At 39.0% G+C, this 129,247-nt stretch overlaps 2 protein-coding genes and 1 long non-coding RNA gene across 5 annotated transcripts; 2 read left to right on the forward strand and 1 right to left on the reverse strand.

Annotated features, from left to right (window-relative positions):
* Positions 1-11,899: 11,899 nt before the first annotated feature.
* On the forward strand, positions 11,900-67,190 carry LOC148216713 (uncharacterized). The gene is made up of 5 exons (XR_015794879.1): positions 11,900-12,048; positions 24,032-24,111; positions 46,211-46,301; positions 49,498-49,668; positions 65,615-67,190. It is a non-coding gene; the product is annotated as an uncharacterized LOC148216713 (long non-coding RNA).
* WNT7A (Wnt family member 7A) lies at positions 43,825-89,225 on the reverse strand. The gene is made up of 4 exons (XM_007421803.3): positions 89,004-89,225; positions 86,724-86,950; positions 64,361-64,632; positions 43,825-45,129 (listed from the first exon to the last, which is right to left on the reverse strand). Exons 1-4 carry the CDS (start codon positions 89,072-89,074, stop codon positions 44,650-44,652), a joined length of 1,050 nt encoding a protein of 349 aa, XP_007421865.1. The 5' UTR covers positions 89,075-89,225; the 3' UTR covers positions 43,825-44,649.
* Positions 89,226-111,330: 22,105 nt separating this feature from the next.
* On the forward strand, positions 111,331-128,069 carry FBXW12 (F-box and WD repeat domain containing 12). Of its 3 annotated transcripts, none has more exons than XM_007421804.4 (10): positions 111,331-111,585; positions 112,804-112,841; positions 113,875-114,035; positions 115,105-115,226; positions 120,567-120,776; positions 121,508-121,669; positions 124,044-124,248; positions 125,347-125,519; positions 125,670-125,797; positions 126,647-128,069. In XM_007421804.4, exons 1-10 carry the CDS (start codon positions 111,493-111,495, stop codon positions 126,744-126,746), a joined length of 1,392 nt encoding a protein of 463 aa, XP_007421866.1. In that variant the 5' UTR covers positions 111,331-111,492; the 3' UTR covers positions 126,747-128,069. The 3 variants fall into 3 exon arrangements, with proteins under 3 accessions (XP_007421866.1, XP_025030087.2, XP_025030091.2); XM_025174319.2 differs by lacking the exon at positions 111,331-111,585 and adding an exon at positions 111,592-112,241; XM_025174323.2 differs by lacking the exon at positions 111,331-111,585 and adding an exon at positions 111,592-112,241 and having other exon boundaries at positions 125,347-125,516.
* The last annotated feature ends 1,178 nt before the right edge of the window (positions 128,070-129,247 follow it).

Here is a 129,247-nt window from a genome sequence, read left to right on the forward strand (position 1 = left end):
GAGTTGAGTAATGATATATCACAGTCTGATTGAGGGGGAAAAAGATGAAAAGTCATTCTCCTCCCTTGTTCCAATGGTCTTAAATTGGCAGTTGAGAATTAAAAGGGAAGATACCACTTAGTCTTTCTCAAAGTTTTCCAGGCATTTGCTTCCTGTTATATCTCAAATAGTAGGATACCCCAAAATCATAGGATCGTAGAACTGGAAGGAACATTAAAAAAAATTGAATCTGCTGCTGAGATGGTGAACCTGCTACTACTGTATATCATTTCTGAGAGGTGGACAGCCAATCTCTATTTAATAATCTGTAAAGAAAGAGATTTCACCACCTTCCGACATTTGTCCAACTGCCCAACAGTTTGGGGCATTCATCCTCACATTTAATTCAAATTGTTTTCCTGGTCATTTGAATCAATTTGTTCAATCCATGTGACCTTCACAGAAGTGTAGTGATTCAACTGCTGCATGTTTAGTATTAGGATAAACTTAATCCAGACCACCTGGAGTTTAAGGCAGTGCATAACATACTCCCTCCAAATTTTCCCCATAATAACAAAGTGGTGAAGTAAGTGGAGCTGAGAGAGAGTTATTGGCCCAAGTCAGCCAGCCACCTCCCTAAGTCTCCTTGTTCCTTGTCCAATACCTTAGCTATCCTACACCACAGCAGCTCTCTAATCAGACTAAACCTATGTCCTGAGGCAACTCTATCCAGCCACCTCATGTAGATTTTAAATACTGTGGGAGATAAAACTGGAATCTTAATACTTCTGATTTGCAGCTGCAGAACAAAGAAGCAACTTTCCAGCAGTACTTTCAGAGAACCACCTTCTAGAAATAACTGGAATCAGGATATAGCAAAAAAAGATACCATGGTGAATGCTGCACTCCCCTGCCCAATTATCAAACAATACAGGTCTTTTACTAATATAAGCAAGACAACCTCACTCCTTAAACTTATAATGATTTGGAAATTGGGTTCACTTAGATGAAGGTGTAGCTGAGCTACTGCTCTATGCCAGAAAAGCTTGCCAAAGAAGGCACACAGGATAGGCATTAAGCAATAGCTATTCACATTCCCAGGATATGAAGTCATGGAAGGGGCCGTGGTCTCTTAAAAGATAATGCATTCCCTATTCTCTCCATCCCACAGGTGACAAACCTTTGACCTTACCCTTCCAGACATTTTCAAAAGTTTCCAACAAATAAAGAGCTTATGGGAACCAGGTCCTATCCTATAGGGTGAGCAGAGCAGTGAAGAGCTGAGGAAGGCAAGGAATGGCAAGGGAGGAGCCAGCATGGCCATTGGCACCCCACCCATGCTGCAGACGGTGAAATCCTGAACATGGCACACTGCACGCTATCAGTGACGTTATCCATTGCAGCAAATGTGTCCGTGGGGACAAACTGCCAGGCATCACCATCTCTACTCTGCTGTGACACTCAACAAAGCACCAGTAATGACAGATGGATGGCACCTCCATGGATATTGTCATCTGGATTAAGATAATCCGTGCAATGTTATTTTATGACTCTTGCAGCTAGGAATGATGGGGAATGATTTTCAGCCAGATCTGAAGGATCTTAGCAAATGTGGACATATTTAAACAGTTCCTATTTCAGATGTAATAGAAAGCTATGGTTAAGTGCTTAATCTTGGCTTGTTTGCTGCTTGCCCAAGGGAGGAATGACACAGCAAAAAAGAGGCTGTATGCAGATGCAGACCCCTTTTGTGTGTCCTCACGTACTCTGCCAAGACTGCAAGCTCAGCCAGACCTGGAAATCTGATCACTGCATGTTGACAGCATTGTCGGTGGGGCTTCACTTTGCTTGGCAGCTGCACCATACCTGGCTCCACTTTTCCTCCAGTAAAATTTAGCTTCTCCAAAAGGGGGGAAAAAAATAAAAAGAGAGATAATTGCACTCTGCCCGCTTTGTAGTGCCAGCAGGTGGCATACAGAAGATGCTATTTCCTTTGAGGGGATTTTCTTCCTTTCTCTGGAGATCACAGAACTTGGAGATCAAAAGATTCTGAGGTGAAAACACCATCTTGCTGAAAGGTTAACTATCAATAATTCATCATGAGCAAGTAAAATGCTGTTTGCTTACTTCTCTGTCCAGAAAAGTTTTAAATAACATTCTGCCTTGCAAAAACTCCTGGAAGCAATCCGAAGCTACTATCTTTGAATGGCTTTTAAAAGATGCTTGCTGTCCAAATGCCTGGTCCTTGGCCTTTGGGGATGCTTACTAAGAGTGGTGCTTCAAAAGTGGGGGGGGGGGGAGGACAAGGGGGAAAAAAACCTTGAGGCACTTTGTTACGTCTCTGCCATTTCAAATTTTTGTGTGACAACAGGTCAACAAACTGAGTGTCAGTGGTAACTACGCTTGGATGGAAGAAAAAAAATGGGCTTGGTTTTTGTTTGTAGTCTTATTCCAAATGTCTGGGTTTAAGGAACCTCTGCTTCTCCCACATTAGCTCTCTAGACAAATCTTGAACCACCTTTGTAGCAAGCCCCTAACAAACTCTGTCACTTTGACCTAATCCAGTTTTCTGCACAGCTGTGCTAAAGTCACCTTTAGTTTTATCACATTTTAATGCAAACAAGGCCGGAAGGGTACTTGTTTGGACTGAAGAAGCTGTGACAATTCATATGAATAGGAACTTCAGTAACTGGGAAGAAAAATGTGACAGGGAGCTTTATCACTGCATTGTACACAACAATCTGAAAATTATTGCTTCTTTAGGGGGCTATTCTTGCATTGAGGCCTAGCACAGTCTATGCTAAGCAGCTAGACAGAACTCTGAATGGTTTGCCAGTCCTAAAGACGGATTTTCATTCTATTGTGTGTGGGTATCCCTGACTCTCCTAAGAGGATTTCAAAAGCAGGACAAGGCAGCTCGATCAGACTTTACTAAGGTTCATGGCATGCCCTTTAAAATTCAAAGACCATTTTTTTTCCCCTCAGTGCTTGCTTTGGAAAAGAATGATGTCAAATGAGCATGTGATCTAAAAGAAAGCAGCAAACTTTATACAGGAAAAAAAAGAGTATTTGATAAATAGGAGAGGACAAATGATACATAGTTTTTACTTGTATGTGCAGGCACACACACAAATAATATCATGGACAAAATCATGAGCAGAGTGATTAGGACTTCTATGTGTAAATAGTGAAGCTGTAATTCTATAAGAGCTGTCCATGTAAGGGATGAATGAGTGCAAGTAGTAGCAAATCTTGATATGTGTTTAAGCTTAGACAATTTGATGGTGATTGTTATGATATTAAAGGATAGTTATTAGTACGTAGTCAAGGCAGCTTATACCTTCATTATATATTTATTACTGTGATGATTTTATTCAATCTCTTCTTGCAAGCCTAAAAGAACAAAAAGTAGGTATGGGTGGGTGGGAATAAGAGAGTGAATGCACTTTAGGAAGATAAACAGTGTCGATAATCTCTGATCTTTTTGAATTGAATTACCAATTTACAGCACTAAGTTTAAAGCACTAAACTGAATTATCCAGCTGCTACTAATCACATCAGTTTATTGTAAACTGTGTTATTGCCAACTGCTCTTTAAGAACACTGACCTTAAAAGACTTGAATAGATGCTACACAGCTAAATCAACTATACATTCATATCTTAGGGATCAGCAAACCAAGATGAACTGGAATTGCTCAGTTCAGTCAGAAGATCACATTGTTTACTACTGAGGACATTAAAAATAAATAATGAATGTGTTGTTTTCATAGTACAGCAAGTAGTTGACTACAATGCAATCAACGACTGAATAATATCAATTAGATTTAATATAATGATTATTCAAGTTTATGCAGAAGAAGAGGTAGATTAGTTTTATGGTCTTCAATTTGAAATTGATTAAACATGCCCAGAATACTGCTTGTGGTTAGAGACTGGAATGCCAAATTTAGAAGCATTAAGGAGGAAACTGTAGCTGGACTGTATGGCCACAGAAACTGTTTTATCAATTTCTGCCTATCCAATTATTTCTTCATTGCTAATACAATCTTCAAAAAACCAAAATGATACCTATGTACATAGACATCACCAGATAGAGAACTAGCAATTAATGACTATATTAATTGTACAAGGAGGTGGAAGAGTTCCGTTATAACAGCAAACATGTGGCCAGAAGTTGACTGTGGAAGAGATCACATATTGCTTATGTGCAAGTTCCAAATTAAGTTAAAGTGGAATAAGGAAGCCAACCATGTCCACAAAATGAACTTGAGCATATGCCCACCATTTTCAAGGAGAAGCTTTGAAGTCCTGAACTCCATTGATCAGGAACCAGAAGAACTGTGGAATGAAATCAAATAAGTTGTTAGGAATGAATTTGAAAAAAGACTGCCAAATATCAAGAAACAGAAGAAAGCAAACTGGATGTCAGAATAACCATGGAAATTGCCAAGAAGAGAAGATAAAGTCAAGAAAGACAAAGATATCATGAAGGAACATAACAAAAATTTCAGGGAGCTGTTAGAAGACACAAGATGCAGTATTACAACAACGTCTGTAAAGATATTTAACACAGTAGCAGACATGGAAAACAAGGAAAGAACCAAAGAAGATCAAACAAAGGTGGAAGGAGTATATTGAAATTCTGTACAGCGGAGATGTCAACAAAATTACTTAGAAAATATTCCCTACTTAAAATAACTTCTAGGTGAAGTTGAAGTTGAAGGTGAAGTTACATCAGCACACTGGTCATTACCAAATCAGAAGACTACAGAAATTGATGGAATACCTACAGAAATACAGTAAGCAACAAAAGGATCAGTAAAGGTTCTAACCAAGCTATGCCAGCAAACTTAAAAAAGGAGATGGCAGATGTTCAGCCTGGCTTTAGGCAATGCCAAGGAACACAAAACTTCATTGCTGATGCATGCTAGATAATTGAGAAAACCCAAGAATACCAAAAAGAAGTCACAATGTGCTTTATCATTTATAGAAAAGCCTTTGATTGTGTCAATCACATCAAGCTGTGAAATGTGCTCAGAAAAATGGGAATCACAGAACATCTCATTGTCTTCATGAGAAACATATACTGTACAGGTCAGGAAGCAGGAAGCCACTGTACAGACAGAACATGGTGAAACAGACTGGCTCCAGTTTGGCAAAGGAGTGTGACAAGGCTATATACTCTCCCCTTATTTATTTAAGCTATATGCTGAATATATATTAAGGGAAGCTGGATTGGAAGAAGATGAGCATGATTTTAAAATTGGAGGAAGAAACATCAGGAACTGTGCTATGCTGATGACACATTTCTGATAGCTGACAGTGTAAAAGAACTGCAAACTCTAGTAATGAAAGCAAAGAAATACAGTTTAAAAATGGACTAAAATTAAACATAAAGGCAACCAAACTAATGACAACAGGTACAGCAACCAGCCTTAGAACTGACAATATATTTAAGTGGTGGTTTTAGAATCAACTATCAACAGTAAAGGAATCAGCAGTCAAGAAATACGCTGCAGACCAGCACTTGATAGGGTAGCAATAAAGGCCTTAGAAAATGTGTTCAGTTGTCAGGATGTGTCAATACCTCTAAAGATCAGAATAGTGCAAGCAATGGTTTCCCCTGTGACACTCTATGGAAGTGAAAGTTAGAGTATTGACACTTTTGAACTTTGGTGTTGGAAAAGACTCCTAAGAATGCCATGGATAGCCAAGAAAACAAACAAATGGATCATTGAACAAATCAACCTACAGTTCTCACTTGAGGCACAAATGACCAGGCTCAAATTATCCTACTTCAGACACATTATACAAAGATCCAGCTCTCTGGAAAAATCTATAATGATGGAAAAGAAGGAAAGAAAGAGAAGAAGAGGCTGACCTGATGAGCAAGGTGGATGGACAAAATCACAATGTTGTTAGGAAAACCTAAAGAACCAGGCTAGAGACAAATTCTCCTGAAGAAAATCTATCTAATGTTTGGCAGAACAAGCAGGACAAGGCAAAGAGGTCTGGGGTGATCTTTGTATCAGGAGGCAAGGTGTTCCACAGCAGAGGGACAGCTATAGAGAAAGCCCATCATCTGGCTCCCACATCTTTGACTTCATGTAGTGGGAGGACTCTTGGTAATCCCACCCTGCAAGAATGTACAGGATGATCCAGTTCTTATTTATTTTATTTATTTATTGTCTAATTTATGTAGCCACCCATTTCACAAAGCCAGTGACTCTGGGCGGCATACAACAGGGTTCAAACAATTAATAAATACCTAAAACCATTATCATTATTAATTATTAAAAACATTAAAAACTATAAAAACAGAGCTAATACAAAAAAATACTCGGGAGATGTTCTTGAAGGAGATATGGTCTTGTAAGTATCTGGAAATATAGTTATGTGGGGTTTTCAAGGTGCAAACATCACTACCCAGAAGCAAATGGGTAACCAGGGCAATGACTATAGAATAGACGCTACACAGCTAAATCAACTGCTTTCAGATAGGCCAATGCACTTTGGACCAATTGAAGCTTCTGGATCTCCTTCAAAGACAGCCCTATCTAGACCATGTTGCAGTAGTCTAACCATGAGGGGACAAGGGCATGAGTTACAGTAGTCAGGACCTTCCAATCCACAGTTAATGCACCAGGTGAAGCTAGGCAAAGGATCCTCTGATCAAAGCTTCCAGCTGCTGTCCTACAGAAGTGACAAGTCCAGGAGGATCAAGCGCTAATAATAGAGCTAGGATAGAGCCAGATCTATCAGCAACAAACTCCAGCTTATAGAGATTTAATCCAAGCTTGTTTCAACCCATCCAGACATAAGGATCCTCTAGGTACCAGGTGAGGATTTGAACAGCATTCCCATGTCAGCCTGGGGTGATACCTCACTCCCAACTGATGGATGATCTCTCCCAACAGGTTCATGTATTGTAGATGTTAAATAGCATGGGGGTACTCCACACTGGAACAACCACTGGCTCAACCACTCTTCTTCCAGACAAACAGACGGAAGCCTCCTGCTCAGGAAGTAAAGAAACCACTTCCCCAATGTCCAACTCTTGTAGGTAGTCCAGAAATATACCACAATCAATGGTACTGAAGGTAACTAAGAGGTCAGTTCAGTTTTGGAAACATGCAATTTGAATGTTAAGTTTTATATTTGCATTAGTTGGGAAACTAAACAATGTCCATTTTTGTTCACTTTTCTTTATAGAGGTATTTTATAATAGTTTCCCAGTACAAGTCCCACTGGTTATTACTAACCACATGCAACAGAAACATTGCATCTGCACAGATTTTGCTTGAACGCTCTGTGTAGAAGAGGTTGGACAATAGAAATTGGTGCAAATATCTGTAGAGGTCTGGCTGCTCAGTAACATTTCTGCTGTTAGCAAATAAATGTGAGCTCCTCTAAGTCTGTCCATGGGAATAGCAATAGGTTGGTTCCATAATATACAAAATAAATGACAACTCTCATGTTGCCTATCATTATAACTAATATGAATGAGATCAAGATATTCATCTGGTGTTGAGGGAAGGCATGTATCCGTCAAATTGTCCCAGAGGTGAATTGTCTCATACAAAATTTGCTATATGGCAGAGAACCTTAGTTTGTGTAACATTTTCTTTACGATATCACTTTGTGTAGCATTTTGTCTATGGCTCCCTGGTTTCTTTAACAGGAATCTTTCATAAATAAGGAAATTCCTCTGCTGAAAATAAAAATCTGGCAAATTGACAAGCAGAAGAAGAAATCAGTGAAAGGGCACAGGTACCATAGAAAAGTAACCTAGTATTGCCTAGACTGTAGAACAATATCCTTGATATGTAAGCAGCTTTTGAGTTATTCTAATCTTAGAAGCAGCCACTGACATTCCATCAATTCCAGCAGAGGCATAAGTCTTCACTCCACCTAGCTTTCCCATAATTACCTTAGGTCGACCATTAACTGCCTGAGTGCAGGTTTCCATGCCTCAGACTCAATTCCATGTAACCTTAATAAATTCACAAGGCTTCTCTATATAAACCACTGCTATGGACTCCAGAGAAAGATAATTGACCACAAAATGAGTTATACGTCTCATAATGAAAGTACTTATTATTTAGCAGGAGACAAGGAGTCTCTTGCTAAAGTCTGCATTCTAACAGTAATCTTCTTTAAAACTTGCTATTTTTATCATTTAAAAAGAAGAAATGTTTTATTAACAGTAAGCTTAACATAGGCTTTATTTAAAAAAGAAAAAAGAAAAGAAAGACAGAAACCTCACTGAAGGATCTGAATATTCTATGAGGCTCAAAAAAAGTTCATTGTAAATGAAATTCCATCACTCGGCAAACGGGCAGGCCGGCTGCTGCATTGCCAAGCAACACTCTACCAAGGATTACTGATGAGCCACTTCCGTTTCATAGGAATATGCAGAAGAGCTTCTAGCAAACAACTGTGAAAAGAAAAGGAAGCCGCACATGTTTTCTAGGGAGCTGCAAGCCAAAGAAAATTAGAATGTGCTGCAACTTCATTGCCATCAATGATTTGAAGTCAGAGCTGCAATTGCAATCCTGTATGCTCACTTACCTGGAAATAAACTTTGATAAATTCCATAACAATAGAAAAACATATATGTGTTACTAAGTCTCAATTATATTGAACTATGATTGACACTATTAAGATCTAGTTAGCTATCTTTCATGCATACCTATGTTCTAGATCAGTGTTTCTCAACCTTGGCAACTTGAAGATGTGTGGACTTCAACTCCCAGAATTCCCCAGTTCCCCATGCTGGCTGGGGAATTCTGGGAGTTGAAATCCACACATCTTCAAGCTGTCAAGATTGAGAAACACTGTTCTAGATATTGAAGTTTGCACTCAAAATCTCAGAGAAATGTCAACTGTTTAATTTCAGAATGTGCATAAGATTTATTTTCCTGTTAGTTTCTGAATCTGTGTGAAAAATATAACCGTTTTTTAAATGTATGTTCCTACATTTTTGTGAATACGATATTCAGTCTACAACCTTCAGTTCACTGGTTTGGTTCTAGACTTAACTGTGCTTAATAAAGTCACTGAAAGCAAGAGAATTTAAACTAATCACAACTTAACTTGTCTCATTGATCCACTCTTAAATTGGGGGAGAGGGAGACAGATGACAGTTAATGGATGAACTTGAACAATGTAAAAACCAAAATTACTATTGTTCCTTGTATCATGTCTATAAAATAAAAAGAATGGTATGAATGTCTGAATACATGAAAAAAGTGAGGGGAAACACTCAAGAGCACAAGCTTCTATTTTCTGAACAGTCACTTACATGATACCATTGCTTGCCTATCCTTGACCTTGCTCAACTTTCCAAATAATTTGAATACCCCAACTTTTGGCTACTACAAAGTTGTTTTCCCTTGGTACAAAGAACTATTGTCTTGATGTCCAAAGTTTTCACAGATAAAAACATTCACTGCTTATTAAAGCATATTTGTCAGTGCCACTAGGTAGGCCAGATGAGGAAATCAACTCCACCAGGAAGCTAAAACTACTTTGGTTGAGACTGGCTATAATAGAGTCACGAAAGCCTGATTGCGTTATACGTCCTCCTCCGCCTCCTTAAGTTCAGTTAATTAGGGAGGCTTCTGAGCTGCTTCTGAATGTTATTTGGCTGTTCTGGACTTTAAAAAATGCTTTGCCCGCTCCATTAGAGATATATTTCTTACAATATTGTGGTGCAGTGTATTTATCATCTTTACTCTCTAAAGCTGTATTCTTTATGAATGAATGAATAAATAACAAAAAAATAATCCAAGACATCTGTGACTATTCTTAAAAATTAAAAAAAATGTGTGAAGTATAATATTTGGTAGCATTTAAAAGATAAGGTGATATACTGCATTTCTATTCATTTCAGACTGATTGTAACAACAGTATCAGTCGTTTTATGACAGATGTAGTTTTGCTTTCATGAAATAGTACATTGAGAAATGGGACACAAATTTATCCCCTATAAATGTGTCCCTTTTTATGATATAGGACTGCATGTCAATAAATAGACAAGATTAGTTTACTGTCACACCTGAAGTTTTTTTTTTTGACACTAATTACAATATATTACTCAACACCCCTGTCTGGGGATTTAATATACTTGCAGTGAAAGTTAAAATGCTATATGGCTCATACGATTTCTGTCTAATACAGTACACTAGGGAGCATCATTCTCTTGTCTTATCAGGCCCATCTGAAATACATATTTGTCAGTTCCAAATTTTCAAGCCTTTTAAGCAGAGATTTGGAAAAGTATATTGTTTGACTTAGACCTACCTTGTGGCATTCGAGATATTTTATCTGGAGAATCTGCCAACAAGTTTTATCTTTGCTTATTAAGGCTCATATATTTTGGACTCATCTTCTGATAGAAGCGTCACCTTTACCAAATAGCAACTGTCCTTGTAATTTTCCTCAAAAAATTGGCAAGCATAGATCTGCTTTTTCAGTCTCATGGTTCTAATGTAGTTAAAATTCAAATTCTAATTTTCTCTAAAATAAGTCCATGATGATTTTCTGTTAATGTCCTAGTTCATTTAACAACTTTTGACACATTGAATCAACTTTTGGCACATTGAATGAGAAGTCATTGCTATTGCTAGTTTTTGAAACTCTTTTCCTAGGGCATCTCTATAGGTCTTCTGCTATAGGTTAACATTTTGTGTTTAGAAAGATCTTTGGCCTTTGAAAAGTGGATTTTCATTACCTGGTCATTTATCTCTTCTAAAACTTTTACTTTTCATCTACAACTCAACCTCCTTGGTTGCATACATTTGGCCATGCAATTGCCACCACATTTGCTGGGGCTCATAGATTAGCTGCAATATGGCATTGTCAGCACTCCAAGTTTACACACTGAACAGAAGAAAGAACTCAGTCATTCCTAGTTTCTACTTTGTAGCCTTGTGACTCTTTAACTCAGTGTTTCTCAACCTTGGCCACTTTAAGACATGTGGACATCAACTGGGGAATTCTGGGAGTTGAAGTCCACATGTCTTAAAGTGGCCAAGGTTGAGAAACACTGCTTTAAGCAAATAACACTGGATTTTCTGTAACCTGGCATGATGCTCTGAGGGTTGGCTCTCAAGTAAAGATGCCTTGCCTTCCTCTCTCCTTTCTGCAGCATTCAGCATTTGCTTCTTCCTCTCATGTTCTTGATCCTTTTCACTTCTTTTCTTTCTCATTCAGCTGCTCAAAATGTTGTCTTTCATTTCATTTTTAAAAGAGTTTGGATGTGCCAGAAAACTATTTTCCCAGAAATGGCTGTGGCCTAGAGTTGAAAAGGTGGAACATGTATATGATACAGCATTAGCCATTATCAATTCCAGCATATTTGCTGAAGTAAGTAATCCAGTCCTTTTCCATTCAGCCCAACATAGCAAGATGGGTTGTGTAAAGCCACAAGCCAGCCCTCCTTACTCAGCTGAACAAGAACCTGCTCTTGGCCCATTCCTTTTCCCCATCCCTTTATGGCCTGGGGTTGAACTTTCAGGGTGTTAGGACAGAAAGATGCCTGGTATGGCTGCAGCTTTATCTGAAAAGTGGCTTTTAAGTCGTTTAAGAGATAGAAAGGGTGTTGTCACTGCATCTTCCTTATTAAGATGGGAGGAAAGGGGAGAAAGTATGTAGGGAAAAGAGACAGTATGACATTGGGAGAGGGAATTGAGAGTGGAGAAAAAACAGGGAGTGGAGATATGTTAAGTACCTAGGAACATGTAATGGGGCAGACACCTTCCCCAGAAGCCCCTCAAAATGGCAAGACAGCAACAAACGGGCATTGTCTTGATACCAGATGTGCACTGAATTTACTAACTGTTAAGAGCATGGAGAAAAATTAATTAATTGAGCTTTCCTTATTTATGATCTCTCACCATTTTTTTCTAGCCCTGACATCCATAGGCCTGCTTCTTTCTGTCCTCTCTATGCATTGTGAGAAGGCATTCCGAAACTCCTGCAGAATGGTGGAACACAACCTAAGTTAGGACATGGTTGAAGCCAAGAAAATTCTGCTCTGCTTTCCCCTCCAGCCTCATCCAAGGGTAAGCAAACCAGCCAGGGAATATGCAGACAAGTAAGATAAGAACTTTAATTTGCCCTATAAGCAAATTTTGCACTTTCATTCATTTCTGGTAGAATTAAAGGTCTTTATTTTAATGTTTATTTCAGTTTAAGAATTAGACTGAGACTGTAGTTGAACACTAACTAGTTCACCTTGTTAACTATTATGCTTTTTCTTACAAAAATAGTAATAAAAAATGCATTCCAGCTAGATTTCAAACCAAAGACATTCTGCAATAAGACAACTGACATAAACATTGACTAAAAGTAGAAAATGGACAAAACACTTGAACAGGAAAATATTAATTTGGAAGTAGAGCAGGAAAATACATCCAGAAGTCACATTAATAGTGGGTGCGGGTGTGTGTGAGTACAGGCCAACATCGTCTGTTCCTGCCCTACAAAAATGGTTCCTGGCTAATACTAGCAACAAGATAACTGGACAGTGCAGATAAGTCCTATAAGGTAGCAGAAAAACACAACAATTCTCCTGACAATCCTAGGAAGCCTACTAAGAATAATTTGAGCTCTTGCCACTTATTTTGAGGAGGAAAGTCGAACAGTAAATAACAAAAGATCAAAGTTATGTCCTTTACCAAGACACCTAGGAGTCATAAATATAAGTCACAAATAAATAGAAATCAAATTGAGCAGGTTAAGTCCTTTGACATGGACTCATGTTTCATTCCTCTGGTTCTTGGAGTGTCCAAGTTAAATCTGCCACCGAAAAGCTCTAAGGCTATCCTGAATAATTATATTTTAGCTGTTCTCAAAGCATTAACAGCTAATTGTGCAAATGCTGTGCTCAAATTTGTCATTATAAGGACTATAAACCCCTGCAATTGTCCAGTCCAATTATGCAAAGAAGCATGGCTGCTTTAATAAATCACAGAACTGAATCCAAAGCACTGAACAGCCCTATTTGCCATACTTTCCTGCATTTTGACTTGTGCCTGCCATAGCTAAGTCTGAACTAACTAGAACATGCTTTAACTAATTTTTCCCATTGCATCTTTGGCATTCCTAACCCTGCAAGATGGTTTTAATTTAACCTGGGAAGTAATTGAAGGGAGTATAGTATGCCCATCTGCAGATTGTCTTCTCAATTCTTGACCTGACTGGGATTGGGAAGGGTAAAGTAGCTATAAAAGACATTCTTTCTGAGAAGGATCAGAGTGAGATTCCTCTTCTCCTTAGAAAGAATATGGACAGAAGAGGCTTGTTATCAGCCAGATGTTTAACTGCACATGTGCAAACCAAAGAAGAGCCTCTATTTTAGAACAATTCAATGCTTTACTCTTAACCTTACTGGAGGGGAGATGTGATAGTATTCTGCTGATCAATGTTATTACCCATATCTATTGCACAAGAGAAGCACAATATGCAGATTATGCACTACTTCAATGTCCATTCTAAGTGTTATTCGGACCAATTTCTATAGTTATTGCTGTAGAGAACTTGGAAAAGATAACTACGGAAATATTTTTTATCAATTTCCTGTCTGATCAATATGTGGAAATTAACCATCTATGTTGCTCAGTTTTGTCTGTTGGCTATACTTACACTCAAAATGTTTTAGAAGTATTAGCATTTCTTGTCAAATATTCGATTGTAGCTTACTGGATATAAGTTTCTTCTTCTCCCTTTTTTTGATTTTAATATTTCTGTCTCACCTTGAACTATAATTTATTTTTATCTTAGTGTGTTGGACTGGGTGACCCAGGTTCAGTCATCTACTCAGTAATAGAGCTCACTGTCCTATAGACCAACCTAATAGAATTAGTGTCGTAAACATAAAATGATAGTTATCCTTTCTGAGGAAAGCTATGAGATAAATTTAATAATAAAAATCATAAAAGTGTTCCTTTCAGCAAGAGGAGCTTTACTTTTACTTTTATTTTTGCAATTACGTATTTTCTTCTTAGTATGAGGGTTGTGCATGTATAAGAATTATTATGTCGCCTTCAAAATTACAGTGCACCTCCTAATAAAATACGCTTCTTTGGTTTATATAGCTTTTCAGAACCATCAAATTAAGACACGCTCTTTGTGCAGTTTTTTTACTACCACCTAGAAATCTGCATTCAGAGTCTGTATAGTAGCTGCCTAATGTAACCAGAGATTAATATGCTAGAAAACCACAATTTATGATAGCTAGGATCGCACAAGTATCAGCTGACAATACTGTGTCACATTTGATTTCAAAGAAGTAGCATTAACAATGGCTTATAGTAATAACAGTAATGCTTCTTCCCCTTAGGGAAAGGCAGAGAATACTATCTTGCCACATGATCTCATTTCTTTTAAGCTTTGCACTAACCGCTGACATATCACATAAATGCCTCCTTTATTACCTGCCAGTGATTGTCTTCTGTATTGGGAATAGCCCCTGGAACCTATGCCCACATGCCAGCAAAGTGCTTCACTTACTTCATGTGAATTTCTCTCTGTTTAGTGTTCCATGAGGCCTCTTTATACACCTGACCATTCTTACTAACTCAGGTAGCCTAAATTACACTGCCTGTGAAAGGCCTTTGTTCCATTGCCTGGGACTGGAGTGGGCAGAGACCTGGGTTATGTTTCTGAATTTGCCAAGTAAGCATTTTGCCATTTTAGCCCACTTTTCACTGTGTCCAGCAAATAAGGCAGCCTGGTCACCCTTCTCTGTATGATTTCAACTCTTATCATCGCAACCGTTTCTAAATAGTGCCACATTTCAGGCCTGGGCCTGTACTGACGAGCCCCTTAGTAAACCCAATGACGAACATTTCAGATTGTCTGTATACAGTACCTTCTTTCAGTTTCAGTATGGGCAAAAATAAATGCATTTGCTTTGTCATTCTGTTCTCATTTATGCTCATTTAGAAAGCACGCTTTTCCTCTTATGCAATGATCACTCAACATGCATCAGAAATAACACCGCAAAACTAGAATATCACGTGGTGCACCTATTATAGCTGGGACTAATTATTGTTGTAATGCCATTCCCTGTCCACTCATGACATATTTATGAACTTTGATATGTGGGTAGTTTGGTTTCAGTATCATTTTAATAGCACTTGCAAAGTCTTATGGGTGTGTTTGCAGCAAGTTTTAATAACATTGTGCTCATTTTCTTTAAGGTTTCCATGGCATGAAAATAATACTGGACTATAATATCGCTATCATGAACTATCATTAATATCTTCAGTAATACTGACAACAGGCTGAACTGATATTAATTACCAGTATTCTTGATCCAGGTGGCTTTCATTCAGGTTTAATAGAAGGTGCACTAAAGCTCTATTAAGACCGAACCAAGGTCTTATATCTGTTCTTATGAGTTGCTTATATCTGTTCTTATGAGTTCATAAATATAATACAACAAATCAGATAGCTAAGATATAATAACATTTTAAAGTTCAGTTGTTGCTAAAATACTTCAGTGACTCAGAAGCAATGGTGAACGTGCAGAACTGGAATGCATTTCACTTCATTCAATTTGTATACCAGAACAATAGACACAAGATGCATTTTTATTCCACATTTTGAATGCAAAAACAGCATTGCTCTACAAGCTGTCTAAACAATGCCTGTGAAGGACAGTAACAACTAAAATGGAATATCCCTGGGAAAGTGTAATAATGCAAACTTAGAATGCGAGATGAAGGAAATTGCCTTATTTTCTTTGCTCCAGAAATATGAACTTAGAGATCCCACACTGTTTGCTTTAGTTTTTAGTTTGCCAGGTGCAATGAGACACTAGGACAGAATGCACTCAAGATATTTGTCTGGGTGATTTTCTTTCCTTTTTTATTTTCATTCAAATCCTGTTGCATATATTAACACATCCTCTTTTCCACATCTGGCAATAAATTATTGCAATGGCTACTTTCATTCAATACTTCTGTTGATTCACAGTGTTTAAAGTTGTTAAAATGTACTAAATGTTTATTAGCCAATAATAACATTCTGTTCATCTTAAATCTAAAGATTATTTTGTTTAATCTTTATATGCATTATAATCATATAAAAAAAATTTTTTTAATCTAGTTAGATTTTTAACAAGGAATATTTGGGGTTGATAAAATGATTTAATGTTTTATTCAGTTATGCAGAATTTACTTGATACAAACTTATTTTTGACAACATTTTCCATCATAACAAAATGCATTGCTTTCCCCATCTTGACTTTGAAAACAAACCAAGGGTATGCCTTAGAAATAGAAAAGATCTCAAATTCTTTTCCACAATTTTAGAGCTACTTTTTCTACATATTCCACCAAAATGTCAGCTAGACAATTCACCAGAAGTGTGATAAAATGCCATGTTGTATCTGTCAGTATGTGACCAGTTGTGATGACACAGGAATAGGCTATTAAGGATTTACCATCTTTTTCCTATTTGTTACAATTTTAAACATGTTATTCTGCCATATGAAATAAGGTGGGATAAGTGCTGGCAAGTATTCTTAAACCAATTAATTAAATTACTCAGAATTTAGCTTCAGTTTTAAACATACTGAGGAGTAAGCACCACTAAACACAGCAGAATTATTTCTGCAATGGAACTTCAGAATAACAAGATGGTATTATCAGTTTATGAACAATTCTGGAATAGCTCAGGAATGTCTAATCCAATATCTTCCACTGTAGGACTTGATGGAAAAGGTTCTACTGAAAATAATGTTCATTTTGCCATTAGAAAGCAAAGTTTTTTTTCCTCCTACATGTTATTTTATATTGCAGGGGAAACACCATTAAAATCAATCTGTTATTATATTGCAAGATTACAGATCTTCTGGAGCATACTCACTCCTTCATAGGAAATTAAGGCTGTCATTCTAAAGCCACTTATCTAACAGGCTTATCTAACAGGAATTCAAAATAGAAGTGCCACTTGTTTATATAAATCAAAATGGTGTGACCATACTATATATATATGCTATGTAGAAGAAGAAAAAATACAGAGGAGAGAACCCATGTGATTAGGAAGCTGGAACAATTCTAGGTAGAACATCAAACTTTAGGTTGGGGCAAAAAAGGCAAATCATGGGGTCATAATAGAAATGTATGTCATCATGCAAGGCACATAGTGAGTAGAGAGAAATAATAGAATACAGGTACATCCAATAAAATTATGGAAGAAACAGCCAGAGATACAGAACAAATAATTCTTCATGTAGTGTATGATTACATTTAGAAAATTGTTACCACTAGATTTAGTGATATAACTGCACTTGAATGACTTTAAAAGACTGCTAGTCCTTATGCCTGTATGTTGTTTCTTGAATAGGAAACATTAAGCATTTAAATACCACTTGTGAGGGTTCAAATACAAAATTGATCTGGAGTTTGCATCCTGCTTGGTCATTGTGGGAACAGAATGTTGAACCGGGCAGGTTCTTAATTCATATATCTTTTTAAATGATCTTTAGGTCTATCAGCCAGCTATCTCCTAAAGCAGCATTTCTAAAGTGTGGTCCTAGGAGCCCTGGGGGTGCTTCAAGACCCTCTCAAGATACACAAAATCAGAATTATTTGCCAGCCTATGTTGAAAAGTTCTTAAAATTCCATCAAACAATCATGAGAAGTAGTAGCAGCAGCCAATGTGTTAATTTTTAACACAGTAAATACAGTATTGATAAATATAATCCATACAAAGAAAAGCTCTTTTGGGGTCCTCCATTATTTTTAAAAGTGGGAAGGGGTCCTGAGAGAAAAAAGTTTAAGAAACATTGTTCTAAAGCCACTCACTTTAATAAAACTGCAATTGTATAGATGGCGATGAATCAGTTACCCAAGTCTAAATAATTATACAAAAAGAGAGTTGCCCAAGATGTCTTACTATCTTGTTTCTCATTTTCTTTACCTGAAAAAATGACTCTCTGCCATCTCTAATACTGAAAAAAGATTATCTTTATAAACACTGTGAATGAAGTTAGGTTCACGTTAACACATTCTCAAGCAAGCATTAAACTGATTGGGTAGAGAAGGGGAATAACCATTGAGCTGGCACCACATTTTCTCTTTCAGTCAGCCTTTTCCAACTCTGGTGATCCCTACATGTGTGAACTTTGCCTCTCAGAATTTCCCAGTCATGGAAGCCTGGGTCCAGATGCCAACCTGTGGAAAGGCTGCCTTAAGTGTTTTAATGCTTGGGTTTCTATCCCTCTAGGCTTCAGGGGAGGAGGGGGAGGAGGAGAGGAGGGGGAGGAGGAAAAAGGGCTTTAAATTATGTCTCTGCCATCCATACACCTCTTTTCTTTGGAAATATGTCATTTACTATGTAATGTCTTGAACTGTGAAGAGCCAAGACAGTCTGCCAGTGTTCCCTAACATCTTGTCCCCATGATTCTCTTTTAATATCTAAAATATGAAATTACTATCAACAGTTTTCTGAGAAAGGGGAACAAATTAAACCTGCTTACATTCAAGGTGTGTCTATGTGTAGAAAAGAGAGCACTATTACTAATTTGATTTCTCATACTGAGATCAAGTAAAAAAAAATTATGCACACACATAGTTGATAGATAGATGATAGATAGATATTGCATACAAGTTTAAAATAAATTAATTTATCAGAAGAGCATTTCTCGTTTCTTTAATCTTTTAACATTGGAGGAAGTCAGAGTGTTTGTCTTCAAGCAAGTAATTAAGTACAACTCTATCCTTCATTTTTATGCTTCCTCATAATTCAGTATAAGAGTTGTATTTCCTGTTGAGCTACAATTTGAAGCATGATCAAAATAGATCCACTAAAATCAAAACACAGTTCTTGAATAGAATGGGTCATAAAACCAAGTCTAGAGTGAAATCCAATTCATCATTTCTACATTGTATTTTAAATTATTGGTCATAACTGATTTCTTAATTTGATTTTAATGCTGCATCACTTAAAAACACATATTTTAATTAATCCAGGGTTATTCTTCATTATATTGTACCACTATGATACTAGTTCTTTTGTTTTCAAGCTTTATTGTGACTAAACAGATAATCTGGTGAGCTAAAAACTCAAGGTTGAAGTATTTGCAGATTGAAATCTCTGTTCTCTTGCCATTTTAAGAAAACAGTTGGCCTTTATTTAAAAAAGTATAAGACCTCTGCTGCAAATTATTCTCTTCTCTAATATATATTGCAAGATTTGTATTATATGTTATGAACAATTAAACCTAAATGTTAGGTGATTAGGTAATCCTGTTATTAGAATAATTATTTTTAAGAAACAAAAATTAAAAAATGGTTAGCTGAAGTCAAAATTTATTCAGTGTCATCATTTCACCTTTCAACAGAAACTGATTTCCTGTTGTTAAACTATCTTACTTTTCATTTAATTCATTTTCCTATAGGGGAAAGAAAGATCCAGAAAGGGAATGATTGCTTATTACAGGCGGGAACCCAAGGCAACTCATGTCTGAAAGCAATTGAGGAAAGAATAATGAGTTCTTGATGCTGCCTTGGCTTTAAAAAGGCATCACAGCATGCTCCTAAAAAGCTAAGAACAACTCATCTAATTGCTGGGAATTTATCTTCCTGGTCACATTAGCCTGGGTATTCATTTAGCACTCACATCTCTTTCTTTGCCAACTAACCTTTCAAAATCTGACCTCATTTTAAGCTGTTGGTAAATTTGTGGGTCTTCACACCATTCTCCATTAGCTGCCCGTCACTGATACTGTGATTCAGATGGCAGTCTTAATCCTTGCCGACAAAGGGACAATAAAGCCCACTTCCTGTTTAATAATTAAATCGTTAAGATTCAATAACTGCATCTTGAGGTTTGAGTGATGCTCAGTGTCATTTAAACACAGTTGTCTCATTTTGGGTCATTAAATGGAGTGTGGTTTGTCTGATCATTATTGCGTTTAGAATTAAATATTTGCCAGAGAAATGCGTAACCAGTAGATTCTGTTGTGAGCATGACTGTATCAAATTTCTTCCAATAAAATCTTGGGTGCTAAAAGAAGAGGCTTTGAGGGCTTATAACATCTTTCCAATCTACATTGTCACCACCACTCTGTTGCTGCTCCTTTATCTTTACTTTTTTATAGGCAAGACCTAATTCTTGCTCACAACATGATGCTATCAGACATGTCACAAACACAATGATGTCACAATGCCATGTAACCAGTCAGGCCCAGTGATATTGTAGCATCACTGAGAAAGCAAAGGGCTACATTACTTTCACTCTGATCAGGGGAGAAGAAAAAATATATCCTGTTAAGGAAGGAGGCCATGGGGAGGCAACTAGCTGCAGATGATACAGACTGTCTGGAGCTCATGGGAGAGTTGAAATCCTAAAGATTTGGGACAGTGCCTTGCCTGCCCCTGAGTTATGTTTCCCTGACATGTGCCCACTACACTATGCATGGACACATTCTTCCTCTTTCAAGCCCACATGACAAGTTATTTAAAAAAGTCATATTTTTCACATAACAAAAGAATCATGAAAAGAGAGTTTCCCTAAGGACTAAGCATTCTCTTCAACAGTAACTGAAACAGTTGAATATTTCAAAGTGAAAATTACATAGTAAATGTTTCTTTTCAGGAGTCCATGGGTATATATTCCTAATCACAATGATGCCAAGCTCTGCCCTTTGTACTTGCACTGTGACACTGTACACAACACTAAGGAGCAGAGTTGTGGGGCCTGTGCTAGATTCTCCAAATATAAGTAGGAGTATATGCATTTGTATATTTAAAAACAACATACAAATGTATATATTTTAAGATCCCTTAAAATTATGGCAACGACATGACAGCTTCAAAAAGATTTGGAATTACTGTATGAACTGTCAACTGAGGAGAGAGAAACACACTGGAGATGAAGGGAGGAATTACCAGCTCAATCTGTTACCAGCATGTACTAAATATTCTGGAAGAGCATCAAAGTTGGCAGAATGTATGCCATTCTTTTTAAAAACCTCCCACTCCAGTGACACCCTATGTTACAGTGGAGGGCTCTGGGAAGAAGGAAAGGATTCACTTTCATTTCCCATTGTCTAGAACCTCTTCTAACCCATTACATTCACTATAAGATGCCCAAGATCAGGGGCTAGCAAACAACCCCAAATCTCAGTCCTCTGAACCTGTAGGAGGACAAGAAGTTGTCTAGTCTTGTTTTGTTTTTTTGTTTTTTACATTTATTTTATGTTTGTAACTTGGGCTTTTTGACTTTCTAATCCATCAGTTCTGAGTGGTTTACAGAAATCTCAATTCAGGTTGAAAACATGCAAAATCAAACAAAAGAAAGAAGACAACTCACGCATGGTATCATGAATTCAGGAACAGTTCTTGATCTTCTTTTCCATTCCCAAAGGCCCTCCTGAAGAGCCAGATGTTCAAAATACCAACAAGGAAGGAGCCATCCTTATCTCTATTGATAAGCTATTCCAGAGAAAGAAGGCTCATCCCCAAGGTTCCTGATGTTGACATTGCTTTGGGATTGGGATTGTTGGGATGTTGACATGGTCTTCAGATTTTTATTGCTGTGAGCCACCCAGAGTTGCTTTAAATGGGCAGCCATACAAATCTTTTAAAATAAAATAAATAAATCCACAGCAATATCTCCCTATTGGATCTTACTGGACAGGCAGATTTTACAGAGCTGATAATCTCATAGTTACCCAGGTCCTGATTCATGAAAGGCTTCAAAGGTGACAACCAATATCTTGAATTGCATCTTGAAGTCTTGTATTTATTTATTTATTTATTTATTTTTACATTTGAACAGGCAATGGCCTTCCAGCCGTCAAGCACAGCAAGTAATATATTCAATAGTAGGATACTGGTGAGTTGCGGGTAAGGAGAAGAAAAGTGTCCTGTCCTCCTTCTGCCCACATGAGACTCCTCTGCAAAGTTACCTAGAGCTACCCTTTGTAGCATGCAGCACACCTGTCATGGAGAAGAAACAAGCAACCTATTTTATTTGCACCAACCATCATGTTGCAGCATAAAGACAGGAATTGGTAGCTGAAGCGTTTGGGAAGACTTTTCAAAAACGTGACCTAGTTGGCAACAGGCATTTGCTCCATAAAATGTTTTACGGGAGGCATTACTTAAAAGAAGGGCAGGCAATCCTTTTGCAGCCAGGAGCCACAGCTTTAGAAATTGGTTTGGCTTCTAAGGGCAACGTAGGAATGAATCTGCAGCATCACCTAAAAGAAAGGGGATTGGTTTTCAGTTCTTCTTTTTTCTTTCTTTCTTTTTGGGTGTTGAATATTTTGCTTTTTATTTGGGTAAAAAAAAATTGCAGCATCAGGTTTTTTAAAAAAATTTGGTGACTGAATTTCAGTCAGTGATGTCAAAATAGTGGGCTAAACTGAGTGATTAAAGCCCCACCCCTAACATGTGTCACACACACTTTACAAAAGGGTGGGCTTTCCATCACCTGTCACACCCACCATTTTGACATCACTGACCCCCATAAATGCCCCTACACTCCAACAGAGAGATAAAAATATATCCCATTGTTTTGTTGCAGGTCCCACATGATTATTTTTATGTGTGCAAGAACCAGTTTTTAAGGTCTCTATGAGTGAAAGCATGTACTGTACATTTCCACAAAGAAATCGCACTGAAATCAGAGGAACTTCCTCAGCTTGAATCACATTTCTTGTTAATTTATCTGGCTTGTAATTCAGTAGGCCCCTTTTCTGTTAGTTTCGATAAATAAATGGATAAATAATCAGATACTCTTCACTGGAACTAAGTAGTTTTGACAATAGGTCTTAATGATATTAAAAGAATTCAACATATCAAAGAAAAGGCACTTCCGGGGACAGAGGTTATGCAATGTATTAGGCATGCAAAGGGGAAAAAAATAAGAGTTTCATGCATTGGAAATGATCTTTTGATCCCAGGCAGACTCATAAAGCCCAATTAATCTGAAGCGACTGGCTCGATGCCAGGCCCAGCTTCAGCAATCAGTACTGTGGGTTGGCTGTTGGGGTCCACATACTGGCAGAGAGCCCAACCCTAAGCAGAAACAATGTAGAACCATGCTTTCTCCTCAGGCTTCTACTTTGACTACGTTTCCTTCTTCTTACCCACCTGAATCCATGAGACTTCCAGCTATAATGTGTGTATCCTAGTTGCTTTGGCAACCAGGTTTAAAACCTAATCTTCACTGAGCTATGCCTGTTCCTCTGGATTTTCCCCTTGCAGTTTCACAGGAAGGCCACATTCCCATAGATTAGGCTTCCATGTTTGTTTCTTAAAACATCCAGTTCTCATAGGGTTTTATCTGGTTAAAGAGGTTTTTATAGATACTGAATTCTCCTCAGCTCCCAGTGAAATTAGGAAGTGGACATTTGATCCTTTTCCACAGTCACTGTATACAAGGTCATGGTGCATGCAATGTATGGGCTGCAACACGGCTGTTGGTCGGTCTGGCATACTCCATAACACCCACCCACCTGCTCATGCTGTATAGTGCATGCCTGCCCACAGCCTCTGCCAGCCCACACATGTCCTGTGCCAATCTGCCCATGCTCCTCAGCACTTGCCCTCAGCCCTCACTGGCTTGCCCACACTCCCCTCTCCAGCATACCCTAACTGCCCGCACTCCTTTTCTAGAACTCCCACTTCTTCCTGCTTAATGGCCCATGAGGTCCTGGGGTTACAACAGCAACCGGGACTGCCAGGATTGCTGTCACTAAGCAATGCAGTCATATGACATTGTGCTTTGCGACCACATCGTTTAGTGATGGCAATCCTGGTCCCGATTGCTGTTGTAACCCCAAGGCTACCTGTAGCATTTTAATTGTACCATCTTATACAGTTTTAAAGAGTTCCATTTTATTAACTCCTCAGCTTTGTTGCTAGCAATATTTTCTAGGACTAATTTAACTTGAATTGAGTGATTGACTGTGTTTATATACTGCTAGATTCAACTGAAATGAGTCCCATAAATTTATAGCATAAAAAACATAAAAACAGAATAAAAACATAAAAACCAATTGAAATTGTCTGTCCTTAACAGTTTCCGGAACGACAACAATGAGACTGCCAATCTTGAGGGGGAGAGTATTCCAGAACATGGAGCTGACATCAAGAAATCTTGTGAGTCCTGATCCCTTTCACTTCCCCTTTATAGTGGACCATTAAAAGATATTGGTGGGAGGCCTACCCTGGTCAAGAACCACAGAGGAGAAGGTCTTTTAATTAACTCATTGCCATGCCATATGGATCAACACTAGCACTTAGAACTGTACCCAGAAATATACTGGTAACCAACACGGCGACCAAAAGATAGGTGCTATAGGACTACAGAGGCTTTGATCTGTTAATATACTTGGCTTCAGTTTCAGCCTGTTCCATCCGATCCAGATCTGAACAGCCTCCAGACACCATTCAAGACTTCTACTACATCTCCAGCTCAGCCCTAGATGGAGATGTATAGTTGAGTAACATCAGCATACTGATGATATCTCACTCCAAATTGATGGGTGACCTCTCCCAGTGACTTCATATAGATGTTAAAGAGGAATGGGGAGAGAGGGCCCACAAGGCTGACTGCCAACACTGCCACTGGTACTGATCACTCAGGTAGGAGTGAAACCAATGAAGCACAGTGCCCCCAATCCTTGTAACTGGTTGAGGAAGAGATAATGAGAGGTCTAAAAGGACCAGAAGAGGGTGCACTCCTTCCATCCAGATCCTGATTGGGATCATCTATCAGGGCGATTGATGCAGGTTCTATCCCGTGACAACATACCATTTTCTGATAAACTTCCCAATGTTGGAGACAGGGCAACTAACACTGTTGGATCCAAGGATAGTTTCTTAAGGAGAGAATGCACCACTGCCTCTTTCAAGGTTGATGGAAATGTCCCCTCTCCCAAAGAGGTATTGATCATATTCCCTCTGGCTCCTCAAAGAAGCCAAGAGGGTCACAGATCAAGCCAACAAGTGGCAGAAGGCATACTAGAGAGCAACCTTTCCAATTTTGGTTAAAAAAAAAAACAGTAAATATTACAAGACATTGTTCCAGGCACTGCATCAAATTCTGCCCATGTAGAGTTAAAATTACAGCAGATCTGAGTGACTTCATCAGCAAAATGTTGTGCTAACTGCTCCCAGCAGCTAGACAATAGTTCTTCTTGCTCAACAGTTCTTAACAGGGAATAGACAACCTTAAACAAGGCCACTGGAAGACAACCTGCTGATAGAAAAAAAAAAAAAAGAGTGGAGAAGTAAGCAAATTTTAATAATGTCATACTTGTACATTAGAATTTGAGACATTGACATATGTGTTATTTGAACCTTGCCAGTATTAATTCTTCAAGAAGGAACAAGAACATCAGAGTTGGTAATGGAATGGAATGTTGGTTCAAGGAAATAATTACAGCTGGGTGGGAAAGATAACTTTAAGTGCTAAGTATAACACTTAAGTGATTCTCTTGAGTTGACTCACCAGGGCATAGTAAAAGACACTAACTTATGGCTCAGCTTTAACAAAACCAGATGTCATCTGTGTCCAACATAAATTGTTGACTACTGTCTCTTTTGGGTGTCAACAGGTATTGAAAAAAAACATTAAAAATAAAAGTTTTGGCTTGTAAATGTATCTATCAAAATGAATCTTGTTCCTGGCAGATTAAGATGTTCCCCACAGCAGGTTTGTAAAAAATATATACATATTTCTGGGAAATGTACCAAATATTGTACCACTTACTTTAAAATAGAATGCAGAATGGTATATTCATTGCAGGTGACATCTGCCATTCATACAAACAGAAAATACCCCCAATGTCATTTATTTATTCATCAACTTGGAGACCACTTGAAACTCAACATTAAAAAAACTAAGATCATGGCATCTGGACCCATCAATTCCTGGCAAATAGAAGGGGTAGAAATGGAAGCAGTAACAGACTTCATTTATTTGGGCTCCAAGATCACCGCAGACGGAGACTGCAGCCATGAAATTAAAAGACGCTTGCTCCTTGGGAGGAAAGCTATGGCAAGCCTAGATAGCATATTAAAAAGCAGAGACGTCACCTTGCCGACAAAGATCCGCATAGTCAAAGCTATGGTTTTTCCAGTAGTAATGTATGGCTGTGAGAGCTGGACCATAAAAAAGGCTGAGCGCCGAAGAATTGATGCCTTTGAACTGTGGTGCTGGAGAAGACTCTTGAGAGTCCCCTGGACTGCTAGGAGGTCAAACCAGTCAATCTTAAAGGAAATCAACCCTGACTGCTCATTGGAAGGATTGATAATGAAGCTCAAGCTCAGATACTTTGGTCACCTAATGCAAAGAGACGACTCTTTGGAAAAGACCCTGATGCTGGGAAAGATTGAAGGCAAAAGGAGAAGAGGACGGCAGAGGATGAGATGGTTAGATAGCATCACTGAAGCAATGAGCATGAAACTGAGCAAACTCAGGGAGGCAGTGATATGGTTCATGGGGTCACGAAGAGTCGGACACGACTTAACGACTAAACAACAACAACAATTGGAGGCCACCTCAATCACAAAAAGTCATTCTAGGCAGCTTATATAATAGGGTTAAAATTGGTAAAAATAACAAAAAGAAATAAAAGGAGAAACATAATCAACACAGTAGCTCCGTTGCTCCTGTGCAGATTCACTGCTCTTAAAAATACCTATTTTATTTCATTGCACATTGACACTGTCACATTATTGCTTAAAGTCTTTGTTAGGAATAACAGTAGAGCAAAGGCCATACCAAGTTCCATCTGGCATGGGGCCAGGTTATCTGAAGGACTGCCTCTCTCTTGTTACATCTACTTGTCCCATCAGGTCTGGCAGGAGAAGCATGCTGCAGGTCCCATCTGCAAAAGAGTTCCACCTGATGAGGCACATCTTTTCTGCCATGGCACCCTCTCTCTGGAATATAATCCTTCCCGCAGTGAGGTTAGCCCCAACCTTCATGGTTTTCCAGCTGTTAAAATGTGTTTTTTTCAGCAAGCCTGGGTATCCCCTGGTAATAGTGAACCCTCACGTTGGCTGTATTATATCTCATGTTTTCCCTCTCATGGCCTTGTTTTTATCTATGTTTATTGTTTTAATTGGTTTTGTAGTAGGTTTTAATAGTAGGCTTTATTGTATGCCACCCAGTCGCTTTGTGTGAGATGGGTGGCTATATAAATTTGATAAATAAATAAATAAAACTTTCTTCTCACATGACGATTATTTGGAACAAGAAATATTGCTTAAGGCCTTCAATGCATTTAGGCTAGTTGTTTACAACACTATCCAAATAGTTTGTAAACTTTCTCTGGAAATCTACTCTTAACATTTAATCTTTCTGAAAATGTTATCTTTTTACTTCTCTCTCTCTCTCACGCACACACACACACACACACACACACACTCACATTTGAGACCTATGTTCAGGAACAGTCCTTCTAGAAAGTCTTTTAGGTCTACTATCACCTAACCAGCCCAGTTACTTGCTGTGGATTTACCAATTACTTTATTGATAATTAAATAATACAGCAATGACTATACTAGTTACTCCACCTTCACTGCCATGGTTATGTCCATGTGTCCTATTAATAAATCCTGGAAACAATTCTGTAGGAAATGCTTTATGAAGTTAATGCTGCTTGCTTGATAGCTTCCTGGCTGATACACACAAAGACAGAAGAACCCTTCTCAGGAAACATGCAGAACAAGTTGGCTATGGAACTGCAGCTCTAAGCATAAAATAGCTGTAGAGCACACTAATAATGAAAGGCATTGTGTGGTCTTTGGATGTGAAAAGGGTTTCAGTGTGGTGAGAATTTGAAGAGTTCATATTGGATCATTAGGGAAAGGAGCAAGCATAAGCACCAACCTAAGCAACGTTGCTCATAAGGCCCACATTCTTCATGGCGTTTGGAGAAGTGCAGCCTTGGTAACAGACTCCCTCATCCACTGAGAACAATGGCTCACGAAAACAAACTCTTCCCAAGGACGTTTCAACTTTGGTTCCTGTGCGCAGCTCTGAATCAGGATGACAGAAGGGAATGAGCAAAAATATTTGCACTACAAATGGCATTTGATTATGCATAAAAGTAGCTCTCAGGTTCATTCAGGTTCAGGTTCTTTTTTTGCAATGGGTTTCCTTTTTTTAATAAGATAACAAACTACAGGTATAAAAAAGCTGCAGTATGAAGTCAAATATAAATAACAGCAAGGTCATCATTTCTAATCCTTGAAAACTGAACACAAAAACATAGTTTAAAATACTTCATGTTGCGTGTCAGAGGAAAAATATGGAGAAATAAAAATATACTATGATTTGATTTTGCAGGACTATTTTCCTAAATGATTTTCTCTGGGAGTTTTTCACAATCATATTGTACAACTGTCATATCTTAGCTAACTCTTGGCTGTTATCCCATGGCCATCCAGATCCCAAGCTTGCTAGCTCTCTGCAATTCTCTATTGTATGTATGTATGTATGTATGTATGTATGTATGTATGTATGTATTTATATTTCAAATTTGTCACGCCCGTCTCACTACAGAGTGATTCTGGGCGGATTACAGTAAAAACAGAATAAACTTTAATTAAAATAGACAAATATTAATTAATTGATTAAAACATGCTAGAAATGCTATATTCTGTTCAGTCCTTAGAGAGATCTAAAACCTTTTCCTAACTCCCAAGTATCCTTATGAACATCTCTAAGTAAAAAAGGCCATATAATCAACGATTCGTGTTTTAACCTGTTGTCTCCCCATTTGGAAGGAGAATTACTTCCCAGACATAAATTAACTAGCCTTCTAGGCTGGTGGCTATATTTTACTGACTAGAGAAAAGTCAACTCCTTAAATAGTAGCCTTCCTATGTTGCACAAAGATTGTCTCTAAGCCTTCTAAAACCATGGAGAGAAGGGTATTATAGTATGCCAAGGTAAATGTGTTATGATATTTTGCGATAAAAAGATGTTCCAAATATCTTGCCACCTGGATGTTTGAACATCCTATTCCCAATTAACCACATCCGTTGAGATTATGCAAAGGGATCTGTGCATCAGTATCAATTATCTCTGTCTTAGCACTGTTGTAGCTTCATATCCCATCCTGAGAAGCATCTGAAGGGAAAACCCAGTAGGAGTCTTGTTCTTCTCTACTCCTGCACCCATGATGCCTGAAGTTATCACCTAGTATTAAGGGGGTTAACCCTTTTGGAAGAAGCCCAATTTAAGCCAGTAACCAGGCTCTGGACTCAGGACCCATTTCACCACTTGAAAGACTTTTCTTAAGAACTTGGATTGTAAGTTCTGAATTGTTTTGTTCTCTGAATCAAATTAGGTGCCATAAAGGGGGCATGCCAAAGCTTCAGTTGTCAACAGTTTAACTGCAGCTGCCATATACTGAGTTCCTGTTATATGAAAATTGGATAAAATGGCCACAGTGCTTCCTTGTACCTTCAGGACAGGAGGAAGCTGTCCAGAATTGAAGGTTTACAATTTCCAGAGGTATGAAAAATCATCCCCAAGTAATCGAAACATGCCATTGATTCAAAATATTGTCCATTAATCATCCAAGTCTGAATTATTTTGCAAACTCATATTAATCTTAATTCATTAGCAGGAAGATCTTTTCTTTCATTCTTAAAGAACAGAATAACTATTTCAGTACCCCAATCTCAAGGATATATGGCTATGCTGTCTATGTGTGTGAATTAGATCCAATCAGCTCTAGGGGAATTAGGTCAAACATACATGTCTTTCCAACTTTTGATTAATTATTTTAACAAATTAACATTCTTACCTTTCTATTTCAAACTAGCCATGGTTTTCAGCATTCATTCCAGTGCCATAGCAGTACTTAGATATTGAAGCTTCACTAGTGAGCATCATTTGTGCCTGGCTTGAACTTGACAGAAGCTACTCAGTACAAATAAATAAGAAACTTCATTGCAGACCGAGATGAAACCACTTTAAGCAATTGATTGCCCTCTGTTAACATGAGATTGCAATTTCTTCTTATACTCTCTGGTGCTTTTTTCTCTGTCTTTCCCATGGCTTTATGGACACTTTGCTTCATGTGCCTTATGTTTAATGCTAGGTGGCAGTTGATGGTTGACACAGACCTGTGGGTTTGAGTGCTGGGAAACAAAGTGCTGGATTATTTCAAGGCTGTGTAATGAATTAATTACATGTTCGTCCAACCTCTTATAAAAATAGATTTTGTGCTTAGAAGCTACAAATGATTCTTCCAAAACCTCTATCAAATTGTAATCTGAAATTAGTATCACTGATATCCAGATTTTAAAAAATCCAATTTACAAATGCTAAAGTTGAATGAAGTATGAAGAAGCATTCTAAGAGAAATCAAGCTTGGTTTTAAGTTCTACAAAACTTTTAAAATGGTTACATCGTAACTGACTTAGTTCAATGTAATATTATTTAAAGGGGTAGTTTAAACAAAAAAATTGAATTTACCAGCTATTTTAAATCTGAGATTATCCCATAGTGTGAGCTTTTCATTATATAACATATCACACAGGAAGGCAAGCTAAGACACTTAGAATATGGTTTTGAAGACAAAGAGAAACTGTTTTAATCATCATCATTATCCAAACAGAAGAGAGTAGAAGTTTCCAAAGTAAAGTATAAAATAGATAAAATAAAAATATTCAGCTAGTAATTAGAGGCTGGGAAAAAAAGTTGGGGGGGGAATACAGAAACAGTGTATGTGAGAGAGATGCAAAGAAGACGTGAGTAATAAGAGAATCAGAGAGGTGAAAATGATGACAAGATGGAAGAAAGTTTAAGAATAGATTGAGCAGTGAGGGAGAAAAACTGGACCAACGGGAGAGCTTAATGAGGAAGAACAAAAGAATGATGTGAGTGGAGAAGAAGAAGGAGTAAGGGGAGAAGAACTTAGAGGCTAACTCAAAGGAGCTGGAGGGAGGGACTTACAAGATGATTCAACTCAGCAGGGGGTAGGTGTTTAACCTGTGGGGTGAGGAACCACTTGAGCGATTACCCCTAGGCCAAAATGGTTATGCAACAGTTTTCTCCTGTATATACTCTTCCTATGCAAAGGAGAAGTGATTCATTTCATTGTCCCCAAAGGATGTCAAACTGGAGGGGGAGGGGGTTTAAAGAATTCCACAGAATTTTTTACCATTATTTTGGTTCTATTTGTTTAAAAAATTGGTAGGAACAGCAATGCAGTTTGACTGATTTAGCTATTTGCTTCTGTAAAATAGTTAGAGTATGATTAGCAGAAAAACAGTTATGTTCGCAACTAGGAGATGGTTTTTTAAAAATTTGGTTGGATTTCCCAGGGAGAGATTGGAGGGGATACATTCCTGTTTTTGTTTTGTTTTTCGCAAAGCCCTGATTCTAGAGCTGGAAAGGGACCAGCTCCTTGGAGAGAGCAGCTCCTGAACCCAGGAAGTCCCCATATCAGCAGAAGGATTACATGTTTATGGGGAAAATATTTGCACGTCTTTTGATGTTTCATATGTTTTGATTATAAGACCTCCCACTGCAGACAAGACAAGCTCCAATTTATTTTTTTAAATACCTAGCTTTTGTTGAAATGCTACAAGATAAAGAAAGCTCCTATGCTGAATATATCTTAACATTATTCTTTGCCATATATTTCATTTATACTGAATGAATTCTACAAGAGCGATCTTAGTAAAAACTTCAGATCCTCAGTCAGAAGCTTTTGTTTCAAAGCACTTTTACGATATTGCACAAATATGGGGCTTTGGAGTTTAAAAACATTCTCCAGTATGATGCTTGACATGACATCTCCCTCCCCCCAAATTATATGAGCCAGCCGTATGTTGTACCAAGACTTTCAGATTTGGTCCTTCATTGTAACCGATCATTGTTTGGAAGGCCGTAGAGTCTGTGGAAATCGCCTGTCCCTCCTATCCACAAAAGACAAGAGTTGTTCAGTTGCTGGCACTACATCATTTGCTCTACATGGTCTTTGTCAAGTTGCAGATTTCAAAATTGTTAATTGTTGTGGGAGGGGGAAAAAAGGCTTATTAGTGAAAGAGTACAAAAACAAGCTTCCAGTAAAAATGGAGGCAGCATCCATGGCCTTGCGCTGCAGATAACAAGCTGTTCTTTGGAACGTTTGTTTGTTCTTTCTGTTTTAATCTCTTTATATCTTTTCTCTTCTCTTCTGACCTTACTAATGAATACGGGATGGGGGGGGGATTTTTGAATCATGGTGATATCATGGGTTAACACCCCCTTTCTTCCTTTTACTTTTTGAATGTAAATTCTTTTTGGACATTCTTACTTCTTGCCCAGCATTGACTCCTTTTTCACAAAACACAACCCAATGCTCTTTGGTTATGCATAGTTAACATTTTGCTAATGGGAAGCCAAGATTCTCTCAGCAGCTCAACAACATTTTCAAAAGCACCCTGGCGTTGTTGTAGCAACTGGTGGCTGATCTGTGAATAAAGCAGATGTCATTGTGGCCGGATAAAGAGAGAACGATCCATCACCCAGATACTGCCACTCCTCCTGCCCAAACAAGTCATCAAAATGACAACGTTAGTGCCACTGCCATCAATTAGGGTCTGTGGATCACCTTTACTCTTCTCGTTATGAAATAAATTGGTGTTATGCTACTAATGTGAAGAATGCTTCAGCCGCTGCCAGTGGCTTTCCCATGGGGGAGGCCAAGAGCTCGCTAAGGCACTGACTCTTTGCCAGCCTCCTTTAGTCTGTGATTGATTTTGCACTTTCATCCAAAAGGGTCTGGCCTAAATAAACACAATATCTATTCTAAGAAGTTTCCTTCTCCAGCATTAAATCTGAATTCAGTTCATTAAACATGCAATTAGACATGGGCAGGCATTAGAATAATCTATCCAATACCCATACTTTATACAAAAGCAGTAAGAGAGTTAAATAAATTGTCTTTCTAACTTTGAAAAAATGAAAAAAAAAAAAAAAGGCCTCCTTCTATTTGGCCATTCTCTTCTTCTGAGAATCTCACCAGAGCTATTCACCCAGGCTGAATTGCCCCATTTTACCATTTGCATACTGTGGCAGTGCAGTAGCAGAATGTATTTAATAGTTCTGTATAACATTATTTGCATGCACCATTTCCCAAATGGTTTAATTGTTGCTCCTACACAAAGCTTTCATCACACAACCATTTGCCTCATTCATGGAATTTTATAGGGGTCTAGATGATTTGGCTGTCCTTTCATAATTATTCCATGTTTTCCCTTCTGTCAAATACATTAAGGTGGATAAGATGGAATAATCACACAATACTTTTTGATTGATACTGCTAAGAGTCCTCCATATGGCAGCAACTAAAGAATGGAAAGAGGGAGGGAGAGAGAGAGATTAGTATTCCAGTAAGAAACTAAAAAGATGCCAGTGTAGAACATAAATGGTAGCTTGGAGACATCACCCAGCAAATCATTTCTTTTGGCTTCCTGTTTCTTTCTTTCTTATGTGACAAAAACCCTTGATACTAAAATTAAACAAACGGGGCAGAAATTTAAAAAAGTTAGGTACATTTCTCCTCCTGTAATCAATGGTCTAACTACTAAATTAAGTCAAATATTTAATTCCTATTGACTAAAAAGAATGTACATAAGTTTCTAAATTTATTTGTAACTTGTTTTAATAAATGAATATGTAGTTCATCAAAAAGATTAACACTGCCTTATCACTGAATGAAGTAAATGTGTGGGTTTTGTGCATTTGAATCTAGTTTGGCATTTTAAAAAATCACAACAAAATGGTGTAATCAACAAAAATCAACAACATGGTGTAAATGTTACAAAGTGCTGATGAACTTAAGGTACAACATCAAGAATAAGCATTGGGCAAGGCTGGGGGTTGAGCTGGGAGGCTGTTTGGCTGGCGCCTGGGGGGCGGGCAGGGCAGAGAACTTTTGTTTTAGTGATGTTTCTATGGATTGTTGTGAGTTGCCTGGAGTCATTAGATGAGATAATCCTGTAAAGAAATACATACGTAAATAAATACAATTTGCTCACTTTGATGGTCTTGAGTGCTGCTCAGCTGGCATTTTCTGTAGGCAAGGAGGGAGAACAAAATTCAGGGCATCCACTCTCACATCTCTATTACCTTTTACATTGCCTTCCACCTGTACAGAGTGACTGTCTCCAACAGAGAACCTGCTTTCCTGAAGTTTTCCATAGAATTTAGAACTCCTATTTTCCATGGTTCCAAATGAGGTTAGAGTATAAAGACTGTCTACGTACAAATGGCGATGAGAAAGGAGATGATGGGACTACCAGGTTTCTACCCACTTCCTTCCTTGAGTATAAACACTTATTTCCAGATGATGATTTGCAATGCCATTTCAAATATAAACTTAGTCCAGGCTACCAATTACTGACTTTTTACTCTTCCTTATTTGCTTAAACCTAGACTTAAACATGGCAATTATCAGAGAATATCAAACTGTAATTTTATATATTGTTGCAACCATATTATCATGGTGGTAAGAAATGGTTCTCAAATCCTGATTTGTATTTGTGACAAATCCTTCATGCAGCCTTCTTCACTGCACACACAGTGAACATTTTAAAAATTCTGCGCAGGAAATTGTAATATGATTCAGAAGATCTGAAACATTTAATCCAGTATTGAGGAATCTGGAGCTTTCTTCATGGTGCTTCCATCACTCTGGTCTTTGGCCAACCTGACTGGAAGTGGTAAGAATTCCACATGTGCATACCCTAACCATTGGTTTAGTCAATTAATACATTAGGTTTACATTTATGATTAAATGAAAAGGAGCCTTAATTAATTAGGCAACATTATTATGAATGAACATTTCCACTTCCAAAATAAAAAATTTAGGAAAGTGGGAAATAGATTATTATTTATTACTTACAGCAGAAGGGGGCAACGAGAAGATGGAACAATACGTATGTAAGAGAAGAGGATATCTGTAGCTCAGGGATGAACTGTGGTGTCCTCGGTGCTCTCTGAGCTTGATTGTTTGACTGCAGACATTTCATTATCCGACTGGGTAACATCATCAGTGCATGATGATGTTACTTAGTTGGGTAATGAAATGTCTACAATCAAACAATCAAGCTCAGAGAGCACCAAGGATGCCACAATATGTTTCTATGTGATCTAGTTTTAATGATGAATTTAAGCTTTGATACCATATTGATATGAAATTGTTACTATACAGATCTTTTGTTTGTAACAGTTTTGATGTATATGTAGGTGCTTCATATTATATGATTCCTAGTGTATGTGGGGGTGGGGGGGGTGTTATATTGTACAATCATTCATGTTATCTTGTTACTGTTGTGGGTGTTAGTTATATCTCACCAATTAAAAGAAAAAAGACTTACAGCAGATTGGGGAACACGTTCAGGCCCATAAGTTATATCCAGTCCCAAATCCCCTTATGCAAGCAGGATCTTATCAACCTCTCAGGGCTTTTCTCCTTCAGAGTCCTAAGGGTGCTTGGAAGCAGCTGTTCCCACAGGCCTCCTTCTCCTTTTCCTGGCTTCTGTTGTGGGGAGAAGGCAGGAAAGCCAGGGTAGAGCCACCCTTGTAGCTTGCTCGCTCACTTTAGGTTGCACCCACTTGGGGGGCCAGCCAGGCAGATTTCTAATTGTATAATTAGGCTTGTATAAAATTGTGTCAGCTTGCCATCAGAAAGACAGCAGCATTTTCTCAACTCTTTCATCCCAGTTTGGGAGTCACTCCAGAACAGAATGGGAGGATACCTGTGATGCTGAGGAGAGAAGAGCAAAGGAAAGCCCTATTGCGTTCATTAATAAAAATCCACTCCAACAACACAGGAGGGATTTTACATCCGTTATAACACTGTGCACCATGTCTACTCAGAAGGGAGCCTGACTGGCTCCAGCTCCCACTTCACTCTCAGTAAAGCTCAACCTGGACTGCAGCACTTTGCCAACTTTGGCTGCTCTCAAAAAGCTAAGGCAGTTGGGATCTGCGAAGGACTTGGATGCAAGATCACCTGGAGATCCTGGGGCTGTTGGCTTGACTGGCAAGCTGAAAAGCGTTGCTGACGAGGGCAGCGGTAAACCCCTTCTGCACCCTTGTGGCAACAACTGCACTGGTTTATCTATGGAGCCACCAGGAGTCAAGGTCTGCTTGAGGGAATCTTTGCCTCTGCCCATCGCGCACACACTTTTTAGGCATCCTCTAAAAAGAATGAATGGGTTTTTGGAGGCGACGTTTAGGAAGTATTTCTTAGATATATGCATATTGATGGGAAAATAATTGCTTTAATAAATTAATTGTATGAGATGTTTTAGATAATTGTTCTGATACTGCCTAAGAATGAGGTACTGATCTAATTTTCAGCTCAGTGCTGTTCCTTTTTTCTTCTCTCTTGTTCTTTCATTCAGCAATATACTTATATATTAGCACACATTTTATTTTCTGAACTGTACCTTGCACCCAAGGAAGGGTGCTCAAGGCAACTAGTTCATGTCTGGCAATATTTTTCCCTATTAGTGACTTTGGCTCTAAAGGGGTAAAGAAGAGGCTAATGTATCAGGGTCTCCTCTAGGAAAAATAAAGCTATGAGCTGCGAGCTAAACATGCAGTGATTAACAAAACCATGATACGGATTCCTTAACAAGGTCCAAAGTGATTTGCTTTTTCTTTTCAACATGTCTTTTCAATGTTTCTTCCAGGAGCACACAGTGTACAGAAACTCCTGTTTTTTCTCCAAGTTAAAGGTTTCAGCACCAGGCATAAACTTTTTAGGATAAAAGAATTGTCTTTGGAATGATAAGGGTGAGAAAATTGGCTGTCTGTGTGGCTTTGGCAACTTTTCTAGAAAACAGAAGGCCCCCTCCCTGCCCCCAGCTCCCTTTGAGGCAAACAAACGATGCCTTAGTTACATTGGCACTAATTTTCTGCAAACCATTAACCTTTGTTTCTAGGATGTTCTGATTCTTTTTGCTTTGATACTATTTTCTTTTAATGCAAAGAACTTCCATATCAATTCTTTAGTAACCAACTGGGGATTTCTGCTTTGTGAAAATTGAGAGAAAGAGATTGAGAGAGAAAAAGAGATCAAATCCTTCAGACTGCATCTGAGCTAAGTGGGTCGTGACATTTGATACAACCCAAGTTAGTGGGTTAAATACTGTGAGCTACCTGTTGGCATGTGTTGCATATCAATGCTTGTTGGCAAAACTGTGACCAATAAGAAGAGGATTGGGTTGAATCTGCCTTACACTTCATGTTACGTGCATATATTTTTCTAATTAGCTTGCTTCTAGGAGCAACCAATGTTGAATACTGCTCAATGAATATTCATTGATGGATTTGAGAAGTGACACATTCTTTAGATGCCCATTCTTGCAAAATCACAATATCATATTAAATCAAGTAAAAGGTCCAAATTAAAATGACTAAATTATTTGTTTTAGATCTGACTTTATCGTCTTGAGCATACACGTGACTTGAATTAGATTACATGGATACCATTAATAAACATTAGGATAAATAATTTTGACTTATCAAAAATAGGGCTTCAGATTCCTTAGTTTTCAGGTAATGATATTTATATGTTGTGTTGAATAGACATTTTATGCTTTCCTTTTTTGTATTGTTGTTGTTGCTAATTATTCTTATTTTAAGCTGCTACTTACCTTGTAGGACATAAAATAAGCTGTGCAGATCCTGCTAATGCATTTTTCCCAGGTATAGTGAAATTTGCAATACCAGTAAGCAAATTATGGAAATAAAATAGATTCTGTGTTGAGCTTCTTCCATGTTGTGCTAGTTTTATCAATGGGCTGAAATAAGACATCACATTCTTCATATGTTTATGGAAAGGTCTATACTGATCTTTGCTGGAAACGGTCGCATTGCCATTCCACCGAAAGAAAACTAGGTAATTCTACATAGCATCAGAGCTTGGTTTGGGGCATTGAAGCAGCTTTGGATGATGGGTGAGATGGACTACCTGTGACAAGCTCCGGAGAAAAGTGGGGGTGCAGGAGATGCAACCTAGCTAATAGTGATGGTAGTTGTCATTAAAACCATCCTTGGCATTCTTCTACAGTTGTGTGAAGTGTGAATTGGCAATTGGAGCATAGTACTTCAGCTACTCTATTCCTATTGGGATGGCTGTTCAACTATACATAAAAATGATGGTGTGGAACAAATGTTTATGTGGTACTTTTTAAGGCTTTGTCTATTCTGTAACTATAACATTCAAAATCCACATGAAGTCAGTGGGTGAGATTATATAGATTTGGAATGGGGTACCACCGGTGTATTTTATCAGATTCATGTGAAACTGGAAAAGTTAAACTAGACTCTGTGATCGATAATAGATGGAATGAAGACAAACTGAGATTAAATTCAGATCAGAAAGAATGGTTGCAGGTGCATTACTTTCCTGTACTAAGAAGTATGTGGCCTTTTTGAATGGGGTTTCACTTCCTCTTAAAGATCAGAGTTTGTAGTTTCAGACACTAGATTTGGATGCTCAAGTGGCTTTAGTGATCACTCTTACATTTTAATTGCAGCCTTTTTCTGGATGGGGATGGTTGGTTATAACCATTAGAATTTTGCTAAAGCTCCATTTACATTTGTAGTGTTTTGTACATGCTTGGAGTACACTTTTGTAGATTAAAGTTAATTCAAAATGTGGCAGCTTAAACTGGATCAAGCTGATGGAGCATATCTCATCATTTTAAAACATTGCACTGGCTTCCAGTCAATTGCCAAGTTCTAATTAAGGTCTTGGTGTCTCATTTAAAGACTTAACTATATGAGAAACACTAAGGACCTCCTTTCTTCCAAATTGCAACTATTAGAATTCTTATTGAAGACCTTTCTCATGTCCTCCCGCTTCTCCCCTAAAAGTATCTTTCAGTTGTGGTGCCCCAACTCTGGAATTCTTTCCCCACAGCCTTGTCTAGCATAAAATGTACTGTCCTTCTGGAAGAAAAGGCCTCTGTAATATTCATCCAGCCTTTTAGTTGCTATGTTTTAAAATTCTCTTTACATTGTCCTTTGTTTTTGTAAAGGCTGCAGGAGAGTTCCATGTAGTATTCCAGTTTCTACAGTATGTGTACACCATTATGAGGGGTTGATATAGGCCATCCCTAGAAGGAATAATTAACCTCAAAGAATTTAGGTAATTTTTCATGCTGATTATCTGCAGCAGAGAGAGTAGCAGCCAGAATCCAAGATGATGATGATGATGATGATGATGATGATGATGATGATGATGATGATGATAGAAGAATTTCCATTTCTCATTTTTCTATGATGGTTCCATGCTTGCATTGAAAAGGAAAGGTCACATTCTCTGTTTCCCATCATTCACTTCCATGCTACTTCTCTATTTCTTGTTCCATTCCTCTCCTCTCTTGCATTGTGAATGTTATCAAATTTCAGCATTCCAGCATCAGGCAGGGGAATAAAAAGAAAGAAAGGAGAAGGAAAAGTTATGTGAGAAAAGAGGAGAGAGGGAGATAGAGTGAGGAATTCTGAATATGTGTCCCTGTTGCCCACAGAAATCCAACAAGCAATAAGAAAATGAAGAAACTGCTTGCATGGAGAACTGGCCCAAGGCATTCTGTAGCACAATACAGCTGCTTCATGTGGTCTGAAGAACATATCCCAAGATCTTTTCAATACTGGTGTGCAGAAGATATTAGGCATACATTTATGTTCACAGTCATATATGCATGAGTTCACCCCTAACATCCTCTGCAACACCACAAAAGCTTTGGGGAACCAACTCTTGGATCACTGCTACTTCCTTACCATACTTCATTAGCATCCCTGCTTGGGATTCTGTGTGCAAACAACTGATCCTGTCCACATTAAAGAAAAAATCTGCTGCTTCATTTCTGTAATCCTACCAGATTTCACATATAGCTAAGATTAAATGTTTGAAAGAAAGGAGCTCTCATCCAGACAAAAATCATGTTCCACACACATGTACCTGCCACCTCTGGCAATATCAATCACCTCTGGGACATGGAACAGAGAAAGATTCACTGTGAATCTTCTAAAAATTACTTATCTTTGTAGAACCACTTCTTTATTATTGTAAATAAAACTACTTAAAGACACCAGATTTTTAGGAGTTAATGCACTAGTTGTACACCACACAATACCAATATGATAAGATATAGAGAAAGCAGCAATTTTACAAAGGCATCTCTAGAATTAAAATGTACTCAGGGCCCTCAGTTGGAACAATCTATAATTCTTGAAGTACAGCAAAGCTCTGAATGGGATGTATCCATTTTGGTGAAGTCCACTGCAACTTGCATACAATCATTAGACTACAATTGAAGAAATTCCAATAGAAGAGAATATATGTAACTCAGGTTTGAACTGTGAAGTCCTTGGTGCTCACTGAGCTTGGTTGTTTGCTTGCAGATGTTTCATTACCCAACTAGGTAACATAGGACATGTAGAAATAAACCATATTTACACATCATTTAAAAAAGACAATAAAAAAGCTAAGAAGGAAACAAAAAGACCAGAACACATCCTCTCCAGCAGCCAAAACCCAGATAAGCAGGGATTAACACCAGGCAAACAATCAAGCAGAAAACAATATCCTAATCAAGGAACTACCAAGGAGAAAAACCACCACCCTCCCACCAACACTGGCAGGGCAAGCCACTGTATATAAACAGGGAGCAAACCCCACACTTACTCGCACTGATGATGTTACTTAGTTGGGTAATGAAACATCTACAAGCTGACAACCAAGCTCAGAGGACTCCACAGTTGAAGAAATATCTGCACTATTCAATCCTGCGTTACCCACTTCACAGATGTTTATCTAACAGCAGTTAATGGAATACATTGTAATTTTCAGTAAAAAAAAAAAAAAAAGCGTCAGATTTTATTAATACAGCACATTTAGAAGCCTGAGAATATATTCCTCAAATTATAGTTTGCAAGTGAGACATGAGTTGAGACATGAGACCTGTTAATTCATCAGATATTTCCTAACTCAGGTGCTAGCAACATGGTACAAGGCTTCTCCTGCTCCACAGAGAGTACCCACAGCCTTTTAAAATTAACACTGTTCTCAGTTTTTAAAAGACATAATTGAAATACTGTGAGATTGCCCCGCATTTTTACAAGATTTTGAGCATTCTGAAAGGTTGATCGCCCTTCTCCTAATTCATAACGTGTTCAGTCTCAGTGCTCTTAAGAATACACTTTGAAAACTGTAGGGAAGAGAGAACATACTAAATATTTAAAATGTGATACTTTTGATTCCATGTCTCCCAAAAGGGTTGCCATGATAGTCTTTTGCAGAAAAAGCAATAAAAATATTTGTGTCATCTTAAAGAATAACAAATGCATTATCACAAATAACAAATTCATTTGGGGGACCAGGAAGCAGCTTTGCACATTGATGCTATTAAGTTTGCACCTGTTGAATTTCTGCTCCAGTCGGTATGCTTTATTTTTCCACAATGATAATGATAATATTCTAAAAAGAAGAGGCCTTCTTACCTCTGCTCCTCTAACACTTTGATGAGAATAGCTGCATTTGGGAAACGTTACGTTCCATACAGTTTTAAATGGCCAATAGCCCTGTTCCTTTGAGAGTAACAGTCAAGGCTGGCATGCTTACAACCAATAAAATTAAATTGTATGATTTCTGCCCTGATTTACATGGCATATATTTGCATCATATAAAATACAACTTATGTGGTTTAGAATATTTTAAACCATATCAGGGAAACAACATCTACAACTCAAAGTGTATGAAGGGAAAAATGGCCTACATCACACTGACCTGTAAATGACTTGCTTTTTGCCACTGTGTTGATTTTCAGTCAGCCATAAAGTTCATTACTTTATTAAGTGTCTCGAGATAAGCTACTGGATTCATATTTTGTCAACAGCTTTATGAAACAGAATCACCTTCCAGTTTGGTAAGTAAGACACTCCAGTCTCCTAGACCATTACTCAGAAGTTAGTTCAGTTTATTTTAATTGAACTTACTTGTGTGATTGGAAGATTGGTTTTAGGCATTAGTCTTGTTTTAAATGCAGAAAGGTCTGATACAATTAGCCGTGTGCAATTCCTTTTTAAATTCTATGTCACTAACAGCCAGATCCTGCCTTTCCAATATATCAATCTAAAATATACAGTCTGGGATCTAAAGTGACTTATCTGGGACATTTTTTCATCACTACTCCCATCCTTGTTCATGAGCGTGAGAGAGCCTAGCAGAATGGCATTTTAGATGGTTTGAGGGGCTGCAGTTAGAAAAGGAGATGGATAGTCCATCCACGCATTCTACTCTTCTCAGGCCCTCTACTCTTTGGACCCTAAAATCAGAAGGATACATTTCAAGATGCTCCCCAAAGTTCTTGTTTTTCCATCTGTGATTGTACAAAATCACATTTCATTAGCAGACTTCATATCACTATGTAAAACACACTGCATATATATGGAACAGATTCTCTGGATGTTTTTTACATTTCCTTTGATATGTTTCTTGTGCATCCTGCTGTTATATACCCAGAAAAGAAAAACACCAAAAAACCTAGTTTGTCTCCTACGTGGTGATAACATGGAAGTTGGTCCCATAATTTTATTTTGGTATCAGGTTGCAAGAGAGACAGAAATACTAATAAATTATAAACTGGGGGATCAAATGCTAATGGATCCTGGCAGAATGATCACAATGATTCCACAAAAGCAAACTATTTAATTGAGCATAATTGCACTAGAAAATCTTAGGGATAAGAAAGGAAATGCCAAAGTGTAAAAACCAAACAATACAAAAGAAGCAAAGGGTGGTGGGGGACGGGGGGAGAGAGGGATAGATAATTGAAAGCTTTTCTAAATATGACTTGAGAATATTTGGGAGGCGGGGGAAGGGTAGAGTAAGGGAAATGCCAAAAACCAGTTGGACAAAACCCATAAGCTTTTTGTCTTATCTATGAGAATCAGACGATGCGTGTCACGCTAGTTTTTATAGTCATCACCCACAGTCTTACCCTGATAAAATCAAATTTGACAGTAGCACAATATAGAGGTTTAACTGACAGCACACACAGCACATTTGCTAGTCATAATGCCACAGTTTAATGACTGACGCATCTGGGAAGCTAATTCAGATTTTTTTTCCCCTCTTTTTTTGAATGGGATAAAGGAGCATCCAGTTAATTCCAACCCTGAATTCAAGCCTTGTGACAAAACTGATGCTACATACCCTGTTCTTGTTCTGCACATTCTGCAAATTGAACTACAGGAAAAGAGCCACTTTGTACATACATCCGGAGAGAAAATTCATTTTGTATTTTGTATATACACCAGCTTGTTGCTTTTTATGTCAACAAGGTAACTGGCCATAATTGTTAAATAGCCTAAGAATTACAAATCATGTGCCTGTTTTGAGAAAAAGTACAGGTTACAGAATTTTACAAGCAGATATAGTATAAATAAAATATTCATATAAAAATAGTCTCTTACAAAATATATTATTTTATCCTATGGTTCATTTTCCAAAGGTGGAAACTTGTCTGGAGTTTTGCATTTATATGTCATGCATTATTTCCAACTGGATTTTTGAAAATGTTCCTTTAAAAAAAAAAACTGGAAAGATTATGTACTGTGATATCTATAAGAAGATGAATAGCAATTTGAGATTCCAGACAACTAGCAGCATACAGCCCAAAATTATAAAAGATGCCTGCTTTTGTACGTAATACCTATTCCTGCAGAAACTATCCTGCATTTGCAACTAGTAGAAATACCTAAGTAAACAATAATATATACATCTCAAGGGTTTCCCCTCTTCTGTATCTACAAAAATGATTCCACAAAAAGCAGGCTTTAATTGCAGAATGTTTCCAAAGAATGGTGGTAGAGGGTTTTTTAATTAAATAAATTAATATTAGTTTTATCTGCAAAAGTGGTTAAATATTGCTATTATTATTATGCCCAGATTTCCCAACACACTGTGCTAAAATCGGCAGCAGAGCAGAAAAGCAGCTAAACCAGTGTCTATACGGGAAACACCAATCATTCTACTTGCATTAGCACAGGCTGAAGAATGGAAATACAAGGAACAACCAACAGAAGTTTTTCACAAGTGTAGAAATCCCTACAGCTGCATAATCCACACTCTTTCAATGGAAATTCACACTGGTGCATTGTCACCCAATTCTGGACAAAGCCCCTCTTAAAATATGATTTCTTTCCCAGCTCACACTTTATGCATGGTTGCATAGTCTTTTGATCTATTTCATCCAGTCTCAAGCGTCCCTCCTCCAAGGAAATTGAACTTTTCCCCCAAGTTTAAGGCAGTCCATAATGTTTGGATGGCCCAGATTATTTGAACATTTCCCCAATTTATTTTACTTTAGTATAGTTTAGGTTAGTTCAGCTTTGCATTAGGTGAATTTGTTTGTTTCTGGGTTCTTTTTAAAAAGTCTGGTGTAGCTTTTGGGCTATTCCCAAAAGTCCTTGACCGATATCCGCATAAATACTGTTAAAAGGAAAAAAAACAAACAAACCAGGATTATTTTGCTGGATTTTCTTTTGGAAACCATTTGGGCCTTTGCTACAGTATTATTTAGGTACACTGAGCTTATGTGCAAAACAAAAAGTGTTTACTCCAAGGCTGTAGGTTCCCCCGCCAAGCCATACTCTCATTTACAGGTGTAGACTTCTGTTCGTTCACTGCATGTGTTACATTTGACATAACAGCACCAGTGAAATTTGCAGTTGCACTGCCAGACTCTGGAATATTGATGGGTATTATAACCTCGTCCACAACACATCAGGTCACAGCCGTTGGTCTGCTGGGCTGTTTTGTTGCACATTCTGCCCTGTGTGCCCACACTGCCAGTCACAGGATCCTCTTCACAGTAGTTGGGCGACTTCTCTATGTACACTAAGTCTGTATCCATTGGTTTACGATAGGAGAGTGGTTTCTTTATCTTCAGAAAAGTGGGACGCTTATTACGACTTGCCCGCACAGGTTCAACCTGAACAGCTTCATTGTATTTATCCTTCAGGATATAGCCCAGCTCCCTGAACTTAGGAAGAGTTGTCCAACATGTTTTAGTAGTGCATGATCCTGACACTCCATGGCACTTGCACTCCAACTTCATGTTCTCTTCAAGGATCTAGAGTGAAAGGAAAAGAAGACACAACGTTTGAAACAAGGGAGGGAGGAAGATATAGAGGCACAATTAAATTATTGAAGAACTTACAAGCCAGTATAATTCCCCACACTTCTATTCTCACACCACCTACATGATGCTTTCAATGATGAAAATGAAGACATTTTAAAAAGCCAGAATAGGCATACCATACTAGCAGTTGTTTATAAGTTCTGTATTCTAAAATATAAAACTAATCTGCTCGTTCATGAAAAAAAATATTATTTTCAGCAAGTCTACAAAATGGGAAATAAGTTGAGTATGAAAGATACTTTGCCTATGTGGACAAATATAACTAATATATGGAATTATCACACCCAGGGGATGACCATACATCTTATAGATATTAATACAGAGTATAGGTGTCCTCATTCCCTTATTTGTCTAGCTTTGTCCATATATAGTTCAATTAGATAAGACGGTTTTAGAAAAGTTATTTACTGATCGGCTAATTATCAAGGAAATAATTCTAGTTTTTCTTACTTCAGTGAAATCTAAAAATAAAAAACCAATTATCTGGAAACTTCATTCCTAAACCACCATTTAGAAACAATGTTCCAGTTAATAAGACAAATTACCCTCATCTAGACATCCCTGACAAATATGACAAAGAAGCGTTGATCTGGAGTTTTGTCCCATTTTTCACAAGGAGAGCCAGTACATCCCCCAAGAATATAGGCCAACTAAGGCCTTCATAGCTCTGTCACTATCATCAAAAGGGAGGTACAGGTAGAGATGTAAAACATCTGGAAATTTTGAAGCATCCAAAGAACACCTTTCCTTCAGGAAAAAAAATAGAAATTTTGGGGGAAATTTATACTAAATTAAATATATAAGTATGCCACACTTCCTTTTTATAGACATAAAGTCACTTTCTAAAATGTTTTATGTATATCTTGATTTGCTTATAAAAGTCTGTTTCATAAAATGCAAAAGTATTGTTTGTTCAGGCAATAATTATAACTATAGTTGAGGTTACTTTAAAAACTTTTAAAATTGGGTTACAAATAGTGTTACATATCTGTACCTTCCCCCTTTCTTCCAGGAGTTCAGAGTGAATTTTATCCTCCCTTCATTTTGTCCTCACACAACGAACTATGAGGAAGGTTGGACTGAGTGAAAATGAATGGCCCAAAGTGAGTTTCAATATCTAAGGGTGGACTTGAATCTGGGTGTTCCTGGTCATAGCCCAAGTGAACCAGTACAACACACTAACTCTTAGTTCAGTTAAAATGGCTGACCTCTAAGAAATATTCCTTATTTTGCAAACAAAAAGTTAACATTAAAAACAGAACAAATAGGATTGTGAAAAACTCACCAATTCAGAAATCAAATGTTCTGGAGAACTTCAGAACATTCCATTCACTCTCTCCAGACCATCCCAACCTCCTCTGGATCATGCCATTTTGAGGATGGCTTAGCAATTTCTGAAGTAAATTCTCCAAACAGGCACCTCAAACCACTTCTAATCCAGAACCTGTTTTTCTGGAAGCTACCAAACCACCTTAAAACAGCATGGCCTAGAGGAATTTCAGCATGTTTCAGAGATGGAATAGAATGTTTTAGAGTTCTTCAGAATATCCTAATCCCAAATTAGTCAGTTTTCCTCATTCCTAAGAACAATCAACACTGTACATATTCTAGTTTTTGTCTTCCATTGTATTGAACAGAATACAGTAAAAGATGCAGGGAAACAAAGTTGAAATATATATATTTTAATTGTTGCCTGATCCATCTCATTTTATTACTCTGAAGTACTATTACCCTCAGTTTCTACATTTATTTTCATCCTTTATTTTTTATTTTCTTATTTTCTAATATTCATGGACTTCCAGAATGAAATGTTATATATATTGTGATAAGCTTCTCTACCCTTTTACATGTTAATTTATTTATTGATTTGTTCTAGTGCCATATCCGGACCAATTTCTTACATATCACATTCATTTTATACATCATTTGTAACCAAATCATGTATTTATGTAGGAAATATTTCAAGTTTCTAAGTTTTTGGCAAGAAACAAAAAGGCCTTAAACCAGGATTCCCCCCTGCCTTTTTCCCCACTTCTGGGTCTTCACATCTCTGGTTGTGCAACAACCAGACCAGTTTGCTCATCTCACCCACTGGCACCTGTGGGGTAGAGGAGGAGCCTATCAAGGCTGTGTGTGCTTTGAAAGTGATGTAGACATGCTTTTGAATTTGAATGCGTCTCTGTTACACATTCAAGCAGCCCGATCTTTTCTCAGGCTCATGAGGAAGTCAGTAAAAAACATGGCTCCCTTAAAGAATAGTTGAGAGAGATTCTAAGTTTGAAGGCCCTTTCAAATCATTTTTGAAACATGCATGGCCTGAAAACATAGAGCATTGCAGCAAGGCAAAAGGATGGACATCACAAGAAAGCCCTGCACACGCAGTCTTTAGTCTAATAACTGTAGGCAATCTAAATTCGTATCCTTAAATAAGATTTCCAATTCACTCTCCACTAAATGAGCTGCATGATCAGGAGCACCACACATACCTTGAGATGTGCAAAGGATTCTGGACTGGGATAGCAACTATTTAATGCTGCTGTTTTAAGGATTATGCTTTTCTTTATGTACAGTATAGTGTATATTATTCTAGTCACACTCTAATTTTATAAATGTTTCAGACTGCTACATCCTTCGCATTTCCATTCACGCATACACAAAAGGTGACAAGGGCAATAACCTAATGTACACTCATTTTAAAATCTCATAGTTCTGTACTGTGATTAACCTTGCAGCTTTGATGAAAGTAGACTACACTTTTTCAGTGTCCAAGTTCCAATTCAGCCCATGGATAGACAGTGACGTGACCACAGAGGGAATCAACAGCTCCATTGGAAAGAGCTGAGTAAGCTGCTGCAGAGGATCAATAGCTGAAAGGTCTCATGACACATGTTGAGCTTGCTGTTCTCTGCAATGTATCTTGATGCCAGCTGGAGCCAGCTCTGGGACCTGTCCTGTCTAAATCATTCTGATATTTCCTCCCAATTTCATTTGCTCCCAACCTTAACCATGAAGAAAATATTCCTTTCCTTTTTTTCCAAGTGTTCTGATAGACACATTTTAGATGCGGATAAATGTATATTGCTCGTAGGGGTACACATGAATAAGATTTGAGTCAGGCATGAGTTTGTTCTCTTGAGAAATAGCAAAGTTTAACTTTGAAAAAAATTAGAGACTACCTGATTTGATCCAGGGTCCAAATCTAATGTGAGATGTATCTCTCCCAATGTCTGCAATGAATATGGCACTTAGAGAGTGCTTTTATGAGGCACTCCCGTTCAGCTTCCTCTTGGTCTCAAGGCATTATGGTGCTCTGTGTTCCCAAAGCATTGTGGCAGAGTTGAGCTATTTTGATTATGTGTAGATGTTGCCTCAGTGGCATTGGTTAACTGAAGAGAAGCAGCTTCCTTGAAGCCTTTCAAAGAGATGCTTTGTTCAAAGCTTCATGAAAGCAATGCATACCTTTAAAACTCCACATGTCACGATAACCTTTTAACTTTTTTATAGAGTAGAATTAAATGTTCAGATATTTTAAATGCTTCTGAGTAGAATCTTTTGCCCAGTTTCAGAAAAATAGTAGCAGTGGTTTTGGAGCTAAGCTCCATGTAATTAAACCAGAAAGTTCCTGTAACTGTTGATTCTGAAGAGAAATGGGTTTAAACAAGATAAATTAATCTCTGTTTCTTGGTGAACAATCTCTATGAAAACTGAAGTTATTGTACAGGTGCCCTGTTGTCAGAGACCTCCCTAATTTAAGGTGGATTAAGGGATTTCAGTGTTTAAATTCTGATTTTTCTAAAAGGATGATAAGTGCTTTTAACTTCACTGAGACTTGGCCAAAATTATATAATATTTGCTATATAAGAGACTCCTTAACAGTGTGAAATTCTGTTAGGTTCAGAAAAGCTTTCATTGTGTATACAAGTATTTTGATTTGAGGATCATTCCTAAAATCAACTAATGTTCCCTAGAGAACGTTCTCTAAACTTCAGAAGTGGTTCCTAAAATATTCCACCCAGTTTTGCTCCTTCCCCTCCCGCTGCACGTTCTGTAGACATATTTGCCTTTCCACATTGCTCACACAGTAAACCTTCCAATGGTCTCAGTTCTGTTCATTCAGAGCCAGATCAAAGCTGCCTCCCTTTGCTTGGGACTAGAGCCAATCCAATGCATTCTCCCAGACATCCAGGCCAATCCTGTTTCTCATTTAACAGTGAGAAACATATTATTCAAGATATCTGAAATGGCAGCTTCTTGATTTTGTTATTGTTGTTTTGTTAATCTCTCCTCTCATATTTTCAGTTCCATCTCCTGGAAGACAAGACTCAGCTCTAAAATCACCATGTTAATATTGCTACCTCTATCAGCCCTGCACAGTCTGAGCACGTTATCACACCTAAAGAGCTGCAGTTCAGATTGGACAAAGCCAGATGTGAAGTCTCCAAAATGCAGACCTCTCTCTCATTTGCACAGGTACATGTTACCACCAGTAAACCTGTGGTCTGAAATACACTATTTCTCCACTGTTCTAAAAACTATCCCCTCCACTATTCTAAAACCTAACAAAAACATTTATTTTAAACTTGCCCATATTGCCTCTAATTAATACATTGGACTACAACTCCCAATACCACCAACAGGCATAACTAGAATAATGAGAACTGTAATTCCCAGTTTCTGGGGAAGTGCTAGTTTTGGGAAGACAAGTGTATATCCAGTTGTAATGGGCTGTGATAATAACCTTGAGGAACAGGAGGAAGAGCCACAGCCAAGACAACAGTCAGATAAGAGAAATCTGAGTCCAAAGCAGAAATGTAATTTGAGAAAGCATCTCAGGCTTGATCCTCCCTAGTTCTCTTGAAGATAAAGGGAGGGAAGGGAGAGGCACATTCACACTTGCAAGGTTCTGTTATGGTAACCCTATAATAACAGTAGTATTAGCATTCATGACTTTGGTTTCTTTGTCTGGTCTACCTCAAAGGGCTGACATCAGTTAGCAGCACTTCCAGATGTGGGCTACTCAATATCCAGATGGCAGCAAAGTGTTCTGTTTCTCTTTGCTGCCATCTGTTGGTCATCTGGATTTGTGCAGCCCAAATGTGGCAGTCTTATAATAAAGCAAAGACAGAGCAAATCTAAACCGAAGCTGAATCGCTCCAGCCTCAAAGTGCTTTGACATTTCTAACCTTTGGACAGTGAGGTTGGCAGAATGGAAATGAGGGCAGAGAGTTGTTCCTTCTGTTCATCCTCTCCAAGGCTATCTATAAGTTTTTCTTCAAGCTACAGTAATGGGAGTCTAAACTGTACTTATATCTGGGGGCATCACAAGAAACTGTGAATAGGAGCCTTCATGAGCAAGGTACTTCTGTAAGGGGGTAAGGGGGGGATAGTGTGTGCCATTAGCTGCTTCCCTGCAGCCATGACTTCCATAGATTCCAGTGAACAACCTGATTTGCTATAGTCAAGGATAATGGGCAACACTTCTGCAGTTCCTGTTCATAACAAAAAGGCATAATTTAAGTATAACAGTGCTGTCCAAACTTGGGCACTTGAAGGTGAGTGGACTTCAACTCCCATGCTGGCTGGGGAATTCTGGGAGTTGAAGTCCACTCACCTTCAAGTGCCCAAGTTTGGACAACACTGAAGTATAAGATAAAAGAAGTCAGGCTAGATGAAATATAGCAGTATAATTATTGCTATAACAGCTGTAACAACAGACTTGCTCTTCAAAGACTTAAAAGCATGTCACATAGAAAGTCAGAACCATTCCCCCCATCATTCCAGAGTGCTGGACCATGGATAAAGGATCTAAGGGTTTTTTTTGTTTTTTGTTTTGTTTGTTTGTTTGTTTTTGGTCAGATTTCTATCTCCTTTTTGTTCAGCTCAAGGTGGTTTACACAACTTTCTCTCCTCCCATTTTCCTCTACAACAACCAACCTATAAGGTAGTTGGATTGAAAGAGAATGACTAGTACAAAGTTACCTAGTGTACTTCCATGGCTGAGGGTGGACTAGAAGTGGATCTTCCCAATGCCAGTCGGATGCCTTAACCATCACACACCCTGTCTCTTGGTTATAGGAAGGCAGATATTAACATCCACTTGAATGTTTAAAATAATCTTCCTAACATTAACAGCAGTTTGACAATGGAACCAATTAGCTAGAGAAGCAGTAGTCCTGTTAAATGGATATGTTCAAGCAGAGGCCAGGCAGCCCACTGTGGGAGATGCTTTAATGGTTAAAATGGCCTTTTCCAACTCTATGAACCTTAGATGACTGGGTTCATTTACAACTACAGAAGGAGAGGAGAAAATCTTGATACATTTATTTAATCTTTCATGGAATCACAATAGCGAAATAAGGATAATAATATAGTACAAAGTGTCATTTATTATATACCTTCCATTTTTTTGTAATAGATTTGACACTGATAGTAATATGGCACAAGACTGGGTTACTTTCTGCTTATCCTATGAGGTCTCACAAGGTAGGCAAGCTGCAAGTTTCTGCTTTGAAAAATGCCCCGTAATGGGACCTAGAAGGAGTGCCTCCTTTGTCTCTGTGCCTGCCCTTTAGAACAAGCTCCGCCACCCACCACCATCCCAAGGTTCAGATGGCCCCAACTTTAATCGCCTTCCATAAAGCTGTGAAGACATGACTTTTGTTCTGTGCCCTGGGCCACTATGGCAGATGAGCAAAATCTATATGGCACTGCCTCAATAATGTGCTGATGATCTCACTGAGTTTGTTGGATTTTTCAATTTTTGTACAGTTTTTATTCTTGTTTATATTGTGCTTTTTTGTATATCATCCAGAATCACATATTTTGAGAAGGGTGGTCTTATAACTAAATCAATAAATCTTTATTTACGATCCAAGGCCAGATGAGGAAGCACTGAATTTTGATATATAAATTGTTGTTGGTATATCATTTATTTCAAGACTGAAGTCTTTAGCAAAAGCATAATTATTTGAGTTTTCAAAAGGTGGCAAGTTAATGGGAGGGAGAAGATTGCTCTTCCAACTCTTCCAGAATATATACAGTATATTCTGTTGAATGATATGGAAATCCTGAGAAACAATGAAAGTGAATGTCTAATTTCTAGCATTAATCTGAAAGGTTTTCAGAAATAAAAATAAAATTGAGTGTTCCTCATAATGAATACAGGGTTATTGACATTATAAAAACATAGAGAAATAATGTGAATTCTGTTTCAGTGAAAGAAAGCTTTCACAATTTTCAGTTGGTAATTTTACAATGGTAATTGACTCCAAACTATTTCAACCAAATCACCAAGTTCAGAAATATTAGCTAGCTCATGTTCTAGGATCTGAAGGTATATTCAACTAAGGCTCACATGTAACTACTGTTTGGTGCCCAGCTAGGACCTTACACCTCCTTTACTTCTCTTGAAAGAGTCCAGTCAAACGTCTTAAGAAGGGCTATGTTCCAGGTGGCCCCTTGTGTTCCAAACATAGCATTAAGGAGGGAGGCAGGGCTGACTAGTTGAAACAGGTGCAAGCACCTGTATCATAGCACACTGACTGAAGTTACTGTTTTTTCCAACAGGTTTGAGTTTTTTCCTTATTGAAGACAATTCCAAATCAGTATGGACTAGGACAATTTCACAAAAACTCCAACATCTCAGCTTTTCCAGGGAGGCATTTTTAATGATGGGTTATGAGCATGCACTCAGTGCAGTCAAACAACATATCAAAGACCTGGAAGCCCAACAGGACCAGTCTGTTCTTCCCAAGAACATTTTTCTGAGCAGTCCAGTCCTTTTTTACAAACTAGCGAGATACTTACATTATATAGCTGTCGCCAAATCCCAGAGAGCACTAATTTCAGCATGCTTCAATGCTCTCCTCACAGCAGTTTTGGAGGGGCAATACAAAAAATTCCCTATGAGCTAAGACTGTGCCCTTGCAGACAAGAGGCTATTGAAACTACAGCTCATGACCTATTATATTTTACTTCTATAAGGATCCTAGGACCCACCTTATAACTTCTTACCCAGTAAAACTCCCAGGAAATTCTGACCTTTTTTATATATATATGTAGTTATCAGATCAGTACAATTCAGTCCCCTTGAACATAGCCAAATGTTGTTATACTGCTTATAAAATTAGACAGACTTTGAGTGAAGATTAAAAGGAAACATATAAATAATGCCAATGATTTGGTAATAATTCTGGAAAATCCTTTGGAAGAAATAAAAATATTAATGGAAAAATTAAAGGATTTTGGCCCAACCTGAGGTCTGGATGGCATGGCTTTCTATGGTACAATAAGTTAAGGTCAATGTAGCATTAAAAAATCACTATATTAGAAGTACCATACTGAGAATATGGAATAGATATTAACCCAGACTGTACCTGAAAATGCCTTTATGGGTCTCAGCACAAGAAGCATTTTATAGAAAAGAAACAGCAGGCAAAGGTATTATATTGATTAAGGTATTGTTTTCTGCTTGATTGTTTGCCTGGTGTCAAGAAACTACCGAGGAGAAAACCACACCCCCACCAACACTGGCAGGGCAAGCTACTATATATAAGCAGGGAGCAAACCCTGCATTCACTTGCACTGATGATGTTACCTAGTCGGGTAATGAAACGTCTGCAAGAAAACAACCAAGCTCAGAGAGCACTAAGGACTCCACAGTTCAACCCTGAGCTACATATATTCTCTTTTATTGGAAATGAGAAAGTAGCACAAGACCAGGAGCTTAAAAGAAAGAAACAGCACAGAGGCTAACCCAACCTCTATGAGCTACTCTAGTGTTCCCATGAGGAAGGAATCTGCTGTACTGAGATTTCTGTGTGAATCCAGTCTTTACTTACCTATGAATATAAACTGGAATGGAATTTGGTGAACAATTTTAAAACATTGTTTTGGAATCTATCCATAATTTAGAGCTGAGATTGGCATATTTCCAACCAGGTTTTTTTCCCCTACCTCACATACAATGCTGGTAACACTAACAAAGCCAGACATTCCCCTTTGCATCTTTTTTGTTACCAATAAACTCATCCTGTTTGTATCTTTTGAATTCTAAATCTGATTAGACTATCCTTATGCCTCCATCCAGTAACATGTGGAGCAAAAAGAAAAAAAAAAGAAGTTTGGTTTCTTTTTCTGAGGGAAAAATTAATGGTAGTAATAGAACTACAGGAATGTTGCTTGCATCTAGTGATACTTTTCCTAAGGATTAGGCATAAACTGTAATAAAGCTATCCATCTAATTTGTTATATCAGCAAATTAGATAGATGTCTTGGAGCTTACATGGCTACTTAAAGCTTAATTTAAGTTTGGGCTGATTATACTCAACTCAACATACTCCTGTTGCTTTCTTAATTGAAAGCACATGGAGTTACTGGATAGTGTTTTTTTTTAAATCAGATACAGTAAATGGGAAATACTGTTTGCCAAAATAGGAGTGATCTAAACCTAACTTATTCCACATATTTTCTTAAGAAGATCCCAGCCTCTACTTTGTCCTGAAAGTGATGCAAACATGTTTACCTTTCTCCACAGACTTTAGAAACAAGTTCTAAGGAAAGTCCTGAGGAAATCCCAGTGTGGTGAGTGGAAAAGGAATTGGACTAGGAGCAAGGACATCCAAATTTAGGTTGACCCAGCTGTTGAATCTCATTGGGTGACTTTGGGCTACTCATTTTCTCAGCCCAGTCTATGCCACTTTAACCTCCTGGGGGAAAGTTATAAAAAAACCACTTCTACCTCCACAACACACAAACTGAGATGACACACTTGACTTTCATGATCATTTCCCCCAGTTCTTGTGTTAGAAGTGGCCATCCTTTTCTGCTTCTCCAGTTTCTAAGAAATCTATGTCATCTTGATCCTAGCTGACCTAAATTTAAATATGGCCAACCAAGCTTGCAAATCCATTTTATAAGGATTATCTTTAGTTGAATTGGGCCTGCTGGACTTCACTTAATGAGATATAATAGACTTCTATGTTCCTTTCTTTTCCCATTCTCTTTTCCTTCTCTATCATGTCTTTTTACACTTGTTTTTCATCAAGCTACTCTGAGAGGCTTTCAGGTGAACAACCACTTCTGCCCAGATTTCCAACAAGATACTTCCAGTCCTCCAGAGAGTTTGATGGGCTTGCAAAGGTTTGCAGGGGGAAATAGACTCTAGACTATTGTGAGAACTTTTGCTGTTTCTCTCAGTTGTTTCTCTGTATAAGTTTGACAAATCAAATCAAATAGAACAAATAAAAGAATATTTTATTACTTTTTACTTATAAGGTAGAAATTAAAACTGGAAGTTAAATATTTTATTTTAAATAGGACAAGTTTGATCTCATTTCATTCCAAAATAACATTCAGATTCTAGTGTATGTATGAATATAGAACTTTTATAAGATACTTATAAAGCAACTTTTCTAGGCAGCTTTCAAATATAGCACTATCTTTATTAACTATTCTCTAAACTTGATTTACTTGCTATACTTACTTTCTACAATTTAAATTGCTTTTTTCAATCTTATATTCCACCACCAATGCCAATCTGTCTTGCTATCTTTGAATTCTCACTTATTACTAACCGTTTTGATGATGCCAACTGCTAAAAAATAAAGCATGAAATGAAGAATTGATGTCTGCCATTTCACCATTATATTTGATTATTATCAAAAGAGAAATAAGAGTCAATAGGGTGTCTCAAATGCAATTTTCTGATCAGAGTAGACAGCTAGTGAAAAAATTACTAAGGGAAGTTAATTAGATGCATGGGATGTAGTAAAAGTCAGAAAAAACAAATGGTAATTTGTTTTGCCTAAGGAATATACTCCATGTTTCTCTTTCAAGTTGCAGGACACAATAATAGGAGAGATTGTAATGTAAAAAATGAAAAATTAATTTAAAAGATCTTTGCAAACATATAACCCCTTGCCCCCACCCCCAAATTCCTCAAAGTGTATTTAAAACAGCTAATAAAAACTGTTCCAGCTCTCAAACCTACAGTCTGATGCCAATTCTGGCAGCAAACTAGGCCACCAAATCTCAATAGCACAATGATAGGGGCTGCAGATCCATATACTACCTGAACTCTTGTGTCTGTAATCTTTAACTGGGCGAAACTGTGCATCATAGGGCAACAATTTTTGAAGGAAGGAAGGAAGGAAGGAAGGAAGGAAGGAAGGAAGGAAGGAAGGAAGGAAGGAAGGAAGGAAGGAAGGAAGGAAGGAAGGAAGGAAGGAAGGAAGGAAGATTTCTGGCACTTCCTGCCGGCTTCCCACAAGCAAAGTCAATGGGGAAACTGGCAGCAAGTCACAAGTTGCTCCCACTCCCACTGCTTTTTTACCTACCCATGGTCATTCTGTTTCAGTAAGGAAATATGGGTTGTCTAGTATTTTATAAGAACATCATAGGACCCACAGGTGTCTTATGGATCCTGGATTTCCACCTCTGCATCTTAAAGGTGCCTTCTCAATCCTATACATACTTTAGAAACAAATTCTACTGTAGTCAGTGGGATTAACTTTTAAATAAAAATGATTGAAAGCAGAGGTACATGTAAGATTTAAATTGTTTAAAGAGAACTAACATAACAGTAGAATTCCTTCTTTGTGTAGCATCATTTAAAAGACAAAGGTCAGAAAGGTATATGCATAGTGGAGTGATAGCTATACTATATCCAAGAGCATCTTCAACATTTGGCTTGTGTCTTTAGCAATACAAGAGTCTGCACTGAAGATTTCAAATCAACTTCTAGCTGCACAAGCAGTTCTCCCACACACAAACACCTCACTCTGTTGGATAGTGGCCAAAAACTTGAAGGCTTTAAAGCAAAGATCAGCAATGTTAAACAACAGCAAAGTCAGAAAATGGCTTTTAAATGGCATGATTAACACCTGAGCTTCAAGGCCTAGGTGGCTTTGTGGCTGATACCATAATATCACTTGATTCCAGAGGTATCTCAGCAACCTCCATCATTTTTTTAATTATTCAATAGAAGGATGTTCTTCTAGACTTCCTGGAGTCTATGGCAATTTTCAAACGTTCCAAACATATGAGGGCATTTAAAGCTTTTTCTGCTGGCATGACTTGAGATAGCTGACTGCTACAGCACATATTTTTGGTTTCCATACTTGTAGAGCAGATTTTCTCTCTTCAAAGATACCTGACTTAAAGGCCAGACTAAGACTGGCACATAAAGGGCGGGGGAGGGAGCTTTCCCTTTGTGATGGTATCTCCAGGAATATATTCCAGCATGAAGACCATGCTTCGTTAGCATGTGTTCTTTGTTCAACCGCTCCTTGTTTACAATTATTTTTCCTATGGTTAAAATGATAGACCTACAATTTGTGCTAGAAATCAGAGCATGACTCTAAAGAGAAAAGTAAGAAGGCAATTTAAAAAAAACCCTTCATCATCAGTTCTATTCAGGGGTGTCCACGGGGGAGGACAATTACATTAAAATGGCAGCTGTGACTGGGTAAACAAAGTCTAGCCCCTTTTTAACATGCATGATACAGACATAAAAAGATCAGAAGCTTTGATTGTCCAATTACACCTGCCATTTTGATGTTGTTCACACAGAGAGAGACACACAGACAGCTCTGGTTCTATTGGAAATGTTGCAATGACAGCAAAGAAAAGGCTTATCAGTATCTGTGAAAATACTGATTTTCACAGGCTAGGCTAGGTACTGTGAAACCAATAACACTATTCAGGCTAGGAGCGCATTATGTAAATGTAGAAGTTACATTTCTAACTTCTGAAAAGGCTAGGCTAGGTATCTGTGAAACCAATAACATCGTTCAGATTTAGGAGTGCATTATGTAAATGTAGAAGTTATTGCTGATTTGTAAAGCCTTTGTGGAGATCCCTTGAAAGTTTGGCCATGTATCTAATCTTTAGATTTATCTTCAACCTTCTTTTTCTTTCCTCATTAATTCATTCTTCTGCCACTAAAGCTTAAGTAGTTGAAGACGATAAGAACTTTGGTTCATTCCTTTAGAGTCTAGATTCACATAACCTATTTTACAGAACATGCTGAGATTGTAAGTGAAGGTAATAATCAGTTGGCAGATGTTTTGGCTGAATTTTTTGAAAGAAGGAACCTTCCTCAAAGTAAGAGTTGTCAAGTGATATATATCATTTCTCAGATTTTTACTGGAGGAAAAAAAATGGCACAAAAGGTAGGCGAAGGACTGTGGCTCTGGGCAGAGCACGTGCATAGAAAAGGTATCATGTTCAATCCCTCGGGCCTTCAGGTATGGCTGTAAAGAATTCCAGTTCAGTCCTGGAGAGCCACAAATAGTAAGAATGCTCCTGAGCTATGCAGACAAATAATCCACCTAATTATAACTCCGTTACCAGCACCCAATAATGCTGCTCACCACATAACATTTTAAAACCTGTAGATAGTTCCATTCCTCCTTTTTCATCTCCTTTAGAATAAATTAGTATTTCTATACTATTTCCATTGTAAGTTATGACCTCATCTTTGATAGCTGCTCATTGCATTGTTCTTTGTTGTATTTGCTTTCAACTGTTTTATGCCTCAGATTTCAATTCAAGTGCTGAAGGAAATACAATGTGCTCCCAGCACAGGACATGATAGGATTACTAAGTCAGCTCACCTAAGTCCTGCAATGAAGAGGCACATCAAATAAAAAGCCACCTTGATATGTCCTTGGTTACAGGAGTCTTCTAACGCAGCCTGGGTCGTAATTTATCACAATGACTCATAATGTGGCGTTATATGTAATATGATGTAATGCTGATGCAAAATTCCATTCATTGAATTTCAAGGTCACAAAAGAGAGAACAAGCAAGAGAAAGAATACAATTTCTTTCTAGTCATAACAAAATGTTGTTCCTTGAAAAGGCTTTGACTCTTTCTTACACCCCCTCTTCTTCTGTAAAACTCCTCCTTGAAAATGCACTTCTGTTTTCTCTAGTATATCCAATAAATAACACACTTCTTCTGCTATTCTCACAGGACCTTGATAAAAAGGAAGTTGACTTTGATAAACACCAAGGCTTGAGCATTTCTTAACCACAAAGTGATTTTCCAGCAGCCACCTTGTGGCAGAGATCTGCACTGGAGCTGATTCAGCTCACAACATGCTGCTTTATTGCCACAGTAACTAATGTGCCAGTGGCCAAAATACGGTAACATGCAGAACTGTCTGAAGATTTCCTTCTGAGGGCTAGAAAAATGTTCAAAATAACAACTGTTATGTTGATAAATACTTCCTTTTTAACACTTTAAATACATTATACAGCATAAGTACAAAGGCAGCAGGGACGTAGGGAGTGTGTAGTGAATTGCACAAAAATGTACCTAAAGAAAAATGATTGGTGTGTCCTGTGGTCCAAATTCAAGCTCCACAGCTTATGGGGTGCCCAGGTGACAAGCAAGAGAAAACAAGTGATGGGAACATCAATAAAACCCCACCTTGATGTCAATATCAGAGCTAGCAGGGCCAAGCTAGTCAATAGCAGCTCATCGTGCTCAGAACAGTATCTTTTCTTACTTTTAACATGCTTTATTATCAGGGGGCAACAAAGCAGCCAGGAACATGGCTGAATATGTCCATTTTAATTTTTTAACTTTAAAAAAATGTTATCCTTTTCTACAAAAAGATGGGACTTATTCCAAGGTAAGTATTTTTACCAAATTCTATTGTATTTTTAAAATTACAATATCACTGTAGTGATACATGAATTTAGAATTCCATATGCTCAGATTATCTATTTATCAATACCGACAATGAGTTGTGTGTAAACTATAAGAGCGGTACCAGATGCAGGATTGTAATGTTAATTGTGATGTTGTTAATTGGAACGTTAATTACTTTTGATAATGTTAACTGAGTTTGGATAATGATCATAGATCTTTAAAAGGGCCCTGTCCATACTACTTTATGTCCAGGATCAACATTTGCTGGCTAAACCACTGGACATGTGTTTAATTCAATGGGTTTCTGGCTTATGTAACTAGTTAATTCTGTGGAGGCTCAGATTATTGAAGCCAAGAGTGCCACTGTGTAGCATCCTCCAATGAAGCTGAATGTTGGAAGATTCACAATCAACAAGATAATGCACTTACAGTAGTTCCTATACTGCAAAAATCAGTAGCTTGAATACATGTGAATAACTGGGAAAGAAGAAGAAGATATTGCCTTTATGTCCTTCTTGAGGTTTTTCAATCACAGCTAGTGGGCACCGGACTAGGATAAAGAACAAGAACATTCTTGAGCTGATCTGGTAGGGTTCTTCTTAGGTTCTTTTATTATACATGTAGTAGTAGTAGTAGACAGCATACTGGACTCAGAAAATGTCGTTTCTGTTGATATTGCTCTTATTGTAATAAGAATGTAGCAAGGAAAGGACTCCATAATGATATTCCCTGAGAAACCACGGACCATGAAAGACAGAATATTCCGCACACATTCCCTTCCACCACCTTATATGCAAATAACCACATGAACCTCACATCAAAAGAAGGTTCATAATGAGGATTTCATCAAAAATATCCAAAGGAGATTTATACAATTGAAATGAGATGGGGGGGGGATGAGAGAGAGAGAGAGAAAGAGAGAGAGAGAAGACATTTTCACAACAGCACTAATTAAAAAGCAAACTGAAGAAGGCCAGCCTAATGACTTGGGCATCATGTCATATGATGACCTTCATATAATAATTGCTTGGTCCTTCTCCTCTCATCAAATGCTTTCTTCTCCTTACTGTCTTAACTAGTTCTTTCCCAATGGTTTGTCATTATCCCCAAATGAATAAACTATGCATTATACTGAAATGGAAATCATTAATTAACAACCACCACTGATGGTTAATGTAATTATATTAAAACTGCACTAATGGCATTTTATTGTGAATTATTCTAATAAGCAATTCCCCAAATATCAGTTATAGCTATTGTATGATTTAATAACAGCAAAAAAGAACTCTTTTGCATGTGAACATATTCCATTTCAAATACTCTGCAAAAGAGTCAAATGGTATAGCAAATATATCTGATTTTTATTCTAAAGATTTTATTATACATGAAGTAAATTCTACATTTAAAATGCCATTTCACCAATGTTTACATTTTGTGAGCATTTATTTAGATAGCAGAAATAAGCATCAAAGTTAATCTTATCTTCATCGCTGAGCTTGTCTAGATTTCTTTAATAATATTAACCAATCTTGTGCTGGGTCATAGAAGCAAGAAATTGCCAACAACCCCAAACTCAATGCAATCATTCCACATTGGGCAAGTATCGACACACAGACAATGTTCCCCAGTAATACCTTCTACAAAGTGAAAGTTGCCATGTTCAGATTATTAGTGTTAAGTGCAACCTGAGTATCTACCAGCCAGTTTGGGGATTACATTTTGCATATTTGAATGGCAGCATGAATGTTTTTTTTATAAAAATGGGTTGGCCATGCAACACTGTGAGCAGAACTTTGAGCATTCTTTATCAATGATCTGCTCCCACCTTAGAAGCCATTAGAATTTTTCTACCAACAATCCGGGAATCAAATGCTCTATGGAAACTTGCACTAATACACCATAGAATATATCTGTTCACATGACATTCAACAAATGTTTAATGTGTCAGGATTCATTATACACATTAGGACTATGCAATGCTTTGGATTCAATTCCAAATGCATGCTTCAGAGTATGAACGTATCTGTCAGCGACTCATTGAAGTTGCTGCTCAACCCTGGAAACAGATTAAAACAGCTATTTTTATATGGCACCAACAGGTGCTATAGTTCAAGTCCTGTGTGTTCCAAAGCACCTTCTCAAAATCAGATCTGGAGCACTGCACAACTCTAATACACATATTATGATAATAAGATTGCTCCTATTCGTTATGATCCCTAACGTTCAACATTCATGTGAATCACTGTGGTGTAAGGGCTCATTCAGGTCAACTAAGAGAAGCTACCACCTCAGTCACTAGGCAATGCATTTTACTGTTGAACTGCTCTTACTGTTAAGCAATTTTCTCTATTATTCAACCAAAATCTGCCTTCCTGTCTCTTTTTCCATGTGACATAGTGAAATGTGAAATACAGTATGCTATCATATCTTCACTTAGTCTACTCTCAATCTCTTCTCATAGACATGAACAGGAGGTTTAGCTATGGCACAATATTTTATTTCCTTCTAATAATGTATATACCCCGTGCCTGCATAACAGTTCTTCATTATACATATATACAATTCCCCAGCTCACAGAAAAGCACACAGAACACATTGTATGTGCAGTTCTCACATAGACAACTGTGTCACTCTAAACAATGTCTGCAAGGGAAGCAAGGTGGCAAAATTGCACTGTGACATTGTGATGCAAATTCCTTACATATTTACTGGCTATGTTATACAAAAGTATATAAAGGCAGAGCTTGCATTTTGGTATCACAATGCACATTTTGTCATTTTGGTGGCCTTGTGGTTAAGAATGGATGCTAATGGCTGCTGTTACATAGACATAAGGGGAGCAGTGTCCCATTAATATTTAAGTACCAATCAGCTCTGTTCAATGTAAAAAGAACTATTACATTGTCTTTGAAGGGAAAATTTTGTTATGTTTGTTGCAGTAAAAATAACAAGAAAAACATCCTATGGAATTCTAAGGCCAAACATTTTGTAACATTAGCTTTTATGGATCACATTCCACTTTATCAGAAGTGCAGGTATACAATATATATGAATTTAGGGGGGAAAATGCATATGGGAAGGTCAGTGGGAAATAATGTCTAAAAAATATAAAATTTGCTAATTGCATTTCATTTAAATGCAAATAAACAGAAGTAAGAGCCTTCTCTAATGTCCAGTTTCCCACCAGAATGCCAGTGGGAAATTGATACAGCACTTTGCTCAATTTCTCAGCAACTGACATTGAGAAACATGTTTCTTGAAGTAACATATAGGTATCATGACTAGCTGTCATTGATAGCCTCATTGCCCATGAAAATAACTACTGTACCCATTCACAACAATGGCTATTGATGGTAAAAGAAATACCTTCATAGTATTAGGTGAACAGTCTTTTTCCTGGTTTATGTGCTTTGGCTTTAATTTTTGTCCTTGGAAGTTGTGTCTGAAGCTCCTAATTCCTTGTTACACTTTAGAGGTATGACAGGCCATCTCCATTCAGTTTGATATCCTTCCCAGATAAGGGCAGAAAAACATCATAGAAATAATACCAAATGGTGAAACGATGCAAAGACCTAAATAAAGGTCTTTCAGCTTCCTAGGAAGTCCCCAAGGTGCTATATTCAGAATTCGTTAAACAGGAATAACTATCCTCAGGATCACTGTTTACTAAAACCGAAATCTTGTGTGTGGCAGTATAGGTCAGGTGGATGCTCCAAAGGCTATACTTGAAAAAAGAAGGCACCTACGTCCATGTAACAAGTCACGTGACAGAAATCAAAGGCTTCTGGAGAACCATTCTGACCAAACATCAAATTATCCCAGGGATTCTTAGTTTGTGAGGATAAACTGATATTTTTGAACCATAACAAACCATTTTTTCAGCTCCATCTTGGCAACTTTACATCGTTACTTACCTAGAATGAGGAAAGTTGCCATTCAGGTCCCATTTACTATCTATATTCACAGCTGTGTCCTAGACTGTTGATGTAATGCCCAGTGGCAGAGCTTCCTCACCTCCCCCCACTCCCTAGGAAGGCAAGCAATAATGGGACAGAGCAGTATCATATTATTAAGGAATTCTTCATGGCTTCCTAAGCTAAATGAAGCCAATGTCAACCTATACACCTATAATGTAAACACCGGCATTGTTATCCATCATATCTTTTCCCTGCATTGACTTGTTCCAAACAGAATTATTATTTAAAAAGCAAGAGCTTTGGTACAAAGTATCTTCTTTATGAATAACAAGTAGGTAACATGTGAGCCAGAAGAAAAAAAAATCTGATCATCGAGCTACAGCATGATTAATATTAAAATATTATTTTATTATGAATATGCTTTCCTTGTTGTCACTTCCTGCTTTATTAGTATGATGCGTCAACCTGGTGCAAATAATTGCCTGAAAGTCAGTCCCATGATATGTAAATTTGCATCCTTATTAAATGGGAAGTGACATTACCTGTGTAACATATGCACATACAGCTTAGCAAAGGTGCCTACCTTTCGCCCGGCCTCATTGTTGTGCAAATTCATGAGAGTCCTTGCATTTTGCTTAATCTCCCTTGCATCCACAAACACTTTGGAGAATCCTATTCCATATCGGATGTCTGCAGAGCAGCCTCCCCATTTCCATCCTTCGTCTTTGTGGTACTGTCCTTGCTTTTCCTTGTCACAACCACAATTGCTCAGGTTCCCCTGGGTGCAGGCAGCAGTGATGGCATGGGCTACTCCAGCAGCAATGATGGCATAGGTGAATGCTGCTTCTCTACTACCTGAAATTAGGATACATGTCTGAGAAAAAGATATAACATTTGGAAGAAGAACAGCAACAGCAGTATCAATAAAAACATAGTGTGCAAGTCCATGCAGTGAAAAGGCTGCAAGGTTATTATTAGACATGCTGTAAATATGCAAGCATAAGCATTTTTTGTCATTTCCAAGTACTCCTCTTTTGTTGATGCTCAGCCACTCCCCAAAGAATCATGCTGTAGTAGAGGCAGATATTTTTAGCATTTCCCAAAAATGTCAAATTAGTAAATACTTAATAACGTAGGCAAGTTTGCTTTTTCAGCTTGCAACCTGTCATTCAATGGGCTTTTCAAATATGCAGCCAGAGAACTTTATATTAGGCAAATGCTTCACCACATGACTTAATATTATACTGTGTGTTTTCATCATAATAGCTTAAGACTCAGCATAATAATAGGAATATCATCCCACAGAAATCCAGAAGGGATGACACACACAAATGTTATGACACTTGCTAGTTACTTGCTGTGAATGGCACAAAGTTCTTCCAGTTCATGTGCAAACACAGCAGTTGGAAAATGACATCTTCAAAGTACATGACATACATATTGTATTCATGGTCAAAGCGCTTTTTCTGAATAGTTGTTGAACTATGCAAGTGCTAGTATCTATAATATAATGTCATAAAACAATTTGTAGTGTTTTATAATTAGCTGATACAATACAATATACAATAAGATCACTGAGGAATATGAAGTACAAAGAACTATGGCATATAGAGATCCACAAAACAATGATTTTGAACTGTATTAAACCCCAGATGGGTTTTAGAATTTAGGGAGTTGTGATGTAGATTGAATCACAGCTCTTACTATAAATTGGACAATCTATGCTACAGAATAGATGAGAGAGTCTGAAGTAACATGTAAACTAACTGGTGTTTGGAGACAGAATAATCTCCACAAAATTATTCTGGCTTTTCTATTTTGTTGTCCCATTTGCTAGGAACTGCCTCCCAGAACACTGTGATATCACCGCTTAACTTCCTTCAATAACTTCTTTGATGACCACCTTTGCTGCAAACTCCATAGATGGATGACCTGTTGTTTCTCAGTGTTTTTAGACCACCAGCTGCCATCAGCAAGAAGGCCAATTGTCAGGGATGATTGCCTGTCCCTGCCCATTTAAGATTTGGATCCTTATGTATGCAGGGAAACTCATATATAGAAAAAAAATTACTTTCCAGTTGCATGGACTCTTAAAAAATGTATGTGTATGTGCGTGAATTTGTTTTAAATAAAGGGGTAGTTGGGAGAACTTTCCTTCCGTGATCAGAGATCCAGATCTGGATCAGCCTGTCATGGGCTGATCACATTGTTTGGATTTGGCACCACCCACAAGCCCAAGGCAGGAGGGAAGGTGTGGCTATTGTTATTTGGGAAGTCCTATAAGCAGCCAGAGGCACAGATGGGGGAGGATAGGACAAAAGAGCAGTTACTGAGCTACTGTGAAGAGTTTGCAGTGCAACTGGACAATAACTTTGTTCAGATTCATTCAGATATCTGCACATTCAATAGAGGTGATAGAGGCCTCATCTTGTGAAGTTATCTGGATGGAATCTGAGCCTGTTTGTCTTGAGGAAGTGAACAGGATTCTTTGTGACATTGGCTCTGCTACCTGGGGATCAGATCCCTGGCCTTCCTGATTGATGAAAGCCTCAAGAGATGTTACAGAAGCTGGATCAGGGCAGTGATGAATGCATCTTTGAGAGTCGAGGGTGGTACTTCTGGCCTTTAAAAAAGTGGTGCACCCAATCCTCAAGAAATCATAGCTGAGCCAGTCTCCAAACTTCTCTTTGAGGGGAATATTGTAGAGAAGACAATATCTTTGCAAATGTGGAGGCTCTGAGATGAAATGAATTATCTGGATCCTTTTCAGTCTGGTCTCAGAATACAGCACCGAAATTGTTCGGATAATACTTCTAGTGCAGGAACTGCACCACTTCCAGTGGGCTTCTGGGTGCAATTCAAGGTGCTTTCAATCTCTACATGACTCAAGACCTGGATATCTTGGAGACTGCCTGCCCTCAGTGGTATCTGTCCATCCAACAAGATTTGGAATGGAGAACTCCCTTCAGGTCCCCACTCTAAAAGACTATTACCATCAGGGGCAGGGAAAGCAGGACATTCCCACAGCTACCCTCCTTTTGTAGAACACTATTCCCTCCCATCCCCAGGATAAGGTCTGTGCAAACCCTGTTGGCCTTTAAGAAAACCACCTGGCTTTTCCAGGAACTTTGGGATCTGATTTAAGAGTTGGGATTCCCCACCCCCACCCCCAATAAGTGATGGTTAATTATTTTTGTATGATTATTGGTGTAATATAATTCAATTAGGTATCGTTTGGTTGTGCTATATTGGGCATATGTTTAAACCTGATTACTGGTTTAGAGTACACACTGCAAGTTGGTCTGTGACTGAAGGGGCACATAAGAGGAAGGGAGGGAGGAAGACAGACAGACAGACAATGTTTCCTAACATTCAAGGACCCACACATAATGAAAATAATTGTCAAAAGCTACTTGGAGGGAAGTGTCAATATTTGAAATTAAAACTATTTTTAAAACTCTCACTTTGGCTATGAATTTATAGTATTTGCCTCTTTTGCTATGTACAATAACCACTTTTTGAATGGTTCTGTTTATAAGAAAAACCAGAAAACACACAAATTGCTGCAGAATGATATTTTGTCTACTCAAAACTAAACCCCACAGAGTTCATCTGGTCTTCTGTAGGGGCTGGGCATTCTGGTTCTTTCAATTCCCACACCTCTGGAAGGTATCAAGTTGGGGGAGGCAACTTCACGTTCTTTATTCTCAGCAGAATTGCTTTCCATGGGTGAGCTATATATTAATGATGGCCTCTAAGAGATTTTGTTACTGAAAATATTTATTTCCTTATGATTTGCCACAAATAACTGGTAGTATAATGGATTAAAGCTTGACATCAATAAAATCTCTTAAGAGAAACCTTTGTGGCTGCCTAGCTGCAATATATATATATATATATATATATATATATATTCCTTTTTTATGTTTAGTTTTTATTGCATGTGTAGAGAGAAGAATGTTGTGCTTTTAGACTTCTTAAATTCCTAAGAAATGTAAAACTATCCAAGGACTATCTCTGACATAAGCATAATTTAAGTATGATTTAGATTAGACTAAGAGAACAAACTGTATATGTATGCTTTTTTTATTGGCATATTTCATCTCAGGAGGATGTTTCACAGACTTTGCAGATGATTTAGGAAAAGGTGAACATCTTACCATTTACATGGGTTTTGAACTTAACTCATTCATAGCATCAAAGATAAATAACAACATTGTGCTATTTATACAGTCTGGTGAAATTATTGGAGAATTAAAACTCAGAAGGACACTGAAATATATCCTTTAAAAATAAAACTAGGAATCCTTACTTTTTCCTGTCTATCCATATGGTTTGGAGAAGGTCTATCTATGTAGGTGTTATGAGTCAACACAGCTTGATGGCACTTCATAAAAATTGGGAATCCTCACACCAACATCCTGCACCTCATCCTTGAAAGGCCAGATGTGACCAGTTCTCTTCCCTACTCAGTATTTATCCTCTTTTCCATCTATTTTCTAAGATTATTTCCTCAATAATACCAGATAGATAGATAGATAGATAGATAGATAGATAGATAGATAGATAGATAGAAGATAGATGATAGATAGATGTATAACTCTAAACCCTTGATATAAAATATATTCCTTTTCTAATCCTTCTCACTTCAAGTTCCCCATGTCTCCCCAGTGTCACTGCCTCTTTTCTAGGTTCCTACTCCTCTGGCCCTAATTTGCCTCCCCTTTCCTACTCAGTGATCAAAAGAAGTTCAGCCAGTGCTGGCCAGAAACCTTATGCATGTTCCATCCCTCTGCAACAATGACTGTAATTCTAAGTGGTTTGTCACACCACAACCAAATTCCCTATAGTATTACTATATAGATAGATAGATTGGCAAGGATAGGGATAGGCAGATAGATAAATTCTTGAAGATCTGCAGTTGATCAGCAAAACAGCTCCCCTCCTGTCTTAATTATAAAGCTGAGAAAAAGACTTGAGTAACCAATAATGGGTGTTTGTGTGGAAGATCTGAGAGCATCGTGCAGTGTGGGTACTGAAAACAAATTCCTAAGTTCAGTAAACAGTCTTCCCATAGCATAGATGCCATGAAATGTGTATGAATTAACCCAGATTTCTTCAGCATCTTTTTTTATAGCTTGCATTTTGCTATGCTATTGAACTGAGGAATTAAGCAGCTTGAGGTACTATGATAAAATTCCCAGTGCTTGTGCAAAATTGAGTATGTTGTTATCACTCACAGTCTGTTTTAAGATATCATGTGATACAACTATTAACTATAGCTTGGCATTGGTGTATTTGTTCAGTCCTCAGATGAATATATAGTAGTCAACTTAGCTAGGTAGACAGATAGATAGACAAGTAAATAGACAAATTTCAAGGGAAAGAATAAATTCACTCATTTTCCCCAAAACCTTTTTATATTTCTTGCAGTCTGACTGTAGTCCCATCCAATGGATAAGGGCTATTTTCTTAAGTAATTTATCACAATGTTTCTGCTATTTTAAAAAAGTACATTTGATTCCAGGATACATTCAAGTACCTTAGAAGGTAGCTTCATTGAACACAATAGAATTCACCTCTGAGCATATAGGCATGGGTTAAGAATCAAATCTTCTACCCAATATCTGTGGATGATACGACGATTCTATTAACCTCAACTGACCTTTCCAAATATCCTCTATTCTTTTCCATCTCAGGTCATGACTTCAATTCTTCTGTTGCCTCATATAATACAACTTTGGTTACCAAAAATGTTATCTGAAGAGCCTTATTTTTACGTCTGCAATTTAGTTTATGTTAGCATGAAAGAGAAAGTTGCTTGCCTTTGTGGGCAGACATTTCTGACTACCTCATATCAAATGGAGCATGCAGTGAGACCTGAAATATGATTTGGTTTAAGAACTTTGAGTTCATTAAATAACAGTAATGCACTATGATGTGTGTCAGCACAGAAGGGGTAGTGGTTTTATTGTTTTCACAAATCTCTTTCTGTATTATAGATATAATACATAAATATAGATTTATTTGTAAGGCTTTCCATTAACATGTGACCTGTTTCAACATTACCATTCACTATTGTAATTCTGTCCTATGATCTATGCCCCACTTGTTCTAGAGTTGTTTCATCTAGTGTATCAATGAATGCATCTTGCTTTAAGATTCCTATCTCTCTAATTGCACAATACTAGGACTGAGAAAAAAAATTCCTTTCAGAGATTCTCTTTGAAGACAAGTCAAGTCAAATCTTCTTTCTGAAGGAGAAACTCAAATCTAATCACATAGCTCCCAACTGATTTGGATGATTCAGACACTTCTGCCCATGTGTAGAAACAGCTTTTAGTAAACTGACTTGTTGAACAGATTTGAATATCCAGTTTGTGACAATTTTCAACACTGATCTGAATCAACAAATCGATTTTCTAAACTGAATCAAATTTTCCTAATCAGATACAGGATTTGAACCATATATTACTTGAATCTCCTAGCATATACCTGAATCGCACAATGCAGGAGGGTGCAGTCCAAATACCTCTGAAGATGCCAGGTTGGTGAAGAGCACTTGGGCAAAATCAATCAATCTGCCACATCTCTGCATTCTCCCTCAGGAAAGATGTATACTCTGACTTTTACTATATTATACATAGCAGTTCTTTGCCACTTCTATATATATCTCTCTGCAGAAGCTTGTTTTTTCCTTTGCTTGGGATATGTCTTTGCATTTAGACTTCCGTTGTCTTAACACTGGCTACCTTATTTGAGATTACTTTCAAAATTACTCTCTAGTCATAGAATTGCAGCCATAGGATACCAAGGCCTGGCCAAAAAAGAACACAATATTCTCTAACAGAATACATTTTAGTGTAAAATCATATGAAAAAAGAAAGCTGCCTGCCTTTGTTTGTTTGTAGATCAGTGACTACCACATATCAAATACATATGTTCCTGGATAAGTTTCCATTTAGAACTCTCACATTCATGAATCCAGAAGTAGAGTATAGCAGGATGCTCGGCAAAACCAGCTGTTTGTATCAAATTCCTTCCTTGACATATGCTGTCTACTACAGCCTATGCAGCCATTCAGATTCAGCTAGAAAAAAGGTACTTCAGAGCACAGGGGACACAAATATAGCATATAGCTGCAACTCTTTACAGCATTTTTTCCTGATACCATGAAGCTGCCCTTCAAAATTAGCTCTGAAGAAAGCTGCTTTCTGAAGTTGCCACCCAGTTCTAGGAGGAGATGTGGCTGCTTTAAACAACTACTAGTTGGGGCCTTGTTTGCACTCTTGCATGCTCAAAAACAGCTTTTTGGAACTGACTCCGATGGGCTGCCTTGCTTTACTATCTACATTCTAAAATTCATACATTTACAAATGCACAACAGGCCTCATTGTTAACCAGGTTGCCTTTAAACCAGTGTAGACAACCTGGTCCTCTCTATAAGCTTTGAATGTCAACACCCATCAGCCATGGACAGCATGGTCAATGGCAACAGCTTATGGAGCCCTAGTCCAAAACATACAGAAAGTGTAAGTTGCCTACCCCTTAACACAGGGTTCTTCAACCATGGCAACTTTAAGATGGGTGGTCTTCAACTGGCTGGCTGGGGAATTCTGGGAGTTGAAGTTCACCTGCCTTAAAGTTGCCATGGTTGAGGAACCCTGCCTTAACGTGTTAGTGAGTTAAACAGTCCTTTCTCTTGAGTCTTCTTTCTTATTCTTCTGCTTAAATTTAAATTTGTTTGTGAAAACTCTCCAGTTTTAAAGGACAGAAACAAGGACATATTGGGTAAGGATCCAAAGCAATTTGCCATCCTGGAGTTATAAAAAGCTTGGTACCATATTGATTAGAAATCATACCCTTGCTTCATTAAATTTGAAAACTCTTGCGGTTTTTGCTGATGACACATGAGCTATAACATCAAAGTATTTCTTCCTTAGAATGTAAAATAAGTAGAAAATAGGCTAGCTTTCTTAAAATCTGGCTTTCTAATTTTAAGTTGCCATTGTATCCAACAGTTTAAGGTTATTTTTAAAAAATCTGTTTTATCCTGAAATAAGAAAGATCCATCTTTGCAAATAAAGGAAGAGAGAAGAAAGGAATAAAGAAAAGAGAGGCAGCCAGGAGAGATATGGGAGAAGATGGAGGAGGAAAAGAAGGAAGGAAAGATGTATGAAAGGGAGGAAGAAAGGAAAAGAAATGGCTGGATAACCATTGCTCAATTTATGGATACCAAACTCCTCTTAAAAGTGCACAAATGTGCTTGATGAATCTCAGCTCTCGGAAGAAAGTGGTTCCAATGTGAGAGACTGTGCTGAAGAAAACATTGCCTAAACCAATCACTTATCAAAAACAAACAAAAACCACCACTTTTAAAAAGCCATATCCAGTTAACAATTGAACTCCAAATGATAAACGTGCCAAAGGAAATTATGTATAAGAAATTCCCACCCCAAGCTATTTTAGACATTATGAAGCATACGTAAATCAAATAGTACTGTTTTCAGAAAAAAATATATTGTTCAAGAAACAGCTCCAAGAATAATTACAAGTCTTGCCGATGACTAGGGATGCTCCAAGCCAAACTTTTTATCATGCCATTGCCTGCCTCCTTCTCAACATTTTATGGGGAGTCTAGATAGCGTAATACCATCTTTCTTTGGTACCCTCCTGTGCTTTCCCACTATTTTGTCTTTTTTCTTTCCAGAAAAAATATCTATCACAGAGGCGGAATAGCTGAAAAATGCTTTTCGATTTTTAATATTAGTTGCTTCTTCTAGAAAACACCCCAAACATACTGGGTAGCAGTAGATCCAGGGCTGTCAAAAGGAAATAATTCTTTATATTACATACATTATAAAGTGCAGAGGTTGAAGTCTCTTGTCAGATGAAGTCGTGATTAAAGGTCACTGGGGTATGGTGGCGAAGGGGCAAAACAGGAGACAATTGTTGCTTTTACGGTCTGCTTGTGAGTTTATCAAAGATGACCACAGGGGGAAACAAAACATTCAGGGGCAAGCAATCTGATGCCTTCCACATGCTTTGGATCTCCAGTTTGAAAATTCTCCACCAACAAGGACAATTGCTAAGGATTGTCCGAGTTGCAATTCAAAATGTTTCAAGAGCACTGGGTTGCCTACTCACATTGGCCTTTGGTCTGTTTGCTTCTTTGTGAAATTTACAGTTGCAATTATGTTACACTTCCTATTTTCACCAAATGTGTGGACTGATTGTGAGGGCATAATCCATAAAACATTACACTGAGAGAGAATAGGTTTCACAACTAAGAAGTATTATGCATTATGCAAAATCTTTGTAACATGTGTAACAATATTTAAGTAATCCTGAAATACATTTTATTTTTATTTATAGTCTAGGCATTTATTCAGAAGACTGTTCTACTGGTTAGTCTCAAATCAGCATGCGTATAATTGCAGTCACAGTTACTTGAAGTTATCATACTTATTCAAAGTTGAGTGATTTGTTTATTTGGAAGAATAGTAAAAAAGTGGATAATGCAATGACACATAATCAATCAAAATAATGTTCAGAAATGCTACATTCTACTGCAAACCAAACAAACATCATTGTTAAGGAACTTTTTCTGTTATTACCTTCCTTCCCTTAGAGAGATGATCAGTTTTGCCAAAGCTGTTTCACCTGTTACTAAAAATTTTGCATCCCACTTTATCTGAATGCTCTGCAAGGCAGTTTACAGATACAACATTTAAACATTGTATTTATGTCAAAGAGCAACACAGTTCATACTGCAGGAGTTCCAAAGCTGTAATCTAAAGGACGCTTTCAGGAGGTAGGAGAAATGGGAGTAATGCAACCAATTCCCATTTTAGTTAAATTTCTATAATCAGCCTTCCTGAAGATACAAATCTCTTCAGCAAAGAAATCTGCATCAAATTTTTTAAAAATGGTAAATTTGAAACTATTAGTATTGAAAGACAAATTGAAATAATCCAACAAATCCAAGCTCCATATACATCTTCCTTGGAATGCATATTTTGATTGTGAATCAGCACAATATGGAGAAGGAGGAGGAGGAAGGGAGGGGGGAGAGAGAGAAGGTGCTAACATAGCACAGAAAGCTAAATTACAGTAATAAGCTCTGAGTAAACTATTAAAGTTTAAAGAAGTGGCTGATCCTGCTAGAGTATTCATCATTTGACTGAACCAGAGATGAGACTAATAAAATGCCTACATGGATTCACAGGATTACCTGCCAAACCTGAAGACCTTTCAGGAAGCATAAAAAGCATACATCAGTCAGAGAATGTAATTTGAATCACTGAAACCATTAAATCAGGTTGATAAAGATTTCACCATTTCTAGAGGCTACAAAACCAATAGAAATATGTGACAAGTTCATACCATATTCAGAATGTAGAGTAGAAAGACTGATTTCTGGTGACTCATTTGAGGGAGTTTACATTTTGGTGGCATTGTAGATCTTCCCTGTGGACCGATACATGTATGTTAAACTATGCCAAAGCACCAAGACTGGATTCTTCCACTGATACCCTTTTGAATGAGAAGAGTGCTGGAAAAGTGGAAAGTTCCTACAAGCATATCTGACTTAATGTCTTGAAACAATATTTGGATAAAAACCAAGAGTCCCCTTGAGATGGACAGATAGAGATTTAGAGCTGCTGCAACTTTTAACTTCTTCAGTAACAAGGGACTTATTAAAATGGTTGACTTTTGGAGATTACTAAAAACATTCCTGATAGTTCTAGATGATTTTTCAAACCACTAGAGCTGACAATCTTTTTGGAACTCTGGTTAATTTGAATGGGAGATGACTTGAACAGTTGACCCAAACACTTCTAAACAGTTTTTTTTATCATCAAGTAAAATGTACACCTTCTGTCCTCATAAAACCCAGGATCTCAATTTTCTGAGAAGTGTCGCTTTACCTAGAAAAAGAAACAAGACTAATCTCAATGTGCTTGCCTAGTGCGCTTCTGTTTTGTTTGCCTTGAGACTCAACTCAATAGTTCATATCCAGTTTTACTCTCTTGCTTAATCAGCTTACTGGGATAATGTAGAGATTCAAGAAGATTTGGAGGTGTGACAAGCATCCCAAATAGGAGTACAGCTGACCTTTGTGGTACTATAGAATGAGTTTTTCTGAAGATATCCAAAATTTTGATGATGATGATTGTTTAAAATCAGTTCTGAAGAAGATAAAATATAGAAGGAATAGGGACAGGGACAATGACTTCATTTTTCAATGAAATCACCATTTTTAATAAATATATATTAAACTAGTTGCAGAAAGTAATAGAAGATTAAACTGTTTAAGAAAATAAAATGGGAGGGATGCCATGTAACACAATTCACATCATGATGGAGACTTGAGGCTTTGAAAATATTTTATACTATCAAACCAGCTGTGTCATAAATTAGGTATTTTGGAAAATAAAAAAAGACAAATTTGTATTTGTCTCACTGGAAAACATATGTTGTATTTTCTGCTATTTAAGGCCAAGGGTCAGGGAGGGAGTTATCTGAAGAGACATGTGCTGAATTATACATTGATTGTGAAAATATAAAGACGGAAAATCCAGCAGAGCTTGCCAATTATGTGCCATGAACTACATTATTTCACATCTCTATAGAAGTCATAATTCATAGACAGCAAATTGGAGATGAGAAACCATCTTTTCCCTGCCTCCTTCAATTCCATTACCCAGCATAGATATGACCATTAAACAAAACCTGTGCGATGAAAAATGGTGGCCTTGAAAGTAATATCAAATGCCCATTTCTCTGATAAACAGTCAAATCTTGCAAGGTGCAGAACACCTCCCACATTTCACTGATCTCCCTGGACTGCATGGGGGTGGGGAACCTCTTCTGCAGCTCAAGGAATCAAGTTGAAAAATAGCTCTATACGAAAGACCACTGCCTTTTAAAAATGTTAGCAATGCAGCGGTTGCTAGCTTTATACACTGGAATGCATGAATGAGATTTTTGCCCATTTCATAATGATGCAGAAAGAGGAATGGGATAAAAAAAAATGTCTGGCAGAACCTAGCACAGTATTACATATACTTACAGTAAATCCATTCATTTCATTCATACTTATAAGGAAATTGGCCCAATTCAACTCAGTGGAGCTGCTAAGTACTTAGCATAGCTTTCTCCATATGCTGGACTACAGGTCTCATAATATTCAGCCAGCACCAGCACCTGGAAGCACTGGCTTGGGGAAGAATAATAGAGGCAGAAATTGTAGTGCAAATGTGCTGAATTACTGCCCACGTACTTCATTTTAAAGTCTTCCTATAGGTATTTTCACAGAAAAGTCACTATTTCATTCCAAATCATCCTGGCTTGGTATGTCAAGTATATGGCTTCTGAAGGGTACTGTTCAGCCTATCTGTGCCATTAGGGCACTGCAATACATTTTATGCAATGATGTTTTCTTCTGGAGAAAACTCTTAGCAGAACTTTAATCAGCTTTAGAGAACCTAACTCTTCTAACATGCGGTAATGCAATCTTTTTGTTTCTCTAAAACATGTACTCACAAGATACATTTGAAGGCAGGTATGAAATGAAAATTCCTGTAAAAGTGACCTTGGGGCAATGTTTTTATCTGTCTATGACAGTCACTGCCTAGAAGATTGACTCTTTGGCAAAAAGCATCATGTTAATTTTTAGATACTCAGTGCCAAATTTCCAACTTGGCTTCTGTTTTGTGTTTTTTTTTTTCAAGAAAACTTTTCTGGATGCCAAAACCAAACAAAACAAAAAACCCCACCAACATACTTACACCATCTATGCCTTTTTTCCCATGTCATATATACAAATTATTTACATGCACAGCTTGTTCTTGCTGAAGTCAAAGTAACATTACATTTGTTTCCTGAGCAGTCATTACTTCATTATTCCCAGTGCAGATGTTGCTAGTCCCTGTGAAAAGCATTCAGGTGAATTATATATTAAATGCTTTAGTTTTCAGTTTTGCAAATACATAAAGTTCATTTTTTCCTCCCTTCCTTCTTTTTGTGAATCTGTCTAGTTCATTGGAATTTATTAAAAGAAAGCAAGATATTGCACTAAAATGTGTGTGTATTTTGTTGCAACTTTCCTCAGTCTATTCAGGATTTGCAAGCAATTTTGCCTAACATTGTCATTTTTCTACAAATATTTCCCTGTTGGGTTCTTGATATTTTCTGAGCTTCATTGTTTTCCTGCAGACATTTTATTACCAACCCATGTAACATCATCAGTGCACTGAAATGTCTGCAGTAAAATCATCAAGCGAACATCAAGAACCCAACGGTTCAACCATATATTCTCTACTATTGGAAATATTTCCCTAGATACTTTTTTATCACTGACAAATTGCACTGCAAGTTTCAGTTTGTGAATGGCTGCTAAATGGTTCACAATATTGGGAGCATATCACCCATATTGAAAGACCTGGACCAGTCGCCCCTTATTTTGCCCTCTGTCTTTAGTCAAGAGTTTTTCTGTCTCAATTAGTGTTCTCAATTTATTTTTTTTATCAGATTTTAGTTTGGTGTAATTTTTAATTATCTTGAGTGCTTTTGGGTGGAAAGTTGGGGAAAAATCAATGATGATGATATATTTACTCTCCAATTTTTGTTATATTAATGAAAAACTTCTTGACAGATAACCTCAGTGCATAGAAATATTTAAAATCTCGTATTTATCCTTAATGGTACAAGAGCGTTTCATGTTCTTTATTATTCCACCTGACTTCTTATAATAGGTTCTGTGGTCAGCTTCAAACCAAACAGTTTCTAAGAGGCCATTCTCCCCATCAGCTTTTTTACATTTTTCAACCTTCTCCTTTGTCTTCAAATAAGACCCAAACAACGTATCTCTTTGATTAATTACACTTTACTTTTTGTAATTAAAAGTGTTAATATAAAATGTTATACAACTCAAACTGCACCGAGACTGAATACTAAACAAGAAGACAGTGAAAGACCATCTAAAATAAGGATCAGTAACATTCATTTTAAAAAATTCCTCTACTTAAAAAAAATATATTACTATGTTATCAAAAAAAAGTGACATTGCCCTAATGTAACTGGGGATGCAGTTATTCAGTATAGTGTACTCACACTATAAATATAAAAGACTTTTATACATATTGTCATGGTTTTCTTCCCATAATCCTGGGAAATGTAGCTGGGTGAAATTCTAATTCAAAATCGTTACAAGTATATTTCTCAGTTTTGTCTCAGAGAAGAAAATAATAATAGTGTAGAGATGCCCAAATTATTGAGTTTGGTTTTTCAGAATTTTTTCCTGTAATTGTAAAGATAATCATCATTGATTTTCTTAAATGAATAAGGTTTAATACAGTGGTGACTGAAAACAAACATTGGGCATATGAGAATGGGAGCACTCAATGCCTGTCCACCTCAGTGGATGGGTGAATATTGTTCCAAGGTGATTTTATGCTTACTCTTATGCAATATCCTTGACAATATTTTACAGTTCAACATCACATTGAAATGTCAGGTGCTGTCATAGTACACCCACCATATGTTAGAACCATATATGCCTTACTAAGAATAAAGTCATTGATGAAACCAAAGCAATTTAAATTGTTGTACCCCAGGAGCCTGTCTCTTTACATTCATTCGTGCAGATGTATAAATAGCTAAAATTTGAGTGCAGTCTTGACCATGCTATCACAAGTATACCAAACAGGATACTGGGAGATGATGTGTAACCATTTGACTTAATCTAACTGGTGCTACTATCGTGAAGGGTTTATTTTATTGTTATATTGTTCTTTATTTGAAGACAGAAGTTGGCTGTCATATTACAAGAAGTTCATAGGGCGGGTTATGTTTTAAAAATTAAAAATTTAACAAATACAATAATAAAAATAACAAAATAAGATGCAGAATTAATAGTCAATCAACTGCTGCACAGCTGGGCTCAAACATTTAATTGGTTTTACTAGATTTTAAAAGCCTGGTAAGATTAAAAGTGACTTCAAAGGAAATAAAATAATATGAATGGACGTGCCAGATAAGCCCCCCAAGAAAAAGCATGCAATAACTGGGATACCATCATCGAAAAGGCTTTTGCTAGTAACTACAGAGCACCTTCCCTGGTGAAGCAACCAGAGAACAGTCTCTGAAAGTAAAGGCATAATGGATTATATAACTCTTAGTAGAGCCCAAGAATGGAGAAAAAAAATATCAGGTTCAATTTGTTCTGTAAGTCTACTTCCTAGTTTAGACCCTTGTTGGCTCAGATCCTATGTAGTCATGCCCATGGGAGCACTTAGAGAGTCATGACAGGCTCAAAGGATACACCAGTCAGGCAAATGAAGGATCTCAATGTATCTAGCATCGTAGCCCACTCTAACCAAATGGCATCGGCCTCCCAATTCACGTAGGAAAGCTTCCCAAGATATATTGGATGAATGGAAGTATCCGTTCTGCACTGACCTACCACTGCAATAGGGACAAGATAAATTTGCTTCTACATGTTATCATTCGTACTGGGCCACAATATAACCCACTTGACTCATTCATAACATTTCGTGAAACAATGTTGTCTGTATCTAGATATGGGGTAGAGATTTTCATATCAATCAGGAGTTACAATCCAATCAATCAGCCCAAAATGGTGAACGGTATGGTGAGTGACAAGGCTAAGTACAGTTTCTTTAATAAATTACTGTAGTCATATGACTCATGTCCTAGGTCAACTATTCTAATAACACTGGTTAATATATCCATTCAAATGCTAATAGGGTATCATATAATATTCTGCTGAAAGCATTTCATTATAAAACAAATTTAGAATTTCATCAGTGTGATTTATAATTAATTGGAACAGATTTTTTGATATCTCACATTAGGATATCTTTGAAGGCATCAGAGCCATCCACAATGATGGTCACTGGCTTCAAAAGGGTGAGCACAACCAGGCAATTGAACCTTCACCCTTTTTTAATGTGTGTCACACACACTCCATACATATAAAAAGGGGCAGGGTTTCAATCCTCCAGTTGCACTTGCCATTTTGAAGCCAGTGACCATTGCTGTGGGTGCCCTGAAAACCATGGAATCATTTATAAATCTAACTCAATCATCCCCAATGATGAGTAGAGGCAAAATTCTCAGACACTTTCCTTTATTTTTCTTTTTCCTTGGATCTTCCTGTTTGTACCACAATGATCAATCCTCAAGCTTAAAGCTAACTGGATTGTTCTGGTTCTTTTTATTTATTAAACAGGCTTTTGGATCAGTCTAAAAATATCAGATTTTGGACATCCACAGGAATTTTTCAGTGATGGGCAAAGCCACAATGCGTTATATATACAAACAATTAAGTACATGATTGTTTAGGAAAAGAATAGAAACATGAAAAATGCCTTCACTGAATCAGAAAGCATTTGTCCGTTAAGTTCAGTACTGCCAATGTCTGCTGTGTATAGGATTATAGACTGGAGTCCTTTCCAGCCATAACCAGGTAGGATAGAAATTAAACTTGGGACTTTTGCAGCAAACAAAGCAGAACCCTGCCACTGACTTGCAACCCTTCCCTTCATTTTGAAAACTTTAGGATTCTTCTGAGAGATCATAGCGGGCTCTGTAGAGAGCATCTTTTGCATGGGGATGGAGAAAAATGGATATATTGGGGCAGAGTTTAAAGCTCACTTTATTTCCACATTTTTGATTAGCTACTTTCTCCATCAGCTAACACAAAACATCCTCTGTATTATTTAAATTTTAAACTGCACAAATTCTCTTGAACTGAGATTTGTTCTTGGAGCAGCAGATTATGTATCAGGTTGCACATCTAATAATAAATAATTGGCCTTCAAGTCAGTTCTTGAGTTTTGCCAGCTAATTAGATCTTCAATTAATGGTTGAATTCCAAGATGTTGACCAAGTTCTGGAATGGTGTCTGGCATTAGTCATGACCCGGATGAAAACAAATTGAGGTACTTCTGATTAGTCAAAAGGCAAATCAAGGAATAAGAACTTCATCTATATTGGATGGTTAGGAACTTAATTTGTGCTGGATTGTCCATCGTTCCAATTCTTGCTCCAAATGTACTCTCTAGATTCCAGACTTATCCATTGAAAAATAAATGGTAGATTTAGAATACTGTTTATGAAGGTCACATTTATATATCTTACCAGGCTTTAGTGCCCTAGCTGCTCAGTCGTCAAATGTACAATTAAAAGATAGGCTTGATCTCTGACTGCATCTGGTCCTGATTCTTTCAAATCTGGCCATAATGACCTAAGTCTTGCTTACATCCCATTTGGGCTAATGTGCTCTATATGAGTTGACAAGTGCTTCAAGTTTTTGAAATTCTCACTTGAAAGACATCTTTGGAGGAAATGCAAGAAAGGCAATTCCCAGGATGGGGATTCTCAGCCAAGGGAGGCCAAGCTAGCTCCCTCTCTATGGCCTTATGTAATTAGGCAAAAACACTTTCAATCATGTCATTGTATGATAGTAAAACTGGAGGGTATGCAGGGCTCTTGGTTGGATTTCATTTATTGGATGCTTTTTATTTTTATTTAATTTTTTTATTGTTCTACTTGCTTTATGATTCTGCTTTTTATTTTTGCCAATCGCCTTTAGAACTATTTCCATGGAAAAGCAGAATACAGATTGATTAAGAAATACTTTCTGTAGCTTACTTCAACTATGTATTGGCACTTGGGCTCGACCTGTGATCCAACCCTAGGCTCTGTTCTTTAGGTAATATGCAAGAGAGTCAAGCATTTCCACAGCAAAGTTCTTAATTGTTGCAATACATGGGAAATATCCTAACTTTTGAGCAGTTGCATGCCACATTGCCTGAGCACAAAGGCCTGGCTTGAGAAGTTGAGGCCCTTATCCAACAGGAAGGGGTTAGGGGAAACATATCTTGTAGCCTTGTTTGTTGCATGCATACATACATAGGTATATCACAAACTTCTTCACTCAATAATTGCATTGCTCCTATGATTAACTTTGGTCCTTCGCACCACCCCATCCCTCAAAGTCTCAGCCCAGCAGAAGACTGACTAACAGGACTGGGCTACTCTACAAGGTACCTATACACTACTGTACACCCTTCTCCTTTGACACTGATTCACAAAATGAACATAAAACCCTGGATTATTGAGGTAGACTTACATAACCCATAATCTTCCCACCATTGTTCTGCTTTTCCCCTTAAAAGCCTTACAGACTTTTCCCAGTGTGTAAGGCTTTTAAGGGGGCTTCATTTCATTGCATGAAGTACCCTCTCAAAGCTGTTTGGCAAAGCAACACATACAGATGCATACTTGTAAAAACCAGCAGCCATGTTGCTTCCTTTCATGTTGCTGTGAAGCCTCATCTGTGGTTCTGGTAGCTGAAAGAGCTTCTGCACATGTCAGCCACTAGAAATGCTAGAAAAGGCTTTTGAGTGGCACCAAGGGCCTCCAGGAGGCAAAGTACATCTGTAGCTCAACTTGGTCCTCATGCCAAGTGGCTCAACTTGGTTCCATGTCATGAGAAGCCTTCTTGAAGCAAGACTCAGCTGCCTTATACACTCCTGTTTCTAATCAAAGTGGGCTTCATCTGCATGCATCAAAGAGATGGAGAATGTTTTCAATGTTCAAAAACTCAGAAAAATCATCCAAAAGTATGAACCAAGGCAGAAAGATTACCAGTTCCTGTCTTGTACCTTTTGTTTTTTAATAAGGACACTTGGAGAACATATTTCTGAGTTGGGGTGAAGAGGAAGGAATATGTAGCAAGGTGCAAAGCATTGTCTTTGAGACACTGAGAAAGGGCATTCAAAGATTCTCTGTTGTGATTATCTAAATCACATGCATAGGCCAAAATTCAAATACCGTAGCTCTTTAGTCCAGAATACAATGTTGTGCAGATCAACACATTTTTCAAGAGGATGCAGCATCAGGAATGATTAGTACACCCTTCAATATCCTTTCATGTTTTAGGCATTTCCACTGATATCAATGGAAGCTCTTTTAAAATGTTGCTGTCAACAAAAGTTCTTATCTCTAATTAACTGCTAATTAGAGATTATAGTTTTCTAGCCTAAGGAGTTAGGGCCCTGAGGGATCCCTGAGAGCCATTTTATGCTCCCTAAGCAGAAAGTGACTTAAGTAAAAACTGAACAAATTTGGAAGCTAAAGAGAAGAAAGGAATGAAGTTCTGAGGAATGTACACCCAGTAAATCCTGTGACCATCTCAGGACAAGGCAACAAAGCCTGATGGTATACTTTATCATCAGAATCACACTGATCTTAGACTAATTTTCAGCTATATGAATTCCTATGAAGGAGGTAAAAGGGATAAAAACTTGGGAATTGAATTGACAGTAGGAACAAAAGCTTGGTTCCTGCAGTGAATACAAGCCTGATTATTTGTCTTGAGGTGGTGTTGCTTCAGGACTGGGTCATGTTTCTCCAAGTCTTCAGGGTGATATCCTGATAACTTGGAAAGTATTTGCATTATTCAGTATTCCCAAGTTCTTCAAAGGGCAGCAGGGGACTTCCTTTCACTTACAGCTGACAGTGCATGTTGGGCAAGTAGGTGGTAATTTCCACACTGTCCCCAATAGTTTCTAGTTCCTAGCAAACTCCAAGCCTTTCACTCTAGCAGTATTTTCTAGGACCCAAATAGATATGTTAACCATAACAAATAGAATTTGTGAAGTATATGTGTGTAAGAAGCCAGCCCAGCTGAGCTCCTTAATTAGAAGACAGATTCATATGGATATTTTAAAAATATTTGGTTCAATTTAACTGTTTTGAACTGATTTTGCTACAAAAACAGGAGTGTTATATTTGGTGAACCTGGAACTATCCACTTGAAAGACAAAGCACGACAGAAATGTGGACGATCTTAAACTTCGGTTGGGATTTTGAGTACTAATATATCTACTTAAAATAAACTTGCAAAAGGATTCTCTTTTTGGCTGGTATGGATCTTACAGGCTGTGTGGCCGTGTTCTGGAAACGGCCACATAGCCCGGAAGACCCATACCAGCCATCGTATTCCGGCCATGAAAGCCTTCAACAAGATTCTCTTTTTCTTTTTTCAGACTGCTCTTAATACAATAGTTTCAGCCTATAAGGAGCATAGACCATCTACAGTAGTGTACTGACTTTGATGCATATCTAAGTACTGGTGAATTAAGACTAAATGGGTCTGGATAACTTCTCCCAACAAGCATCAAGCATCATGTGCCTTAGGCACACCTGCCTCTTAATGTTGTCTTTACATTCTGCCCTTTAGGCTGCCACAGGACTCTGTCAATGTTCTTGTTCCCAAATTCTCTTTGAACTTTGACTGGCTTCCTTCCAAGAATCCTTAGGTCTGAGGATGTAGATGCAAGCATTTTATCTCTGTTATAAATAATAATTCTGAATAAGAATTAAAAGCACCGTATGGTTACATGTTTGGAACCATGCCCTTAGCATGTCTTGCTGTCAGCTGAAAATAACATATAAGAAATCTTTTGGTATTACAAACCATGGAGTGATTGAATTACGGCTTCATCATATTTAAAATGAAGTCATGTATAATTACATTTCTCATATGGTAAACTGATGGGAGGAGGCTAAATTATCAAATAAAGAAAGTCAATACATCCACATGATTATTCATCAGAGAGGAAAGTGGTTGAAATCATGGACAACAAGCTAATACATTGCACATCTGAAGAGAAAAGAATGCAGATGCTCTCAAGGAATTCCTTACCTCAGATGTACTCACAAGGGAGCTTTGTTACATAAAAAATAAGATATTAACAATAGTTGTCATTAATTGCAATGGAAGTACTGAGGAAAATCTGTAATGTTTAGTCAATTCTGATGTTTAACCTATATTCCTCCCCAAAAAGTGTCACTAACACAAGTACCATCTATACTGTCTACTCAGAAGCATGTTCCATTCAATTACTTCTGGGGGTCTTAGTGTATATAGGACTATCACCCAATCTAATACTACTACTTTTCAGTAAATAAACAGTAAATGAAATAGTTGCATTTCAGTACAACTATTCATAACTAACTCAAGACTCACTGGCTGCAATCCAATACAGATAGCAACACTTCTGCAAAGATAGCAACACTGGTGTTGAAATATATCCATTAATTTTCCAGAGTTAAACTTTCAGTTGTGTAATAATGAAATAATAAACACAAATAAGCCATACTAGGAGCACAGTACAGGCTTTATTTAAGCTCACCTTCTCTAACATGGTATCTTTCAAATAGATTGGATTAAAATTTCCATTATTCATGGCCACTATGGTTAACCTATCTACCTGTTAGGTGGAAATTATGAGATTTACAGTCCTATAGTCAAATATATCTGAAGAGCATCAGTTTAGGAAAATCTGTTATGTGTTCCAAACTAGTTCACATTTATATACAAAAAAAGGTGCACTTAGTTTTGGAAAGAGTGACTATTGACTCTTGAAATATTGACTATTTCATGTAGGAAACTGATACAGTATAACTATTGATATTTATTGATGAAAAATCACATACTGGTCCCCAAACTTTGATTTTCACCTACATTTGGGGCCTTCCTGTTTATTTAAATCTAATCTAATAATGAAATTTTCATAATTTCCTCTGATGAATTGGCTATCAAATAAATATTTGACATTTGGAAACATAACCATTCTTCATTCAGCATGGAACATAGGTAACCCTAATCAGTTTCCACTGATGAACCCAGGCTGCTGACATCGTTTAGGAATCAGTCTCATTGAATGAAAAGTTCTTAGACACAACTGGCAGATGCCAACTTCAAAGACTTCCAAATTAAAGAATAGAAATGAATAAATAAGCTTTGGAGAAGAAAAGGAGTGATCTTTTCAGATGTATAGATCTATTCTTAGATCATGCATCAACAATTAAACCACTATATAACAGGCAACTTAATTCAAAATCAATACTGCCACCTACCATTTCACTACAATTTAATTCTAACTATAACAAATTGATTAAAGAGTGTTAAAAAGCTGTCTATCTATTTAGCTGACCAAGAGTTTCAGATTATTTTCACACACGATTTACAGCATTCCCCCCCTCCCCCATTTTATGTTCCTGGAATGCAGATTTGAAATGTCTGTTGGCTGGAAAGAAGACATTTAAATAGCTCTCCTTCTTATACCACACAGAGACTATGAGAGATTCTGTTAAGGTGAATGTGCAAAGTTCACATGGTGTTTTCACACAGAGATCTTCTGTTTCTACCTAGTATTATTAGAAATTGGTTGGTAATGTGATTGTAAAGCATGCACTGCTTGGATTTTATCTATGGCATTTTAATGGCTTTCTATCTTATGTGCCCCACGGCTACAACGTTGCACAAAGTAGTGCAAAACTGGGTCAAAGATATGTTGATAGTATGATTTCAGTCCTAATCATATTTATTCAGAGATACCAGAGGTCAGGGAGATCTACCCCCTGCCTAAAAGTGGGGAACCTATGGTCCTCCAGATGTTGCTCTACTATCATAACTTGGCATCCCAAGTTAGAATAGTTAAATAAAAGATACTAGGAGCTGTAGTTCAGCAACATCTGGAGGGCCACACATTTCGGGTTTCAGTTGTAGCCTTGCAGTTTAGATACTGCAGTTCAGATTTATCTTGCTTCAAATGAGGCATTTCTGTAGGATGCATTCTTACCACAGAATAGAAAAATCTTTTTTAAAAGTAAGTTTGGGAGTGAAGTAACAATGGCAACTTTTCTAAAGACAGCTTCTGTCTGTATTTGCAAAGGGAAGGAAAGCAAGCTTTAAGCCAGGCTTTATGACTGCCGCGGAAAGTAACTTCCCTGAGCAGCTGGACCTGCCCCATTGTTTCCCTGGCCTATGGATACCCTCCCCTCTTCTCTGGGTGGGTTTCAGGCTCACCCCTGCAACAGCTTATAAGAAGGAGGTAACATACCCACTTTCAGCTCTTTTCCAAAGACGGTCCTCTCCCCCAAGGCGGAGCAGTTCCACCGTCCATTGCGAAACTGAAATTGACACTCGTTGATTCCCATTTGGGAGCCTTCCCCGATCACGATGATGGCATCGGGTCTGCTCTGACAGATAGCCCTCTGTCTTGGAGCCAGCCCCGGGATTTTGTTACAGATGATACTGGCTCCCAAAGCCACGACCGAAGAAAGACCCCTAATAAGAGAAGGAGGGAGAGAAGAGAGAGAGAGGAGCGACCATGAATCACCTCATCCGAGCCGGGATCCATCGATCCTCTAAAAGGTTCTTCTTTGAGGCGCCGCTCGGTACGAACTGGAAGCGGCAGGTTTCTCAACATCAAAGCGCGCCCTGATGCCGCGTAAGCCCCGCGAGCGTTTCATCTGCCCATCAAGGCTCGACAGTCGCTTATTCCACCGACTGTCTACAGAGCAACCTTTCAGCAAGCCCAAGGGTGGCGAGAGGGCGGCAGGATTTCTAACAGCCCCCCCCCGCCCCTCTTCTTACAGAAATAGGTAAGGGCCATTGAACCAGGGGAGCCTGCCCTCCCCCCATTTCTTCTCCGGCGTCCAGGGCAACAAGTGTTGCTAAAGTCAGCAGGCAAATCTCAGCACATACTCGAGCAGAGCCAGAAGCATCATTTTGCTCCACCAGCCCGCGGCCAAGAACGCCAGCCCAGAGCGGCTCGGCTGCTCGTCTCCCGGCGTCCGCTTTCCCTCCGGACTATGGCGCTGAAAAAAGAAGCTGGGTCAATTTAACAGCGAGGAGAGCCTCGCCTCCCTTCTCTCTCCCAATCTCCTCCTGGGGTGGGGGGTGGGGGGGCGCTCATATTCCAGACTTCCCCAACCGAGGGCCCTCCAGATGCAACGAATCACGATTAGGAATTGGGGGGGAGGGGGAAATGGTAGCCCAGAGCATTTGGAAGGTGCTAGTGGGAAGGAGACGTACGGGATGGGGTCTGTGAGAAAGGGAGGGGGGAGCGAGAGAGAGCGGAGGTGCCAATGCGTGGCCATCCTCCCGGCCGCTCTCTCTCCATTGAAGACACCCAGCAATCCGTCCAAGCACAGATGGGCGGGAGGTCAGGATTCTGCTCCTAGCACCCTTCCAAACCTCGGTGCGCAGGAATTCCAAAGCCTCTTCCCTGCCTCGAAAATACCGCCACTACATCCCCCATCCCCACCCGCGGGCAGCAGGCCTCCGCCTTCCTCCGACGCGCCTGGCAGTCCGACCTCACGAAGTCGGCACTCAGGGATGATCCCCAGCCTGGCCACCGGGGCGAGTGGGCGCGCATTCGCCGGCGCTACCGGCTCTCTCTTGGGGCTCGCGTTCCTAATAGGACTTGGTCCGACGATTCCAGAGGAGGAGGAGGCTCTACCCTAGCCCTGGCCGTGAACTCCTTTGGCGGTGTGCTTCTTTTCACGCCACCTCGTAGGCGGGTTCTTTGAACGGGAAGAATGCGAGTAACCTGAGCACGGCAAACTTAGAAACAAGATCCTCTGAAATGACTGGGAGCTGGTTACAGGTAACCAGGTTACTTTTATAAGAGCAGTTGGAGCCGCGGCGGGGTGGACTGCTCAGACCGCCGCCGCCGCCGCCGCCGCCGCCGCTCGGAGCAGAAAGAGTCGCAGTCGGGCCGAGATCCCGCACAAATCAGCTCCCCCGGAGAAGTGCTGAAAAGCCCAGAAAAGTCTGCGCAGGTTTCAGCTGAGCGATCTTCGCAAAGAATTAGTTCAGCTCTGGGGTGCGGATTCAGTTCTGAAACAGTCGTGGCACGTGAGAAAACGTGGAGCCCCTGCCCATGCGCAGAGCGCTGCCCATTTCCTCTGCTGGGTACCAAAAGGCAGCCCTCGGACCAGGTCCCCATTGCCCAGGCGATGACCCTGGGAAAGGGTGGAAAGTCGCGCTAGGACTAGGTTCCGCGGACCGGTCCTAAGTAACCTTTTTCCCTGCTGGCGCTCATTGCCATTCTGGTCATGCCTCTCGTCTGGCCAGGCGAGGACTTTCGCCTTTCCCCAGAGCTGACGCACATTCAGAATTTCACTGGGGACAAGAACAGCAAAAATCGTCCTCTCACCCTGGAGCGAGCGAGCGAGAGAGACGGAGAGAGAACCCTTTCAGACTTCCCCCAAGTTAAATGCTAGCACAGGTCTGGACAGGTTGAGCCACCACAGCGTGTTTGCCTTTAAAAAAGGGGGGGGGGAGAGAGAGAGGGAGAGGGAGAGGGAGAGGGAGAGAGAGAGAGACGACTTACCCTATTTTGATATAGACAATTCCTAGGCTCAGAAAGATGTGGAATATCCAGCGCCTGGTTTTCCTGTTCATATTCCTCGTTCGTCGTTGGCTTTCAGATCAACATGCGAAAGTTATGTCTTTTTTTTTTAAGCGTATTTTATAATAACAATGATAATGATGATAAGGTCTGCCCCCTGCACGCTCTCTGCGCCCTGGTGGATTTCTCGGTGCCTCAGACAGTGCAACGCCAGGTCAAAGTAGCCCAGACAAAACAGTCCAGCCCTCCTGCGCTCGGAGCCACCCGGAGCGAGCGGTGTGTGTTTGTAAATCCCGAGAGGCGATCACCATCGCCCTCCCCTGGGTCTCTCTTCGCTCCCGCTCGAGGCCGGATTGGTATGCCTGTCACACGTAGCCCCGGAGAGCTCGCGCGCGCGCGGGGAAGGATGTATAGGACTCCGGTCTCCTCTCCCTGCCGCGGCGGCAGCGGCGGCAGCAACTCGAGAGAATTTCCCCGCAGGTTCAGCGTGACTGTCTCGAGCGCTTTGCTCTCTCCTTCAGCATACTGGGGCGTGTTCTCCAAAGGAGGGAGTAGTCCAGCCCGGGTGGGGTGGGGGTGGGAAGGAAAAGAAGTTAATGGTTTGGGGTGGGGGCGAGGGTGGAAGCGGGATAAAGAACCGCGCGCCGATCACCTGTTCGCCTCCTCCTCCCGCCTTGCCCCCAAAGCCATAATAATAAACGCTCCCGGAGTTGTTGAAAGTGGCTTCTTTCTCTCTTTCTCCGAGCTTCTGAAGAAAAGAAGGGCTTTCACGAGACAACCCTCTAGCTCCTAAGCACGCAATCAGTTTCTGATCGATTCTCGCTTCCTCGCCCCGCAAGGGGAGCCAGTCCTGACCTCCAACTGCCTCCTTTAAGCGAGACCCAGTTTTTCTCGGCTTCTGATTCTGACGGCGAGCTTCCCTCTATCCAGTTTCTGTCAGTTCGGGTTGGCGCCTCTCTCTTCTCCCCCCCTCCATCCCTCTCTTTTGTTTTTGAACTGTCCCAAAAGCTGACCGATTGTCTCCCGCCCTGTCCGGGAGGGAGGGAGGGAGAGGAGGACCCGGCCTCCCCGTGCCCGGGGGCGCGCGTCCTACACGGCAACCTTCTGCGCGCGAAGCACCTGGAGGCAGGTTTGCGGGGTCTCCGCTTGGGTGGCTGAAGCAACGCCTTGGCAACACCTAGACCTTGCTTCGTTTCGGCTTCACCCCATAGACACCCCCTCCCGCAATAAATAGCAGCATCTCCCAACTAAAGGGCGGCGGCGGGGGGGCGGGTAACATCACCCGCGAAGGGCAACCTGGAAAGTTTTTGTTCAGCGCTGCTACCGAGAGCCTGACGCTCGGGACACTTGAGACCTATCTGCCGCTGCTGACGGCAAAGCCAGACGCTCGGACAGCAGTCCCCGAAGAAAAAGGCCGTCGTTGCCTTCCCGCTTTTGCCTATGTAACGCTCGGCCGGCTTTCGCCCACCTCCCTTTGACTGATGGATTTCGCCCCCTCCCCACCCGCGCTCACAACGGCAGGCGCGGGGGATCCCGCTGCTCGCCCAGCCGGCAGTCGGGTATCCCGCGCGGGGCTCTTTGTGGCCCAGCTCGAAGCGCTGCCGTAGGTCGGGTATCACGCAGGAGCGGATCGTGGCGCCGCGGCCGGCTCGTGTTCGATTCCCTCCGGCGCCTCCTCTTCCCAGTCGGGAGAAAGCGCTGGGCAAGGGAGCAAGACGCAGGGTGCCTCCAGACGCACCTTTAAGCTTGGCGCCCTCCCGAGGCCGCCGGCCCCTGACTCCGCTTAACCCTGGTGCCCTTCCCCTCTTGGCCCGGCAGGCGGAATCGCCTCCTTGACTACCTGCCCTCTGGGACTGGGTCCGAAGCGCCGGAGCCACCACCCCTTTTGCTCCGCTTTCCCGCCCTGCGCCCCGGGCAGACCGCGCGGCCAGCCAGCGCGGGTCCGCCGGGCTTTGTGTGATCGTAATCGCGGGACGTGGGCGCGCTGCTTCGGGGATGATTCCATTAGGAGGCCGATCCCCTTATCGCACACACGGAGGGAGGATTTGCCACATGATAATAACCGGGCGGGGTGCGGTGGCGTTGGAAACGGCGCGGCTTTGGTTTTGAAAGGGAAAAAGAAAGAAAAAAAAGAACAGAACAGAAGCAGACTCAGCCCAGGAGGGCTGCTCTCTCCTCGGGTGACACAAACAGGTGATCCCGAATGAAACTTTCAGCGCGTTGGGCAGAAAAGCAGCACTTGACGAATACTGACAATTCCATTCTTCGTTCAAAACGCCCGAGTGCGGCTCTCGGAGGGCAAGACGAGCTGTGACAACTGCACGAGTCCGCGTTCCAAAACACGCGTGTATGAGCGGCGGTCAAGGCTGTGGGGCGGGGAAAGTGGGGCTCCTCTCCCGTTCAGAAGCACTGGGTGTTAACGTAGAAAGCTCATCCTTGCTGCTGAAACGTGGTCGGTGGCTTACTGACGCTTTAAGACGCTATAAATTGCTAGCGTGTAAACTGCTCCGCGAGTATTTGTTCTCTCACCGGATGGATGCTGCCCCATTTATTTCAGCCGACACCTCTAATAAAATATCACATTTTATTAGTGTGCGGAAAAGGTAACCCTGTGCCTCCAAGCCAATGATCAATCTTTGTGTTTAATATCACACGTGGAATTAAAATAAAGCAAACAAAAAACCTGCAGAGAGTATAAGATGCACTCTAAAGTTTGTTCCGATGGATTCCTTTGTTTTGTTTTTGTAAATACGCCATCTAGTGGAATTAAAAATGAATCAGTGAGATGACCTTTGATAAAGGTGCATTAAAAGCAAATTGGCTGTGGGCCCTTTATTCAGATTGAACAGGTGGAACATGAACTCTGTACAAGGTTGGTTATTTTAATCACTTAAGATAATTTAATTAACAAAAAACTGATTATTTCTGTGGTTCATGTTTACCCCAAATAAGACACTACACTGAAATTAGTATAAAGAGACGTCTGTCACCTACCCCAAGGTCACCTACCCCAAAGGTTACATTTGGAATAAGAAGGGAAATAGTCATAATGCAAGGACAGTGTGTAAATATAAGATGTGGGTGGAAAAACATTGAAATGAACATAAACATGATGTTGCAAACCAATGAAAACTTATGCTGCAACTTAGTATTTTTAAATTGTCTGAAGTGTTGTTTCCAAACCTGGGAAATTACACTTATTCTCTGAACATAAGAACATATGTGGTGTCCTGCTGGATGGGACTCCTGGCGCATTTAGTCCAGCAGTCTGTTCTCACAGTGGCCAACCAACTGCACAAACAAGCCCACTAGTCCCACTGCCATCAAGGCTAATACTACAGGTAGTTCTCGATTTACAACCACAATTGGGATTGGAACTTCTGTTGCTAAGCGATGCAGTCGTTAAGTGAGTTGCACCCAATTTTCAACTTTTTCAGCAGGCATTAAACAAATCACATAGTCATTAAGCAAATCCAGCTTCCCCCATTGACTTTGCTTGTCAGAAGCCCCCTGGGAAGGTCGCAAATGGTGATCAAGTGACCTTGAGACACTGCAACCATTATAAATACATGCTGATTGCCAAGCACCCGAATTTTGATCACATGACCGTGGGGATGCTGCAATGGTGGTAAGTGTGAGGACCGGTCATATGTCACTTTTTTCAGTGCTATCATAACTTCAAATGGTCGTTAAACTAATGGTCATAAGTCAAGGACTACCTGTACAGTCACTTCTGGGCATTAAAGTCCTAAAATGGTATCAACACTTCAGAAATTATTCAAGGAACAATTTGGAAGAGACCAAATATGTTCCTCATTATGCGAAGACCTACCTTTCTGGAAAAGGGTCTAATGCTGGGAAAGGTAGAAGGAAAGAGAAGAGGACGACCAGCAGCAAGGTGGATGGACTCAGTTACAATAGCAGTGGGTGCACTATTGGAAGACCTGAAAGATCAGGTTAGGAATAAATCAGCATGAAAAAAATCTAAATATATGGTCGCTAGGAGTTGAAAATCAATCAATCAGTCAACCAATCAAATATGTTCCTATCCCAGGTAAAAATGAGCATAGGTGTTCTCCAAATCCTTTTGTGCTGGAAGTTGCCTTGTGGAACTAAAACACTTGTTGCCGCTGTTCCAGTATTGTCCGGAATGACTAGTAGAGGACATCGAAGGTTTCAGAGAATACTTTTTTCCAAGCATAGAAAATGGGTTGTTCAGAAGCTTTTGTATAGCCTTTACTATGCCAATTAACTATAGCCCTTCAACAGCACAAGTTTCAAGGGGACTTTTGCCAGATACATGGCCTGTCAATTGTGCCCAAAGACTTAATACTAAAATATTGGATACTGTGTTAGGTGTATCTGAAATCATAATCCAGAACTCATAAATGGAAGTAATGAAAAAGCAATTTCTGCAAATTGTCCCATGGGTGCAAAATCCATTGGGCATGGCCAAAGTAGAGCAATATTAAGATCCACTGATCCTCATAGAAACCTGCTTTACCATTAAAATCACTGGGGCTTCTTGGAAGTCCATTGTGGCTGCAATGTACTTATTTACTGCGGTGGAACATTTGCTGGCAAAAGTATTTAAAAAATCTAGGTAACAATGAGAATATTTTAATCCAAAAACTCTGAAGGAAATAAAGTGTACCATCAACAGTACTAGCAGCAAACTTTACTTATTTATTTTATACGTTTTTTTTTCCTGAAAAAGCAGATATGTTGCAAGGACAGAGACATTTCTTTTATATATGCACTGTCACCAGATGCTACTCCAAGACTGCCTTTCCATCTCTTTATTTAGCAGCAATAATCTTCTCCTGAACAAAGATAGCCAGCCAAAGCTACACCCAAAAGTCATTTATCATTTGTTTCCACATTTGTATTCCTATTGTTAACTCTCTATCAGGGTTGCCTTTGAGGTGAGGCTACGTAACCAGTTAATACACTGCTAAATCAGGATGAAATGCTTAGATTAAGTTGGGAGACGTTTTGGCCATAGTAAATTGCAACTCAAATCCTGAAAAGTAGCTTATAAACTTGTCTGCTCCCCTGTTTTAGCACTGGTTCTCCCTGCTTTTAGTGTCAAGAAGCAAATCCACTGGTTGTACCGAACAAGGAAACTTGCACAATGGCTTCCCAGACAATGGCTGGCGCTGGACAGGGTTATTAATGTCTCATTTTTCATATGTATAAAGAGCGACTCAAGCAACGGCAACAACATGAACCAACCAACCAACCCCAAAAAAGAAAAAGGAAAAGGCTTCAGGATCATTGGCCACTTGCAGTGTGAATTCAAGAGGGAATGTTTTTAAAACCCCATTCTGTAACTAGATCCTAGACATACCTCCCATCAATGGCCCTCCCTTTTATCAAGCTAATCATAGCCGTTGTGTTTTGTTGTCAAAACACCTCCTTAAGATTGAAAGCCTTTTTTTCAGTGGCAGGATTTGGGAGGCTATCACAAAAGTTGCTGGGTGTTTGAACTATCTCCTCTCCCTCTTTTTTACCCATCTGAAAGAGAATAATCAACACAATTATTGGATTACATACCTACACAATTCTAGAACCCAACTCAGACAATCTGGATCATGGCCTATTATATACCAAACAAGCATTCTGAAGAATTGCTGAGATTTTTAAAAAATTGTATCAGAAAGGCAAACCTTACTGGTTTTTAAGAATATCAGTCCAGAATCCCAAAAGACTCAGGTATGACTTCTAGTACGTTGTGACTAAATAGATATATTCCAGATAAAGATATGGATAAGGATTTCTTTTCTTCTTCTGGGGAAAGGGCCAGAACTAAGCTCTGTTTGTTCTTATCTCAAGACTGAAAGAAAAGGTCTTTACCTGAAGAGCAGCTTAAAAATTCAGATATTATTCCTAGCCAGACTCCAAAGTCATCTCAGGTAGGTGCTTCCAGCTCTGAGTCAATTACGTGTTGCTCTCAGTCTCTCAACAGACTCTGAGCTTTGGAGAAGTTAGGTTACTACCTAGGGGGGAGAGAGGCAGGCAGTTCTGCTAAACAAATGCCAAGAGAAGAAATCTGGATAGAAGCCTTGGCTTTCATATTTACATGAAATATGGACTTCTTCATGGACTTGGTTTGAATAAACATATCTTTAGACATACAGTTCAGTCCTACCTATGAATACACAGAAGGAGAATACACAGGAATGCAGTCCAAGTTGACACTGTCTAAACCTAGAAGTTGTGAATTATGCAAATCTGATTATCCAGCACACCCTCTGTTCAAGTCCAGTCTTGCCATTTCTATTTTTATTTTTGGTTGAGTTTTTCTGCAAGTGTATTTCAGTTCAGAACTTCACACCACAAATTTTAGTCATGGTTTGAATCCACAGAAATACTGAACTTGCTGAAGCAAGCAAAATAATAAATTAATTCAAATGCCAACAAAATAATGCTTTCCTCCCATCATCCTTTGTTTAATAATGTTGACTCTTTTCACTTTTTAAAAAAAGCAACTTTGAAATACACATAACTATTTTTTCATTGTATGTTGATAGAGTTATTTGAGCTAATTGTATTTTGCAACAGTGTACTCACATTACAGATGAATAAACAAGAATTAAACAAGGAGAAGGTATATGACCATAATAGGAGGGTTGAGAGATACTGAGAAGAAAAGAAGTTACACAAAAGACCAGAGCTTTTAGAACTGTACATGGAGATAATAAAATGATGGAAGGAATATAGCAAGAATGAAGTACAAGTAATTATGTAGAAGATCTGGAAAATGTGGAAAATTTTCTAGGACCCAAATATTTGAATAGCCATCCCAGCCATTTCCCAGCTTCTTGTTTCCAAATGTGTTAGTCTATGGCACCTTCCCTCCCTCCCTCCCTCCCTCCCTCCCTCCCTCCTTTTTCTTTCTTTCTTTCTTTCTTTCTTTCTTTCTTTCTTTCTTTCTTTCTTTCTTTCTTTCTTTCTCTCTCTCTCTCTCTCTCCCTCCCTCCCTCCCTCCCTCCCTCCCTCCCTCCCTCCCTCTTTCTTTCTTTCTTTCTTTCTTTCTTTCTTATTTAAAATTTGGTCACCACCCATCTCACAAAGGAGCAACTCTGGGCAGTTTACAGTAAAAACAAGAATAAATATTAATTTATAAATTTGTAGAGCCCTCCCATCTAACCACTTGCAACTCTGGGCAGCAAACATAAGATTAAAAAGCAACAAAACAAAAAAATAAAATAAAATAGCACAATAAGAACAAAATGGTGCCCAAGAACAATCTAGCCAAATCTATATAAGAGCAGCCATACTAAAAAATCACATAGGTGGGCTCATCCAACCTCCTGATCCCATGTATGAGGTCCAGGTCTTCAAGGATTTATGAAATGCCAGCAGGATTGAGGCCAAGTGAATTTCAGGGGCAACAGTGTTCCAAAGGTCAGGCAGTGCAAGAGAGAAGGCATGCTTCCTGGGTCCCACCAGATAGCACTGTTTAATAGATGGAACCCAGAGCATGTCTACCCTACCAGATCTAGTGGGATGGGCAAAGACTATCAGAAAAAGGTAGTCTCAGAAATAGCCTGGCTCTATGCCATGAAGGGATTTATAGGTGATAGCCAGAACCTTGAATTGCACCCAGAAATGGATTGGGAGCCACTGCAGGTCATGGAGTAGTGGCATACTGAGGTGTCCCTATAACTGCCAATGCTGCAGCATTGTGGACCAACGATAGCTTCCAAGTGGTCTTAAAGGGAGGCCCCACATACAGCACACTGTAGTAAACCATTTGGGAGGTGACCAAGACATAAATGATCATGAACAATGCCTCACGATCCAGGAAAGGGTACAATTGGTGTTCAAGAGGAATCTCTGCAAAGGCCCTCCTTGCCATGGCTGCCACCTGGTCCTCAAACAGGAGACATGAGTCAAGGAGGACTTCCAACTTGTGCACCAGTTCTGTCTGGGCCAGCGTGACTCCACTGAGAACTAAGGACTCTGGTGACTTATAGCATCTTCTAGCATCACCCAGCCAATACTTAAGCAACATAAACTCTGCCCTCATTACTGTTACATTGGTACAATGGTAGTTGGATGAATCTAGAAAATGTATACTTTATTAGTGGAGATACTACTTGCAACTCCTATAAATCTTACAATTTCCATTGCTTTGTTAAACATCAGGCTGGACACCCAGTCAGAAAAGGCTGGGCTGAAAAATCCATATGTTTCTGAAAGCAGCCGTGAAAGATCTCACCTAACACAGCAATATGCTCCAGAAGAGAACTGATCAGAACACTAATTTCTCCCATGGGGCAGGGAAAAGAAAAGTTAAGGGAAAAAATGGCAATAAATAGTAACTAAAGGGCAAGATGAAGTCAAGGGGAGTACTGCTGAGACATAAAATTAAGGGAAGGGAAATGATCACTCAGTTGCCAAGCTCAGCCATGATAATTTTCCATCTGTCTAGTTATATATTTTGTACCCTTGTTGGCATCTCCTTACTAGTCTGTCAAATGTTTTCCTTGAATTCCCAGGGATAATATATGCTGCTGTAACACCTATCTTTTATAGCAGTAAGTTTTAAAATTCACTAATACAAATCTTAATTTGTCATAAAAATGCAATGGAATTCATGGAAACTGTCAGCGAGATGATCCTGAGGCTAGTAGCCTCTGACTTTTGGGTAATTCCCTAATTTTCAGGAAGTGCTTTGACTTAATTGAATTAAGAAGAGTTGCAATATGGAAACCATCAGGAATATGAATGCCTTCTTAACTTTCCAAGGCATTTCCTAGACCCAAAAGAATAATTTGAAACTGGTTCCTCTATAGCAGTGTTTCTCAACCTAGGCAACTTGAAGATGTGTGGACTTCAACATGCCTGGGGAATTCTGGGAGTTGAAGTCCACACATCAACTTGCCTAGGTTGAGAAACACCACTCTATAGTCTTGATAGGGAAAGACGGACATAGGCCCATCTCAGGATAAATCACCAGATCAAAGAACTATTTCAGAACTCCTCTTACGGACTCTTCTGTTCTAACTAGCTTAATCCATCTGTCTCTCTCAGCCATATTTTTAAAATGGGTAAGCAGCTTCGTTTAACTCAGTCAGGGGACAAGAGAACTGAAGAAGGTGTGTATTCATGCAAAAATCAAACGTTTCTTCTCCTTGTTAAACTTCAGTCCAAGTGTCCTCAAGCCTTAATTCCAAATTTTCTTTGCCTTGGCGAAAGACCCTGATCCTAGTACAATATCTTTTCCTTGATGAGGTCAAATCAATGATGCTATTCCTTTTTTGTCTTATTATAACTTCTTGTACTATACAGCCAGAGAGAAATTTTAGTTGGCGCAAATCCATCCCTTCTGCCTTCCATTTCAGCAAAAGTTGATCTGCATACAAGCACAACTATAATTACAAAAAAGACATCTGCCTCATGTCCACAGCTGTATCTCAGGGTCCATTCCATTCCATCTATAGATACAGAGCTGGTATATCTGGGCTGCAAAAATCTGGACAAATACCAGAGGGGAGCAAACCTGGTCACTTCTAATGGTTATTGGGATTTTTGTGGATCTGATACTGTGCCTCAACACATGATTGCTCTATCATGGACCACTATAATTGTGAAAGTAGCAATTAGAAGGTTGAAGGGTTTTGTTTTTTCCTTCTGTTAAAGCTAAAATGCCAGTGCAGTTAACAGTGCTTAGAGGAGTCACAACCCAAGTACCTTTTGGAGCTAAATTTTATCTAGCTAAATATTTTAATTCTTCCCTCATGCTCCCTTGCTTATTTCTATGGTTAGCATTGTCTATGGAATAGTCAGATTCCAAGGAAAGGCCTAATTTTAAGGCTTCCCACTCTTTTTTTTTTTTTAATTTTTAGGAGCTGCAAAAGATCCTTATATTTCTAGATTTCTCAGGCATAAATGTACATATGCAGCACTGTTCATCTGTAAAATGATGTTGGGCTTTAGCTTTGGGACCAGAGTTTTTTTCTAATGTGGTACAGCAATGAAAAGCAACTCACTTCATGGCCAGAAAATAAGTATAGGGCTATAGAAAAAGGGGATGAGGTATTATTTAAAGTAATATAGTATGTAGATTTAAAAAAATAAAGTTTCTGAAGGAAAAAAAAAACAAACTCCTTCTCTTACACACATACCATTTTTGCATTTTTTTTTTTTACTTCATAGGACTATTTTTTATGTGTCGATATCATCCACACAGAAAAAAAATTGAAATGGATGGAAGGCTCACCTTTGATCTCATTTTCTTTTTAAGTTATTTCTGCCTTATTGTACAAGGATGGCAGCATGTTCCTGCAGAATAGGCCTCTCAGTGTAAGTTAGCATCAGAACGTCTGGTATATAAAGAGCACTGTGCATTTTTTGTATAATTAAACATATGCCATGATGTAACATAATTGAGAATCTTGCTTTAATAGGTGGAAGCTTTGCTGACTCATCAAAGCATGTGTCTTGAAATTCTGGACTAAACTATAAAACTAATTTTTGTTTATGCAAAGGGTTATGTGTAAACATTTAGTTTGCATCTGTTTGCAAAAGGTCTATTTCCAAACAATAATTTAGAAGAAAATGAAAGGAAAGCATCACACCTATCATTGAGAACACTATCAACCTAATGCCATATTCAGAAAAAAAGGCCAAGTACTGACACGTCTTCTTTGTGGTTCAGAGAATGTTCATGTTTCAAGACAGCAAGGAAGGTTAACCAGTTATCAGTATCCAAAGGTGTCATCTTTGGACACCTTGTGTCAGAACTGTCAAAAAGATAGACAGATGTATATTTGATGACTTCCCATGTAAGATCTTCTTCCACAGCAGCCATTTTCAAGAAGGCAATACCTTTTAAACATTGTGGAAGCGATTGCCTGGCTGCTCTTGTTCTTCTGGGTCAATTCCACAAGTGAGAATCAGGAAGAAGTTTCTTAAAATAATTTCTCTAAATAATGAATTGTAAAGCATTATTAAACCATGAAGTAGGGTTAAAAACAAGTGGTTTCCAGATGCTGCTGAACTAAACCCTCAGTACCTCCAGCCAGCATAACTAATGGTGAGGGATTCTGTGCGGAATAGTTCAGTAACATGTGGAAGATCATAGGTTTTCCACCTTGTGAAGTATCACAAATAATACCTATGGTTTTGATCTGTAAAGGAATCAGAGTTGATAGTTCCATAAGCCATACTGTTAAACACTGTGAGGCAACATCTAGAGGGAGCCAGGTGTCAGGGTAGCAGCCAGCCCGAACTAGAAGTGCCCTAAGGTCTACTTTGCATTCCCTGACTACAGGTCTGGGGAGGATACTGTCCAAGCACCACTTCTGAAGCAAGATTCAACTCTCAAGCCAGTTTGCTTCAAGACTAAAAGTGGAGAAGGCATACTCAGTCTTCCCTTCAAGCAGTAAAATGTCTTTGACCAGCCCTCAGTCCTTATTTGTGTGTGCATTTGCAACTATTTATGGACATACGTGCATGTGCACCATTACATGAAGTGTAATGAAGGAGTTGCAGTATGTATAAAGAATGAAAACAGATTATTGGGGGAAATGATTTTCTAAAAAAGACAAAGTTTTCATGCCTAAGGCATTCAAGCTAAAATTTTCTTTTCAAAGAGAAAATGTTCTTATGAAGATTAAGAACAACGGCTGGATTTCTCCACTACTTGCCTGAGTCAGACCATTATTTTATCCGCTGCAGGGATGGGCAACTTTTTTATGGCAAGGGCTGCAGGTTTTCCTAAATTATTTTCTAAGGATTGCAGGAAGCATAGTCAGCGTTGGGATGAATTTACCAAAGAGGGTGGAGCCTATTGTCAGCCCATTTTCAGAGTGGTTGGGGTTTGGGAGGCCAAACAAGTAATGTAAGATTCTTCAGGTACCAATTCACCCTTTTCTGGCCACAAACTAGAACAAATGACATTACTGGAAATTAGCAATTTTGCTGCCAAATTTCAGTAGCACAATCTGAAGCCACAAAATAGGGTCTGAAGTATATTGCTCATAGGTCATGAATTGCCCACTCTTGATCTAGTTCCATATTGTCTGACAGCAATTCTCCTGGGTCTCAGCATCTGTAGGATCTCTCCTACCACCTGTACTTAAGCTTCAGCAGAAAAAGCCAGAGACTGAAACTGGGTCCTGGATGGATGGATGGATGGATGGATGGATGGATGGATGGATGGATGGATGGAAAGATAGACAGAGAGGTATATTACATAGGTGACAAAACAGAACCTGGAGGAATATGATAGGCCAAAGACCATGACATCAATCAAAAGTTCCCCAACATTAACTTCTGGAGCCTCCTCTTAAAGAAGAAGTATAAGAGTGTGTCTGAGTGTGTGTCTACCTCAGTCTATTCCAGAAGGATACTTTGGTGGATGACCATTTAAAGCCACTGACAGACCCTGCAGAAGCAACAAAGATATATCCTCCTCTCTAGTTCCCAGAATAAATGATGTGGTTAATAATCAGGCCTGAAGCTGGATAGAAACAGATGCAAATAATATGCCTTCTGCTCCATGTGTAATATTGAAGAGGAGCCAGAAAGTATTACATATAGTGCTCTAATGTTCTTCTAAACATGATAGAATCATGTTGCCAAAAGGCCTTGACTATTATCTCTGCCTATTTTATGCTTTTTTTGAAAACTCCCCCCCTCCCCCAAAAAAGCCAAGTATTTTAAATGTTCGTAGGCCTCCATTCCATTGGTTTGCAAACCTGCTTCCTGGTTCTTGCAAGTTTCAACTTAGACCCAATTAGATTCAGGAGACTGAAACACATTCCAAGTGGTCCTCCTGCATATATTTTCAGTGGGAACTAAAAGGAGAGAAGCCATCCTTAGGATTTTACCTTATCTAAAACCATGCACATTCAGGAAATGTCAACTGCCTTGCTTTGCCAAAAATTAAATTATTATAAAATCTTATTTCCTGTCACTATAACAAGTGTTTCTCTTTTCACTTATTTTCTGTGTAAGGTCCTAAAATGGTTTTCACTTATTTCCTGAGCGCCCCTAAAGGATTTTCTCTACAGTCTAGTTTTAAATGCTCTTTCATCAATATCTAGGGTAGCACTTTTATTTTGGTTGTCTAATAATGCTGGGTAGTTAACAGATCATGCTTTTACCTTGGAAGGGCACTTATCATTGTAAATCCACCCATAAAGGTTTTTCCTTAGGATAATGGATGTTTTAGTGATTCAGCTTGTGGACCCTGCCCTTCCTTATTTGCACAAAATATCCTACACCCTGTAATAATTTCTGGGTCAGGCTCATGCCACACATGCAATTCCTTTTCGGACACAGAGACAAGAAATGATTACGTTAAAGGTTAGGCCTCCCCTAGGTCAACCAACCCCTCTTTGGGGTCTAGGTCATTTCAAGAGCTGCTAATAGGATGGTATCAGATCACTGAATATTCTCAGGAGCCCAGCCAGTGGTCAGCATGAGACAGAATTTACTGTTGGCCCACAGAGGAAGGAGAGGGGAAAATAGTACTGTTGTTGTGCTGGAAAATTTCACTATTTCTATTTCTAGTGGAAAACAGTTATCACTAACACATCCTGACATGTAATTTGCCTCATTTATTATTGTCTAGCACTGACTTAGAAACGCACAATAAGCACTAAAGTAGTTACAGAGGACTGTAGTTCTTTAAGGAAACATTACACAACCAAGAATTGCTCCTCACACAAACTGAGACCTATCTTCAAGACTACATAAAATATAATTCAGATTTGCCCTAAGCCAGCAAAGTGAATGACTAAATACAATAATGATCATAATAAAAATTTATAGACTTTGATTCTGTTCCAGTTTCCATAACAGGTCACTACATAAAGAAAAAAATAACACAGATTGAAATGTTGTAACATGTTCAGTAGATCTGCAAGTTTCGCAATGCAAGCCTTTATATTTTTATTTAAAAGCCTCACTAAATTTAACAGAATTTATTCTCTAGAAAAGTAGGTTGGTATAGCCACCATAGCCAATTGGGGCAGCTAATTAAACATTTAGTAACATATTAAAATCAATTCTGATTCACTGTGAACTTTGTTGAAGGTGGGCATTGGGGCAATTTCCTGAGGCTTCACACATGAAGTCACATCAGTGTTCAGAGGAGGACATTGGCACATTCTTTTCCACCCTTGAGAGCCAGTTTGGTGTAGTGGTTAAGGCACCAGCTAGAAACCAGGAGACTGTGAGTTCTAGTCTTGCCTTAGGCATGAAGCCAGTTGGGGGACCTTGGGCCAGTCAGTCTCTCTCAGCCCTAGGAAGGAGGCAATGGCAAACCACTTCTGAAAATGTTGCCAAGAAAACTGCAGGGACATGTTCAGGCAGTCACTAGGCACCAATGCTGACTCAAAGGGACAAATATAATATATATTTCCACCCTTCTTTCCCTCCAGAATCCCATTAATTTGAACTTCATAACCTTATCTAGAAGAAGCAAAAAGTAACACCACTATGGGGAGCGATGACTTTGTTATGAAATTACAGTTAACAGCTAATGCATTACCAATCAGACTCTAAGAAATACAGATCTTAGAAATATGAATAAGTAAGAACAGCCTTTGAATCTATTTCCCCTCTTTTCTGCATTTGTGGAAAGTACTGGGTAACTGAACCAGAGAAGCTACCTGAGAAAGATCATTGCAATCAGTTCCGACATCAATTTTTGACTGACTATGATCCTGTTTAATTGTTCTTGGGTAGCAGCTGCTGACTCATACTGAGTTTTGAGAAGTGCTTTCAAACAAGAGCCAAGATTGGGACTTTCAAATAATGTACTACTTTGCAGTACATATTTAATACATTTTGTAACATGCCATCTCTCTCACCTCCCTTTTCCAAACAGAATCTACCCTTCCCTATTTTTGAGCCCAAGAAGATAAAACTCTACCATCTTTACTTCTCTGCCATCTACTATAAGCTCAATAAATATGCAGGATGACATTGTCTTTGTCATCTTCATATTTAATATTAACCCAGATTTTCCATTCTTTACTTTTGTAATAATATCTTTTAAGTCTTCTTTACTTTTGACAAAGTAGTGTGGTCTTCATATCTGAAATTATTCATGTTTAAAGTTCCAATGTTGATTCTAGCTAACATCTCTTTCAATCCTGCTGTTATATATTTGCTGAACAAGTTGAACAGATATGCCAACAATATGCCCCTTTTCTGAACCATTGGACCTCTTTCCCTAGGGCTGGCTGAAAACTAGGAAAAAGAAGCTTCATCCCACAGAAATCTGGATTGGAAATCAGGAAATTAAATAGCAAACTAGGGGCTAGTGAAAGCTAGATACAGATTAAAATTCATTTCTATTTTAAGGTCTGTGATGTGAAATATGAGACTTCCGCTTTATCTGAGGAGTCCTGGCTAAAATAGCAGTGGGCTGAGATTGCAAATCATTGTTCCCTTCTTTTTTTTCTTTCTCCTCTTGTGCCTTTCACTTCCTTTATCATTTTAACTTTGACAATATGTAATAAATTGATAAAGGGGATAGTAGCAGCTACCAAGGTGGTCCTTCCCAGAAGTTTGGAGAGGGGACAACAGGGTTGCAGGTAAAGGATTTAGAGACTCCTCCATGCAGGGCCCGATCCACTGCATTCCATGCCTGCATACACATTCTGTTACACTGACAGTCAATGCCCTTCCTGTAGTCAAAACTAAGTTGAACCTCCTCCTTGTATTGTCTTGCTTCTTCCGTTCCGCATTTTATGTGAACTATCTGGTCTTATATCGTTCTGCCTTTGTTAAACCTGCCTATTTGGCATTTCTCTCTACTGTTTCTGTGAGGAATTGTTCAATAATTTGCACATTCTCTTGCATCTCCTTTCTTTGGTCTGTGTGTGTGTGTTTGTATACTTTTGTCATCTTTAGACAACACGCCTTTGTTCACATAAAACTGTTAGCACTTAAAACATCTCTTCTCCTGCAACTTTAATGGACATTTCACTTGGATCTGGTACATTCCTATTGGACAGCTGGTCTATTACCTATCATATTTCACTTTCTAGTGGAGCTGGTTTCTGAATATACTGTATTGTCTCTCATGCTATCTGTAAAGGGTTTCAATATTGTCTTTCCATCCTTTTAACCTCATTTGCCTAAGACTGAAAATTTAGCCAATCAGGGGCAACAGAGGTCTACAGCTGAATGCAACAAGGCTCTCTGTGCATGTGGTATGTTGTTCTCCCTGTTATGTTTAGCTCTATTTTTTATGTTTATTGTGTTTGTTTTTTTAGGTTTTGTATTGGTTTTTAATTGTATGCCACCCAGTGTCCATGATGAATTGGGTGGCCTTACAAATCCACATTATAAATAAATAGAAAATTGTAATGGAGTGTTTCAGGTCTTAGATTAGAAGTGGAAAGATCCAGAAACCAGTGCATTCACCGCCATGAAAGCCCACAGGGTGACTTTGGGCCAGTCACGCTTTCTCTGCCCAATCTATCCCATAGTATTCTTGTTGTGAGGAAAATAGGGGTGAGTGCCATGTACCACATCTTGAACTCCTGGAGGAAAAGGGATATAAATATAAATATAAGCAAGCTATTAAGTCTTTCAAGTAAGAATACCATTCCTAGGCTGTGTTCACACTTCAGATTTACACAGAATCTTACAAGCCTGCAGAATGCACTGAACCACACATTAACTACTCCTGAGAATACCACAGACAGCCAAGAAATCAAACCAATGGATCATTGAACAAATCAATCCAGAGCTCTCACTTGAGGCACAAATGACCAAATTATCCTACTTCAGACACCTTATGTAAAGCCCTAGTTCTCTGAAGAAGGCTCTAATGCTGGGAACGGTGGAAGGAAAGAGAAGAAGAGGATGAACAGCAGCAAGGTGGATGGACTCAGTTACAGTGGTGATGAGTACACTGTTGGAAGACATGAAAGACCAGGTTACCAACAGTTTATCATGGAGAAAATTTATGTGGTTGCTAAGAGCTGACCCCCTTCATGGATCACTGCCGTGTCGTGGCAAAGGGGCTTGCATAACTCAATGAAGCCATGAGCTATGCCATGCAGGGCCACCCAAGATGGACAGGTCATAGCAGAGAGTTCTGACAAAACGTGGTCCACTGGAGAAGGAAATGGCAACCCACTCCAGTATCCTTGCCAAGAAAACCCCATGGACAATATCAAAAGGCTAAAAGATACAACGCTGGAAGATGAGCCCCTCAGGTTGGAAGGTGTCCAATATGCTAGTGGGGAAGAGCGGAGGGCAATTCCAAGTAGCTCCAGAAACAGTGAAGCGGCTGGGCCAAAGCTGAAAAGACGCTCAGTCATGGATGTATCTGGAAGCGAAAAGAAGGTCCGATGCTGTAAAGAACAATATTGCATCGGAACCTGGAATGTAAGATCTATGAAGCAAGGCAAGCTGGATGTGGTCAAACATGAGATGACAAGATTGAATATCAACATCGTGGGAATCAGTTAATTAAAATGGACAGGAATGGGTGAATTTAATTCAGGTGACCATTACATCTACTACTGTGGGCAAGAAACCCTTAGAAGAAATGGAGTAGCTCTCATAGTCAATAAGAGAGTGCGAAAGGCAGTAATGGGGTACCACCTCAAAAACGACAAAATGATCTCAGTGCGTATCCAAGGCAAACCATTCAACATCACAGTAATACAAGTCTATGCCCCAACCACTGATAGCGAAGAAGCTGAAGTTGACCAGTTCTATGAAGACCTATAACACCTTCTAGAACTAGCACCAAAAAAAGATGTCCTTTTTATCATAGGGGATTGGAATGCTAAAGTAGGAAGTCAAGAAATAATTGAATTACAGGAAAGTTTGGCCTTGGAGTACAAAATGAAGCAGGGCAAAGGCTAATAGAGTTTTGTCAAGAGAACAAGCTGGTCATAGCAAATACTCTTATCCAACAACACAAGAGATGACTCTACACATGGACATCACCAGATGGTCAATACCGAAACCAGATTGATTATATACTTTGCAGCCAAAGATGGAGAAGCTCTATACAGACAGCAAAAACAAGACTGGGAGCTGACTGTGGCTCAGATCATGAGCTTCTTATTGCAAAATTTAGGCTTAAATTGAAGAACGTAGGGAAAACCACTAGACCACTCAGGTATGACTTAAATCATATTCCTTGTGAGTACACAGTGAAGATGATGAACAGATTTAGAGGATTAGATTTGGTAGACAGAGTGCCTGAAGAACTATGGACAATGTTCATAACACTGTACAGGAGGCTGCAACTAAAACCATCCCAAAGAAAAAGAAATGCAAGAAAACAAAGTGGCTGTTTGATGAGGCTTTACAAATAGCTGTGGAAAGAAGGAATGCAAAAAGCAAGAGTGAAAGGGAAAGATATAAACAACTGAATGCAGATTTCCAGAGAACAGCAAAGAGAGATAAGAAGGCCTTCTTAAATGCACAATGCAAAGAAATCGAGGAAAACAATAGAAAGGGGAAGACTAGAGATCTCTTCAAGAAAATTGGAGATATCAAGGGAATGTTTAGTGCAAAGATGGGAATGATAAAGGACAAAAAAGGCAGGGAGCTAACAGAAGCAGAACAGAAGAGATTAAGAGGTGACAAGAATATATAGAGGAACTATACAAGAAAGATCTTAATGTCCCTGATGTTCATGCTGGTGTGGTCACTGAACTTGAGCCAGACATCCTAGAGAGGGAAGTCAAGTGGGCCTTAGGAAGCATTACTAACAACAAAGCTAGTGGGGATGACAGCTGAGCTATTTAAAATACTAAAAGATGATGCTGTTAAAGTGCTGCACTCAATATACCAACAAGTTTGGAAACTCAACAGTGGCCACGGGATTGGAAAAGGCCAGTTTATGTTCCAATTCCAAAGAAGGGCAATGCCAAAGAATGCTCAAACTACCACACAATTGCACTCATTTCACATGCTAGCAAGGTTATGCTCAAAATCCTACAAGCTAGGCTTCAGTAGTACATGAAACGAGAACTATCGGATGTACAAACTGGGTTTCGAAGAGGCAGAGGAACTAGAGATCAAATTGCCAACATTTGCTGGATCATGGAGAAAGCATGAGAGTTCCAGAAAAACATCTACTTCTGTTTCATTGACTATGCAAAAGCCTTTGATTATGTGGATCACAACAAACTGTGGCAAATTCTTAAAGAGATGGGGGTATCAGACCACCTTACCTATCTCCTGAGAAATCTGTATGTGGGCCAAGAAGCAACAGTTAGAACAGGTCATGGAACAATCGATTGGTTCAAAATAGGAAAAGGCTTATTTAACTTATATGCAGAGTACATCATGAGAAATGCCAGGCTGGAAGAATCACAAGCCGGAATTAAGATTGCAAGGAGAAATATCAACAATCTCAGATATGCAGATGATACCACCCTAATGGGAGGAAGTGAAGAAGAACTAAAGAGCCTCTTGATGAGGGTGAAAGAGGAGAGTGCAAAAGCTGGCTTGAAACTCAACATTAAAAAAACTAAGATCATGGCATCTGGACCCATCAATTCCTGGCAAATGGTAAGGGTAGAAATGGAAGCAGTAACAGACTTTATTTACTTGGGCTCCAAGATCACTGCAGACCGAGACCGCAGCCATGAAATCAAAAGACGCTTGCTCCTTGGGAGGAAAGCTATGGCAAACCTAGACAGCATATTAAAAAGCAGAGACATCACCTTGCCAATAAAGATCCACATAATCAAAGCTACAGTTTTTCCAGTAGCAATGTATGGCTGTGAGAACTGGACCATAAGGAAGGCTGAGCACCTAAGAATTGATGCCTTTGAATTGTGGTGCTGGAGAAGACTCTTGGGGGTCCCTTGGACTGCTAGGAGGTCAAACCAGTCAATCCTAAAGGAAATCAACCTTGACTGCTCATTGGAAGGATTGATACTGAAGCTCAAGCTCAGATACTTTGGCCACCTAATGCAAAGAGAGAAGTCTTTGGAAAAGACCCTGATGCTGGGAAAGATTGAAGGCAAAAGGAGACGGGGACGGCAGAGGGTGAGATGGTTAGATAGCATCACCGAAGCAATGAACTTGAAATTGAGCAAACTCCGGGAGGCAGTGAAGGACAGGAAGGCCTGGCGCAATATGGTTCATGGGGTCACGAAGAGTTGGACATGACTTAACGACTGAACAACTGAACAAAGAGCTGACACCAACGTGATGGCATACAATCAATCAACAGCATTCCACAAAACAGTGGATTAAATTTTGGTTAGCTAATTCGTGGTTCAGAGCTGCCTGCAAACACAGCCAACGTGTTCCTCCACATATCTCACCAACAGTAAAAAAAAAAAAAATCTTACTAAGTTACTAAAGAAAGAAAACCCTAACGGCGCTATTGTAAAGCAATCTCTCAGCAGATCCCTATTTTCTGCTCACGCCTGGTTGCTAAGGATGAGGGCGTGGTTTCCTTTGGAGGCTACGCCCGTCGCTTTCTAAAGATAGGCTAGAACAGAAACCGAGTTGAGCGCAACCGCTCTCAAACTTAGTGCAAACTACGTTTCCCATAGTGCCTGCAAGTTTCACCAATGAGCCACGAGAAGTCTCAAAGAAGGGAAGCGGAAAAATCAGGGTCGCCTACGAGGAAGCCCGACGGAAGGGGAGGGACGGTGAGGCAGAGAAGAGAGAGGCGGTCGGCCTGGCTCTGTGCAAAATACAGTACTTCTGCTTCCCACCCGCGCCTTCCTTCCATTTGTGAGAAAACAATCCAAATGCAAGCGCCTCGGATTTGGAACAATATGCAAAACGAAGCGTTTTGATTTTAAGAGTTCTTGCAATGCTTTCGGTTCTCTAACAGCGTTCAGGACGCCTTGTGCTTTATTTTTTAGGGTTGACGCTTCCACTTCTCCCCGCAGCAATTCGACAGATGAACAAATACTGATAAGAATGTCAGGGTTTTGAGGCACCGGCGGTGAAGCCGGATCTCTTTGGAAAACAACAATCTCCGCTCAAAATATTTACATAGGGGCTGGAGTGGGGCGGCACCGGGAGCGTCCTCCTGCAGCTTGCAAAAGTTGCAGCGCGTTCAGCAAGCCGGTAGATTCAGCTTCTTTCCTTCTCGCGGATGCACGGTAGCCCTCCTGAGCGAAGGACCTGGGTATAAACGTTTGCAAGAATTTCTAAGTGTCGCTCTAAAAAGGGCTCGGATTTGCTTTCGCTAGAGAAGCACGAGTGCATCAAAGGCAAGACCTAGCTAATGTCTGACGGCCTCTCCAGCTGTTAGAGTAGAGCAGTGTTTTTCAAACTCAGCCACTTTAAAACGTGTGAACTTCAACCCCCCGAATCCCCCAGCCAGCATGGCCTTTGCTAAGAATTCTGGGAATTGAAGTCACATCTCAAGGTTGCTCAGGCTAGGAAACACTGCGAAGTGTGACTCAACCTTTATGACATCAATATATGTTAATGAGATAATGATGTACTGTCCTAATTTATGTGGCTATCCTCCCACCTATCAAAATATGTTGTCCTCATTGGTAGTGACTGTGGAAGGAGAATGTATTAAAAGCATGCGGATTGACTGATGAATAGCCAATAGCACATACCGTATTAGCCAGTCTCTTGTAAAATACAGGCACCTTCCCTGGAAGTTGTCAATGACTAATTAAGGCTACTTTAGTGACATGATCTCACACGTACATATATGGCACAAAATACAATAAAACCCACTATGGTTTTCCATTGGTTTAAGCTGGAAACAAATGAAAGCTAGTGTTGTGTGATTGGAGATGGATGGTTTTTCAGATCTTGCAAACTATGTTTTATTATGCATAGCATATTATTTGATCCCAGCCAATTTTGCTTAATATAATAAAATCATAATTAAACTCTAGGTTACCCACTCTGTAAGCCATCTCATTCTCATGCTCTCAAAAGCACAATTAAAGTCTTTTTCCTTTCCCACAGTTTTCCGTGGGATTGACTTTCAGTTAAGTGAACATAATACTATATATTGTCTAGAGAGAAGTAAGATCCATATTTTTTTCCATAAAAATTACTAGGAAAGACTATATTGCAGCATTCTTCAACCTGGACACCTTCCAGATGCATTGCAGCTGCATTTTCCCAGGCCACGCCATCTGAAATTCTGGGAGTTGTAGTCCCAAAAGGTTTGGAGAGTTCCAGGATAATGACTTCGGGCTTATTTTTACAATAAACTCCGTTGGTGTTTATTTGGTATTAGAAAAGCGTTCTTGTAAAGGTGCTCTGGATCAATTCCCTGAAGAGGGCGGTTAAGTAATGATACGTAGCAGCTGAGCAGAGCAAAGCAGTTCTCGTCCTGCACGCCCCCTCGGTGCAAGCACGACATTTAACTCTGCCGCTGTGATTCCTAACCAGCAGCTCACGGAGCAAATCACGGGGAATCCGAAGCTTTAACCCCGCCTCGACGATCTGCTCCATCCGGGCAGCGGCGTGGAGGAAAGAGAAGCGTCCCCGTAGGCCGTTTGTGAAGAAGCTGGAAAGGGCGATGAGCGCCGAATCGCTGACTTTGGATTGCATTATCCACCTCTTCTCGTACTTGGAAGTACCGGATCTGCTCAGGGTAGCTCAAGTGAATAAGGTACACCTGCTCCCTAACGCAGTCGCCGCAGCCGGCCGGGAATGGCTCATGCTTGGCTGATACCCCTCGGTACTCCAATCAGCTAATTGCCTAAACCCCCATGTGGCCGTTGGGCATGGGGCTTGCGATCCACGAATCGAGTTGCGGAAGGCTAGCCTAGACCACGCTAACCTCGACCCCTTCCTTCGTCTCAAGTCCGTTCATTTGCCGACAAGAGCGATGCGGCCTTGTCAAGGCGAGAGGGGAAACTTAAAAACTGTCGAAGGAAAATGAGAAGGATTTCATTTGAAAGCTATTTTCGAAAAAATCTCCTAGTTTAACAATAGAGCCTTTGAGATGGGAGAAGATACTGCGTTCTTCTTCGCCCGCTAGAGCCATCGGCGGCGCCCTCAGGACACGCGCAGCGCACCACCGAGGGAGGGGGAGCCGGAAGTCGCTCCCTTTCTGGGAACTCAGCTGGCCGTGACGTCATGTCCGAAATTTGTTTGATTTCGTGCTGGCTCCACTTTGGACACTTCCGCATTGCCTGCAGTGAGAGGGGGCCTCACCCCGCACTACTCTGGGATAGGCTTGAGGGCTTCTCATGGGCAGTAAAGCATTTTCTCCCACTGGACCCGACGCCAGGAATACCTTTACCAACTGAGCTGATGCCACTTGTACGGCTCTTTTGAGGGTGAAATCCAATAAGGCTTTCTTGTTTCTGCCTAAAGCAGCAGACTTGTGCACACTTTCCTGGGAGTTAGCTGTACATAGAACAAAATGGGCTTGGACCCTTGAGTAAACTCAGTACAGTTTAGAGTTATCCTGCAGTTTCTCAAGCATTGGTTGGGTTCCTATGTGATACTCAGCCATAGCAGGTGACTTTGTTGGCATGACACACTAAACTGTGATTTATTCAATCTACTCACTTGGGTTTGTAGGGCACACAGAACCATAAACTAACCAGATGGGCTGGGTTGGCACAATATTTTAGGCATGTTTGTGGTTCAGTGTGTGGCATGAACCCAAGCATTGTGGTTAGTCCAGCCATTGTACTTAGTATGTATACCATGAATTACAATTCAGTGTTAAGCATGAGCCATGTCACTATGATTTATTGCATCAACTGTGGTTAAAACAAATCATAGCTTAGTGCAAGCTGTGAATTCTGTATGTTTTGGTCTAGAGGATCTTAAGGAGCTGCTTCTGAAACCTGGCATTCCTTTCCTTCCCTTTTAGGCATGGAAAGAAGCAGCAGAGACCACCTTTCTCTGGAGGTGAGAGCGGCAAGCAGTGGTGGGAGGGCCTGGACTTCACCTGGGAATGGAAATTAGTGGATATGGATTGCTGGGATGAAGTTTCACTTCCTCTCAACTCTCTGCTCTTGGTTGTTGGGTGGAAGGGCGCATTGTACCTCTGCACACTCTTAAAAGTCAGTTAATAGACACACCTGGTAGCTTGCCCTGATAAATGGCACAGAAGTGATGTAATCATACTTTTTTGCTTACTAAGCCTTAAAAGTTCCCTTTTATAAGAAAGGTTAGCCAGGTGCTGCCACCTGCTGAGACTAAGCAGGCCTGATTGGTTCTTCATTGCCTGAGAACTCCATGGCGGTCTAGATGGGGAAGCTGAACTAAGAGTTGAGTTGACTCAAGGACATCATTACATTTTACATAATACAAATAGAGGATCATCATTTGAGGACCCTTCCATTTAACAGATGGAGGTGAAGGAAAAAAGGAAAGGGCCTTCTTGGCCTTCTCTTTAAAAGTGCTTCAGCATTTGGTAAAGACTGTCTTGTTCAGAAAAGTACTCATTTTATCAGAAATATAAAATTTATTTTAGCTCCTTATATTTGCTATTTCTTATATCCTTAAATGTGTAATTACATTTTATTGTTATTAACCAACCTTAGGATATTAAAGCTTCAGAAGAATACAAATGTTTAAATAAATAATTACATGTGCCTATAATTTCTAAATACTTGCATATTTGTATATTCCCGACCATTAAGAAATTTAAGTGGTTGCTCTATAATTGGTACTAATTGAGTTCTTGATATTTTGCTGCTCTCTTAATATTCACAGTACTTTGTAATTTTCTTAATAATACTGAGATTTGAAAAATTCTGAAATGACATTAAAATAAACCTTCCAACACAAAATGGAAGCCATCCATTTTTTTAATCTAATAAACCATCACAGTTTTAGAAGATAGTTGTTAAAAGTTTTAGAATAATTATTTACTAAAGCAGATTTGGAGAAAGCAACTTAAATTTCACAGTAATAGTGTAATTGTTTATATTTATAGAAATAAGTGTCTAAGAAGGTGGACTTTCTGCAATATCTCTGTGAGCCCAGGAATGCAGACTTGGAAAAAATACTATCTCCATCGCTCAAAACTTGAGTCTAAGATGACATCAGGACAGCCTTCTGCTGATTATACATGTAAAGCTATGAGAGGACACAATGGTATGTGAAATGTGGTAAGCCCTGAAAGTAATATTTCCTAGAAGAGAAAATACATTGACAATCCTTTTTCATTCTCAACTTGCACTATACTGTAGTTATGTATTATGATTTGTGTTCAGAAAGCATATAGGAACGAAACTTTCCTTGAAGTAAGGAAGTGTACAGGACCCTATAAAAGTGTGTGTGTGTGTCTGCATTTGTGGGTCCCACTTTAAAAAGCAAGAGCTCACAGTCTGAAAAAACATACCTGACATATGTAACACTGTTACCAATTATTTTCCCAAGCTGTAGCATGCCAGTCCTAGTTTTTGCTGGAAAATTGCTGAATGAGGATCCATATTCATCTATCTGTCCATCCATCCATATACATCCATAGGTTATGAACATATTCGCAGCTACATGTGCATATGTATAGATAGTAAGATGACTCACACAGCTTAGTTTATATATGTACAGGTATGCATATATCTTTATATTCATGCTGAATTGAATATTACAGGAAGATTAAAATACATTTTCTGTTGCTATTTTTGACTGGAGATTTGCCTCTTTGAAAAGCTCTAAAATGGTGGGGTCAAGTTGTAGAAGCAATCTAAAGATACATAATTTTGCAAGATGGGCCTCATTCAGCTCCTCCATTACTCTCATGAAACTCTGAATGTAAACATTTGCTGGATCAAAAAGCCCAATGAAATCATCCTCCAATACATCTTCTACCCTGGCCGGAATGGCCTGGCAGGGCTTGGGATCAACTTTCTACTTAGAAAGTGGAGTGAGGGAGGAAAAATCAATTGTATTGGTGGACAAAATGCAAAGGTTCTCCAAGTTTGTGTATTATGTACTTCTATCCATTTGTGATCCAAAATTTTTGAACTGATCCGACTGCTAATATTTATAGTTGAATGTAAACTTACAATGTGTTATGCAAAGTGAAAATATATGCCATGGGATTGATGGTTCAGTTTTCAGTAGGAAATAGTGTTCATTCTTCTGGAGAAATTCAAGTAAACTAGATATTCAAGCCCAAAAATATTTTGTTGTTAAACAAAAATCTGTTGTGTTGCTGCAGGAGTGATACATGATATGGCTTATCTATCAGCAAATGACCATACGTTTGCAACAGGAGAAGTAAATTCCACTATATGTACTGCATCTTCTGATGGCACAGTCAGGGCATGGAATGTCCAAGAGGTAAGAAAAAGGAGCATGAAGAGTAAATATCTTTAAAATGCCACACTTCAAAGACATGCAGAGAAGAGCCATAAAGACCTGGCTGTTTCCCAGGCCTTGGGGTAGGGTAGCTGATGCCCCCTTTGTTGGATGTCAGTTGATGGTGAGATGTTTTGGGGTTTGTCTTTTTTTCCCGAGTCTAGTTCTTTTTGTTTATCTGTATTGTTTTTATACAGTATCATTTTTGTGTATTATGAGCTGTTCAGAGTCATTTGGAGTCAGGAAGCATCAAATTGAATCAATAAATACATAAAAACTTTTAAAAAAAACAAATGTCAATTTAAATTATTGATAACTGAGCCTTCTGTTGGAAAGTTGGAGGTCTCAAACCTCCTCTTTCAGAAGACCTCTGGATCATCACACCCTGGTCACACTTCCTGCTTTGGGGTAGTGGCTAGCTAATTTCCTGCTGCTACCACCTATCTTTCAGGGGGTGGCTCATCTGGTGTTTACCCCTAACTCCTAATGTGCTTCCTTTCTGATGATTAAAAGGTCAAAAAGAAAACACTGAAATAATTTCTACACTTCCACCTCCTGGTCATGTAGCATAAAATAATGTGATTAGAGGATTCAGCCCATCCTTCCCCACCCCCCTTTAGAAGTAAACCAGCTTTACAAGAGATAAAATCAAAGGTAAAGGAACAGAAAATATAAAACATTCTGTTCAGTTTTATACAGTGAAATGCAAACATTCAGTGCTGTGAAAGATAATTTACAGAGTTACACCAATCATATTCAGCAGCCTAAAAAAAATCCAAAAGAAAATACATCGGTCTGTGCAGACCAGAAGATTGTTCTGCCAGAAATGAGTGCTTTTGGGCAGAATTTCAGAGATCTCATAAGAGATGCTGTTTAAAATTGTTGAATGAATGAATGAATGGTTTCATAAGAATATTCTAGAGCAAAAGGAAACGTAACTTCTATAGAGAAAGAAAGAACATTAAACTTAGAACACCAAGTAAGTAGAATTCAAACCTAGAGCAAATTCCTGGCTGAAACATTTTTACCTACAAAGATTGAACAAAAAGTAATGCCTCTACAATTATAAGTTGCCAACAGATGGCAGTACTGATAGAAGTTCTGACATGTTCTTTACAACGATTCTTTTACTTCAGTTGGTAGGAAGTTGCTGTGAGAAAAGGTTGTGTTACTGTTGTTTATGAAATAGAAATCTACAGTGAGTACTCATAAATGCACTTTAAGCAATATGCTGTTATTGAATTTTTGATTGCCAAAGGAGCCCCTTCAATATTCACCACTGAATGCAGATTGTTTATGGTGATGACTGCGCTAAGTGAGTACTACAGTGGGGCAAAAAAGTATTTAGTCAGCCACCAATTGTGCAAGTTCTCCCACTTAAAAAGATGAGAGAAGCCTGTAATTTTCATCATAGGTATACCTCAACTATGAGAGACAAAATGGGGGAAAAAATCCAGAAAATCACATTGTCTGATTTTTAAAGAATTTATTTGCAAATCATGGTGGAAATTAAGTATTTGGTCAATATCAAAAGTTCATCTCAATACTTTGTTATATATCCTTTGTTGGCAATGACAGAGGTCAAACATTTTCTGTAAGTCTTCACAAGGTTTTCACACACTGTTGCTGGTATTTTGGCCCATTCCTCCATGCAGATCTCCTCTAGAGCAGTGATGTTTTGGGGCTGTCGCTGGGCAACACAGACTTTCAACTCCCTCCAAAGGTTTTCCATGGGGTTGAGATCTGGAGACTGGCTAGGCCACTCCAGGACCTTGAAATGCTTCTTACGAAGCCACTCCTTCGTTGCCCGGGTGGTGTGTTTGGGATCATTGTCATGCTGAAAGACCCAGCCACATTTCATCTTCAATGCCCTTGCTGATGGAAGGAGGTGTTTACTCAAAATCTCACGATACATGGCCCCATTCATTCGTCCTGGTCCCTTTGCAGAAAAACAGCCCCAAAGCATGATGATTCCACCCCCATGCTTCACAGTAGGTATGGTGTTCTTTGGATGCAACTCAGCATTCTCTCTCCTCCAAACACAACGAGTTGAGTTTAGACCAAAATGTTCTACTTTGGTTTCATCTGACCATATGACATTCTCCCAATCCTCTTCTGGATCATCCAGATGCTCTCTAGCAAACTTCAGACGGGCCCGGACATGTACTGGCTTAAGCAGGGGGACACGTCTGGCACTGCAGGATTTGAGTCCCTGGCGGCGTAGTGTGTTACTGATGGTAGCCTTTGTTGCTTTGGTCCCAGCTCTCTGCAGGTCATTCACTAGGTCCCCCCGTGTGGTTCTGGGATTTTTGCTCACCGTTCTTGTGATCATTTTGACCCCACAGGGTGAGATCTTGCATGGAGCCCCAGATCGAGGGAGATTATCAGTGGTCTTGTATGTCTTCCATTTTCTAATTATTGCTCCCACAGTTGATTTCTTCACACCAAGCTGCTTGCCTATTGCAGATTCAGTTTTCCCAGCCTGGTGCAGGTCTACAATTTTGTTTCTGGTGTCCTTCAACAGCTCTTTGGTCTTGGCCATAGTGGAGTTTGGAGTGTGACTGTTTGAGGTTGTGGACAGGTGTCTTTTATACTGATAACAAGGTCAAACAGGTGCCATTACTACAGGTAACGAGTGGAGGACAGAGGAGCCTCTTAAAGAAGTAGTTACAGGTCTGTGAGAGCCAGACATCTTGCTTGTTTGTAGGTGACCAAATACTTATTTTCCACCATGATTTGCAAATAAATTCTTTAAAAATCAGACAATGTGATTTTCTGGATTTTTTTCCCCATTTTGTCTCTCATAGTTGAGGTATACCTATGATGAAAATTACAGGCCTCTCTCATGTTTTTAAGTGGGAGAACTTGCACAATTGGTGGCTGACTAAATACTTTTTTGCCCCACTGTATGCATTGCTGGGCCAAAAATGTAAAGATGGTGAACCAGGGAAAGCTGATTGTGTGATCAAGAACAAAGTGAATGGCCTGTGACAACAACTGATGAGTTTCACATGAGAAAGGTTAATGAGAATGGTTGATGAACAACTGGCAAATCAAAGGGAAATTGCTGTCAAACTTTTCATAGGTCATATTACTGCTGCTCTTCAATATGGATCCTTTGCATGCTGATGGCAGAGATTAAAAATTCAAGAGTTGAAATTTGCCAGCAATAGTTGTCATGCTATGAGAGTGAAGGTGAGGAATTTTTTTACAGCATTGTGACAGTTGATGACATTTAGGGCCCTTATTATGGCCCAGAAATGAAGCATCAGTCCATGGAATATCATCACTAAACTTCACCTGGTTTAAAAAAAAAAAAAATCAAAACCCAGGCTTTGGCAGGAAAATTCATGGTTAGTTTTTTTGGGACTTCGATGGTATTATTTACATGGATTTCCTGGAACCTGGCACCACTATCAACGCAGTGCTACATTGCAACACTCAAAACTTTGAAACAATTAAGCAGAGTTCAGAAGCATGATAAAAATTTTGCTAGAACATGGCAATATTAGGCCTCACACCTCATGAGCCACCCAAAAGGCAATTGCAAAGTTGGATCTCACTATCTTACCCCATCCACCATATAGTCCAGACCTGGCACCATGTGATCTCCACTTTTTCCTTAAATTGAAGGAATAGCTTCATGGGAATCTTTTGACTCAAGAGGTAGAAAGGACTGGCAGGATCTGGTTGAAGGGACAAGTTGTGTGAAGTTCTTTCATAATAGCTTTAAGAAGCTTATTCATCATTGGCAGCTGTATGTAGTGAATGGTGGTGATTACATGGAGAATATAGGTAACAAAAGAGCAGAGACATTATTTTTCATTCAACTTTTCTATTTCTATAAAAGTAAAAATGATTTAGTATATCTAGTAAAAATATTAAATATAATAAATACCCTTGAAACCATTGTTCCCTCTGCTTCAATTACCTTATTGTACATTAATTCTGAAGCTACTGGAGATGAAAAAAATGGTACTTTACCAGCCTCTCTCTACTGTTTCTCCTTAATTTTACCCTTTCTTTTGAAAAGAACCAAACGTTTTCCTATCTCCAGCAAAGGGAGGGGCTGAGGTATCTGATAAACAATATCTGTCAGTATTGGAATGTGCATTGGGAATATCTGAGTCTTCAGCAAACAGACTACATTCACATCATGCATATACTGAAGCAGGAGGAAGAGCAAGAAATGTGCTAGTATCCCACTGATACATACTTACCTGCTTAGTTGTTAACATTTATAGAGCAGACTTCCTCCAAAGCATTCAAACCAGTTTATGTTTTATAGACAGTGGCTTTTAAAGATGTAATTCAAAAAGAATCAAAGAAGTAAGAAAGACAGTGTATATGATATCTTAGTCAAATTCTCCACTAAAGGACACAGTGCTGTAGAAGGAGGAACAACATAGTGTTCCAGTCAAGCTAGTGGAATAACAGTGTTGTTAGAGGATATTTGTCCAAAGAAGTAGAAGAGACAACACACAGTGATCAATCCATAATATATGTTAGTATTAAGGCTTCAGAGCTGTCTTGTGATCTCAGCCTTCAGAATATTAAAGATCTGCCAACAATGAGAGAGTTTTTAACAGGAAGGTTCTTCATATAGAACAGTGCAAGCAGAAGAAAGTTGACCCACTCTATTTAACAGGTTGAAGAAATAGCATTAAATTACACTCCAATAAACTTCTCAAAGTGGAATGTTACTTTGGAGAAGATGTAGTGCGAGCTATATAAGCAATCTACTGTTTCTTCAAGAATGCAACACATGAAAAGTAGCTGATGAAGACATAACTGATGTAGATAACAAGAAATTAAGTGAAAGTATTACAAATTCAGTATTACAAATCTGGAAATTTTTTCCAAGGCTGTTTTTGTGACAATAATTTTCAAATTCTCTGATTTACATGGTCTTTGGGGGCATGGAGGACACAACTGTGATCCAAAGGAAGTTACATTTTATGTGAAATGAACTAAATTCTTTTAGGAATTTTTGGCCACAGCTCAGGACTTTGAAATACAATGAAGAAGTCTGACTCATCATCATGATCTAATGGAGAAATAAATTAAGTGAACAAGTTTCAACAGGATAAAAGCAATGTAATTTGGTTATTCTTTTTTGTAACAACAGTGAAAAGTTAGCTTTTCACACAAACAAGTGTGTTGGAAAAGAAACTAGATGTTTTTTCATGGAGAAATATTTCATGTTGAAAAGAATGCATGGTACATAAACATGCAATAATGATTGCACTAACAGGAAGATATTTTTTTTAAAAAATGCTGATCAGATAGAATGGATTTTCATTAATTTTTTGCTTTTATCAGGGTACGCAGATTTGGTCAAGTCCCCAACAGGAAGTTCCACTAGTAAATATTATCACATTTCCTGCATTTAACCTGGCAGCTACAGCAGACAGGCAGGGGACAATCAAACTCTGGCATGGGACTACAGGGGAAGAGCTTTCAACTTTTTCAGTGTTATCTTCTTCATGCTCTATGGCGGCCTACACAATAAAGAATAACCCATTCTTAACGGTAAGTAGCACACTAGATAAGTTGATGACCACTCTCAAAGCTTTCTGGCTGCCAAATATTTGTAAAACAACATATTTTAAACTTATAGAAATAAGACAGGCCTCTTTACCTGTGGCAGCTGTGTCAGTCTGAGATCAGCACCATCCCCTTGTGCACCCATAATTTCCTGGGGCCTCCATGGATATGGGAAATGAAGCCTTTCTCCTGCTTCACAGTTTAGCAGCATTTCCTCTGGACATGAAGTGTGGGAGTTTCCCGTTGTTTGGAACTCCCTTTTAGAGCCCGGGATTTCTCCCTCTCCCTAAATGACAAAAAATATCCTGTGTTCTCCATAGTTGCTTTGAGGAATAGGATTGTGCCTTTCCGAACACAAGAACAGTTTTGAAGATGCCTGTTTCCTCTTGATGTGGAAAGAAACTTTAGCAAGGAAGCTCAAAGGAGGCAGGGCACCAATTAGCTGCCACCTTTAGGGTTACTCCACTGGCCAGCTGTTGGGGGGGAAATATTTATAGTTCAGGGGTAGACATTCAGAGCTCTATAGAGGAGTTGATGGAATTAGATTATGGTCTAATTAGCTTAGCAATCTTTGTAGGCACTGACTTGCCAGAAATAGGTAATAGTACGGTATAGCTTTTGCTTACCCCATTCTGTAATGTTGAGTTTTATGAAGCAGTTAGCATCTTTGAAGATCATTCATTCTATTTTATATGCTTTCCCCTTCTTTGATTTAGGTAGGCACTGGAAAAGGCATACTTTATACCTTGGCAGCAACTGATCTAAGTCAAATTTTATACAAAAACGTGTTTCAGAACTGTGGTATGGAGTTGTCTTTGTGTTCACCGGATGGGCAATGGATAGTTGTTTGTCCTACCTGTACTGCTTTTTCACCAAAGGTATTCTATCTATATACTACTAAAACTCATTGTGTTTATCTGTTTGTTTGTACCCTCAAGTTAGCTCAAACAGTTTATCATACCACAACAATTTTTGAATCAAGGTACCTAAAATCCACTAACTTAAAGAACGCATAAAAAATCCAGGACCTATTACTCCTGTGGAATTGAAATTCCATGATGTTCAGACCAGTTTTACTTGCAGTGTTGTGGCCGTAGCAGCTTCCCCGCAGTCATGTGATCATAATTTCCAACAGTTCCGGCCAGCTTCCCACAAGCAAAATCAGTGGGAAAGCTGGCAGGAAATCGGAAGTCGCTCCCACTCCCACTGCTTTTTTGCCCATCTGTGATCATTCTATTTATCTGTTTAGGTAAGTAAATATTGACTTATTATTGAAGTTTGTTTGCTACTACAATTATTTTTCTATTTATGATATATACTCTTAGGTGATCACAGGACCGTCCAGCATTAGGGTAAAAAAATATATGGTCAGACTAAAATTACCGTATTTTTCCGACTTTAAGACAATACTTTTTTCTAAAATCCTTACGCTAAAAATTGAAGGGCGTCTTATTCAAGGAAGTCAGCCAAGGAGAGAACCGCGCGGTTGCAAAACTGCCCATACTTTGTGTCTGCAAACAGGCTTCCTCCTATTGCTAGCCTCCAATCACGAGTGAAATAGCTTGACTCTGCAAACCGACTTCCTCCAATCACAAGCCTTATGTAACTGACATCAGCTGATGCTGAACAAACCAATTGGAGGAAGTCTGTTTGCAGAGACAAGCTATCAGCAGTTTTACTCGTGATTGAATGTAATCAGTTATGCAAAAGAGCGTGGAAATAGAGCTGCAGAGAGACAGTTTGGACCTTCTCCCACCGAGTGTATCAGGTAAATGTTACCTAATTACTAAATAAAAATGTATCCTGCACTATCTTTAAAATATTGATTTCTTAATTTTGGGTTGGAAAAGTGGGGGGCGTCTTGTACATGGGGGCGTCTTATTGACGGAAAAATATGGTAATGTTCATTCTGGTCACATCAGACTCCACTAACTTTCTCTCAAAGGATGACCCAACCGGTCAGACAGTTGTCTAGTTACTATTAAATGTCTTTTGAGATCTAGTTTAAGCCAGTGGCATTTCAGCCAAGCAGGGCAAAATTGTTCGTAATTGTTTCAGAAGACTAGGCAAGAATTGCAAGGAATAGATTTCAAGTGGTCATAAAGGAAAATGTCTTAAAAATTAAGAGGTGGAGTGTTCATCTCAAGGCTGCCTTGGGAGCGGGGAAGCAGACCTTCCTTCGCTGGAGGTGTTTAAGGAAAAGGTGGATACCCATTTGTCCTGGTTACTACAGTAGTGGATTCCTGCAGTGGTATGGGCTTGATGACTTACTACGTCCCTTGCAACTCTTACGTTCTTTGATTCTATGATCTTTCAGACATGGGGCAGTCTTGGTGGATTTTGAAATGGCTGTAATAATTAAAATCTATGTTTCCTTCACATTATCACCATTCTGAATCTGATTGCTGCTTCTTCTACCAAGCTGTTATTTCTGGGAAAAATTTTGTGAAATGCAGTCACAAAATTAACCTCATCTAGTATGGAGTGAGGACAGTTACAGTGATAAATTTATTGGTTTTACTGTATTGTGTTACTTTGTGTGTCATCCTGAGAGTTTTGGCTATGACTTATTAAATGAGTAAAATGAAATAAACATTTGTGTTTGCTCCATTTTTATTCTTTGCCCATCTTTAACAAGTTGTTAAAGAAGACCTCCGGAGAACTCAAAATTTGTCTAAGGTGTCACTATTACCTTCAGATTTTTCTAACGAATCAGTAATCTGCCTATATAGTTCTTGTATATCAAAGTTTCAGCTGTAGGTTCAAAGAACTGTACTTCTGATTTTATAGTAAGGTTTGCATTTCTCAAATGGGAACAAGTTTCAAAAGTCATTTTTGATACAGCATGGAGCTTTGCAATGCAAATAAGATGGTTCAGTAAGAGAAGGTACAGGTTACATGCAGATCAAAAGCTCAACCCCCAGCATTTCAGAGAGGGTTAGGAAGAATTTCTTGGAAAGTTGCTGCCAGGCAATATAAGCCAGCAGTTGGTAACCTAGTGCTTTCCCAAGTGTTTGAACCATAATTCCCATTGGCCATGCTAGCTAGAGCTGAATGGAGATACGCCAAATTCTTTTATCTCAGGGATAGACAATACTGAGATGAATCAACGTCCTTAGTTGGGATCAGAAAGCTTAATACATTCACATAAACATTTGAATAAAGTTCCAAAGTTACACTGAGATTTTTAAAACTATAATTTGAATTTTTGGATCCCAGCTTATTGGTATGATTTTCTTTTTTGCATATCAGGTATTTTACACACATTGTGCAACTCACCCAGAAGATGATGAATTGATGCTATCTAGTCCTTTACCAATCACAAATTGTCATGTGATGTGCTGGTTACCAGCAGAATCAGCAAGAATTACCATTTTGCACAAAAACGAGAGGATGTTTCACATTGTTAGCTTTGATATAGTAATTGAGAAGTCTAAATATAAAAAGAATGTTACAGGTAGGTTTCATCAAGCCATTGTGTAAATTTAGATGTGCCGTTGTGTTACTTCAAATGTGCTGGACCATAATGGAATAAAAAGTACAAAATGTACTGTCAGGCACTAATATTATTAAGGCCAAATATATCCAAATAGCACACATCAAAAGCTTTTCTATATATATTTGCTTGGCCTCAATACATGTATTGCCCGATCAATAATTTTACATTATTTAATCTTTTATTTGATAATAATCGGGAAAATATTCTGAAGTGGTAACTATTCTTCAAAATCATTTATGCCAAATATTCAATATTAACAGGTGCTACTTCTAATCTCCGAATAATACACTGTGGGGAAAATCCTTTCTGACAGCTTTTCGAAAGAGTAATACTTTCTTACATTGCATAATCTTCTAAAATGACTTGCTCTACTTGATGTTCTGCCTTGATGTGGCAAATCTAGAGCCTTTAATTCCTTTTGAGTAGACCATTCTGTGTTATTTAAAATACTCATACCCTGCTTTGCTACCACAAAGTCTCCTCGGAGATTTACAAAAATTAATAGTTGGCAATCTAGAACGTATGCTAGTAAGAATAAAGAGGTAAAAAAAAACCATGGCTGATATTGGTTGGTTGAATTGCCTAGATGACTCAAAATATACAGATACCAATGACTTGCAATTATTTAGTCTTTACTAGGGTGTCCTGTCCTTGGTTAATCTTTTTCTTTTCCTTCAATTTCTCTCTTCTTTGCTTTCAGTTAAGGTAAGCCCATAATTACTTACTAATGGTTGCCTAACTGCCTGTGATACAGACCCAACTGGTAGTATGGATTCTCCCTACAGCCCCATGCCCCAAGTATAGATAACCTGGTGGTCGGTAGCCACTGGGATGTATCTGGAGGAATAGAGAAATCCCATTGCTCATGCTGTGTCAGAGGGAGCTCAATTAATGTTATCAAGTGAAATTGTCTTCCCATCCTGATAATCGATAGCAGTGTTACAACTGCAATTCTCAGAACTCTTAATCAATATGACCAAAGGACATTTGGGTGAAATAGAAATTTCAATAGTTAATGTGATACAGAAATAAGTGTGCATTCTTTTTATGCAAAAGCTCAACAGGTTGCAAGCTTCACACTGCCAGCCCAAGAGATGATAATTATGAAAGGATTTGGCAAACAAACTCTTCTTATAGCAGCTGGACCAAAACTGACAGTATACTCTCTGAGCGGGACTGTACTGATGGCTTTCGAGGATCACCATAAGATTATTACATCCATTTGGGTGGTATAGTCACTCTTCCTCTTTACTAGAAAACATTTTTAGCCTATTTTGCTAAAAAAAAGCCTCTGAGTAGCCATTATTTTCTGCTCTGTACACATACTAGGGATATTTAACTAAACAACTTCTTGTTTCCATCACTCCATCCTACCCCAGGATCCTTTTCATGTTGTGACATCCTCCATGGACCTTTCACTCCGTGTATACTCCTGGAAAAATGACAACAAATCCTCTTTGTTGACCAGTTGCTATCATTTATTGGGAGGATCTCACAGATGGTCAAGGTAAGTCTCATCTTTTAAAGACTGTTTTATGGTTTGCTGGCATTTTGATGGTTTGGTGATAGGGTGTCAAAGTTTCAAGATATTGCATTTAGTATTTTTCAAATGTGAATGTGGTATTGAGCACCCACGGGCAATTTTATCTTGTTTAGGACTCTAGAATAACTAGTTGACAGTTTCTCCTGCCTGAACTTGCCTATTTAAGATGTAGCAGAGGAGTCTTTTATGTATTCATGCAGGCTTTTTGCACAGAGAAATTCCCCCTCTCCCCAAATTGTTGCATGCTGTGTTGAAACTTTTCCTTTCTTATCCAGCTTTCTAACCTCAACTGAAAATTTCAGGGTGATTTAGAGAATATTTAACCTGATTTGCTTCTTCCTGCTGATTGTTAACCACTGGCATTCTCTTTAAAAGGCAAATTAAAAATGTTCAATTTCTTATTATATATCTCAGACAAGGTGTGGGAGGGCTGCTTTTCTTTTCCTTATGGTGATATCTACTCACCAACTTGTCCAAGCATTGGAAACAAGGTTGAGAATAGGCTTGATATGTCAAATAATCTTTCTATTATTAACATTTTCTTTTTTCCATAATTACAAGAATTTCTATCTGGAAATTGAAGCATAAAACTCAAGGATAAACTTTCCAACTGCAAATAACAGAATTAATCAACTACAGTGTGTCATGCAGTGACCCAACTGATATAGGCCTTGGACTATATCTCAGCCTGCAGTGAAATATTCTATTCCATGTAGAATCTGGGACCATTTGATTTCTTGTACTTTCCATATTGAATTGCTTTAATGTGACTTGTTATTTAACATAGTACTCACACAAATTTTTCACTCATAGTGGCTTCAAATCTGTGGCATGTGATGATGTCAGCATTGTTGGAATAGTGGCTGGAACTGATGGCAAAGACATCCTAAGAGCATATTCCTTTCATCTGTAAGACTTCCATGCACTTCTGCTTCACTGCTAAACCTTATCCACCAAGTTGTCCAACTCAAATAATAGAAGCATGACTGAAACCACAAGTACAAATAAATGACTTAAGTGATCAATTACCTTTCTTCTTTTCTAACAACTGATTTGACTAGATTCCACATCTTAACCTGGAAAAGACCCACAAGAGCTCTGTTTGGCTTTATTAAGTATTTAATTAGGAGAGCTTCTATACATGTATGTATTTATATACAGTACTGTGCAAAAGTTTTAGGCAGGAGTGAAAAAATGCTGTAAAGTAAGAATGCTTTCAAAAATAAATATTGTAATTGTTTATGTTTATCAATTTACAAAATGCAGAGTAAGTGAACAGAAGAAAAATCTAAATCAAATCAGTATTTGGTGTGACTACCCTTTGGCTTCAAACCAGCATCAATTCTTACACTTGCACACTTAGTACAAAGTCAGGGATCTTGTAGCGTTAGAGTCAGGTGTATGATTAACCAATGATACCAAGCAGGTGCATGCTTCAATTTCATATGTAGGTTGAAACACAGCCATTAACTGAAACAGAAACAGCTGTGTAGGAGGCTTAAAACTGGGTGAGGAACAGCCAAACTCTGCTACTAAGGTGAGGTTGTGGAAGAGAGTTTCATGTCACAGGTCATACACCATGGCAAGACTGAGCACAGCAACAAGACACAAGGTAGTTCTACTGCATCAGCAAGGTCTCTCCCAGGCAAAAACTTCAAAGCAGACTGGGGTCTCAAGATGTGCTGTTCAAGCTCTTCTGAAGAAGCACAAAGAAACAGGCAACGCTAAGAACCAAAGACGCAGTGGTCAGCCAAGGAAACTTAATGCAGCAGATGGAAGACACATCATGCTTACTTCCCTTTGACATCAGTGTCCAGCAGTGCCATCAGTGCAGAACTGGGAGAAACCAGTGGGACCCAGGTACACCCATCTACTGTCTGGAGAAGCCTGGCCAGAAGTGGTCTTCATGGAAGAATTGCGGTGAAAAAGCCATACCTCTGACGTGGAAACAAGGCTAAGCAACTCAACTATGCACGTAAACATAGGAACTGGGGTGCAGAAAAATGGCAGCAGGTGCTCTGGACTGATGAGTCAAAATTTGAAATATTTGGCTGTAGCAGGAGGCAGTTTGTTCGCCGAAGGGCTGGAGAATGGTACAAGAATGAGTGTCTGCAGGCAACAGTGAAGCAAGGTGGAGGTTCCTTGCACATCTGGGGCTGCATTTCTGCAAATGGAGTTGGAGATTTGATCAGGATCAGTAGTGCCCTCAATGCTGAGAAATACAGGCAGATACTTATCCATCATGCCATACCATCAGGGAGTCGTGTGATTGGCCCCAAATTTATTCTGCAGCAGGACAATGACCCCAAACATACAGCCAATGTCAATAAGAACTATCCTCAACGTAAAGAAGAACAAGGAGTCTGATGGTTTTGCCCCCACAGAGCCCTGATCTCAACGTCATGGAGTCTGTCTGGGATTACATGAAGAGACAGGAGGATTTGACGCAGCCTATATCCACAGGAGATCTGGGGTTAGTTCTCCAAGACGCCTGGAACAACCTACCTGCCGAGTTTCTTCAAAAACTGTGTGCGAGTGTACCTCGAATAATTGATGCTGTTTTGAAGGCAAAGGTTGGTCACACCAAATGTTGATTTGATTTGGATTTCTCTTCTGTTTGCTCACTTTGCATTTTGTAAATTGATAAACATAAACAATTAAAGTTAATATTTTTGAAAGCATTCTTTCTTTAGAGCATTTTTTCACCTGCCTAAAACTTTTGCACAGTATTGTATGTCTGTGTATATAATTTTATATTCCGTGTGTATTCATACATTTTTTTTCATTAAGACCACTTTTTAAAAAATTATGTGTGAATGCACAGCATAAATTATATTAACCATGTTTTTTCTGCATTTTGAAAAAGAAAAAAAATGTAATTTCATGGGGATCCCCAAAGATTATGAACTACAGGTAGATGTATTCTTCAGTGCTCTTTAACAAGAAATCCTAATAATTGCATAGACTGAACAAGGTGAGACCACCCAGAGAACAGCTTTTGGAATGCTTTCCAACTCTTTACCATGGGTGGCCTTAGGAGGCATCTGTATTTTCCTCTGTGTAGCAAAGTAGCATGTTGTTCCTGCGTGCATACATACTGCCTCTGTTTTCTGTGAGGGTCTAATTAGGAGTGTGAGAGATTGTGGGAACCAACCACAATTCAGTAGATGCAAAAGGCAGCCCAGCCCAGAGGTAGGGGGCTGTGGGAATAAAACATTTCAAAGACTCTACCTTAAGGCCTACCTGGCTTGCTGTAGGTCTCCCAAGGAACTTACTTTTATAGTTTTTAAGCTTATGCTTTTATCTTGAATGGCAATAAAGTTGCTTTCTGAAATTTGTTTGGTTCTTATTTCTTGAGTGTGTGGGACTTGACAAGGGGTTATGTTTCCTGCATTTCTGCTCTCCTCTCATGTT

The sequence above is a fragment of the Python bivittatus genome, unplaced genomic scaffold (genome assembly GCF_059951505.1).
Source record: "Python bivittatus isolate LINGU-HERP-01145 unplaced genomic scaffold, Pbiv_v1 ctg000080_np1212, whole genome shotgun sequence".
Classification (NCBI taxonomy): domain Eukaryota; kingdom Metazoa; phylum Chordata; class Lepidosauria; order Squamata; family Pythonidae; genus Python; species Python bivittatus.

Excerpts from the sequence above, each read along its gene's own strand:
- FBXW12 (XM_025174319.2), top strand. The coding sequence starts at position 112,056 with ATGTCCGAAATTTGTTTGATTTCGTGCTGGCTCCACTTTGGACACTTC. Across the intron at positions 120,777-121,507 it reads AGAATAACCCATTCTTAACG|GTAGGCACTGGAAAAGGCAT; the intron begins GTAAGTAGCACA and ends TCTTTGATTTAG. Across the intron at positions 121,670-124,043 it reads GTACTGCTTTTTCACCAAAG|GTATTTTACACACATTGTGC; the intron begins GTATTCTATCTA and ends TTTGCATATCAG.
- WNT7A (XM_007421803.3), bottom strand. The coding sequence starts at position 89,074 with ATGAACAGGAAAACCAGGCGCTGGATATTCCACATCTTTCTGAGCCTA. Across the intron at positions 86,951-89,003 it reads ATTGTCTATATCAAAATAGG|GGGTCTTTCTTCGGTCGTGG; the intron begins GTAAGTCGTCTC and ends TTCTCTTATTAG. Across the intron at positions 64,633-86,723 it reads TGGAAAAGAGCTGAAAGTGG|GTAGTAGAGAAGCAGCATTC; the intron begins GTATGTTACCTC and ends TCCTAATTTCAG.